Genomic DNA, 144179 nt, shown 5'->3' with positions numbered 1-144179 from the left:
TCTCAATGGAATAATTCATCACTGGACCTGCTTCAAAGGGAAAGCACTATCAAGTGGTACACCGACACCAAGCACCAAACTCTCCATTCCCATGGGAAGTTTCCCGAGCATCTTCCAAGCCGAGTTCTATGCTATAAGTCGGTGTATAGGGATAAACCTCCAACGCAACTATCGCAATAAAAGTATTGCTATACTCAGCGATAGTCAGGCGGCACTAAGAGCGATCTCTGCCTATGAGGTCAGATCTCTTCTAGTACTGGAGTGTATAGAACGGCTGAACAGCCTATAAGAGCACAACCGAGTGCACCTTATTTGGGTGCCTGGCCACAGGGGTATAGCCGGGAACGAACTGGCTGACGAGTTGGCCCGCTCTGCGGCCTCTACAAATATGATAGGACCGGAACCATTCATAGCGGTTGGTCCACATACAATTAAAGAGCTCCTCCGTAGGGAGGAAAGAGCAGGCAGGGAGACACATTGGCAACAACTCAAACGGTTCAAAACCATAATTAATCTCCCGAGGAACAAATTCCGGCTACTTGTCGCGTTCTACACCGGCCACTGCAGGCTTAGGAAGCACCTCTTCAACATGGGTATAGCCTCTTCTGCAAACTGCCGGTTCTGCGACATAGAGCCGGAAACCCCTGAATATCTGCTGATGAACTGCACAGCAGTCTGCAGACGCAGAATCAAGGCCCTAGGATCCATGTTTCCTCACAGGGATTGTATCGCTCACTAGCACCCAGCAGAATTTTGGAATTTATCAACATGCTGGGCCTAGATGATACGATATGACTTAGGGGAGGGCACAATAGACCATAGGTCGCGGTACATACCTCATAATTAATCTATCTATCTATCTATCTATGATAAGGAATGTTATCTTCCTTAACTCTCCCCTCTGTTAAAATGAAATGTTCTCATTTCAAAGGCGCTGTGTTTGGAGTCGCTGTACTTCCATTTCATATACCTGCTCGAAAACTCGGCGTTTTTTGGCTTCTTGTTTAATCTGGTAACATTTACATGCCTTTACTGAGGCATATATAAATTATCCTAATATTATTACTAAAAGAATAGCATAGCTTAAAAACTGTAAAGGGCGTTCCTCAACAGGAATTAGGTATTTGTACATTTCTTGTATATTAGAAAATTTATAATTCGATTTGGATTCTAGTATTTTCATAATTTTGATTTGTTCATTTTGATGACCATGTATTATATTTGTTATTTCTTGGTCATGGTTAAAATATGTCTTATTATCTAAAGTAGTGCTAATATTAAACTGAATTAATTTTTTGCCTGTAATATTTTGGCCGTTCCATATATGGTTTCCGTCAATTATAATATTTCCGTGATCTAATATTAATAATGGCACATTGTTTTCTTGAACAATATTACAATATGCTTTGTCCTTATTTAGTAAAGGGATGGTACAATTATCTTGCAATTCTTGTTTACAAATATTTATTCCTACATTATTTTTACACTTAGATACTCTTATAAATTTATTTTCACATTTTGCTATTTTTCTTTCAATTTGTAATTTTCCATGTTTGTAGGCTAACGGAATTAAATTGTATAATTTACAATTATTATTAACGATAGGGTATTTATATATTGTGATTATCGCATTCCTGTACATACATACGTGGATATCCGAATATTCTAATATATTTATGACAGGAACATCAAAAATTTCATTTGAAATCAATTCGTGAATATTGTTCAAGTTTAAAGTTCCAGAGTAAAAATTTCCATTTCTAGCAAAATTAATTGTATTTGTAATTGTCTCTAACTCTTTGTAAACTTCTTTGATTACAAATTCTTCTACAACAGATTTCGGATCTAATTTTTGTAATAATTTTTCAAACTGAGAGCTAATCTTCCTTTGTTTGTTATTGTTTTCAATTAAGTAATTTAAGCCTGTTTTTATTTCTATTAAATCGTCATGGTCTGGTGTTCCTGTGACGAATTTTATAATTGAGCCTAAAAAACGTAGTGAACGTCGTGCCCTATAGTTTGTGGGTATTAATTGTGATTTTAAAGCCTCTATTTTACTGACAAGAATAGCCTCTTTTTCATTCGGATTTGCATTATACCTGTTCCTCATTATATTTTCGTACGGTGTAAGTATAGTCGTTAAATTGGCTACATGGTACAAAAATTGTGTGTCTTCAAATAAATACACTATGTCTGTCTCAGTCAAAACAAATTTTCTATTACTGAGCTCAGTCACTAAATCTGCAAAAGAGGAGTAAATTGTAAATAATATTATAATACCGCTGTACATGCTGTAGCCTGTCTTCGAATGCTGTCCTTATGGATAATTTTTCCTCTGTCAGTTAGAATGGTTGCACCGTCTTCTTCTTTACAGTATGTTTATTATATTTATTGGCACTTTTATTCCGTCTGTCCGTTCGGGAATAAATTATATCTCCTGACTTATATGTGATTGTCTTTCTACCTTTATTGTGATGATTTAATACTCTTCCTTGATTTTTGAGTAAAATATCTTCTATTTCCGGATACTTGTCCCGATTGAAAAATACGTCTTTCGGTTTGTATCCTGTAGTTGAATGGATAGTTTTATTGTACTGTCGTACCGCGTTAAACAATTCTTCGCCAGGAGCTGTTTTGTTTTCGGTAGCTAAACTTATCGAAATTTCGATTGGCGTACTGTGAACTCGTTCAACTTGACCGTTCGTTGTTGAATGGTGTATTGGAGTCAATGCATGTGTAATTTGAAGTCTGTTATACACTGCCTTCGTTACGTTGTCTACGAACACATTTTCGTTATCAGTCATAAGATGTTTGGCGTTGGGGTACACTTGAGATAATATTTCCTCTATGTACTCATGACAATTTAGTTTGTTTTCTAGTTTTAGTAAGTAACATTATTTTGAGTACTTATCAATAGAGCTGATGTATATTTTGTTGTTCATGTGAAATATATCCATCTGTATGTATTCCCCTACTTTCGTTGGAATTGGAGATTTTCCTATATGTTGTTTGTTTGGATGTCTTTCATACTTGTGTTGTAAACAAATTTCACATTTTATTGATTCTGTTCTACACATTTCCTTCACGTTGGGCCAAAAATGTGTAAGTAAAATTTTTTGTGTGTTATTTTTATAATTGCGGTGAGCACGTCTGTGTGTCTTTACTACTAGTTCCTTTTGTTCGTCTATGTTTATAACATCTATCAATAGATTTGGTGATATTACAAATGTGCAAGTTGGAAAATTAGCAATAATGTCATCTTTGACATGAAATAATATTTCCTCGTCTATTTTTAAAGCGTTCGTGACAGTTGGTCTTGCAACTTCTTTTAATTTTTCTATTAAGTAATTCTTGTCTTTGTAGTGGATTGTATGGCGACCTCTATTTGGAAAAATTGTTTTCGTTGATACGCCTACGTTGACTGGATCATAAATAGGTACAATTTGATTTTTAAATGAATTTAATGGTTGTTTTACCCTTTTGAAATGTTCTACAGGTGAACTTTCTTCCGAATGTTGAGAAAAATCAGTAGTCGCATTTATTTGTTGTCTTGATAAAGCGTCTGCTACAACATTTTGGTGTCGTGGTTTATAAACAAGTTTTGCTCCATATTCTTCAATTAAATTTTTCCACCATTTTAATTGCGTATTCGGATTCTTGTCTGATATTGAATATATGAGGGACTGATGGTCTGTGTAAATAGTTAAATTTGCTACCCCATATAGATATATCGTGACCAAACTATGGCTAATAGTTCTTTTTCATTTGTGCTATAATTCTGTTCAGTATCATTTAATGTTCTTGAATGAAGGCAATTGGTTGTTTATTTTGAGATAGGACTGCCCCAATAGCAAAATTACTTGCATCAGTAGTTAAATCAAATGGTTTCGAGAAATCTGATTGAAAGAGTTCTGTTTGTTTCTGAAGTGCTATTTTTATTTTTTGCAGTGCAACCAGTGCTCGTCTAATGTTATGTCTACTTTGGAGCTCTGATTTTTTCTTATCATTCTTTGATCTCCTCCTAAATGAATAGTTAAGGGTTTAGTGATAGATGCAAAATTCCTAATAAATTTTCTATAATAACTAGCTAATCCTAAAAATGACCTTAGTTCTTTAATCGTTTTTGGAACTGGGAAATTTTTTATTGTTTCAATCTTGTTTGGATCCATAGTAATCCTATTATGCTTAATGATGTGGCCAAGATACTCCACTGAGTCTTGAAAAAAATGTGACTTTTCGTCTGAAATTTTCATATTGGCTTTATGTAGTGCATTTATTATAGTTGAAACGTGTTCAATATGTTCTTCGGGTGAGGAAGAGAATATTAATACATCGTCTATATATACATATGCAAATTTACCAATATATTCTCGTAAGATATCGTCTACGCATCGTTGAAAGATTGAAGGTGCGTTTTTCAACCCAAACGGCATCCTAACAAATTCATACTTTGCTCCATTGACTGCAGAAGCGGTCTTTTCTCTATGGGATTCCTTTATTAAAATTTGATGGAATCCTGATTCTAAATCTATAGTTGAAAATACTTTTGCTTTTCCTAAATTTTGGATAGTCATATTTACATCAGGTATTAGATATCTATCTGTGATTGTCTGAGCATTAATTTTTTGGAAATCAACTACCATTCTCCTTTTCGGCTTACCTTGTTCGTCAGTGCCTTTTTTTGGAACAGTCCATATAGGTGAATTATATGGGCTTTTACTTGATTTAATAATTTCAGTTTTTAATAACTCGCTAATTTCTTTAGTCACAAAGTCGTTATCCGCAATGGGATATGGATATTGTTTTGTCCATATTGGTTCCTCTGTCTGGGTCCTAATTGTCGCCTGAATAGTTGTAGTGAAAGGAAGAGTTTCACTTATTTTTTGTTCTACGTTATGGGTCACTTCCTTCTGGTACCTTAAACTATAATCAAATAAATTCACTTCTGCTTTAAGAGAAGTCTAAGTCCCTGTTCTCCTAATATCATATCGAATTCATTTAGCTTATCTATTTCATAATATACTAAATCATATCTATATGTCCCAATCACTTTTTTTGAATTAATGACTGAAAAGCCATGTAAAGTTTTTGTTTTAAAAGGAATAATTTGTATTGACTTACCGATTTTACATTTGTTGCTAATATAATTATTAGTTGATCCTGTGTCCACTAAAATTGTAACTGGTGTGCCGGTTAATCCACATTTTGTTTTGATACAAGGCAACCCGTTTACTCGCCTAAAAAAGTACTCCATGTCTCAAAATGTCCATCGTAGTCTGCTTGTGCGGTTTGATTGATGCGTTGCATTTTTTGTTGATGGAAGTTTTGTGACGAGATGTTCCTATCTCTTTTGAATGGATTTTGTTGGTGAGGCGGATTCCTTGATTGATTGAAGTAATATGTTGGCCTCTGATACTGCTGCGAACTGTCCACTTCCATTGGTTCTGGTGCAAGTTGTTGTTGCGGTTGATAATTCTCTGTACTCTGACGTTTGGTCTGTATTGATGATGTTGTCCGTCCTCTCTATGTGAATAAACTTGGCCTTCGTTAAAGCGAGGATTATATTTTCTTTTATCATCAGGTTGATGGAATCGTTGTTGCTCGTTCCTCCTTGGCAGGTTAGAATGTATCTCGAATTGGCGATTCACATTGTCGTGGTAAATAGTAGCTACTGCGTGAGCTGTTTCCAAATCTTTAGGGTTATGACTATACAATGTCCCACTTGTATATTTGCTATTTAACCCTACGATGAAGGTCCTTACTGCTTCCTGGTTTGCATAGTCTTTCATAGAACCACTGTTTTGGTTTTCGGACATCTCAATTTTTGATAATGCCAAATTAAGCGCTTTGCTCACTTCACTGTGGAACTCGGCTAAGGTTTTCCTTCCTTGTACGATCATTTTCATTTCCTCTAAAAGGACGTATAGTGGCCTTTGGTCCGCAAACGTGTAATCCAATCTATTTATTATGGAATAAAAATTCATCTTCATGTTGTGGTTTGTAAGAATATCTGCTGCTGCTCCTGTTATTTTTGTGCGTACTATACCAAGTGCACTGTAGTATCTAGGGTGGTTGGTGAATCCTCTTATACCATCCATAAAGGTCCATACTTGCGATTTCCAGGATCTATATTGATCTTTGTTTCCTTCGAACAGTGGAAGTGCTTTGAATAATTCTAGGTCAATTTCCATGGGGTCGTTTATGTGCAAGCGTATTGCTTCGTGTTGATCGACCATCGATACTCCTTTAAACGATTGGCTTGATTCAATCGCTGATAGTCGATTCTGCATCTTAATGCTTCGCTGCTGAAAAATTTTAGTTAGTACGTTGGTGATGTGCGCGTAGTTGTGCCATTTCTGTTGTCATCGTAACTGATTCTGATTTTCTACGACTGCAGTGGATTTTTGCCCTTTTTTCCTTCCGGAAGTTCTTGATGTGCTCCAGTTTTTAGTGGTTTCTCAGAATTCTGTTTTTGTTCCAATTTTTCAGGAACCTGATGTGTCTTTCTTTAAGACCGTGGATTTTGGTTTTTTAAGTCTTATATTTCAAATACTGGCTGGAAATGTATGCATAGAATAATCGAAATATTTTGAAAAATTGTAAATAAAGCGAAAATTAAGACACTCAAAAGTTTCTCACGACAGTCGGATCTACGTAACCGGAACGGAGCCGGATTTTATCCGGCCAAGGGCTGTCAACTCGGCAGAATTCTGCCGCTACAACAACAACATACTCAAAAATATTCAGTTTAAATTTTTAATAACATATAGCGGTATTAAACGTAATAATATACGAGTATACATAAAAGAATTCTAATATAAATGGCAACTTTACTTTTTTATATTTACATAAAATATTAAGATGTTTTCGTATATTTTTTTTATTTGTATAGGATTTCGTTCGAATATCATTTTATATAAAACAAGAATTGTAATTAATTCAAGGATGTTTTATAATAAACAGAAAAACATATGGAGTAAAAAAATTATGGATTTCTAATACTTAAAGACTAGGAAATTCCTGTTACAAATTTGGACTTGAAAATATTAGTAGCGGGTATTCAATACATTCTGGATTAAGGAATTCCCGACTTAAGCATTTCTTTGAAACTATTAAGCGGGTATTATGCATATTGTTCTACCACATTTATGGTAATTCCTTGCAAGCACAATGTGAGACCACCATCCCAACATACAAATGAAATATGCAACACGCTCTAAGTGTCGCGGAGCCGAAACGCGCAAACATTTGCGAAAATTTTATGAAAAGGAATGACAGAAAAACTCGATTAGACTGTTTTTGATCGTGTGAATGCCCAGAACGACACCAAAAGAGAATTTGCCGATAATGAGTGGCAGAAGAGTCCCTAGTAAGCGCAGTAATGCAAATATAGGTGCCATAACCATAAAAATTTAAAACAGCTGATCGAACCAACTAACCATGGGCAACACTGTTTCCAATTAGTGGTGCCATACCATAACGCCATAGCGATCACCATAACTATGAATTGAATTGAATTTTGGTCAAGTATGAAATGATGCGAAACTCTTTGTTTCGAGAGAGAGCTGTCAAAACCCACATTTTTTATAACATTTGTTAATCATGCCACTGTCGAATGAATAAAAATTGGGTTTTTTAAGAATAACTTTTGGGTATTTTGCATTTGGTTATTATTTTTAGGTGCTCGGTTCCCGAGTAGGCCTATATAACGCATATAATACCTCCCTAAATACGTGTATTCATATTATAAAATTTTTAAAGCATCATATAACATAAAAAATATGATGCTTTAAAAATTTTTTATCATTAACGTTTTAAATTAAATTAGCAAAAAAATATTAAGTTGCACGTTCCTTGAAATTTCGTTTCGCACTGCCTTTGTTAGCTATTTTTAGCGGGTTTATTTCTGGCATCCAGCTGTTCAAAATTCCTTAATCTTAATAATCAGGGAAAGAGAATAACAGAAAAATTAGGGAAAATGAGAGAGTCTCGCATCATGTCATCCTTGTTTTGTTTTTCTGCCATTATCAGAAACAGCTGTTTTATTTGTATTTTTGTGTTTTTATTTTTCTCGTTTGCAGAACCAATAACATCTGATGAGTTTCATTTTGTATATTTCTCCTAATATTAATAAAAATAATGGATGATGAGAAACTTATAAAATATGTGAGGAATTTGCCTTTTCTGTACAAGAGCGATGCAGATTTTAAAAATCAAGATAAAAACAGACGCTATTGGACGGCCGTCGCCAATAATTTGTGAGTGGATGGTGGATAATAATTGAATTGAATGAAGTGAATTATAATATCTAATATGTTTTTTTTTTTTTTGTTTTAATAAAAAGTGTTGTTATGAAGCGTTGGGGCAATTTGTGAGAACTCTTTTTAAAAGATGTTTGAAACTCACGAAATGTTTCAGGAAGGGGTGCTTCCGTAGGAAAGCAGGGAGCGCTTTAGAAAGTCTACAATTTTTAAAAAGCCACATTATTCCTCGTCCATAAGTAACACGCATTATTACCATACGTTTGTATGTAGTGAGAAAGAACATTAATTTTAAGAAAATGCGCCAAAGTGCGATGATATTGCGATGCAGGGTTGACTGCGAAGAAATTTTAAATATTTCGTGTGAGTCTGCGTCTCAAGATCCAATTTCCCTTGCGATGTCACTTCCAATTCCCCCTGGACAAGCAATTCCAATTCCGACTAGTCAGTCAACAGCCGTCATTCCATCATCAACATCGTGGCCAAAAAAACGAAGAGGCGGACAGCTCGACCAGGTGGACACTGCTATACTGGGAACAGTGCAGAGTTTAGTGTAGAGATTAGCGGTTTTGGGAAGTTGATATGCTCTACTCAAAATCAAAGCAAGCGCTGGTGGTGCGTAGTTTCACTGATATTGTAGATACCGAAAACCTATACAAAGAATATAATCCATATGTAGAGTGATTCATTTCCTACTTTTTTAAAGAAAAAAATGCGGAAAACTCAAATCTAATGAGAAATGTTTATTATTATTCGAAGGAATATTGTTTGACATTTGTTTTTTGAAGATTATCTCTTTTAAGTGTTGACTGCGGCTACGTCTCAAATGGTCTATCCATTGAGTCCAATTTTCGATGACTCGTTAGAGCATTTCGACTGGTAATTGGCGAATGACACGCGTGATGTTTTGCTCCAAGGCCTGAATCGAAGCGGGATTGTCCGCATTTACATTATCATTTAAGAAATATGGACCGATGATTCCACCGGCCCACAAACCACACCAAACCCTTGTTTTTTTGAATGAAATGGCAGCTCTTGCATCTCTTCAGATTGCTCTTTGTCCCAAATGCGACAATTTTGCTTGTTTACATCGTTGAACAAAATTTGGCTCGAAAACGTTGGATCTTTTTGGAACTTTTAAAGAGCCCATAGAGCGAAGCGATGTCGCTTTGGAAGGTCGAGCGGCTTTAGTTCTTGTACAAGCTGTATCTTGGACGATTTCAATTTAAGATCTCGACGTAAAATGCGCCAAGTCGTTCCATACGTCAGTCCTAGTTGCTGCGAACGGCGCCGAATCGACTCTCCACGGTCTTCGTGTACACTCTCAGCTACCGCCGGTATATTTTCTTCACTGCATTCTGGACGTGGTCTATTCGGTCAAATATTATCCAATAATGAATGCTGGGTCTCAGGATGAGTAATAGTGTTGGGAATAGTGCGTCGATTATGTTGATCATGAGTTGAGTGAACCGCGCGAAACACATTCTTTACTGAACGTGAATATTCGTAATAAAGTTGAACAATTTGTAAACGTTGTTCAGGCGTAAGTCTTTCCATAACGAAATTCCAAACAATACTGAACAAAAATAATATTACAGCTTGACACGACTAACGCGTGATTTGTCAAACAAAGGCTATTGAAAAAAGTACCTCTACTTGGATCACCAAGTTCTAATAAAAGTTTTAAAATTAAAGTACAAGGGATATAATTCATATATAAGTATTGTGACGAACACGGATCAGAGAACAAAATCGAATCCACGATAAATTGCCAGAAGTAACTAGACAGCGAATTCGTAGTTGCCAGAATGATCTAGAGACAAAGTTTAGTTAAAGATATACTATATAAGGGCTGCTAGACTGTGCAGTAAACACAGTTCTAGTTAGAGTGTTGTCGTGTTAAGAGCAATTGAGGCATAAGCAAGAAGTTGTTAAGTTGTTGGAATTAGAAATAACAAGTAAGGAAGGGCTAAGTTCGGATGTAACCGAACATTTTATACTCTCGCAAAGTCAAATGGTATACTCGTTTGAGATTTCTTTGTGGATTGGCTGATATTTTCGGTAGAAGGTCAACTATAGGCACTGGGGTCCACATATTTAGTACTTAGGGGCTTGAATAGTTTTGGTTGGATTTAGACAATTTTTGGTCACACCATTTTGGTTTTACCCCGATACAATCATTTTTGCTTGATATGCATAGTGGAAAGTGAAAGAATCAGATGGAATTTAAAATGGTGTTATATGGGAAGTAGGCGTGGTTGTAGTCTGATTTCGCCCATTTTCGCACTATAAATAGAAATATGAAAAGAACGTTATGCACCGAATTTGGTTGAAATCGGTTAAGCAGATCTCAAGATATGGGTTTTCACCTAAAACTGGGCTGTGACACGCCCACTGTCTAATTTTGAACGCGGTTCCTATAAAATCATCTCATACCATCCCAGAGATAAAATTTAATGTCTCTGGCGTGTTTAGTGCTTGATTTATCGCGCTTTTAGTAGTTTTTAACAGTACCGTTATATGGGGAGTGGGCGGAGTTGCCACCCGATTGCAACTATTTTCACACTGTGGGTAGAGGTTCTAAAAAAATTTGCTTCCAGTGAATTTTGTTATTATAACATTAGCGGTTTAGGAGATATGCACATTAAACCTTTAAAGGCGGGACCACGCCTACTTTTGAAAAAAAATTTAACTGCAGATGCCCCTCCCTAATGTGATAACAGTCTTATATCTTATTGCGGAGCTTTGTTATGGTAATTTATTTGTTCTTGATTAATGGCGTTTTGTGGGCGTGGCAGTGGTCCGATTACGCCTATCTGCAATACCAACCGTCTCACGGTACCCAGAAACATGTCTACCAAGTTTCATAAAGATATCTCAATTTTTACTCAAGTTACAGCTTGCACGGACGGACAGACGGACGGACGGACAGACAGTCACCTGGATTTTAACTCGTCTCTTCATCCTGATCATTTATACATATATATATAACCCTATATCTAACTCGATTAGTTTTAGGTGATACAAACAACCGTTAGGTGAACAAAACTATTATACTCTGTAGCAACAGGTTGCGAGAGTATAAAAATGATTGCATAGCCATTAAATTGGGACTTTTATTAAACAATCCAGTGATCGAAGTCAAGAATGAGTTACAAGGTAGACAATTAATAGAGAAATTCGTTGCAGTATGTATGTAGGGTGTGTATTTTGAATATTTTTTTGACTTATTTAATTAATTATTGCATACAGTTAAATCGGTTCTTATCGTGGAGCATTATGAAGTTATGCAAGCAAGTACGATTTTTCCGCAATTTCAGGATGGAACTCCAGTGTTGTTCTAAACACTCTTTACCTCGCTGTCAAAATCCCAAACGCATTCCCGTCGTGTCCGTAATAATCTGTAATTAAAAATTCTTTGTGCTCCTGTTGCGTTTACGCCTGGATATGGCTTAATGAGATTATTTTTTAAAGGAAAGTGTATTTAGCACCTCATGCTGCCAACAGTTCAATACTAAAAAACTTTGAGTGATTGAAAAGGATGGATCCTGATTTTGGAGGGCGTTTTATGTCAATGTGTCTTTCGTCACATACACACGAAATCGACACATACACAGTTTGGCATGTTCCATGTTGATATTGTTGTTGCATGGGTTCACTCAAATAAATTGGTGAAAGCATTTCTCAAATAGTATCACATGTCCCCAACACTATGTTTCTCACAGTTGTCTTCCCGATTTTGTAGCTCCATGATGCTTTTTTTTTAAAGGAATTCCATATGCTAAGTACCTAACAATCACGTTAATGTATATAACAAATAATGTGCAAATTAGGCATGAATTTGTTTTTTAAACCAGCTCAGAGAAGGTGTCATTATCTTCAAAAAAGTGTCATACAACTTCCGTGACATTCTTGTATGGGCAAACAATTGTTGTTCATCCATATCCTTTATTTTGAGGAACGTTGCTTTAGGGTATCCGTTTTGAAGCCCAAGCATTAGTATGATGGCCATCGCCTTTTCTTTCTTTTAGCATATAATGTTATAATATTAACAAATAATTTACCGATTTCTTCGTCACTGCTCTTTGTATTTGGTTGGCACATAAACTACTACTAGTTTATATCGTTACGGTTATGACAATAGTTATGGGTATGGCGTTATGGTATAGCACCTCTAATTGAACCTTTATAAATAAAGACCGGAAAACGGTCGTGACATAATAAAAATTGAATATGTTCGCTGAATTCGTATTCATACACAATATGTTGTTTTATTTAAATACGATTAAATAAGAAGCTAAGAAATTAAACGGAATTTAGATAAAAGTTAAGGGAAGACACCAAATGCTTTAGTTTTTGCATACAAATAAAGAGGTGTCTTCAGTTCGACAAGCGCTATAGAGTAGCAAGTCCAACAACCATACCAGATTTTCAAACACATGGGCAGTACTTGCAGGGTTGCACTGCGCTATCTTGTCTTCTGACTCATGCGCAATTGTGCTGTGATTTTTTTTTTGTGGAAAAATTAGATTCTTTTCATCAACAATTGTAACTGATTTTAAGTCTTCAGTTTTTAAAATAAAAAGATTTATTCAACCAAAAAATCTTTGTATATTCACTTTTGACACTAATCTGTCCCTTGAGCCATTCGTAATAGTAAAACTGATCTAAAATATTGTGGCGAACACAAGTACCAGAATAAATCAGAATTAACGATAAACTGCCAGAAGCAACTAGACAGCGAGTTCGTAGTTGCCAGAATGTTCTAGTAGCGAACTTTTGTTAAAAATTTACTATATAAGGGCTGCCGGATCGTGCAGCAGACACAGTTCTAATTAGAGTGTTACCGTGTAAAGAGCAATTAAGCTATAAGCAATATGTTGTAAGTTCGAATAGCGAGCAATAAGTGTTAAGTTGTTAGAATTGGGAATAAAGATAAGTGTATAGCATTAAATTGGGACTTTAATTTAACAATCCAGTGATCGAGCTCAAGAATGAGTTATAGTTAGACGATTTATCAAGAAATCCGTTACAATTGGTGTCAGAAGTGGGATTGTCAAATAAATTCCCAAAGAGATAATTATTTAAAAATGGCCAAGTTTAACGATCTGAAGATTCCACAACTGAAAAAGGAGCTGGAGCACGGTTGAGAGAGGCCATGGAGGCGGAAAACATTAATGTTGAGGAATATGTTTTTCACATGGAATTAGAAGAAGAGACAACAAAGATAGAAGAAAAGGAAGAGGCTCAATGCTCGTCAAAGATTGAGGACATAAACATGGTTTTTGCCGCAATATCGCAAATATCGACACAAATTAAAGAGCAAGATACACGATTATCAACGCATTTGGAAGAGCAGTTCGTAGCGCAAGATGCACGTATATCAGCACAGGTGTCCTCACAGTTGAAAGAGCAGGATGCACGGATATCGCAAGTGTCCTCACAGATTTCGGAAGAGCGGGATGAAATTAAAACTGGAGTGGATGAATTGAGAGATCGTCTCCGTGAGCTACAATTAAATCGGCCAATTATGCCGTCAGCTTCTGCCAAGGTAAAACCTCCATCCTTTGATGGCACTGTTCCGTTTCACGTTTTTAAGCGTCAATTCGAAAAGACGGCATCTTCAAATAATTGGAACGCTGAAGATAAAGTAGCTGCATTGTTTGTTGCATTAAAAGGATCTGCAGCAGAAATATTACAGACCATTCCAAACTGCGAGGCGAGTAGTTATGAAACGTTGATGGGTGCATTAGACAGACGGTATGGTAGTGAGCACAGGAAGCAAATCTTTCAAATTGAGTTGCGAAATCTCCGCCAGAAAGCCAATGAGTCTCTGCAGGAGTTCTCTACAGAGATTGAGAGGTTAGCTCACTTAGCTTATGCACATAAATCCATGGAATACATAGAGGACACGAAAATTCAGACTTTCGTCAATGGAATACGAGATAACACTACACGATTCGCTGCATTAGCATGTCCAAAATTGACGTTTGCAGAAACCGTTTCGTATGCTCTGACACAGGAAACTGCATCTCTGCTTTGCAATCAAAATCAATTTAAAGCTCACAAAGTAGAAATAGAGGAACACACTTGGGTCAACCAATTACTTGAAAAAATGGACAACATGCAGAAAGCACTGGAAAAATCTACGGAAGCGCATAAGAAAAATGATGGTGTGCTTAAATGCTTCAACTGCGGAAAAAGTGGCCATATTGCACGCAACTGTAACCAGCCAAATAATCCAGTTGGACGTAAACGCAAAGCTGAGGAAGATCAAGCAAATGTTAAATCAAACCAATCGTTAAACTAAAGCGAGCCAGCCGAAAAGGGCACGGGCTGGCTCCCGCAAGCAAATGCCCTGTAATCTCCATTTCACAAATAAGCAGGAATAAGAGTAACGTTACTGTTAGTGTATGTGTAGACGGTAGAAAGCGCATACTGACTGTGGATCGGGCGCATCACATTCCATAATTCGATCTGATCTGGTTGAGAAAGAAGTGAGACCGTTAGCTGGGGCAAAGTTGCGTACTGCAACTGGAGAAGATACCCTAGTTCTCGGAAAGGTAACGTGCGAGATCGTAATTGGAAAGACAGCCGTGTTACACAATTTTATAGTGGCAGATATCGTTGACGAAGTCATAATTGGAGTAGACTTTCTAGCGAATCAAGGAATCAAAATTGACATGAAAAACAGGATTATGTCCTATGGAAATATGGAAGTGCCACTTATGTTCGGTTACGATAATAAGTACAACGTTAGACAAGTAATAACAACAGAGAGCCAGCAGATTCCACCAACATCAGAAGCAATTATTTGGGCAGAAATAGATGGTGACTATGGGTCAAACAAGTGGTGGATTGTTGAGGCCACAAAAGAGTCTACACCAAACTTACTCATAGGCAAAACCCTGGCTATGACAAGACAAGATAAACGTGTTCCAGTAAGAGTACTTAATGAGTGCAATTTACCAATCAAACTCTCCAAAGGAGCTGTATTAGGGCAGTGTCCAGAGATTGAGGCCGTGATAAATTGCGAAATAGGTCTTGAGGAAGATTCCATGGACGAAAACAATATATCGAGCGAAATTAACGCATGGACCGAGCAACTAGAGGCAAACTATCAAACTTCAGCTAAACAACTTCTTCTCAGATACTCATCCATATTTGATAGAGACGATGCCAAACCAGGAAGAACCAAAGTTGTGAAACATTTTATTAACACAGGTGATGCAAGACCAATCCGCCAGGCTCTTCGAAGCGTTCCTTTAGCAAACCGAGAAGTTGTAAACCAGACCATACGTGAAATGAGTGAAAGCGGCGTAATCGAACCATCAGAGAGTCCGTGGAGCTCCCCTGTAGTACTTGTGAAGAAGAAAGATGGCAACATGATATTTTGTGTGGACTATAGAAGGTTGAATGATGTAACGAAGAAAGACAGTTATCCACTACCTAGAATCGATGATACACTCGAAGGAAGTAAACTACTTAGGACACAAAGTGACAAAGGAGGGCATTTGCACAGTTAATGAAAAGATCGAGGCAGTAAGAGATTGGCCCACTCCTAAAGTTTACATGAATTTGCGGAGTTTCCTTGGACTATGTACTTATTATAGACGATTCGTTCCAAATTTTGCCAGCGTAGCTAGTAGCCTCCATGAACTCACGAAAAAGAACAGAGTTTTTGAATGGAATAAAGAACAGGAAGTGGCTTTCCAAACTCTGAAGGAGCGGTTAAGTACTGCGCCAATGTTGGCATACCCGGTCCCAGGATCAACGTTTATTTTGGATACGGATGCTAGTGGATTTGCAGTAGCAGGCGTTCTATCGCAAGTCATTGATGGACATGAGAAAGTGGTTGCGTATTACAGCCAGACCATAAGCAAGCCAGAGAGAAATTATTGTGTTACTCGGAGGGAATTACTGGCGTTGGTGAAGTGCATCAAACATTTTCATAAGTACCTTTATGGCCAGCGATTTCGGGTGAGGACAGATCATGCAGCATTAAAATGGCTACTACAATTCAGGAACCCAGAAGGACAGTTGGCACGGTGGATTGAGAGACACCAAAGTTACGACTTCTCTATAGAACATCGCAAAGGTAGTAGTCAAAGCAATGCTGATGCCATGTCCCGCCGTCCCTGTAATCTGGAATGCAGACATTGCTCAAAAGCTGAGGCCAAAGAAGATATTATAGATGTCCGATTAATGACTATAACATCAGACTGGAATCCGGAGGAGCTACGGAAATGTCAGCAAGGGGATGCAGATTTGAAAAGCGTAATACGCGGATTGGAGATGAATAAACGTCCAACAATAGAAGAAATAGCTGCAGAAAGCCCAGTCGCAAAGGCTTATTGGGCACAATGGAATAGTTTGAAGTTAGTGTCTGGCTGCTTGCATCGCGTATGGGAAAGCGAAGATGGGCAAAGTTCACGAACTCTGATGATTATTCCAAAAGTAAGAATTCCTGAAGTTCTCAAGGAACTGCACAACGGTCCAAGTGGAGGACACATGGGTATCACTAAAACCCTGGAGAAATTAAAACAAAGATTTTATTGGGTTGGTTGTCGTCAATCAGTTACGGAGTGGATAGCCAATTGTGTCGAGTGCATTGCTGCTAAAGGGCCACGGTCCAGGAGTCATGGTCAATTCAGGTGCGCCGTTTGAGCGAGTAGCCATGGATGTAGCTGGTCCATTTCCTATCAGTAAATTAGGAAACAGATATGTTTTGGTAGTCATGGACTATTTCAGCAAATGGCCAGAGGTATACGCAATTCCTAATCAGGAGGCGGGAACAGTATGCCAGAAGCTGAGTATCCGGAAAACCCGTACAACTGCACTACATCCGCAGTCCGATGGCATGGTAGAACGATTCAATCGAACTTTGGAAGAACATTTGAGGAAAGTTGTGGACAAGTATCAGAAAGATTGGGATACCCATATATCCTTGTTCCTGATGGCTTATCGGTCTGCTGTACATAAAACAACGGACCAGACTCCAGCAAGGGTAATTTTTGGTAATGATCTTCGACTACCGATTGATTTAAAATTTGGAATTACCGCCAACGGAGGAAGGAATACTAAGGAATTCAATAGCATCCTAGAAGACGAGATGAGGGATATACATGCTATGGTGAGACAGCGCACCAAAATTATGAGCGATAAGATGAAAGCAAAATACGACAGGGCAATAAACTCTGAGGGTTTTGTTGAAGGCGATTGGGTATTGTTATATAACCCACAACGAAAGAAAGGGCTGTCTCCCAAATTACAGTGTAATTGGGAAGGACCATACTAGGTTATTAAATGACTCAATGATGTAGTGTATCGCATACAGACCATTGGAAGACCAAGGAATAAAATGAAGGTGGTTCATCTGGAACGCCTTGCAGCGTTTGGTACCGCAAATATGTCTAATCGGGACGATCAGACTTAGGTAGAGGGCAGTGTGGCGAACACAAGTACCAGAACAAATCAGAATTAACGATAAACTGCCAGAAGCAACTAGACAGCGAATTCGTAGTTGCCAGAATGTTCACGTAGCGAACTTTTGTTAAAAATTTACTATATAAGGGCTGCAGGATCGTGCAGCAGACACAGTTCTAATTAGAGTGTTACCGTGTAAAGAGCAATTAAGCTATAAGCAATAAGTTGTAAGTTCGAATAGCGAGCAATAAGTGTTAAGTTGTTAGAATTGGGAATAAAGATAAGTGTATAGCATTAAATTGGGACTTTAATTTAACAATCCAGTGAATGAGCTCAAGAGTGAGTTATAGTTAGACGATTTATCGAGAAATCCGTTACAATATGTAAAACAAATATTGGTAGCATTAAAGATAGTGGCTTTACAACCGTACGACTTTTCAACGAATTCAACTTTGTTATTGCTTTGATAGCAAATTTTTTTTTAAAAAAGAGAATACCACAAGACTCGATAGCACGAAAACTAGAAAAAAATTTCCACAAAAACCGAAAAAGATTTTAAATAAATTTTAAACTAGTTCAACTCTAATATTTTTCTAAAAGTAATGCACATATTTATCATAAGAATATATACCTATGTGCATATGAAGATTTATGAAACCACGATGAAAGTGCAACTTTTTACAGCATTCAATTTTCGGCAATTGATTAATTTCGGATATTTAAAATCACGTTTTTAATGTTAACTTAATAGTTAATAAGGGAAATGAGAATAGTAGTTTTACGTGTTTGCTTACAAAATAAAAAAACCGACAATCGATTAGTATCTATGATGATCTCTATAACTGAAGCGTCGGTATATTCAAAATGGAAAACAAGAATACTTATTAGTTTTGTGACCTGATTACTATCAGGTGACAAATTTGAAACAATATTTTGTGACTAACGACTAGAGACTGTATTGTGAATAGTAACTTGTCACAAATTGAGACTTTACTTCAAAATGTCTCAAATAGTGACTAGAGACTGCTTACTAAATTGCGCTGTAAGGCTTCGGTGCAACCGGGGTTAACGTCCCTGCAAGACTTGCTTTCTTTCACTTAACTTACTTTGAATTCTTGAATGATCAGATGAGCGCTTTGAACGCTGTCAAAACAATCAGCTGATTCGAAAGTTAAAGAAAAGAAACAGACGAAACACGGTTGCCGCTCACTTAATATTTGGTGCATCAAACAAAACATATGTAAGAGTTTAATATTAAATGTTATATTATTATTCACAATTTGTGGTGGCATATATAACTATATCAAATATTTAAAATATTACACTTTCTTTCTGGCAATAAACATATGTGATAAAATTATGTATGTAAATAAAGCAACAAAAAAGTACATAAATAAATACATTTCGCCCAACTGGCAACCATGGTGACAATATCTACTTTCAAATTCGCTGGCAAATAGAACATAGATGTATTTAAAACTTCAAGCGCTTAAAGCAAAGCTACATTTGGCCTCTGTTCATATTGTAACGAATTTCTCCATAAATCTTCTACCTTGTAACTCACTCTTGAGTTCGATCACTGGATTGTTAAATTAAAGTTCCAATTTAATAGCTATGCACTTATCTCCTCTAACAACTTAGCACTTATTGCCCGTTATTCGAGCTTACAACTTCTTGCTTATGTCTCAATTGTTCTTAACACGATAACACTCTAACTAAAACTGTGTTTGCTGCACAATGTGGCAGCCCTTATATAGTACATCTTTAATAAAATTTCCCGTCTAGAACATTCTGGCAACTACGAATTTGCTGTCTAGTTGCTTCTAGCAATTTATCGTCGGTTCGATTTTGTTCTTTCGTCCATGTTCGTCACACTGAGTCTGATCGTCTCGATTAGAAATATTTGCGTTACCAAACACAAAGCTTTTATGTCCCCCATCTCGTCTTCTAAGTTGGTATTAACTTCCGTAGCCGTCCATCTCTTATTGGAGTTAATTCTATCCGTTTTGAATGCGTCCGCCACTGGTTCAGCCTCTTGATTAGGTATTGTGCATACTTCTGGTCATTCGTTGAAATGGTCCTTGACTACCAAAACATTACTATTTCCTGATTTTTTGGTAGGAAACGGACCATCTTCATCCTCGCCTATTTGCTCAACTGGCGCACCCGAATTGTACTGTTTCATCTGGCCATGACTCATGGACCTTGATCCTTTAGCTACAATGCACTCAGCATATTTCGCAATCCTCTCCATAGCTGATTGACGACTACCAGTCCAATAAAACCTTTGCTTCAATTTCTCCAAGGTTTTCGTGATTCTCAAGTGCCCTCCTCTTGGACCTTTGTACTGCACGTTAAGAACTTCAGGAATTTTAACCTTTAGAACAGCCATAAGATTCCAGCACCCACAAACCTACTTTAAACTGCTCCGCTCTGCCCAATTTATTTCTCCGCTCTTAGTACACTGGTTCAACTCCTCTTCATGCATTATACCTTACAATTCTGAACCTTCTTGCAAAGAGTCATCGGTTTAGGGTTAATTATATCCTGCTCATCCACCTGCGAGGATACCTGTGCTGGTATACACGCTTCGTGCTCTTCTAACTGTGAGGACCCTTTTACTGATACACAAGTTTCCTGCTCTTCTGACTGTGAGGATCCTTTTACTGGTTCACACGTTTCTTCCTCTTCAAACTGTGTTTACAACTGCGCTGACATACATATGTCCAGCTCTTTCGACTGTGAGAACCCTTGTACTGGTATACACGCTTCCTCCTTTTCTAACTGTGCGGACATCTGTGCTGCCATATACGCTTGCTGCTTTTCCGACTGCTCATCTTTCATTGATATATAAGGCCCGTGCGCTCCCAACTGTGCTGACAAACAAACCCAAATCATTTTAAATTGTGCTAACATACGTTCCCCATGCGCTTCCAACTCTGCTGACACACGCTCACCAAACGCTTTCAACGCAGCCAAAACAACCTCTGTTGAATATTGAGTGTCTTCCTTTTCTTGCATTCTCGTTGTTTCTTTCTCAAATTCCAATTGAAACATATATTCGTCAACATTAACGTTTTCTGCTTCCATGGCCTCTCGTAAACGTGATTGTAAGTCGGCCTTTACTCCATTTGTTGTCAAGTCACGTTGCTCCAGCTCCTTTTTCAGTTGTGAAATCTTCAGATCAATAAACTTAGCCAATATCAAACAATTCTCTCTTTGGGAATTTCCTTGACAATCCCACTTCTGACACCCATTGTAACGGATTTCTCGATAAATCGTCTAACTTGTAACTCACTCTTAAGTTCGATCACTGGATTGTTAAATAAAACTCCCCAATTTAATAGCTCCACACTTATCTTTATTTCTAATTCCAACAACTTAACACTTATTGCTCGATATTCGAGCTTACAACTTCTTGCTTATGTCTCAATTGTTCTTATCACGACAACACTCTAGAACTGTTTACTGCATAGTCTGGCAGCCCTTATATAGTAGATCTTCGCCTCTAGAACATTCTGGCAACTACGAATTCGCAGTCTAGTTACTTCGGGCAATTTATCGTCGGTTCGATTTTTTCTAGTATGCACGTTCATCACAATATTTTGTGTTATGGATCGCAATCCATCAATATTTCTTGCTACACATTCAATAAACATCGCGATTCTGGATTGCGTTCAATATATATTGAACGTGAAGCAGTCCCCTATAAGTGAATGAAAACTGGTTCATAGGGTTTTTGTTTGGTTAGCTGTTGGTTATAGGAAACAGGTGAACCGGTTAATTCGTCATTTGCTATGAGTTATTTGTTTGGTTATCAATTGGTTACCACTGCCCAACTTATTGATTACCTATTTCCTTATAAATAAAACAATTGAAATTCTTATCATATTTCTATTTGTTGAGTCTTTTTTTTTTGAAATTTACATTTTTATACTCCATGGTTCTATTTTTATTTTCTATTGGTGCCTAGCAAATCTGTTGAAAAAATACCAAATTTTCTTATCATCAAAACATTGGATTTTCAGATCACATTTGGAAAATATGTACATCCAAATAAACCTGAGAAATCAAATTAATTTGCCTACATGCACACCCTGCGTTTTGTCAAGCAAATTTAATATTTTTAATCACTCCTTACGTAATTTTCTTTTTGAAGGTCAGGCGATCAATCATCACTACATCAAGAACTATCTGACCGGTCGGCAGTCATCCGTCTATATTTCGAAACTCCCTAGAAAGAATTTCTTTATCTTATATGCAGATGAATGTACGATCGACGGCAGGCAATGGAATCGATGACATATGTTCGAAATTAAACAACTATCTTACCGATCTTTCTCACTTCTTCTCTGCAAGGAGCTTTACTCTCTCCCCCACTAAATCCACAGCGAACCCCTTTTTCTACCTGGACGAAAGAGTACAGACCAGATCTTAATATCATTTCGAGTCGGTAACCAGTAGCTCCTGAGGAAGGACAAAACAACGTTGTTGGCAACATACGAGGCAACATCTTCGCTGACTCCTTCCCACTGATTGGTGTACTTGAAGTTAAATGACCACCCATAGCAGATGAAGAGCTCGAGAATCTAGAGTGACCCTTGCGCAACTTCGTTTTGGATACTGTAGTAGGTTAAACTTCTATTTATTCAGAATCGATCCCGACATACCAAATATATTTATATCTTACGGGCAACGAGTGATCGCATGACTCTAACGACCTCTTTGCATGCTAAATGAATCCCTTTCATCTAACAATACTCTCTCTAAAGTCCGGCCCTGTCGAAACAGCACGTTTCCTGGACCCACCGTTAGATGACTTCGATGACAACTAACTTCAACCTTCCCACCTAAGCGGGAAATAGATAACTACTACAACAACACCACTGTCAAGTGGTTAATTGACTCGCAAAAGTTATAATTTTCATTTACATGATGTCAATATCATTTTGTTCGCTTACAGCGGACGTTTTAAGTACTTTATTGTTAAACCTAAAAAAATTGTTGAAAAGTATAATATTAACAATTATTTAAAGTAAAATGTTGCTTGTGCCGTGCTGCTGCTGCTGCTCTTGCTATTGCTATTGCCATTGCCGTTGTTGTAACTGTTGCTACTGCTACTTCTATATAGGGGAAGTAATCACCCTTTCTTTGGTAATCATCATTATCGGAACTTAAAAGATAAAAAAAAGAAAACAATAAAAACGCTTTGTATTACACAGGTACATAAAGCCGCAATCAAATTTAACATTGGAAGCGCTCAAAGTAAAACTTTAACAAATAAATTAAACACCAAAGCAAAAAGACATTACCGTTTTGTTTTAATTTATTTTAAAAAAATTGTATTTGTACAACCAAGCACACCAAAATTTCTAACTATTACAACTATATTTAATACGTTTTTTAGAAACAACATAAAATTCAAGTATTTACTTTCTTTATAAACGCCTTTTGAAGCTATAAAACAAAATAAAATAACATTATATTTAAAAAGCAAATCAGACAAAGTGCTTACCTCAAAATTTTTTTCCAAATAATGGCGGCCGTTGTTGATGAAAATTGGTATAGCTTTATGTGCATCTCTTTCTTACGCGTTCAAAAAATATGCATGATGAATGTTGCTAATCTTGCAATAGAATTTTGAAATTAAAAACAAAAAGTTAGTTTTGAATATGTAGTGGTGTAAGAGGTGAAACTTTACAAGTGTAGTAATGAGTTGGTTTCCTCCGTGTTGTAGGGGTTGTTTCTCGTTTTTAATTAATTTTATTTATTTTAAAATTGTACAATTGGTGAGCGTTGGCGGTACAGTTGTTAAATTAAACTAGAACTTAAATCTAAGAATGCTTAAAACTAGAGTCTCACGGGAAGCAATTCGCAGCTGCCTACGTGACTTCGTTAAATGTGTCCAATTGCTTTCTCTTTCCCAATTTTTCCCGTTTCACGCCACTGCCATTCACATAAAGCGACTAGCGAAGAATTTGCGGCCAGCGTGGGAACGCGGATGGAGGCCGTCCGCGGACTTCCTCATGCTATTAATCATAATTTTTTTGGGAAGCTTTGCGTTCAGTTTCGTTAAATTTTTGATGAATCTTCAAGATAGTGAATACAATACGTCTGAATACTCAAGATGCTCCCCGTGAAAACTTAGCGGCTTACGTGAAAAATTTAGTGGTAATACCTCCGAAGAAATCTGTATTCATTTCTGGATTAACAAAAGGTACCTCGAAAATCAAGTCTTACGTTTCGTCGCGTTTAAAAATTATTGATATCCATATCTGTAAGTTTAATTTCAGTAACAATAGATGACTTTAAAATAAAAGAATACACTTTAAAAATCTTTTATATAGAGCATTCTGGCCACCCAGGGCATTTGTACGCAAATTTGTGCCTAAAATCAGAAATATTACTGAGGTGAGGTCTTAATGCAAAATTAACTAAATTGTATTTCAACAGTACTAATTCATATACGTTCACCTAATTTTGTTAAGATATCTTAAATATTGACTGATACATACTGTATAATGCAAACCGGAAGTTTGAAAATCTTATATATTGTGACGAGCAACAAAATCGAATCAACGATAAACTGCCAGAAGCAACTAGTTAGCGAATTCGTAGTTGCCAGAATGTTCTAGAAGCAATGTAAAAGATTTACTATATAAGGGCTGCCGGATTGTGCAGCAAACACAGTTCTAGTTAGAGTGTTGTCGTGATAAGAACAATTGAGACATAAGCAAGAAGTTGTAAGCTCGAATATCGAGCAATAAGTGTTAAGTTGTTGGAATTAGAAATAAAGATAAGTGTGTAGCCATTAAATTGGGACTTTTATTTAACAATCCAGTGATCGAACTCAAGAGTGAGTTACAGGTAGACGATTTATCGAGAAAACCGTTACAATTGGTGTCAGAAGTAGGATTGTCAAATAAATTTCCAAGGAGATAATTATTTGAAAATGGCCAAGTTTAACGATCCGAAGATTCCACAACTGAAAAAGGAGCTGGAGCAACGTGGTTTGGCGACTAATGGATTAAAAACTGAATTACAATCACGGTTGAGAGAGGCCATGGAGGCGGAAAACATTAATGTTGAGGAATATGTCTTTCACATGGAATTAGAGGAAGAGACAACAATAATAGAAGAAAAGGACGAAGCTCAATGCCCGTCAAAGATTGTGGACATAAACATGATTTTTGCTGCAATATCGCAGATGGGTAAAGAGATGTCAACGCAAATGTCGACACAATTTAAAGAACAGGATAAACGTATGTCTCAAATGGAAACGCGATTGTAAACGCATTTGGAAGAGCTGTTCGCAGCGCAAGATGCACGTTTTTCAGCACAGTTGTCAGCACCGAAAGAGCTCGACGTGAATATGTCAGCGCAGGTATCCTCACAGTTGGAAGAGGAGGAAGCATGTGAACCAGGATCTTCACAGTATGAAGAGCAAGAAGCTTGTATACCAGCAAAAGTGTCTTCGCAGTCGGAAGAATTGAACGGGCGCATGCCAGCGCAGGTGTCCTCACAGTCGGAAGAGGAGGAAGCGCGTATGTCAGGGCAGGTGTTCTAACAGTTGGAAGAGGAGGAACCAGTAAAAGGTTCCTCACAGTTAGAAGAGCAAGAAGCTTGGATACCAGCACAAGTGTCCTTACAGTTGGAAGAGCAGGAAGCGTTAATACCATCACAGGTGGAAGATCAGCATAAAATTGAACCTGAAACGGATGACTCTGTGCAAGAAGATCCAGAATTGGAAGGTACATTACATAAGGTGGAGTTGAACCAACGTACAACGATTGGAGAAATAACTACAGGAAGGCCAGTCACAAAATCATATTGGGCAGAACGGAGCAGTTTAAAGTTAGTGTATGGCTGCTTGCATCGAGTATGGAAAAGCGAAAATGGGCAAACCTTCCGAGTACCTATGGTTGTTCCAAGGGTTGGAATTCCTGATGTTCTTAACGTGCAGTATATAGAAAGGATTGCGAAATATGCTGAGAACATTGTAGCTAAAGGATCAAGGTATAGGAGTTATGGGCAGATGAAACAGCACAATTCGCGTGCGCCAGTTGAGAAAATAGGCGTGTATGAAGATGGTCCATTCCCCACCAATAAATTAGGAAATAGTCATGTTTTGGTAGTCAAGGACCATTTCAATGAATGGCCATAAGTATACACAATTCCTAATCAAGAGACTGAACCAGTGGCGGAGGCATCCATCAGCAAGTGGGTAACGAGATTCGGTGTTCCAATGGAGTTACGTTCTGATCAAGAATGGAATCTCGAGTCAGCTTTAAGTCAAGGGATGTACCAGAAACTGAGTATCCGGAAAACGGATGGAATTAACTCCAAGAAGAGAAGGACGGCTAACGATGTCAGCACCAGCCTAGAAGACGAGATGGGGGACATAAAAGCTTTGTGTTTGGTATCGCAAATATGTCTAATCGGGACGATCAGACTTAGGTGGAGGGCAGTGTGACGAACACGGATGATAGAACAAAATCGAATCAACGATAAACTGCCAGAAGCAACTAGTTAGCGAATTCGTAGTTGCCAGAATGTTCTAGAAGCAATGTAAAAGATTTACTATATAAGGGCTGCCGGATTGTGCAGCAAACACAGTTTTAGTTAGAGTGTTGTCGTGATAAGAACAATTGAGACATAAGCAAGAAGTTGTAAGCTCGAATATCGAGCAATAAGTGTTAAGTTGTTGGAATTAGAAATAAAGATAAGTGTGGAGCTATTAAATTGGGGAGTTTTATTTAACAATCCAGTGATCGAACTCAAGAGTGAGTTACAGGTAGACGATTTATCGAGAAATCCGTTACAATATGTTATTGGAAGCTAGGGGAAGTATTCAACCGATTCCGGTTTTTACTATTACTAGAAAGAGACGCGCTTTGAGTTTTATTAAGATACCTCACAGATTGACAGATATAATATATAAACATATAATATATAAAGTCAACCAGAAGTTCGCAAATATTGATATTACGCGGATGTTTCTCATGCGCGGCAGTGGTGACTCAGGGATTTTGTATCTCCTAGTAAAAACAAACACCTCGATTTTACTTGGGTTAATGGCGATTTACAATATTAAATTCCATATGACTATTCTCTTTGCAGTATATTATTTGAGAGCCAATGACGTAATCGAAATACAACTTTACATACAAAGTGTATATAAGGAGTGTGATTTCACGTCCAAAAATAGTCGAAATCGAACCATAACTTTTCAAGTCCCCAGTTACCGAATATGCCGACTTCATTGCCTATCTCTGACTTTTTACCCAAAATATCTGGCAACCTATGAGATATCTTAATGAAAGTCAGAGAGCATTTTTTCCTAGAAATAATATGTCGTGTTGCCAAAACTAGATAATATCGGTACAATACTTCCCCTAGCCCTTATATGCTTAATAGAAAGCTTTTCGAACTCCTGCAAAATAATAGGAGCTAAATTTATCTATGGACAGGGTCAGAGTTTGTTCGCAGGATACCTTGTAGGGAACTAGTCCAAATAGGAATCAAACGGGATGATATTCGAACAATCAGTAAGAGTGGCCATATCAATATTTAGTAAGTAAGCTAATGATTACGAAAATAATAAACAACAAGTAAGGGCTAAGTTCGGATGTAACCGAACATTTTATACTCTCGCAAAGTCAAATGGTATACTCGTTTTAGATTTCTTTGTGGGTCCACATATTCATTACCTAGGGGCTTGAACAATTTTGCCTCGATTTAGACAGTTTTTGGTCACAAGGTGGCATATTTCAAACGTATTATTCACGCAAAGTTTTACCCCGATACAATAATTTTTGCTTGATATGCATAGTGGAAAGTGAAAGAATCAGATGGAATTGAAAATGGTGTTATATGGGAAATAGGCGTGGTTGTACTCCGATTTCGCCCATTTTCGCACTATGACATAGAAATATGAAAAGAACGTTATGCACCGAATTTGGTTGAAATAGATTAAGCAGATCCCAAGATATGGGTTTTCACCTAAAAGTGGACGGGACCACGCCCACTGACTAATTTTGAACGCGGTTCCTATAAATTCATCTCATACCATCCCAAAGATACAATTTAATGTCTCTGGCGTGTTTAGTGCTTGATTTATCGCGCTTTTAGTATTTTTTAACAGTACCGTTATATGGGGTGTGGGCGGAGTTGCCACCCGATTTCCACTATTTTCACACCGTCAATAGAAGTGCTAAAAAATTTGCTTAAAGTGAATTTTGTTAATATAGCATTAGCGGTTTAGGAGATATGCACATTAAACCTATTGGGGGCGGGACCACGCCCACTTAAAAAAAAAATTTTAACTGCAGATGCCCCTCCCCAATGTGATCCTGTGCGTGGCATTGGTCCGATTACGCCCATCTGCAATACCAACCGTCTCACGGTACCAAGAAACATGTTTACCAAGTTTCATAAAGATATCTCAATTTTTACTCAAGTTAGAGCTTGCACGGACGGACGGACGGACGGACAGACAGTCACCCGACTTGATTTTGATCGTTCAGCTATATGCAATACTTGTCCGATCTGCAGAGTAGAATAGTAGAGAGAGCAAAAATATTGATGATGATAGAGCGGGGGTTGATAAGTATAGTCAATGGTGCCGTTTTACTCAGGGTTTTTCACTTTATATTGGTTTTATTCAAACATTTAACCGCCACAAATCATGTCCAAGTATGCGTTTTGGTGAAATGTTAAAATGTGTCAAACTAAAGTACATAACTTTCGACAAGAATTTATTTATAAGAGTTTGTTGATTACAAATTTATTTTCAAAGGTACTAAATACAAAACTTACTACTGTTATATTTTAGTCAGCTCACACTGCATATCTTATGTTGACTTGGTAACAAGTTACTTGGTGCAATGTAAGAATGATTAATATTATATAATGCATTTGTACACAGTCAAATTGTAAAATTTAAACTTTTTGACATCATATGCAAATATTTCAAACACGATTATACCTTCCGAAAATGTAACCCATTTTTGTAAAATTTTAATGCTACCAAAATAAATCTGAAAAAAATTGATATCCGTGTGAATTAAATTTTACATATGTATGTATGCTGTAAAACAGACCGCGGCAATGTTTTAGTTGAAAATATTTATGTGTTGTGACCGTATTGTATTTGTAGTGTGGTAGAATGATGGCATGTTTATTCTAGTTCATCAGTTTATTTGTTAAAGTTGACGATCGCAAGTGTAACGTTCACATATATCCAGATACTGTACTTAAAAAATTGTTTGTGAATATTTTTGTTTAATACTAAAACTTTATGAAAATATTAAATATGGAAGAAAATTAAGCAAGTGTTTTGAAAATTGTTAAGTACGAAAATAAGGTCTCTAAAAACAGAAAAAGTGATGTTCTATTAAGCAATAAGGAAAAGAAAATCACACGAGCGCGAACGAAACGAGTGTATATTTGTATGTGCTACTTCCTCTTTAGGTATGATATACTCTTACGTGTATATGCATGTTTGTCCATATGTTTAGACATTATTTGGTGATCCATAAATACCCTGCAGTGAAACAACAAACTAGTCAAAAATTAACTTACTAATGAGTTGTTTATTGAACCCAGATCAAGAAACCCAATCAGTAGAATTATCTTTTATATTTATGTTTCTGCTATTAGACCGTTATCTTTCTGACCGAAATCCGAATAAACATCTCATATGGCATTAACAAGTAAGAATACCAGTTGCTTGTGTGGAAAAAAGAATGTCGACTGTTTGTGTTTTCGGTTCACACCAGGTGTTAGCTAGTTTATTACTAGTTGATATCACAGCAGGGTGTAAATATCTATATACACATATTCTAGTATAATATATAGTGGTATATTTAAGTATTATACATTGGTGACAAGAATTCTGCGGTTCAACGTGGCCGAAAGCTCGTTCTATTGATATGAATATAAAATTACAAAGCGGAAAACTTATTTTCGAAAACGCAGTTTAGAAAATGAAACAGAGTTTAACACTTGCTTTGATTTTCAAAATAAATACATGTCATCTATGCCAAAACTTAAATATTTTGCTGTATATACACATAGCCAATAAAGTCTGCGTTCACCCGACACTATTTTTTAAGTGAAGTAAAAACACAATGTAAATAGGTAATTCAGTTCAAATTTTCTACATGTATTTCTTCTTTATATTTTTAAGTTCAAACTGCAAAAATAAAAATGTATATTCCTATTTTCATTTTTGTGATAACGGGATTTTAGTGTAAGGAGAAGTAAACATAGGCACCATTAAGTCTGCGTTCAGCTTTAAAATTAGTTACAAAAGTATTAAAAATGATAATGAAAAATTAAATTAAATATTTTGTTGGATAGCCGCGTTGTTTTAAAACCTCGCTCAATCGATTCGGCATATGTCCCATCGGCACTGATCTTACCAACTTATCTGTTTCCTCAGCTGTAATCTGGGACCATTCTTCTTTCATAACACTTCGTAAAGCCTCTTTACTTGTTATTGTATGATGACGAATTCTTTTTTCCAACAGATCCCATAGATGCTCAATAGGATTGAGGTTAGTTGATTGAGAGGGCATTTTAAGTTGTCTAGGAGCATTGAACAAGAGCCAAAGACTAACTATTTCCGCTGTATGCTTCGGGTTATTATCTTGTTGGACCCAAAACGTCGAAGATAATCCAAGAGTGCCACACAATTTGTCGACCTTTTATGCCAAAAATGCAAAATTTACTTTCATCCTCCTTCAAATTCAATGCGCATTCGAATGTTTACAAGTGAAATATATGGTAGTTTCGGCACAAATTGTTTTTTAATGGTTATATTTGCGTTTTCAATAATCTTTGTGGACGTAATTCGAGGGTTAACTTTCACCATATTTATTATTTTCCGTTCTTTCCGGGCTGATAATATTTTCGGACAGCCAGATCGCGGTTTTGACGTTAAAATTCCGGATTTTTTAAAATTTTTTACGACGCGCTGGACAAAAGAATACGTTCTTCCAATAGTTTGCCCAATTTTTCTGAAACTTTCGCCATCTTTTCACAACTTAATGATAATTTTTCTTTCCGACAGACTAATTTCTTTTCCTTTGGTTTCCATTTTTTTAAATATTCTTAAAACTAGTCACGAGCTCTTTAAACGACTAATTATATTAAAACACAATAGAATCTACGCAAAAAGAACGAACAAATTCATGAGAAGTAACGGTATTTCCAATTCAAGCTAACTGAACGCAGACTTAATGGTGCCTATGTTTACTTGTTCTTACACTAAAATCCCGTTATCACAAAAATTAAAATAGGAATATACATTTTTGTTTTTGCATTTTGAACTTAAGAATATAAAGAATATAAAGCAGAAAATTTGAACTGAATTACCTATTTACATTGTGTTTTTACTTCACTTAAAAAAATGTGTCGGGTGAACGCAGACTTTATTGGCTATGTGTATACATGTGTATAAATACATAGAAGTACGTAACAGAAAAATATATATCTAAGTTTTCCAGTCAGAAGTAGTGATTGCTTTTGCCTAGTTTGGAGTTCTAATAAAATAGATATTTTAAGTTATTATTACTAATGGATATATTGGAAATACTTAATATAAGGTAATGCGATACCTACAATTACAAGTTTTATCCCGATACAGTCATTGTTGCCTGATTTGCATAGTGGAAAGTGAAAGAATCAGATTGAATTTAAAATGGTGTTATATGGGAAGTAGGCGTGATTGTAGTCCATTTTCGCAGTATGACATAGAAACATGAAAAGAACGTTATGCACCGAATTAGGTTGAAATCGGTTAAGCAGATCTCAAGATATGGGTTTTCACCTAAAAGTGGGCTGTGCCACGCCCACTGTCTAATTTTAAACGCGGTTCCTATAAAGTCATATCATACCATCCCAGAGATAAAAGTTAATGTCTCTGGCGTGTTTAGTGCTTGATATATCGTGCTTTTAGTAGTTTGTAACAGTACCGTTATATGGGGAGTGGGCGGAGTTGCCACCCGATTTCAACTATTTTCACACCGTCAATAGAAGTGCTAAAAACATTTGCTTCCAGTGATCTTTGTTATTATAGCATTAGCGGTTTAGGAGATATGCACATTAAACCTATTAGAGGAGGGACCACGCCCACTTAAAAAAAATTGAACTGCAGATGCCCCTCCCTAATGTGATCCTGTGTACCAAATAACAGTCTTGTATCTTATTGCGGAGCTTAATTATGGCAATTTATTTGTTTTTGATTAATGGCGTTTTGTGGGCGTGGCAGTGGTCCGATTACGCCCATCTGCAATACCAACCGTCTCACGGTACCAAGAAACATGTCTACCAAGTTTCATAAAGATATCTCAATTTTTACTCAAGTTAGAGCTTGCACGGACGGACGGACGGACAGACAGTCACCCGGATTTTAACTCGTCTCTTCATCCTGATCATTTATATATATATAACCCTATATCTAACTCGATTAGTTTTAGGTGATACAAACAACCGTTAGGTGAACAAAACTATTATACTCTGTAGCAACAGGTTGCGAGCGTTTTTAGCACCTCCATCAGTGCGAAAATGGGTGAAACCAGTTGACAACCCCGCCCTTTCTCCATATAACAGTACTGTTGTAAACTACTAGAAGCGCGATTCAAAGTATACATTCATTCTCACAACAGCAGGTTCTGCGATACCGGAATTGACCCGGATTTTATCCGGCCAAGGGCTGTTATTTCGACGATCTAACCCTGTTTGGATCGGTAAGTTTTAGATTAAGTCTGTCGTCATTGGAGCAACGCCTAGCAGCAGGGTTGCTCCGTATCCTCCTGACCCGTGCTGGCATCGAGTCCAACCCGGGCCCCGAGGTATTCTACTGCTGCGTATGCGGAAAAGACTCCATCCAAATTCCACCTCGGTTAGGTGCAATACATGCAATGGATGGAGCCATCTTAAGACCTGCTCGGGCCTTAAGACACACAGGGAGTGGACCACGAGTTACGTGGCCCCATGCTGTCAACGCAATAATGCGACATCTGCCTCAACGGCCGTGCAACCTGCACCATGTTCGCGCACTGCGCTGCCACTCCAGTCGAGTGGCCAAGATAGGACCTCCACGGTCCCAAGGAGCTCACATAGACAGCATAACTCCCAATCTGACCAACCTCCCCCCCAACCATCATCCAGCTCCAATCCTCGTGCGAGAACCACACAGCAACTCCTGGTTCCTCGCACAGTCTGTTCCGTGTGTCAGACCATAATACGCCGGAATGTCACATCAGTCAAGTGCAATTCTTGTACTGGCTGGTGTCACTTTCTGTCGTGTTCTGGCCTGCGCACTACACGAGAGTGGAGTGCGTCGTATGTTGCCCCATGCTGTAGGAGTCTGCCCCCGCAATCACATACAGTGGCGTCGCCAACCAACACCACAGTGCGACAACCGCCCATGCGGATAGCACAGCTGCAACAACCACCACCTACACGCACCCCACTCACCCCTAGGATCACGACTGGACACCCGCGACAAACGCGACTCTTACAATTTAACTGCAACGGACTCCAGAGCAAGATCGAGGAGATAGTTGCATTTATGAGCCGGGAGCGCGTAACGGTAGCTGCGGTCCAAGAAACCAAGTTAAACAGCCGCTCAGATCTTCTGAGTTGTGCAGGTTTCAACGTTTTACGTAAGGATCGCGAGCGGGATAATTGAGGAGGCCTAGCCTTCATATTGCACAACACCGTGCAATATCGTCTAATCGATGTTGACATCGACCGCAGGGACACCACCCTAGAATGTCAGAGTATAGCTGTCCGGTCAGGCGATGTCGAGCTCGAAATATTTAATATATACATCCCCCCAGTTACATGTTGCCCAACAGGATATCACCCGAATATAGATGCGCTACTTCGTGGAGAAAGTGCTAGGCGACTTTAACGCGCATCACGATCTTTGGCATTCCTGCCTGTCAAACGATCGTAGGGGGATGGAGCTGGCGGAACAGATAGACGATTCGACATTCTGCACAATGAACGACGAAGCCCCCACCAGAACTATGGCCACCTGTAATAGCTCGCCAGATATTACCATCGCTAGCGGTGGTCTGATAAAACGTATAACCTGGCGACCTATGCTAACTCTTGCATCAGACCATCTGCCCATAATTATCTCGATCGAGAAACCTCCTGACTTTATTTCTGTGGATAACCGCACTTATGTTAACTTTAACAAAGCTAACTGGGTCGGCTTCACAGAATTTACTGAGAGCACCTTCAACGCACTATCCATTCCTACGGACGTCATCGTTGGCGAGCGTCAATTCCGCAAGGTGATCGCTGCTGCTACTGCTCGCTTCATACCGGCTGGAAGAATAGCGGAACTCCGCCCTAATTTCCCAGCCGAAGCAGCTGTATTAGCAAATGAGCGCGACACCTTACGCCATGCCGATCCCTGTGATCCCCGAATAAGGGATCTCAATTTGGAGATTCGGCAAATGGTAAATCATCATAAGCGGACAAAATAGATAGAGCACCTGAAGTCCTGCAACCTCTCCACCGGTGTGAGTAATACTTTGGACTACTGTCAAGGCCCTGTCAAATCCGAGGAGACATGACGATCGGGTTGAAATTCAATTCGATGGCCATGCCTCCTCGGACCCGAAGAAGTGCGCGAGCTACTTTAGCCGGCAGTTTATACTGCACCCTTCGACCGACAAGGCCAAACGAAGTGTTACCCGACGGCTGCGCAAAATGCCAAAAGACTGCGCACCACTTACTTTCACCGATGGGGAGGTTCAGAGTGTCATCAAAAAGGCGAAATCGTCTAAATCCATCGGCCCTGACGGAATAAGCATGCTGATGTTAAAACATCTAGGCCCAACGGGAGTAAACTACCTCACCAAGGTCCTCAACCTGTCGATATCCACTCTTCAAATACAGTACACCCACAGCACTTAGCGTCATAAACGCCCAGATAGTTCATGGCCTGAACCAGAAGCCACCCTGCGAGAGGACGATCCTCGTAGCGTTGGACCTGTCAAAAGCTTTTGACACAGTCAATCACGCAACGCTACTTGAGGACCTGGAACAATCAACGTTCCCTCCAGGGCTGAAGCGGTGGACCATGAACTACCTGAGCGGTCGACACTCCTCCGTACTATTTCGAGGTCAAAACTCCAAACTCAGGAAAATTAAACAGGGGGTTCCACAGGGGGTTCCGCAGGGCGGTTTCCTCTCCCCGCTACTGTTTAATTTCTATATTTCAAAACTCCCCCAGCCACCAGCGGGAATGTCAATGACCTCGTACGCAGATGACTGTACGATATTGACGTCGGGCAATGGAATCGATGGCATGTGTTCAAAAGTAAAGGGCTACCTCTCCGATCTTTCTCGCTTCTTTTCTGCAAGGAACCTAACACTCTCCCCCACTAAATCCACAGCGACCATCTTCACCAATTGGACGAAGGAGTACAGACTGGACCTGAACATTTCAGCCGATGGCACAAAAATTCCGACAGTAAATAACCCTAAAATTTTAGGCGTCACTTTGGACAGTCTGTGCTCTTTCACTCCTCACACGACCGCGATAACTGCCAAAGTACAGAGCCGCAACAAAATCCTCAAGTCGCTTGCCGGCAGCTCATGGGGAAAAGACAAAGAAACGTTGTTGGCAACATACAAGGCAATCGGCCGGCCGGTCCTCAATTATGCAGCCGCAATATGGTCGCCTGGATGCAGTGACACGCAGAATAAGAAGCTTCAGACTTGTCAGAACACTGCACTCCGGACTATCACGGGATGCCTCTTAATGTCTCCAATCGAATACCTACATAGCGAGGCCCGTATGCTTCCGGTTAAGGAACATAACGAGCTCCTCTCCAAGCAGTTTCTGCTGGGATGTTTTCGCAGAAACCACCCCTGCAGTCGCCTGCTTGTAGCGGAGCTGCCTCCTAGGAACATCAAGAGGTCCTTCCTTGACTACGTCGACGACATTAGACAGCACGCCGACCAGACTTCGGACGCAACTAACTTCAGACAAGCACTGACCGCCATTCACAGTGGAGCCATTAACACCTTCACCGACTCCCTCTCAGTGAATGGCGTAATACGAGTCAAACCACCACCCATTGCAGACACAGAGCTCGAGTTGCCTCGCGAATCTAGAGTGACCCTCGCGCAACTTCGTTCTGGATATTGTAGCAGGTTAAACTCCTACCTATTCAGAATAGACCCTGACATACCAAACACATGTCCTGCATGCAATGAGTCTCCGCATGACACTAACCACCTCTTTGCATGCCCAACAAACCCCACTCATCTAACACCCCTCTCCCTATGGTCCGACCCCGTCGAAACAGCTCGTTTCCTGGGCCTTCCGTTAGATGACCTCGACGACAACGAATCTAGAATTTACCACCCAAACGGGGACTAGATAATCGTTACAACAACAACAACAACAACAACTAGAAGCGCGATAAATCAAGTACTAAACACGTCAGAGATATTAAATTTTATGAGATGAAGTGGGGCACCGCCCACTTTTGGGTCAAACCCCATATCTTGGGATCTGCTGAACCGATTTCAACCAAATTCGGTACAAAAAATTCTTCTCATATTTCTATGTTATAATGCGAAAATGGACGAAATTGGATTACAACCACGCTTATTTTCCATATAACACCATTTTAAATCTCATCTTTAACTTTCCACTATGCAAATCAAGCAACAATGATTGTATCGGGGTAAAACTTTGCGTGAATAATGCATTTAAGTATGCCACATTGTGACCAAAAATTGTCTAAATCGAACCAAAACTGTTCAAGCCCCTAGGCCTAAGATATATAATTGTAATTTATATAATAAAATAAATAAATGAAACTCTCGATAATAGTATGTTTGAATCGGATCAATAGTTCCTTTAATATAAAATTTTGCCAACACCTGAAGTAATTTCTCGGGCTTTGATACTTTGGCTTTGTCACATTTACTCCGATCTCATGTATTACTGTTAATTTTTACTAGCGCAACGTGATATGTGCGATGTTTACGATATTTGGTACTTGCGTGACTGGCGAGTAATTATCTTTTCCAATAGGAGTGATGTCTCATTTTAATTTAGCTGCTGCGCTATTAAGGTATTTGCCATTTAAACTGCGCGTACATCGATTAAGTTTTTTTTTTGATTTTTTGGTACACACCATTTTTACGTTCGTGTTGTGAAGGGCTCAAGATGTGCCATTTTGATGCACTATCGTAAGACCTTTTTGACCTCGCTATTTCGTTACATCGTTGCGTTCGAATTATTTGGTGCTCTCATTGATGAAACTATTTGTAACCTTTTTGTAGACAACCATTCAAGGTTTGGTGTCTGATGGATTCCAAGTATTGTATGTCAGGTTTGTGATAAAGCTGGGCATCACAGAGAAAGTGAAAAACTGTTTCCTTACTCCTTTCTAATTTGCAGCTGCAGCAAATATTGTTATAGTGTGGATCTAAGTTTAGTGCAGGCTCTCCAGTCTTGTCATACTTGAGTCAAATCTGCTTCGTTATCTTGCATTTCGTTTTGATTTCTGTCTGTTCTGAGATATTTTTTTAAATCGGGTATACAGCTCTCTCTTGCTCATTTTTAGCGGGCAGCCACCTCTAATCTAGAATCTAGAGAATCGCCATTCATGTCTGGAGGATGACTCAACGGAAAGTGACTATTGAAATCCAACCTTGGGAGGATATAGTTTGATTAATTTAAATTTAGCTGGTTAAAAGTAACGCTAAGTCCTGTTCTAACCACCTAGCTTCTTAATTCTTGTAGCTGAACATGCTGATACTTTCTGAATGAAAACGTCTATGGGCAGTTGAGGTACGAGCATATTATGCAAGTTATGTCCTAAATAGCGCCGATAACCCCTACACCCGCTGTTCTCTGCATTCCATTTAATTTCCAGAAGGTATATTAGTTTCTTTAATGCTGGCCACCAAACCATGCTTCATATGTCCAAATTGTTCTAATGACAATCGTATACATCTACGTGACTATATTCGGCTTGTATATATGTATGTATGTACGTTTTATTTCTTCGTTTTTCAATGTTAATTTTCCAGCTCAGTTTGATATCACTTTTCAAAGCTTAAGTATTTGTGTGTGGAGGACAACGAACTTATCTGTCAAAGGAAAGGTCTGAAGCAAAGCGATGCAAAATTTCTATGTAAATCAGCCATAAGAGACACAGTAATTGTTTGGATATAATTCACAATTTTTTGCATATGAACTTCTTTCAATGGATTGGAGTTTTGGTAGTCGTGACTTGCTAGCATTGTATAAATCTACAAGTAACAAATCCTAAGATTACCCTAATACACATGCAAAAATATTCCACTTGGTACGGGTTGCCTCGAAAATTCTACTACTAAAATCACACTTGGTACGGGTTGCCAACCAATATTCTGCTACTAAACTCACACTTTGTACGGGTTGCCAACCAATATTCTACTACTAAAACGTCCAAATGACAGAAATCTGCTATAGTGTGTTGCCGTGTCATGTTTTAAAATTTATAACTTTAAGAATGTTTTCATTCCATATTCAACATTTTTCGGTTGTTTTCATTCCTAAAGATTAAATTTGCCGAACACCCAAAAAAGATCGGTAACGCGTCTATATTGCAACCTCAGAGGTGGTGCGGAAAAGCAATAAATAGATAATAATCTTTTGTTTCGAAAATATTCTTGAAAGTTTTCATTATTATTTGCATTACAAATACATGTTCATAAACAAATTGTTAAACTAGATCCTTTTATTTAAAACTCTGTCTCAAAAAAAGGCATATTTGATCAGGTGATCACGGCTGTTTCACACACATAGGAAAACAGCTGATTCTTTGGCTACTTGTAGGCTCATACAATGCTTGCTAGGCAGTGAATGAAGTTAGACTGCGTTCACACAAGAAGTGTTTTTGTCGGTCATTGCATTCACACGAGCGCTACGAGTCCGACAACTTGAGTCGCATTTTCTGTATTTTCGTACGTATCAAATTCTTAACTTTTTGGATTCTTCATGTACGCGGTGCACAAAATCAGGGTCGGCTTTAGAATAACGTTTCAGGCTTTCGGGGATAAAATGGGTATGGGCGGATAGAGGAGATCCTCCAGATCAAGAATATATATAGATATAGCCGCGGGAAACTTATAGTTTTCGAGATATTTACGTTTAAAGTTGAAAATTTCAACTATTTAATGTACGTATTTTTCCGCTTTAAAATGAATTATACACTTATATTTTTCACTTTTATATCCTCTAACACTTGACTAATTTGTTTTTAGAAATTTTTTTTATATTAGATGCTGCAAAAATAGCTTTATTTCAATATTTAAATCATTCTTCAATATTAATAATTTTGACAATAACAAAATGGTTGTGAATGTCAAAACACCAGTATCTATACTTCTATGGGTATTCTCATTTAGATTAACCACGTTTTTTTTGTGTATGCTAAATATCTCGCCGCGGCGCGATTAAAAAAAAATGATCAAAGAGACATCGCACGATTTGTTTATTATAGTCAACAAAATTACGCGAAAAAAAAATTTCGTCAACTTAAGGTTTAAACTAAATAAGTGTTTCATTAGTCCTGTGAATAAATGATTATATCACAAAACAAAAAAAAAAACTGAATCTGCACATGATATTATACCCGCCACAGCAGCCATACCCCGTAATTGAACAATTCGTGCGTTTACAGGAATCCTACGTGCACTTTAACTATTTATTTAGTTTTTAGTACTGATATTTAAATACCATTTGTAACAAAAACAAGAGGGATTTTGTATTTATATATTAAGAGAACATTTTTATAAAAAATAAAATAAATATAAGGAACAAAACAATTCAGATTATTGTATGGTTGCTTACTTTTAAAACTTCGAGAACTGACAGAGGCTTTGGAGAATCATTTTCTTTCTCTTGCTTCTCATACCATCCAAAATATCCAATGCACATATGTTTTCAATTGATTTGCAAAAATGCCAACTGTTGTTTATCACAAATGTTGCTGTTGTCACATACATATATGTTCGGCAATGCCCGATATTTTTTTAACGAATATTTTTTTTACAATCAACAGAAGGAAATTAAAAGTATATTTTTTTTCAGTAACTCAAATTTTTAATTAATTATGCCGGGAAACCAATCAACCGGGTTCCATTTACGATCCACTTACACGTATTTTGTATGCAATATATTTCTGACCGATGAGATGAATCATGTAAGCGGTAAAATCAATTAACTGGAGGTCAATTAACTGTTGATTCTGTAATAAAATTAAAATTTTCGAACATAACGTATATATTCATTTGAAACCGAGCGCTATTATAACCTTGACAAGAATTTCAAATTAAAATAAAATGCTGAATTGCATTCGGTCTTTTCGTCTCTCCTCGTCGTTCCATCGCCTAAAAAAGCGGTTTGAGCGACAAAAAGATTCCTCCTGTGAATATCGTCACACATCACAACGTACCGTAGACATAGCGTTGCCATTTTTTGCATCACATCACAGAGCTAATCAAGGAAACTGGCCAAACTTTTGTGAATGTGTGATTTTTTGTCGCGATTTCTGCTATAATAGAGACATATGGGCTGACTTCGAAAACGTACTACTGCAAAGTATCGATTCAGCATGACTGCAGTATTTATACATCGTCGGTATGCAACCACATTGCAAACAGATGCGTTGTATAATTTGACGTTACAGAACCTAATTGCTAAACAAAACAAAACCAGAAGGATACACATAGAAGAGGTATCATAGAAAGAGACAACCTGCCATAATTGTAATTTGATAGAACGGGAAAGATGTTGAATATCCAAGGGGAAATGGGTTACTTTTTTGCCACTCGCTGAACAAAAGTAGAACATTTTCAATGTCGAAAATATTTCGGATGCATTAAATAACATTATACTTTGTTCTTATACGTTGCAGTTGACGTTTCAGGTCGACTTTATACCGCATATATCGGCCAATATGTGAGATATCTTAAAGTAATTTGGAGATCGTCTTCTCATGATAAGATTGTGAATTTGCGCCTAAAATAAATAAAACCGAGTTAATACTTCCCCCAACTCTGATATAACATACCTAATATGCATTTTTAAACATCCTGTTGCCTTATTATGATATATATCGGTCGAACTCTAATATATCTAATTGAAACTCAGAGAGCAGCTTTTTCTAGTAATAATATGTCGTGGCAGCATATCCATATACCTAACATAAATATATGTATATGTATATCGGTCAGTATGTAAAATATCTTAGCACAGGTGAACGTATAATATTGGATATACGAGTATTATAGCTTAATGCCGAAAATGCGTGAAATCGGTCCACAAATTTTCTAAGTTATATAAAAGCTGTTCTATATACTAAAGTTAATGCAATCAGCGCACACCTTCCGCACCTGGGGTTGAATTTATATCACATACATACATATATCTTATTTAAGTTAATTGGGTTGATTTGAATAGAAATAGATATTTTGGATATTAAGAAATATATAGTGTTGAAATAGAGTGAGTATATGACCTATAATTTAGGTTCATAATAGAATAAATAAGATTTTAGTCTATTCACTGTTCAATCGAATAATGAAATTTGATTTCTCGTGCAACATTTCTTAATATTATATAAAGATGTGCTAACACCTAAAAGTATCTCCCCGGCTTTAATTCTTGAAAATTGCGGGAGTATAAAATGTTCAGTTGGGTGCAACTTTATTTATCATTTACAACTACATATTTGGCCTAAATATGTCCATTATTTTACATTATTAAGATCCTTGCCCACGTTGTAGTGATTTCGAATAAATGCATAGTAACGATTATTGTAATCTTTATCCATGTAAATGTGTTTTCTTGTTTATATTTCGTAAGAATCTCTGCCCATGCGTGGTAAGTCCTTATAATAGAGATAGTGAGTGTGAGTCACAATAAGTTGTTTGTTCCTAAACTCCTATTACTATAAAATTTTCAGATTTCGGTTCATTATTAACGACAAACGTTCACAATGGAATGGATAAATGCTGAAAAAATTAGATAATCGGCAAAACTATGTTTGATATTAGTATTTAATCAGAAAATCGAAAGAAAGTGTATTGTGATAGAAGTGCCAGTTTTGATATATTACGAATCCCTTATTTTATTTGGCAGTCAATATCTACACACATTCAGAGTTTTTAGCAACTTTGTGATATACGGTAAGATAATTAACAAGGGAGCTTCAATGACAATAAATTTTTATTTATGTCTCATTTGTTGTGAATTTGCTTTGAGTGAATTTATGTATAACAACCTATTGGCCTTTTGCGTTGGATTAAGAGTAGTGTATGGTTGACAGTAAAAAGAGCGAAACGCAGCAGATGAGGCGAGAGATACGTGGAGTTTTGGAACCTTTTGATTAAAACAGATTTAAACCACCTACGCTATGAAAAAAGGTAATTTGTGTTGTTAAAATTCAGAACTTTGTATCAAAAAATGTATGTTCCTAGTCTATAAAGGAAAGAGGTTCTTCTTCATTGTGTATGTCTATTCTTCTTTATTATTGGAGTCCTAGGATCACAGTAATATATGTGAAGTCTGCTTTAAGAATTGTTATTACACCAGCTCAGAATGCAAACAAGAATACACCACCAAAAAACACAATTGTTTTCTATTGTTAGTGGTTGCATATTAATTTGAAGTTAAACGTGACTTAATGTTATTAATATACATACATATGTATGTACACCACGTATTGACACAATCAATAACGAGGTTTTTTGTTGATAAATCATTTATCAATCAACGCTTCTGATTACAACATTGTGCATGTATTAGGTATGTGCACCCAATCAGTATCATAATTAACGTATGTTGTTATGTGTTTTTAGGAATATGAAAAACAATTACGGGTAAATATGTACTTAATGTTGGGGTTGTAAGGGGTGACACAATTAAGTGTCCTTTTTATGAATTCGAAGGAATTACCCCTTAAAAAAAAGTTATGTAGATTACAAATCCGTGAGTGGAAAGTGAATTTTTTCAATAATTTATGTATATTTTTCAATATTTATTTACACACTTTGCACATATCACATATTCAAGTCACTTAGTTGTTGTTGTTGTTGTAGCGGCAAAATTCTGTAGAATTCAGATCTCTTAGCTGTAATTACCAGTTCAGTGTGTTAAACATTTTTTTATGAAAAAAATATACTGAAGAAATGTAATAGTCAAAATTTCTTTTGTGCCGTCAAAAACCGGGGTGTTCATAATTCAATCGCGTCAAACTCCTTTCTGCACTGGCGGCCTTTATTTAAGGTAAATGTACTTCACAAACTCAAAAAGCACAGAGAGCGTCAGAAATATTAAAAAATAGCGATAATGCAAGAGACTTTCATGTTAACTGATTCAAATATTTTTTAACGGGTGTGGCCCATATACTTTTAAAGGAAAATACATACCACATCAATTTCTGAACCAATTTTAACTCAATGTGTACATAACATTCTAACTGGAAAAATAATGGGATAATACAGTCTTCTTATATTATCCAAAAATTTTTCCACTCTAAATAAATAAAGCATCAATGAAGATCTGAGGACAACAATTACCTAAAATTATACCTCAAGTGTGTATCACTCCCGCCTAAAGATTGTCAGAGTCGGACATTACTAGCCCACGGGTACTGAATATGAGGACCTCCGAGCTCATGGCTATATCGAAAATATCATTCAATTTGCAAGCATTATCATGTTAATTACGTTGGCTTCCTTTCCTGGCAAAAATTTGGTAAGGTACTATAAATGGAAAAAAACCTTTCAGTACCATTCCTAGCCCCATATAACTAACATCATGATTACAAATATTCTAGTTGATTGTATTGCATATACTATATCGCAAAAAGTACTGTTTGGTGTCGCAAATGCTTGATCGATTCATCTCGCTCTATCAGTTTATCTTTAAATGCGTTTTTCTCTAAACAGCATTTTTCGAACTCGCGTCAGTGACTACTCGGAGACAAATGTTTCGATCATTATTAAATATCTGCATGTTCTGTGTATAGTTCTCAACACAGTTTTTTGGTCTGATCAACAATCGAGTTTTGGCAGGCTAAAAAGTTTAAAAGTTTGAGTAAAATTCTACTGTGTTTTTAAGAACGCCGCTATTTTGTTTTTCGACAGTAGGTCATTGTAGGGACAATATCTTCTAGAGCGACTTTTTTTTAGGTTCCAACTATGGAGGATCACTGCAGCAGTGGAGGACCTGTTTTTAGTGCCGTCGGAGATCGATATTACTGTGTATTCTTAAAATATGTGTTAATATACTCTTAAAACTTCAAAAAAATTGATGCAGTATCTTTTTTTTTTATTCCAAAAAGGTTATATATTGGGTTAATTCGAATATGTGAATATGTTAACCTAACTCTATATCTTCTCAATGTAATGATCACAGTCCTTCTGGTTGATGTAGATATAGCTTAGTGCGACAGATATCTAAAGAAATTAATATCAAAATATTATAATTACTATAGCGTAATGTGGTTTGATGTAAAAAATTTATAGAATATGTTCATTTACAGGAGAAGGCAAAAACGATATAACATGAAAACTACTAGAGATATTAAAACAAAATTTTCATGTCGAAATTAACGTGAAGCTAAAAATAGTTTTAGTTAAAAAATCTGTTCTTTAAAATGCATTTTATGCTATGTGCATTGCGATATTTTGGGCTAGGGGAGAGTCTGACCTGTTTGGATTTACTTTTAGCGGTTAACTAAATGAGAACTCGATTAGGATATCTCAAAATTTGACCAATTACCTACATACTTACTCCGATGTTTTCCTCTTTAGCATGATTGAACATACACCCATCTGGAGGCGAGATGAGTTGAATTCAGGATGTCCGTGCCTGCGATAACTTGAGTAAAACTTAAGATAACTTGATGAAACTTAGTATTTGAGATGAGCGACATCAAAATATTTCTACGCTTACAAAGTTTCACTAATCGAAAACTTACAAAGTGCCATAAATACTCCAAATTAAGATACAAAACTGTTATTGGTAACGAGGTAGCGGGGGAAAATTTAAAAAGTAAGCTATACCGCGACCTATAATAAATGTAGTGTACATATCTCACAAAGCACTAAAAAGCTATACCAACAAAACTTTCTGAGGGCAAATTTTCCCGACCATATTTAGAAATCGGTGAAAACGGATCATAACCATCCCCATCTCCTTATAACGGTTATCTTGAAAACTACTAAAATAGTGCTAACACATTAAAAAAATACCTCAGGGGTATTAAATTTCAGAGCCACAGGCTTCATAAGAATCGATTTGCAAATTGGACTGTGGACGTGGCACCGCCCCTTCTGAGGAACTACTCGGCCAATTTAAGCCAAATTTGATACGCAAAATTCTCTTTATGTTATCGATGAAATTATACTACATTTCTGATCTGCCTATTTCTCAAATATTATAATTTTAAATTCCATATGATTAATAAGGTTGTCTTAATAAAGCTTTGCACAAATTGGCCCTGGTGTTGTATCTTACATCTAAAAATATGTGGACCAGAGTGCGAATGGCTGACTTTCTTACCGAAAATGTCGGTCATTAATATGAGAAATAAATACGAAGAAAATCGCCTCCCGTTAATAATGTGCCCTTGTGTTAAAAATGGATAAGATGCATGTTAAACCAGAAAACTAAAAATATCGCACCATTGCCAAACAGAGGGGTTATAAAAAGATATATCCATAAAATTAAGAATCCCAATAATATTAAAACATGTTAAAATAGTTGATTTCTTCCAGACGAGATATGTGGACAACATAAGCCGACTCCAAAACCATTTTTAGAGGACCTCGGTCGGAAGTGCAAACATAATAGTTTTAATACATGTATAAAGAATAAACGAGAAACTGGCACCATTAATCACACCAACAATATAAATGCAATTACTCCAGAAGAAACTGAGCAGCGTCAAGGCCAATATTGCTTTAGAAGACAAAATGAGATAAGCAACAGCAGTCAAGAAATTGACATATCGCACGGTTCGCTTCTCTTTTACGGAACTCAAAATTTTACTTTAAGGACAAGTGGGCGAAATAAAATCAATGATAGCAACTTTTTTCTTACAAACCATTTTTCTGAAAAGGGTGTTGATTTGGTTCCTGAGCAATATCATAGCGCATCTTTACCAAAGTAAGTAAAATAAATATAGCTTTATACCTAATGTAAGCTACGTTTGTTAATGCCGACATTGCGATGATCTACATAATAATTTTTCGTTAAGTTTTTCTGCATCCCTTTCATTAGTTACGATTCAGTAGTAAACCAAGTAAGCAGTCAGATATACTAAATGGTAAATTATGTTACTTTCATACTATCGTATGTATATTCCTAGATATACTATAGCTTGGGGCCGGAAATGGGTGAAATCCTCATCATTAAGAGGAATTATAGTGATTTTCGCCCTCCTATTGACTTTTCTTCATTCTATCATTTTGATATCTGTATAACTGTATATCTATATATATATTGATGAGCTTTAGGTGTTAAAAACAACTATTAGATTCTGTACCAACCCTTATTACATGTACAAATTTTACATTTTTAGGGAAACACAATACTTGGTCACGAACTGCGAATTTTATGGAACGGATGATATCAGTAGTAAATCAACTGATATATGTCAAGATGCAACAGATAGAAATTGGGATGTTGATCGGATATTAAACCATAAAACAAAAACGATCGATAACAGCAAGCAAGTACAGTTATATGGATGTTCAAACGCAAACTCAACGATATATGTAACCGAATTATCATCAACATCAATTATTCCTAAGAGTTCAAGTAAAATTTACAAAATATCAAGCACTGATACTAGCATTGATTTATTAACAAATAAGTTTAGCGGCGAACAAACTAAAAAAAGAATTAGTGGTAAAATTATAAAAAAATTCAATTCTAGTAGTAATGAAGACTTTAGTAGGCAGTTTTTGAGAATACAGGAAGGAAATCAAAGCCAATCAGTCCAACAAATAATAAGCCTTTCAAAAACCTCACCCGATAAATGCTACAAAAAAAGCAACGACAGCATTAAATCCAATATCAATGAAAAAGAACATGAATCCAATAAGCACCAGTGCGATAATTTCGATAGATCGTGTAACACAATTAATGCAAACGTAAATAGCAGTGGAAGTAGTAGTAGTAGTGCCGACAAACGTAATTATAGTAAAAGCAGGAGTAGAAGTAGCAGTAGTAGTAATAGTTGTAATTGTGATATAACGGGTGATAACAGTACTTTGCATGGTTTTGGTGTTGGCGTATTAAGCAGTTTACCGGGTGATTGTGATTCTGCAAGTAACACTACGCAAGCTCAGCCACCGTCAATATATCATTCTCAATTTGAAGACCAGTGCCAACATAATAAAACTATAGAGCTAAACTGGGACGTACCCCAGCAGAATTTTTTAACCCAAACAAGAAATTTTAATTGCAAATCTGGTGTTTTTATTGAGACAGAAACACAAGCACCGATAACAGAACTTAAAACGATTTTAAGACATGGTTCAGGCGATATCACTGACTGCGATAGTTGCAGCGAACTGCAATTATTAAATTTAAACGATTATAAAGCTGGTTCAGATATTGAAGGTGGGAGTTTGGATGATAACATAATCGATACAATTTCAGAAAATTCGAATGACATCGTCATCGAGCTTCGAGGGTTCGAAAAATTAAACACTCAGTTTGATTCTTGTAATGTAAATAATGAATTCCTGCCTTTGAGTCAATACAAATCGTTCGATTATTCATCACATCCCTTAATAAAATTTTACGAAAACGAAGACAAGCCTAAACATTATTTTGATACACCGGAGACTTTTATATCCGACCAACGTTCTAAAGATATTTTTGGCAACATGGATCTTGAAAGCAATCGAGAGCAATCAGGTGGAACTGATGGAGGAGCAATAAAGCGTACAAACAATAATGGTTTAGCAAGTAATGAAAATTTTAATAAAGGCCAGACAGCTGCTTATCAAACAATTGGTATGTTTGGAAAAATATGAGTATGTATACTAACATTATAAATATTATGGCAAATTACATTTTTTGTTTAAAATGTGAGTTTATGTTTCATAGGCGCCGGTTTACACACGAAGATTTTTGTTGCCCAAACATTTTTTTTGTAGGCGAGTGGACGAACAACAAGGAAAAACGAAGAGACTTTCGCTACAGCGTTTTTGTGCACCACATACGCTCCATGAACAAGAGTTTGAGATGAGATATGAAAGGGAATGCAGAAAAATGTCCATCTCAAAGTTTCGGACTTGTGTCGCTCGTGGGAATGTCATGAGCAAAACCAAAAGGGTATTTCCCGGTAATGATCGATTAAAATCTTCGTGTGTAAACCCAGTCTAATTGTGTATCCTTATATTTTTAATAATAAATTTGTTAAATATATTTTTTTAATGAAGTTCAATACAATACTCGAACCGTTTGTTGATATCGACATTAGCCAATCCTATTCTTTGAAATGTACTCGTTTAAATTTTTAGCAAATGGACCTGTAGAAACTGATGGTAACCTTGGGACATCAAACATTCCTGACACAATAAATGGCACAACAATTGCTGGTGGAATAAATCAGCAAAAGACTGCGGCTAATGCAACTACGCAAAAGCGGTCGCAAAGACGAGGGGGGAAGCCGCAACCTGATCGACCTCAACGTGTTTTGTTTTGTTTGGGTGTAAAAAATCCACTTCGCGCATTATGTATTAGTATAGTCGAGTGGAAGCATCCTTTTTAATTATTGGTTATATCTTAAAAAAATAATTCGTCTTTATCAATGTACATGCATGAGTACTGAATATGAATCTCACGCGATTTTCCTAAATATAAAAAATACATTTCTCAATCAATATTTTAAAGACCATTCGAGTATTTGATATTATTAACTATTTTTGCGAATTGTGTTGCTTTAGCGGTTTATACTCCATATCCATATAGCGATTCCAATGTAACTAATCAGGCTTTGGTATGTTTTATGATCATAATACGCAGATGCTTATTTAATTATAAACTTTATTTTTTACAGGAAAAGATAGAATACATATTTTTAGTAATATTTACAGCAGAATGTGTTATGAAAATAATTGCTTATGGATTCTTACTACATAGCGGATCGTATTTGAGAAATGGGTGGAATATTTTAGATTTTTTTATTGTGGTTATAGGGTAAGTGATATTATTTTGACTTCTTAACCCGCACCTATTTTACGATATGCAAATGTTCCCGTTTCTCCAGCTGGTTGAAGTTATTCAGTATTTATTCCCAATATCTGCTTATTATACCATAGCATGGTTTCTATTAACAAACCCGATATACTCTATTCACTTTTATGTGAATACCCATAGGTATATACTTATGATATGCATTATATGTATGAATTTCATAAACTGCTCGAAAAAGCTATGATTTCTTTACACGAAAATAGGAGAAATTGATAAATTGATTTTGGTATGGATAAATTTTATGAAGCATTAAGAAATATTTTCATTATGGTAGTATGTATTCTTTCTGTCGAGAAGGCAGGTTGATCTCTGTATAATTCTTCCCGGCGTGATCTGGACTACAATACTCAAGTGACCTCCCTCTAACAGGAATTTCTTCTGCCTTTGAAACGTTCTTACGTCACCTTTATCACTTTTTGAAACTTGATCAGTTATCCTTCTTGCATGATTTGTGCTGCCCTTTTAAACGTTGAGTTGAAATATATAAAATTATATAAATGTCTGGTTTACTTTCATATACATATTCACATATAGTAAAACTAATAAATTTAATGGTACTCATGCTTTTAATACTTTTTGGTAGCATGATAAGTACTGTTCTTTCAAATCTTATGAAGGAAGGCTTCGATGTAAAAGCTCTGAGAGCTTTCCGAGTACTACGACCTCTTCGACTAGTTTCTGGAGTCCCAAGTAAGTCCTTTTCTTAAGGTTATATGACACAATCAAATAGTATATATTATATAGAATAATTTAAGGGCAATGAATAACTTAAGATTAATGGTTGCTCTCCTAAAGCTGGACTGAACATTAGAAACCCGGTATTTAGAAGAATTTGTCACTTTGTTAAATTTTATTGGATTTATTTTACCTTGGTATACCATTAATACAAAAAAAATAATAGGAATGGTTAGCCATAACTGTTTTCCTAGAGTAATATAAGTAAAACCATATTAAACTGTTTCAAAAATTAATAGTGAACTGCACTTTAAGAAAACATGTAAATCATAAAAATTAAATTAGTGCGTATTTAAATACAAGTATGCATATAATCTTTGAAATATTTATATTATATTATGTGCTATGTTCACAGTTATTTAGCTCCTTTTCTATTTTTTGTTGTTAATTAATATCTTTTATTAATTTATAAAAGTAATAACAGTGATAAAGAGATGCCCAACTACTACCTGCGTGAGAGCGCTTCAAAATTTGCGTTTTTTAGTTAATTTTGCATGATTGCCAGATCAGACATTGGGCATTTAATTTAAAGCGCTCAACATAATAACGAACAAAATGATTATCCATTGACCCTTTAAGATATAGAGGAACTATTTAAATATCTTTTGTGATTTTTTAAAATATTTAAAAAAACGGGTTTTGAACTATCAATAATATATAATAGCATAGTGATTTAACTTGTTGACTGTAAATTACCAAAGGTTTTATGGTTTTCACTGGAAAATTAGTATCCGAAGGTGCAGACCACAAAACATTTCATCAGAGCAATAGTTTTTTTTCGACCAACAGTTGTTACAAATACCTCAAACTTATCTAGTTAGATATTGAGATATACATAATTTTTAATGATCAGGTTGTCGACACGGGTCGGATTTCGACTGGCTGTCTGTCCGTCTGTGCAAGCGATAAAGTAAAAATTAAGATGTCTTAATGAAACTGAATATGCGTTTTTTTGGCACTATAAGAAGATTGGTATTGCATATTCCTGTAATCTTGTAAACTACTGCAAGTTCGATAACTACATAAATACATCACAATTTGCAGCCAAGATGGTGCTTAAAGGCTTCATTGGACTCGCTGTAAAAATTGGACAATAGGCGTGGCACATACATATCAGAATTTTCCTTATTATAGCAGACTTTATGTCGAACAATAAGTGTGTGAGTGATCCCCCCTTTAAGTTGCGATCCTCTTGTTGCCGGTTTCCTTACTTTGTTAATATTAGTTAATTGAGTTGATTTTAGTATAAATATTATAGGCACGAAGCAAAATGTATATATAAGTTAATAAGATACAAAATATGATTGTGATCCTTTTACAGTTTTGTGAAATAATGTGTGTTGAATCTTTACGCAAACCTTTTATACTCTTGCAACATGTTGCTACAGAGTATGACAGTTTTGTTCACCTAACGGTTGTTTGTATCACCTAAAAATAATGGAGTTAGATATAGGGTTTTAGGTGTATATATAAATGATCAGGATATCGAGACGAGTTGAAATCCGGATGTCTCGGTCCGTCCGTCCGTCTGAGCAAGCCGGGTTCCCTGGCAAAAAAGATGGACGAGTTCGGAGATGTTTGACAGGATCAGACTGCTGCCACGCCCACAAAACGCCAATAATCGAAAACTTATAAAATGCCATAACTAACCACTAAATTAAGATATAAAACTGTAATTGGGTACAGAGGATTGTAGTAGCTTGGAGCACCTGTGTGTTTAAAAGTTGGAAAAAGTGGGCGTATCCCGTCCTCTAATAGGTTTAATGTACATATATCTCTAATCCTTTAATGTACAATAACCAAATCCTACTAACTAAAAACTACTTAAAGTGTGATAAATTAATAGCTAAATGCGCTTGAGACATTAAATTTTACACCCAGGGCTTTAAAGGAGCCGGAGTCACAATGGACGATGGGCGTGGTACCGCCCACATTACGTGAAATTGCAAATCTCCAAACTTACTCGACCAACTTCAACTAAATTCAGTACATAACTTTATCCTGATCATGTTACATTGTGAAAATGGGTGCAATCGGACTAAAACCACACCTACTTCCCATATAGCACTATTTTAAACTCCATATGGTTCTTTCACTTTCCAGTACACAAATCCAGCACGAATGAGTATATTCGGATAACAACTTGCAAAAATAGTACTTTTAAGGTATGCCATCTCGAGTCTAACAATTATCGAAACCGGACCACTGTTCAAGCCTCATACATCGAATATGTGGATCCCAGTGCGTATAGCCGACTTTTTACTGAAATTCGGGGACAATATTTCTTTGATAATAATATAACGGTACTTAACCGACTTTGATCCTTGTAAGTTGCAAGAGAAGCAACTTTGCTAAAACCTAAAAGTATTCTCCCGGCTTCGACCATTGCGAATCGCGAGAGTATAATACTCGAACTCAGCTATTCCGGTTATACTCGAACTCAGCTATTCCATACTTGTTACGTACATTAGTGATATTGCACGGTGGTTACAAATGTTTCTGTTGACTAATTTTGTAGCAAATTTACATTCTGCCCCTTCCAGTCTTTCCAGTTGCTAAATGTCAAACCTCCAATTAGCTCTCAAAGTTGGGAAGGTGATTTACGCTCTCAACTTCCAGTGACATCAGAGTAGGACATCTCTGTATCTCTGATAATAACGTGCAAGTGTATCTAATGTTCGGTCCGTACTTGTTTTCCTTTTTTTATTCTTCATTTATTATTATGTATATAAACAATATTTCAAAAAATAATTTACAACTTTACCTGCTATTAATTAAAGGCTTACAGGTTGTACTGAATTCGATCCTTCGAGCTATGATACCACTATTACATATTGCTTTACTAGTTTTATTTGTCATTATCATATACGCAATTATTGGATTAGAGCTGTTTTCTGGAAAATTACATAAAACTTGTCTTCGCCCAGATACTGGTTAGTCATTTATATAGGTAAATAATAATTAATATTACATTTTGTGTAATTTACTTCGTAAAATAAAGGTGAATATATGAAAGATGAACACCCATGTGGTACTGGATTTCAATGTCAAGAAGGTTATGTATGTCATGAAAAGTGGGATGGCCCTAATTATGGCATAACTAATTTCGATAACTTTGGTTTGGCTATGTTGACCGTGTTTCAGTGTGTTACTTTAGAAGGTTGGACAGATGTTCTATATAACGTAAGGATACTACTCACGCATAAACTTAGCTTTGGTAGTTGGTTTATATTCGTATTTATATAATAGATTCAAGATGCCATGGGTAGTACGTGGCAATGGATTTACTTCGTTTCAATGGTTATATTAGGTGCCTTTTTCGTAATGAATTTAATTCTCGGTGTGTTGTCTGGCGAATTTTCAAAAGAGCGCACAAAAGCTAAAAATCGTGGAGACTTTCAAAAACTTAGGGAAAAACAACAAATAGAGGAAGATGTGCGCGGTTATCTGGATTGGATTACCCAAGCGGAAGATATTGAACCAGATGTCGATGGTAATTTAATGCAAGATGGAAAAACAAAGCAAGTCAACGAGGCCAACTCAATGGATCAAATGGAAGAGGAGGGTCAAGAAATTCAAATATCTGAATCCTGGTGGCGTAGGAAAAAAAAAGATCTAGATCGTCTGAACCGCAGAATGAGACGGTCCTGTAGAAAAGCTGTAAAATCGCAAGCTTTTTATTGGCTCATTATAATGTTAGTGTTTTTAAATACCGGTGTACTTGCTACCGAACATTATGGGCAACCAATTTGGCTTGATAATTTTCAAGGTAATTGCTTCAATCACAATATATCCTAATTATAAAGTGCAATTCTTCTTCCAGAGTACACAAATATTTTCTTCATTGGACTATTTACCTGTGAAATGATGCTTAAAATGTACAGTTTGGGATTTCAAGGATATTTTGTGTCGCTGTTTAATCGTTTCGATTGTTTTGTTGTGATTGGTAGTATAACGGAAACAATACTAACAAACACGGGTATAATGCCACCATTGGGAGTATCAGTATTACGTTGCGTTCGACTCTTAAGAGTTTTTAAGGTTACAAAGTAAGTTTGTCATTATGTTGGAACCAATTCCACAATTGGATCATTCCATTTTTGAAGTTATATATTAAATTGTTAAGTCCGTACAAAAGGATGAATGAAACAACTTCGGGATGTCTGTCCGTCGACAAAGGATCACATCTACATCTCTAAAGGCATTGTTGAAAACTACGAGCTATGACTTTGTATATTGTAACTCGATGTAACTTGGATAGAATAATTAATAATGCTTAGAATTTTGTCCATACTTTTCAATAGCCATATATCCATTATAATAATTTTCGTCTAAATAGTACACATTTCATATATATTAGAGTTAAATTAATAATTAATGTTACGATAAAATTATAGAAGAATGTTTCGCTTAGAATTATGTGATTTGGTACCAACCATAAGTGCCTTTATAAGATGATTTTACTAAATTATATTAGTTCTTCAACGTACATATGTATATATTTCGGATACTGAACAAGATAATTTGATAGTGAAATATTGTGCAGGATGATGTGATAACAAAACGCAAGCAATTAGCTTATAAATTCAGACTGTATATTTTTCTCATAGTAATGTGCCTTGGTGCCAAAAATGGATAAAATGGAAATCATCACCTTGACCCCATATACCTAATATGACAATTTTAAAACTTCTGATTGACATTATATCGTATATATAGGTCAATATGTAGGATGTGTTAGCAAAATTAAGTGAAAGTACAATATTGTATATACAATGGTTTGGTGATGCAAATGGATGACATCGATCCATGAATCACCGCAGTTCCTATGTACTACATGTAACAACTATTTTTATTCTATATTATTATTGTATCTTTATGGGTAATAGTCCAATTCTGCCCACTTGTAATACCAACTTCTTTTTTTTTACTCAAATTATCACTTGCACGGACAGACGGGCGGACAGACAGTCATCCGGTGTTCAACTCGTTTCGTCGTCCTGATCATTTTGATATCTTTCTCGGCTAATTTTAGGTGTTATAAATACTAATTGAGTGAAAAAAACTATTATAGTCCGTTGCAACATTTTGCGAGAGTTTAATTATTTGAGTATAAACTTTTTGATTTAACAGTATATTAGTTTAAGATGTCGATCATAACAGGGATCTGACTTAGACAGTTTAAAACGTCAATTTGTTTGTTTGAATATTTATTAAACGGCAGACCATTAATACGTTGTCAATCACAATTATTTGCTTTACAGGTATTGGCGATCTCTTTCCAATCTTGTGGCATCATTGTTGAATTCAATACAGTCAATCGCTTCCCTCTTGCTATTGCTATTTCTTTTTATAGTAATATTTGCTCTTTTGGGTATGCAAGTTTTTGGAGGAAAGTTTAATTTTAAACCATCAGAAGAAAAACCTCGTTGGAATTTTGATTGCTTTTGGCAAAGTTTATTAACTGTATTTCAGGTAATATTTGAACACTATTTTAATATAATAAAATTTTTGCATAACTAAGCCTCGGAAGCTTAGCCCCAGAAACCGAATATAGAAAGTTTCGAAATTTATGAAATTGATGTATTCCATATACCTATACACCGCTCGTTTTGAGACGAAATCACATGTTTGTTGCTTTTGTATACCTTTAGCCAAGTTAACAACTTTTGCTAGGTCAATGACCCTTTTGTTTACTTTTAGCTAAGTCAACAAAATTTGTTTATTTTCAGGTCAATGACCCCTTTGTTTACACTTTATGGGGTTAATGATCCCTTTGTTTACATTTTATGGGATCAATGACCCTTTTGTTTAATTTTAACCAAGTAAAAAACTTTGTTTACATTTAGGTCAATGACCCTTTTGTTTACTTTTAGACACGGTAACAACCATTCTGTACATTTAGGTAAATGCCCTTTTAATTACTTTTAGCCAAGTCAACAGCATTTGTTTACTTTAAGTCACTGACCCTTTTGTTTACATTTTATGGAACAATCCCATCTACATATTATTAAATTCAATCAGATATTCTCACATAGATAAATCAAAAATCATTGAGAGTGTCGGAATAAACCTTTCCACAGCTCTATTTGTACATCAAAGTGTGGCATCTCTTGTCTACAAATTATTGCATACGAACTATAACTTTTCCAGACCCCAAATACCAAATATGAGTACCTCAGTTCTGTTTTATACAGAAAATTTCCTGATAATAATGTGAATAGTGCTAAAAGTGGATATAATTCGTCTATTTTTTCCTTGCCTCCATGTACTAAAATTAATTATTTTTGAACTCTGATTTCGGATAGTGGCGCTTACACCTCCATGTATTAACTTAACCTATTTAGTAAAAAGTCCACATTTAGTTTCTTAATGATTTGCAAAAATAACCTAGAAAACTATACCATTCTTGTTAAAATTAAAATATGGTATATGAAAATAACGCTTGATTATATGATTACAAAAAAACATACTAATTGTTAAGGAAATTCAAACGTTTTTTATTTAATGTGAAGTACAATCGATACAATTAAGTTGTGAATATAAAATTATTCAAATGGCCTCCAAGATTTCTTTTACAGGAACGAATTCGACGAACCCAATTTTCGAGTAATTTTTCCAATAAATCAAGTCGAATGTTATGAATAGCACGTTCAATATTAAATATTAACTTCTAAAGCCTGAAGAGAGTCTGGTTTATTGCTAAAGACCAATGACTTCAAATAACCCCACAAGAAGTAGTCTAATGGTGTGAAATCACAACTTCTTGGAGGACATTCAATGTCACAATTTCATGAAATTATCAAATCTCCAAACTTTTCTCGCATTAATTCGGTTGTGTGGTACGTTGCCCCGTCTTGTTGGAACCACATGTAGTCAAGATTAACTTCTTCCAATTGCGGCCATAAAAAGTTGGTTATCATCGATCTATACCGCCCTCCATTGACAGTGACGGTGTCACCAGCTTTATTTCGAAAGAAGTACAGACCGATGATTCCACCAGACCAAAAACCACACCAAACTGTCAATTAAGGTGATTGTAATGGTTGTTCGTGATTAATTAGTGGATTTTCTTCGCACTAGAATCGACAGTTTTGTTTATTTACCACACCACTCAGATGAAAGTGAGCATCAGCGGAGAAGATGACTTTCTCAAAACTTTTAACAATTCGCCGAATGACGAGCAGAGGTGGATCATTATTACGACCATGAAATGGTAAAAGCGCACGAAAAGTTGCAATTAGAGAACAATTATTTTGATAATAAAATTGAATAATTTGTAAACGTTGTTCCTGCGTATATCTTTCCCTGATGAAATTGTAAACATTACTGAATACAATGAAAAAAAACTACAGATCATGACATATCAAAAATGGCCGAAACGGCTCTTAGAATACATTTATACATCAAGGTGGAAAAAAATTTTTTTTTTTCACTTGAAACTCTGGAAAATAGATTTTTGTATACCTCTAAGAAAGTTTGTGCAAGTAGGAACTCTTAATTGTAATAGAAAGGTGCTCCGCTTAACAATTTTATATTTTTTCCTAATATCAGATGGAAATATTGAAATCTCGCTTCCAACTACTTGAAAAAATATCTCATAGATTTTGTAGGAAATTGAATGCTCTACACAAAAGTCTTTTACGATTTTTTCGTAAACTTAACCGTTTAAAAAATATTAACGGTTGAAATTCGATTATTTTAAGGCAAATATTTTTTTTATGAATTTTATAACTCTGAACTCTCTTTTTCCAATGAGTTATAAAATTATAAAATAAAAAAAATTATCAAATTTGAACCATTAATATCTTTTAAACGGTTAGCTTTACGAAAAATCGTAATAGACCAACAAAATCTATCAAACGAGATATTTTACAAGTGGTTGGAAGCGGGATTTTAATTAGTCTATCTGATAATAAGAAAAAAATAGAAAACTGTAAGGCGGACAACATTCCTGTTACAATTAAGTGCCATACTTGGAGAAACTTTCTTAGAGCTGTCTAAGAACCTATTTTTTAGAGTACCAAGCTAAAAATATATTTCGGGGTTTTTTGACACGCCTTAATATACATACATATATACGAATACGTACCTACTTTAAATACGCAAATGACTTTTGTCTAATTTTTAGATTCTTACTGGTGAAGATTGGAATGTTGTTATGTATGACGGAATACTTGCCTATGGAGGAATAAAAACATTTGGAGCATTGGCATGCATTTACTTTATAATTTTATTCATATGCGGCAATTATATATTGTTGAACGTTTTCTTGGCCATTGCTGTTGATAATCTAGCTGATGCAGATTCTTTAACAACAATCGAAAAGGAAGAAGAAATTGATGATGATAAAAATAACAAGTCACACAGCCCCACTCCAACTATTGAAGGAGAGGAAGAGGAAAATATGAATATTGAAATGGATGCGAACGGACATTGTATTGACATAGAAAAATTGTAAGTTCAATTTTGCGGAGTTTTTGACTCCTGACGGTTTACAGCAATCTAATTAAACTTTTGAGTATTCAACAATTTGAAATACATTATTTTCTCAAAAATATAATATCAGGGATGAGGATACTCTTTCTGAAGATGAAGAGGATGAAATATGTGATGAGGACCTAGAAGGTAAGTTTTCAACGATTGTGTATTAAATAAAACAAGTTGGATTTTTTAAGCATTTCATTTAATTAAGATTTTAAATAGCATAATTCTAAAATGTGGTTTATAAAAATTTATATATTTTAGGCCATTTTTTTAATATACGTTTGTACAAATAATTACACATTTACATGTACATGTATAAATTCAGGATATAAATGTTTTCCCAACTAACTTTTATAAAATTTAAACGCTTTTTACCCTATTCGTTGTCATTAAAACCCTTATTAACAATGTTTAGAATCCCGTTCCGAAGTAACACCTAGAGCAACTGCACGACCTCGACGTCTTTCTGAAATCAGCATTAAGAAGACTAAAAAACCTATGCCAAGAGGAAGTTCATTTTTTATATTTAGTAACACAAACAGGTAATTAAAAATACAGAAACAAAAATAAATAAAAATCTTTCCTTTGCATGAGTTTTAACATACATTATTACACTAAAATTAAATGTTGCAAAAATAAAACGAACTAATGCATAAAATTGCTTCAATTTTGCTGTCCGAATAATTTTAACATTTAGAAAATATTACATTAACACATTGAGATTGTGTTCATATGAATTATACATTCAAGAAATCAATGAATTTAATCATATCTATCAGCACTTAATTCCACATTCTGACCCAAGTGTTCCGGATGCTTATTTTGGGAAACATACTTTGCGAACTAATTTCCAAGGTTATTTATGTTGTCAACACAATGTCAATACTTTTGTGCTTCGTTTTAATACTAGGTATAGTGTTCCCATAGTAAAATCAACTAGTTATAAGTTAAGTTTACCTAAAAAATTTAGTTCAATTTTGAACTAAATTCAGCGTCATAAAAGAAATAAAATTTTAAGTTACATTTGTATATACCCTGCCTTAAAACGAACCAAAGATTGTAAATAAGACTAGTAATAGGATATTACATAAAGAATAGAAAGAAAAAAAATGTATTCAAGTTTCATAGAGGTTTTGTTTGTATGCATAATATTGCTATCTAATATAACTTTATTCTTTATTTAAAAAGATATTTATTACTTTTTGATTTGCTATTTAAAATTATATATTTTATTTTCAAAAATGGTTTGATTGCAAACAACTTTGGAATAACATCTAAAACTTCGAACATTAAATCATTTAAATGTATAAATGTAAAGAAGAGGATGAAGATGTGATTACAGCCAGACCAAGACGAATGTCTGAAGTCAATACAGCTACAAAAATTCAGCCCATTCCAGAGGGTTCATCTTTCTTCATAATGTCTCAAACAAACAGGTTTTTAAATTAATTATTGATTTTTGTTTATGTTGCTTTGTTGTTTTTAACCCAGGGTATACGTTTGTAGCTTTCAAATTTCAATCATGGTTGGAAGAATTAAAAAAAAATTGCCTTCTAAGCTTAACTAGGCGTATAATTTGATTTTTTTAAGATAATTTAGTATGTCTTTTTGTCGCTTGCGTCATTTAACCATGGGATTGTTTACTAAATTGGTAAAATTTTCATATCAAGTATGTAACATATCTATCACAAACCTATGGGTCTTTAGTTGAATTTTTTTAAAAATATTATTTAAAGATTCAAATATAATCAATGTAAAGAATATAGATATATGAGACCCTTATGTTAGTTGCATGTTTATATTAAGTACAATGTGATTTATGTATATCTATATTTAACACACTTTACCACACCCAGAATATAGAAATAACTTAATACACTTCTTATAGACTTACCGTTTGTTTTTTCTGAATTGCACAGGTTTCGTGTATTTTGCCACTGGCTTTGTAATCACAGCAACTTTGGAAATGTTATATTGTGTTGCATTATGTTCTCATCGGCAATGTTGGCAGCAGAGGACCCACTACGGCCAAACGCTGATCGTAACAAAGTATGAAAATAGTATTAAAGTAATTAAATATAAGTTGGTTTTATGATCTGAATTTGATTGAAATACGATCCACCTTAACTATATCCTTTTAATATACTTCTTTAGAAAACATTTAAATACAATTACGCTAACTTTTTTCTCGACTAAATTATATATTTTTAAATTAAAAACAGAACTAGCGAATAGCCGCATGTACACTTCATTGCAAAAGCTTTCTTTTTACTTTACAGGTACTAAACAAATTTGATGTTTTTTTCACGGGTGTCTTCACAATAGAACTGTTACTGAAATTGATTTCATATGGCTTCGTGTTGCACGATGGAGCCTTTTGTAGATCTGCATTTAATCTTCTTGATTTACTTGTAGTCTGCGTCTCCTTAATATCAATGCAGTCCAGGTAAGTTTTTCGTAAAAACGTATTATGGATAGTACAATACTTAGATACATTGTATAGATATATAGACTTAGATACTTAAAACTGTAAGGAATAATTAAGTTCGTATAGATCATTAAATACTCATGTCGCAAGTAGCGTTTTTTACACTAAGGCGGTTGAAAAGCCTTTATCCTGACCGAGAGATCACAAAACAAGTCATGACATTTCATCCAATCATTCTCACAAATTCAGCAATTTTGGATTACAATAGCCAAAATGTATTTACTGTTTCGATAAAACATTGTATCTTGATTGGAAAAAACACGGTTGATGCAAAACAATGGCTTGATAAGTGTGGCGGTATATCGGCCCATCATATTCAAGTTCTCGTTTGTTGGTAAAAGTTACAAATATATAATTTCAAAATTTCTAATTTGTATCTGAAATTCAATTGAGAAACCCTTTTACTTTTACATTACAATTTCTTTTTCCTTATTTACGAGTATAGTACTAAATGAATTGTTTGTCTTTTTCAACCACAGTTCGAATGCGATTTCATTCGTGAAAATATTAAGAGTACTTCGCGTTCTTAGGCCTCTGCGTGCCATTAATCGTGCCAAAGGACTCAAGGTAAGGAAAAAGTGACTATTAATATTGAATTGAATATTATTAAATCGTTTTTATAACATTTTGAGTTATGTTAAACAAATCATATTTTTACAAGGTTAGCAATAAATTTATTTGACTTAAAAAATACTTATTAATTTTATAAATTGTATGAGTCTGTAGGTTTTGATTTTCCTTATTATTATTATTGTTACAATTATAATATATAATAAATATATAGGATTTGTGAAACGCAAATATTTACTAACATTGGCTAAACCTAAGTAAATTTTGTAGCTTCAATTTAGTATTATTAGGCTCATGTATGTTTATGTATATTTTTATTTATTTATTTATTACTATTATTTTAATAAAGAGACAAATACAAAGTATTTAGTTTTGCAAGGGGCTACTTGACCAAAAGAAATTATTAATATGTGTCCAACAATGTGCTGTTCAGTATTAAAAACAGTCGAACAGTAATACCAAAGTAATTATATGCAATGCAATGAATATTAACTATTTCGTATTTTAATATATAACATGTACATATTGCTGTAATTTTATGTTATTTATTATTCAAACACAATATATGTATACAATATATTGTAAAATGTTTTGTAGAGTAAGAATATTTGATATATATGTAAGTTTTAAAATTTCTACTTAAGTCTATATTAATATTCTAAAATCGATATTTCTAACCATACTAATTTCTTATTATGGCTTGGTTTTAGTACCAAAGTACATCATAAAAATGAATCAAAGATATTTACCTCAATTCAAAAATTTTAATTGGTGTTTGAATTAATATTCGAAGATAAAGAGCAGCTGTTTTCGATTCGCCAAATATTGAAGAGCAGCGAATCAACCAGATTTTACTACAAGTAGATGTTCAAACAGACCGACAGAAATTAAAAAACTTAATTTGTTCTTAATAATACATTCGATATGTTATTTTGTCATTTCAGCCATTCAAAATAGTAAAAAAAATTGTCCAACAAAACTAACATTAAATAAATATGATATAAGGTATCCATATACTCTCTTGTGTCAAATTTAACTTGCAAATTTTGGTATTACTTAAAAGTTTAGAGCGTTACAATAATAGCGAGCATAGAACTGGTGAACAGATGATGTAGGTATGGCGGTTGCTCGAAGACTTTGTCTGGTTGGATATACTCTGATATTGAAAACTGAGTTGGACATTATGAATTTCTGACAGCAAGTGGTTTTCAGATAGTAATTCTTAAATCAACGGGGTGTGCACCACTGTAGACCGCTTGTTCATTGATATACACATTTTTCTTTACATGCCAAACAGTGTTTTTGGTAAACATTTGGTTTTAGGCAGCCTTAATTCTGTACCTTCTTTGGGTTATAGGTATATATATAAATGATCACGATGACGAGACGAGTTAAAATCCGGATGTCTGTCTGTCCGTCCATCTATCTGTGCAAGCTGAAACTTGAGTAAAAATTAAGATATCCTAATAAAACTTTGTGCACGTGTTCCTTGGCAAACAGTTAGGGCGAGTTCATAGATGGGCGGAATTGGCTCCCTGCCACGCCCACAAAATGCCATTAATTGAAAACCTAGAAAATGTCATTACTAAGCACTAAATTATGATATAATAAAAGTGTAATTTGGCACAGGAGATCACAGAGGCACCTGTGCTCAAAAAATTTTGAAAAAACGGGCGTAACTCCGCCCGCAAAGAGGTTTAATGTACATATCTCCTAAACGACTAAGGGTACAACAATCTGATTTTTTCACCAAAAATTTTCTTTTTTTTTATAATTTACAGATTTTACCCTCAGGCTAAGCAAAAAAAATTTGTTTACGCTCCACCCTAATATATTATATATATGTATGTTTAGTGAAGTAACTCAAAGTGATCAAGAATAAGATACCTTGATAAATATGTTGATGACGGTATACGCGTTCAGCGGCGCTCAAAGAAGATTGGTATTGCAGATGAGTCAGACTATAAAAATGTAAATAAATAGTAAAAGTAATGCAAGGGTTTCCGTTAGCTCCAATATACTTTATGCACCTAATATAGTTATTTCCATCTTTCCCGTTGACTTTATACCGTTTATGTTATGTACATATATTTTAATGAAGTTAGATGGACATATATTCTTAATTTGGTTTAGTCCCGAATAATATTTCTAATATGGTATAATGATTTCCGCCCCTTAGGTTGACTTTTTCCTTATATAACCAATTGACTCCCTTTGGTTGAGTTAAGAACGGAAGATGTCTCAATAAAATTAATAGAGAACATTTCATTTAGAATTAAAATGTCGGACAAGATGTGTGTATTGTATTGTATTGAAATATCTGAACATTTTTCTTTATCAGTCCGGGTTAAATTTAAACACATGATATAATGGTATCGCGTCACCAGTTACTTATCTCTTATATACCTAATATGTTAAAATTTATTCATTTGGTTGAGTTTGTACCTCATATATCTCAAGAGAAGATATCTCAATTAAATTAAGACAGAATATTTTAATTAGTATTATGTCGTTCAGTAATAATAATTATGGGTAACGGTATACACCTCAGCTCTAATACCATAAGTATAGAGAATTGTGTTAGTTACTTTGATTTTACTTTGAATATTTCCCCTGTTTTGATTCCTGACTCTTGCGATAATATAAAATGTTCGGTTATACCCGTCTTTAATTCTTTGTTTTATATATTTTAGCAAAAAAGTTCAAATTTAAACTCCAGTTGAAATTTTTAATTTGAGTAAAACGACTTTGCTTTATATGTGACACTAGGGTATTTTTTTAGACATGTGGTTTTTAAGAAGGAATAAAATGGATATAATATAACGTTATGGCCAAGAATTTGGCTTTATTATACCATGTCCCGACAGACACTTAATTACAAGATTTGGGCTGTTGAGTAGATTATCTCACTAATCTACTGGATTTAGTAAGATTTTGCCATACTAAAATGACACTTGTTAATCTCGTCACCGAGGTGATTTGAATTTAATGTACTCGAAATCTCCCTGTGCGGCTCTGATTTAGCGCCATCTGTTTGTCACATTTTGTTTTATCACACTGGTTTTGACACTACAAACTGTCAAAATGAAAAAAATCTAACAAACAAATAAAGTAAGAAGTAAAAAATTGAAGCTTACTTGAAAGTCAAAATAGCGGAAAATAGTATCAAATGTGGAGTGAGGCTGCCGGAGCCGATATAATAGAGTTGTTGCGAGAAAAATACCACATACCATACAATCGATCGGCTACTCAAAAACAGCTGTTTTATAAATCTTCAGCGGCAGTGAGGACAGTCTAGAGTAGTGAATAGATTATATGTAATCTAATCACTTCAACCTTTTGGTGAGAACATGATATAAGAGTATGCAAACTTCTTAGATTTCGATTTGCCTTGTTAAAATTCTATTTTAAAGTCGTGAGCCTATACCCATTTTAGTGGTGAATACATACATACATAGGTATATAATTTCTACACTCATGAGTTCACAAACTTATATTACATAGCTAAGTAAACAAAGTTACTTACAATATAGCTTATAAAACTAAGAATATAGCAGTAAGGACCAAGCCTAAAATAAGTATTATTTATATAAATACATAAGTAAAGCCTATGTAAATATATATTTATGTTCATATTATTATGGAGGTAGTGAATATGAACTAAAACATACAATTTTCATTTTGTCTTTATAAAATTATATTATTATAGCATGTAGTTCAATGTGTAATAGTGGCTGTCAAGACAATCGGAAATATTGTCTTAGTGACTTGCCTTCTGCAATTCATGTTTGCCGTAATAGGAGTCCAGTTGTTTAAGGTATGATTTTGTGAGATATTTGACATTTTGTTTTCCTTTCTTTATTTTAATTTGATTATTCCGAATTGAAAAAGATATATCCTTTTGAAGAATTTATCTCAACATCAAATAAAAAAAAAATTGACTATATTAACAAAAAAAAAAAAAGTGTGTGATTCTGAAAGCTAAGATGTACCACTGCCTCACAGGTATTAAATATGTAAATGCATTACTTGAAAAAAAAGCTAGCTAGCTTTTTTATTGAAGATTATCGTATTTAAGACGAGTGTAAAAATAAAAAGAATATCGGTTGATTAATTCTAACATCGGTTGTTTATACTCGTCTTAAGAAATAATTGAAAATGATATTAGCTTACAAACATCATCATTTTCAAAATCACACCTTTTTAAAAAGATTGATAAGTTTGTACATACACTTAAATCTGAAAATAATATGGTATTACTTTTCATATACACTCAATCAGTCATAAGTTAAAAAACATAGTAAAATTTTGTCATGCATATCAGAACTCCCATCTTGCTGAAGGTTTTTAGATTTTAAAGACACTTAATAACTGGAAATTGTGGTAAATTGTTAGTTGATCCGCACTGAAATATGAAGAGGGAAGGATGTCTTTATTTAATAATAGTTTAGCGCATATGCACTAAAGGTGCCTGCTTTTTGTTCTTCGTCAATGCATAAATATTTTCAACATCACATTCAAGTAGGGATTTTATACTATTGAGTGTATATGAAGAGTAAGTTCCAGTTATTATTATTAATAGAGTGCATACTCTATTTATATCTCCATTTGGTTTTCTTCAGCTTATGTTCAAATTTCAGTGAGTTATATCAAATCTACTAACAAATGTTTGCATACGTTTATTCTCATTTTTAAATAAAACTATTTTGATTGCCTTGAAATAACTATTAACAGCTTCTTTTGAGATTTGCTTAATCACACAATGTGCTGCTTTTAATAATCATCTTGTACTTATGTAACAAAGGGGTTAAAGCTTTTAGTTGCCTTTAGTAAAATTATTCTTATTTTTTTAAGAGAAATATCTTCCCTTATGTGTACAAATATACAAACATATATGTATTTGAAAGATTGTAAATGTAATTTAGATTCTCAGTTCACATGCAATTAATGTCCCCATAAATATTTCGAAATATATTTGTATTATTTATAATATATTGATATTTTTTATAACATTTAAGTGAAAGATACGACCTATCTATGTTGTCATTTATAAAGTTTAATTACTTCAATCATGAATGCCATCCGTATTAATTAATGAAGTATATAACGAAATTATCAAATTATTTTATTATATCTTTTCTTACAATTATATAATGCATGACACAGGATTTTTTACAGACTAAATTAAAAATTTGAAATGTAAAGAGTACAGGAACTTAATAAAATCTCTGTTGTGTAAAACCATATTTAAACTCTTGCTTTTGCAATTTTCACTATGGTATATTGACATTAAAGACCATGTGCTAATGATTTAATTTATTTTGGTTAAGTCATAGAGAGTTAATTAAAATTTTTTATTAGTATAGTATTTTTTATTGCGCATAGCTATTGATTTCACTATACTGGAAAATAGAGAACAAATATCCGTTTCCAATTTTTGTGAATTATTGTTGAAAGTAATTGCCAGCATTAATTAAAAAAAACATATCGTTTGAACATAATTTGATAAAATATATGTTTAATCTTATTAATACATCAATAACATTTTAAATGCCACTTAAATATAAGAATTTTTAATTAAGGAATTTATTAAAAGTTGACACGTCGTAAATAAATCAGAAGAAAGTATAGACATTTTCTCACTAATAAAAACTAGATCTAGCAAGATTTCGCCATACAAAACTGACACTTGTTTATCTCGTCACCGAGAATATTTTAAGCTAATCTACTTGAAATCTCAGTAAGGACACATGATCACACCTGAGTTAGACACTACAAAGAGAAACAAAAATGTAAACAATTAATTAAAAACAATGTATCTGAATCCACCATTATTTCCACTAAATGAAAAATATTTAAAACAAGACGATTTTTATAACAAAACACGACGCGACAATGTTTTCTTTTAATAAATATTAAACGAAGTGAATTTTTTAATGTCATAACCAGTTTTTTTATAAACCTCCAACGGCAGTGATTAAATGTAATCTACTCACATAAAATTTTTGGTCGGAACATGGTGTTACTCACATTCAAAAATCTCGCTCAACCCGGAAATTCCCAGCGAGGCAGCTTTGTTATACAATGACTCCATACTGTATAATATTTGTGGCTTGCGCTCAAAGTAAGCCTCGCTGTTTGATAACTGAGCTTACAAATCACCCCTCTAGAAAAATGTGCAGTCATCAATTTATGGCAATGGATTCCAAAAAAGTGCCCTGTTCGGGCTGACCTCCATGTACTTCTAATTATTTTTATTCACTTGAACATAATAATTCGGTAAAAGCTTAGAAAAAACATAAATAATATGTAATGTCATATATAGTTACTAGAAGCCGAAAGTTAAATGCCTTTATTACGGCTTGCAACTCCACTCAGTTGAATTGAAGTTAAAGTAATTCAACCTCAAATCTACCAAGCTCTTTTTTGATATAACGAACATCAACTAATTTCAGTCGAAGTTTCATTAATGTTGCTAACCTTCAAAAAGTAAAGAATGGCCAGATGAATAAACAGCAGAGAATTTGGAACAGAAAAATTAGATCAACACAGCTATTGCTCACTAAATGATGAATAAATAATAAAATGGACATTAGTTTGATCTACATTACAATGTCGGAAATATTGGGGCCAAAACTAATATGCTGCACATATGAAAAAGTCTTTGTGATCACTCAAGTCCATTGGAACTTCCTAACACCAAGTAACCAACATCAAAGTTTTATTGACCATTAAATATTTACAAGCGATTTTTGTTCAAATAGGGAAGCCTTTTGACGGACACTGTTGAAAACTGTAATGACACAAAATAGTTGAACTTCGACAATACTTCAACCGCAATTTTTTTTGGCGCATTGAGTTGATATCGTTAATACTGAATTTCAAAACAAAATGCAGTTGAGTTGGAAACCGGATATCGGCTTAAATTTTATTTTCTGAAGTCTAAAAGTATAGATATGTTTATGTATGTACTTGTATATAGTATTATCGTATATTCAATTCTACAGTGATTATTGTCGTTCAAATTATTCAAAAAAATAAAACGAAGTTGGGCAATATATAATATATATAAATATAGTATATATAGTTTGAATAAATTTGATCCACACAAGTTAGCCCCACGCACACATCTTTTGTTCAGTTTAACGAAATATTCTTCAGTTCTTTAAACATACTACCTAATAATATTAAAATCCATATTATTATTGTGATTATTATTATTTATAATATGACTGATATTGACATAGACAACTGTAAAAAGAGGTTATTTGAATTTTATCAATGATTATCGTTTCTTGATAGTGCATACATTATGAGACTTTGATACCACCTAGTAGCACTAACCATAAAAGCATATGAATAAATTAAATGCAACAAGAAATGAATAAATTTTATACATATATTATATAATTAAAGCATACCTCTTATGCGGATTTTTCTTAAATCTAACCTACATGTACATGTACATAAATATGATATGAAGAGATCAAAAAGCAAAATAAATAAATTTTATAACTGTTTGATTTAAATGTATATTTCTTTTTACAGTAGCTAGGCCATTATTAATAGTATCCCTAAAATAATATGTATTGTGTTATGAGACTACTTAGAAAAGTATTTTTATTTGTAAATTATGAAAAATGTGTGTTCTTTCTAAAATAATATTATCATATATTTTTTAATAATTTGTAAGTAATACCCTAAATAATTCTAGAAATAGATATAGATATATGTAATAATGCCTCTCCATAATTATAACGACCTTTTTCTTTTCTTTTTTCGTTTCTTTCCATATACTTACACGCACTTACAACTTAAAATAATGTTTATTATAAACCATGAAACAAACAACCACGATGAAATAAATACATATTTACATAAAAACTATAATGAACATTACATTATTAAACATGATACTGAAAATTCGATTGTTTTACTGGTTCGGAACATGTCGACATATAAATATATTTTCCACGCTACTGACTCCTCCTCCTTCCATCGTTATAAACTTTTTGTTTAATTACTCACGGCTTTTTATAAATTATTTATATGCTCTCATCGCCCCGATCATTACTTAATTAATCAATTTACATATATGTATCTAAATAAATAAAAACATAAAATATACTACAATAAATTATTCATAAAAAACATAATGTATAAATCTAAAAATATATTCTACAATTTTCACTCATACTTAATCAGTATGTTGTAAAATGTGTTGTTGTCGCGATAAAAACAATTGGTAACATTATGCTAGTTACCTATTTGTTACAATTTATGTTTGCTGTCATTGGAGTGCAACTTTTTAAGGTAATTTTGTTATGGTCATTAAAATGACAAGAAGCTGGGTCTTTGTTTGTACATATGTACATACTTATGTTACATATGTGGTTGCAGTAAAAATTATCATCTGTGGACTTACTTTCGCGATTTTTAGTTTATAAACGATAACTTGATTTGCGAATAACTTGTACCGATTACATAATATAATTTTGCAAAGAGTATAATAATATCAAGATAGATACGGAGTTAAACATATTTAATTAACCGAAATGGAGAGATGGATTTGTTTTATGTGTGTCCATCCGTGGAATCGATAACAGGACTAAGTATGCTTTTTTTAATCTTCATTATTCCTTGACACCCTGGAGTAGTGGCGTTGTTACTCCACGAAGTTATAACCAAATTTAGTATTTAACTTGATATCATAATACCTTGAAGTTGGAAAGTGGGCAAAATTGGATCACAACCAGAATGAGCGCTTCCATATTAAGTTTCTATTTTAAGTTCTTTGAACTTATTTGGCAGTAGATAATCCATGGCGCTAAGCCGTGCGAGGATCGCCATAATAAAAAAAAGACAAAAGTTTACTTAAAGGAGTTCAACAAATTTGCAAGCCGGATGATTAGATAAAAAGCGAAGTTTAAATTTGTAACCCGAAAGTTGCAAGAAAGTCTTGTCGGTTGTTGTAAAAAGGAAACCAAATCCGTGCAAAACAGGTTGCAGCTTATATCACATAAGAAAAACGAAGCTCGTTAGAGAAGAAACTGAGAAAATGTGGAATCTTTGAATAAAATCTACATCTTGCAGTCGTAACCACTAGAAGATAAGTGGGATTAGTCCGTAGCTTAACAATATATGTATTCAAGTTTTTATTGAAAACGCGTAACTGCCATGAATACTGAATTTTTAGATTTGTTAAACGAACGTTTGAATTCAATATTTTGTTTTGTTATTTCTTGTAGTGGATCAATGAACTTATAGCCAACGGTTTTGTTTGTGTTAATATTTTAATTTATTAACTCTCGCAACATTTTACACAGAGTATAATAGTTTTGTTCACCCAACGGTTGAATTGTATGTAACATTTAAAACTAATTAAAATAGATGCGGTGTTCATTGCTTATAACTAGGTTTTTACCGATAATATGAGTCAATCTGTGAGACATATTGTTAAATTTCAGAGATAATATTTCCCTGATAATAATGGATAAGATCGGGTCAATAGAAGGGGAATAGAAGATCGTTTACCATGTAACCAGTTACTTAGATTTGCAGCACAAGTTTGACTATGATGTGAAAAAGACCAAGGTTAAAACAAAAGCGGCGCCTCCATAACGCGCAAGCATAACCGGCATTACAAATTAAGAAGTAATATGTAGTTAGATTTGCTTGGGCGTAGACAAAGTATATTACGATGCTAATATATTAATTTACATAAACTTTCATCCCTTGATTATAACACTTCTAAAAAGTGAACTTTTTCGGGTCTTGGCATTTTAAACACTACGACCCAATTGTATTATGAGTATGCTGTAATTCAATATAACATGATTTTATTTTTTCAAAAAAAAAAATCATAACTCAAAAATCCTTCGTGTTTTTACTATCATTTTCGGTTTTAGCCACCCAAAATTAGCAAGAAACAGCCTCTGAAAATGACTGTAACTAGTGTTATAGTTATTTTAGCATATTTGTACCAAATAAAATTGCGCTAAATCATGTTCTCGAAAATACTTGAGTAATGAAAAAAGTTACGCAGTCCAAATAATGCTGATGCACTGATATTCGACTTTCCAGCTGACTCTAAAACTTTTAATGGTCAATATGTGTGATCTTTCAATAACATTTTTAACTGGGTATCTTTTCTCATTGTATCAACATTGTGTGGTTTAGCGGTGAATATGAATGACATCGTTTTGAATCTTCGTCTAAAACCCATATTATAATGTAATGATTTCCAATCCTCTAGTTGACTTTTTCCTCATATACCCAATATATTTTATTCACTTTCAGACCCTTTGGCTGGTATTTGGAATCGTTTAACCATATGTCCATATGGCTCCCTCTGATCCTTTTCTCTGGGAAATTGCTGACTATAAATTCCTCATAACAGAAAATTATCAGTTATGACACTAAATCTATCATAGCTGAAAATTGTCTGTTATGACTGAAAATCGATCACAAATACAAAACTCTTTTGCGCAGTAGATAAGATAATGAACATCTAAATTAAAAAGAAAATTAATTTAAAATGTGCCGGTTTTTAGTTTTGAAACTTAGATACCTTGCACATGCCTCTTTTCCATCCTTTTATCTTTTTTAATAAAAAGCGGCAATACGTTATTCCAACTTGAACAATGGTCAACTTGTTGGACTTTTCGCAAAGAATAACAGCCATTATTGCTATCTCTTTTTGACGTATACAAAATTTTCTTTCGAAAACCGTAAACAATAATTTTACTGTTCATTTGACCGTCAGTACTAACGAATTCAGCTAGTCCATTCGTAAAGCTATAGCAGGTATTATAAGCCGTAGGTCCTCTTTTGAACAACAATAGTGACGATCAATTGTCAAGCAAATTGAACGTCACGACCGACATAACAAATGTGAGTGTATTGGGGAACCCATCAGCAGTTTCTTATAGGGTTATAACAGAGAATGCTCATGAATAGAGAAGGCACAAATTTTAAATCAAATCTTTTTGAGTACTAATTTGCAGAAAAATTCAATACGCAATATGTGGGACGACGGAAAGGGGTATAACGAGACACAAAGAATAATCTTAAATGAATTATCGATGCTCATGGCTATTTTACATTTATTTTATTTATTTAATTTCTATGATATTTAAATATAAATAGTGTTTTGAATTAAAAAGGAGGAATATTGGTAAAGACTCCAGAAAACTAAGCTTATTAAATCAAGGAAATATTTATGCATATGAAGACAAATATGACAAGCATACACGTACGCTTGCCCCGCACCAACAATGACCTATGCTCTTCACTTTTGTTTTATGCGAGAACAATTAGAACGAAGCAAGTTGAACGATCAAGGGCAGTGTTGCCACTTGAGAAAATCTTTGGGTACCAAAATGTACACTCTTACTTTCCCATGGACATCGCCGGGAGTTTTATTGCTGCGAAGTGCGCTCTTAGGCTCAGGGAAGGGTTTATGAAAAGGTCCGAACAACGGCATGCCGAAATTCTTTCCTCCTTCAGATGCATTCCTGAACACTTGGATCACTGCGTCGCAGAGGATACTCGAGGCGGCGTTTTCGCTGCTGACATACATCTATCCCTATATGTGGATAGTAAGGAGTCGCCGAAAAAGGAGCGCAGTTATTCACGGAGGGGTCGAATCTAGAAGTGAAGCTTTAGGCTACCGAACCACTGTAGTGTTTTTTGGGCAGAATCGGCTGTTATTAAGCTGGCAGTAGACGTAGACTGTGCGACTGTGAGATGTTTTTGGCCAAAAGCAGAACGTAGGACATCTACTGAACTTACCCTTAGCAAAGTTCATCTTGCCGCAATCGTTGTTCTTACTGGACATTGTCCAACAGGCATTCATGTGGTAAGGCTAAAAATCTAGGCACTTTCTCCTCCATTGTCCAGCCTTTGCAAGACTGAGGCTGAAACATCTCGATATTCTTACCTTCGGCGAACCAGAAGACATAGCCAAAATTGACATTAGCCGCCTCAACACATTTGTGATAGACTCAAAGCGCTTTGTCGATTTGTAAGGGTCTTATGATCTACTATATTGGAGTTTCATGTACCACAACGGACCGGCGTTTTAAGCTGTCCAAGTGAGATCCCTATTAGGATCGACCTCTCAACCTAACCCAACCTACCTCTCAACCTAACCCAACCTAACACCCTTCCTATTCTTCAAGTCAATCGAAAATTTTCAACCAGTCCCTACGTAATTTTCGTTTTGAAGGTCAGGCGAGCATTTATCACAGCCAAGTGAAATTGTTAATTGACATGTCGCAAAAGTTTAAGTTTTCATTTACCTGACATCGATATCATTTTGGCTGATCAAGGGCGCACTGCCATATTATTATTTAGATATTCTTTATTAACCGACTTTATATCCAAAATTTTATAATTAGTGCGAATTCGTGTGTAATTATATTTTTACGTAAATATTTTTATATTACGTAAATAACCCCTAACGTACGAATATTCTATAAAAGCAATAAGCAATATAATGATAGGATAGAAATCCTCAGTTGAAACGCCTCTGTACATGGTGGCATGCCATGGAACGCCGACTTTGCGCGAACACGGAGCACACCTACATTGGGTTGTTGATAAAAAAAAATGTGTTCTGATCAAATTTTAGAATTAGCACTGATGGCTGCTCAAATTGTAAAATTGAAATTGTGGCTGGTTTGTTCAATTTTAATGAAATCATATAATCCTTTTATTTCAACTCCATTTATGTCATCCTCGCGCATTGGCATTTTCAGAGTGGTGTGGTTTTTTGCGTTCCTCTATAAAGCGGGGAAATATTCTTTTATGATGTGGTGAATTTTATTTTGAAGTTTCGCTTTTTCGATATTTCATTATATGAATTCACATTTTAGTACATCTAACATTTGTGTCTTCTCTATTATTTAACATTCTCTGCTTTAGCATTAAATGAATTTGGCTAATTTGCATTTCAAAACCCCTTCGTCCCTCAACGCAGTGTCCACGAGACTTATCTTCCATTTCAAAATGAAACTAATTTTTAGTAGAGAAGACAACTGAGTAAAAACACGTCAAGTGGACCCGCCATTTTCCACTTGATCATCGAATTTGAATGTGAGTATTTTTTCATAAAGTAGTCATCATGAGCAAGTAATCCCCCGCTCAGCTTTTTAAAATTTTAATTTTAACAACAATTTTTTTTTAATTGAAAATTTTTACTACTTTTAGTTAAAACATTAATAACTAGAAAACTATTGGTGATTTTTTAATGAAATTTTCAGGAGTTATAGTTCAAAACTTTTACTTTGAAAAAATGTGAATGAATTTAAATAATTTTTTTTTTCAAATTGTTAATTAACTTTTAAGTTAAGAAATGAAAATTTTAATGACTTCTCCCTCAAAAAATTAAATTTTTTTTTTTAGTATTTTGCAATAAACATTAAAGTAACGAAATCCGTAAAAAAATTAGACTGATCGCGATTAGATTAAGCAAAAAAAAATTTTTATGACGGGCGGTCAGCGGTGCCGGTATAGCGCTGCCGGTATAGCGCTGCAGGTATAGCGGTTCGGCAACGCAACACTTAGAGTGTGTTGCATATTTCATTTGTATGTTGGGATGATGGTCTCACATTTTGCTTGCAGTGAATTAGCATGAATGTGGTAGAATAATATACATAATACCTACCCGTTTAATAGTTTCAAAGAAATACTTAAGACGGGAATTCCCTAATCCAGCAGAATGTATTGAATACGGCCAAATTATTAACTGGAATGTCCTATTTTTTAAGTATTATAAATTCATAATTTCTTTAAATTGAATATTTTTGAGTATCCTAGTCATTGACTTATCTTTAGAGTTACTTAGTAATTATAAATAAGGAATAATACTTCATTTTTTAATTAAAAATATCGTTATTTTATGATTAATTTTATTTCAACAAATGAAAGATAATAAATTAAATAGTTTTTCTTAAATAAAAAAAAGAAGTTAAATAATTCTTAAATATTGCTTTATTTCTTTTTTTTAACTTTATTGGTAACGATTTTACGGAGTCATGATCTTCTTGAGAGCAAAAACCAAAGTTAATTTTTTTAAATGCATTCTTACCCCATTCAAATAATGAAGTTGCATTGGTTATGTGCTTATCGCTTTCCCGTTGAAGACTTGCACGAAAAGCTTGCCTCTTAAAACTTCCTGCCAAACCATCACATGCTCTTTTCCCATGAGAAGTAGCAAAAAAATTCCATTCCGCGTCCACGATGAAATCTTTTTTATGATTTATTAAATTCACAAAATTATACTTATTTTTGTACTGAGAAGCAGCTCCGTCCGAAAAATAGGAAATCTTTTTTATTTTATCCGCTCCAAACTTATTTTTTAGAAATTTTATCAATTTAAAATTAAAAAGGTGAACTGAGCTCGCGTCGTGACTAATTTTTTCCGAAATTACCACGTAGTTTATATGTTTCATTTCTTCATTTTCTCTATAGTACACAACGTAAGGGTGAATTGTAGCCTGACTGGTATTCCAATGATGAGATTGGATGGCATTTTGAACAGTAAAAGTATAATTTTCAGAAAAATCAAGGTAAACGATAAATTCTCCATCCTCAACAGATTTTTTTTTTTAGTAAAATATGACGCTTGAGATCGTGCAAGAAAATCATGTCTCAACAATTCAGGCCATTTTTGTCTTAAATCATTAAGAAAATCTTCTTTTGTCTTCGTTTCTTCAATGATTTCAGTTCTAAAAAATTCAAAATAAATTAACTGAATAAAATAATAATAAAAAATGGATAATCAAAAGAATTAACAATTTAAACATATAAAATCTAATAATTTCATTATTAATATGTAGATTGCGTAACAAAATATAAAGAATTACTCAGTGGCGTAAATATAAAAATTATTTGATGACAATAATTACAAAAATTTTAAAAGAAAAAGAGAAGATTTGAGTGAAAATTGATATTTACCTATCAGTACTTTTCCATTGGCTGTATGTAATTTCATTTATTTTATGGTTATTAAGCAATAGTTCCAATTTGTTTATAATGCTATCACTTCCTGAACACTTAGTACACTTTGAAAAGTAACACAATGATGCAGACTCTTGGCAAACAGAGCTTTTAATTAAATCATTTGAGCTTTCTTAAATAATTGTCCCCTCTTTTTAACACGCTTATATTAGTTTCACTTGTATGTCTGTTTGTAACTAAAAAACTAAACTCAACACGATTACAAAGTATGCGCAAAATGTTTGCATACTTTTTAACACTCTTGTATTAGCTTCATTTCATTTTATTAACCTTGTCAACTTTTAATTTGTTATCTACCTGTTTGCAATGAAAAGTAGGATCTTTTTCTTCGTCATCTTCGATAACATCATTTGACTTCTCAGGCTTGTTGACTTCAGGACATTTATTCACCGATAATTCACCAAGAATTTCAGGTTTTCGGCCTGAATAAATAGTCCGTTCACATGAATTGCACATATAATTCCCAATAAAATCTTTAAAATCATGAGCGCGGTTTTTTGTTATTAAAACTAAGTTTTTAATGACTTTTTTATGATTTTTTTTGGTAAATGGATTGCAGCATTTCTTAACGAGGCTCATGATTAATTATCAACGAAATTATTAATGGCTCGAGATATTCCTTTGTTGTTCACATACTTGTAGATACTGGGACATAAAATATTAAGATGCTTTCATATTTATTTCTTTTAGCCGCAAAGGATTTAGTTCGAATATCATTTTATTTAAAACAAGTATTGTAATGTTAATTGGATTTTTTATAATGAATAGAAAAAAATATGGGGTAAAAAAATTATGGATTTTTAATACTTAAAGAATAGGAAATTCCAGTTAAAAATTTGGTCTTGAAATATTAATAGCGGGTATTCAATACATTCTGGTGGATTAAGGAATTCCCGTCTTAAGTATTTCTTTGAAACTATTAAGCGGGTAGGTATTATGTATATTGTTCTACCACATTCATGCTAATTCACTGCAAGCAAAATGTGAGACCATCATCCCAACATACAAATGAAATATGCAACACACTCTAAGTGTTGCGTTGCCGAACCGCTATGCCGGCAGCGCTGACCGCCCGTTATAAAAATTTTTTTTTGCTTTATCTAATCGCGATCAGTCAAATTTTTTTGCGGATTTCGTTACTTTAATGTTTATGGCAAAATACTAAAAAAAAATTTTTAATTTTTTGAGGGAGAAGTCATTAAAATTTTCATTTCTTAACTTAAAAGTTAATTAACAATTTGAAAAAAAAAATTAAATTATTTATATTCATACATATTTTTTTAAAGTAAAAGTTTTGAACTATAACTCCTGAAAATTTCATTAAAAAATCACCAATAGTTTTCTAGTTATTAATTTTTTAACTAAAAGTAGTAAAAATTTTCAATTAAAAAAAAATTGTTGTTAAAATTAAAATTTAAAAAAACTGAGCGGGGGATTACTTGCTCATGATGACTACTTTATGAAAAAATACTCACATTCAAATTCGATGATCAAGTGGAAAATGGGGGGTCCACTTGACGTGTTTTTACTCAACTGCATTCCTATGTATATAAACACATGTATGCAACCATTTCGAATCAAAAACTAATAACTGTTGCCGAAATGTTCCATGTAAAAATGTAAAAAAAAAATTAAAATAAGATAATCACTTTATATGTGTATATACCTATGTAAATGTGTATCTAAAAAGTATTGCATATGCATATATATGTGAATTGGCACTTATTGGACGTATAACATAGAAATAAAACAAAGCCGTTATATATTTTGTTTTTAGTATTGCATTTGAAAATATAGAGACACGTGTGTATATTCAATCGAAATTCTTACATTCTGCTCAACTTACGGGAACGCCTAATGCTTTAATGTTTTTATGTACCTCAAAAGGGTTTCTTATGCAACTCATTCATTGCTTGCAGCCACAATTACTAAATTACGCTGTTATTATTATTATTTCTTTTTTTCATTACTTCCCAAATATTTAGGGAAAATTCAGTTTATGTTCGGATGGCTCGAAAATGAAAAGAGAGGACTGTCAGTAAGTAAATAATATTATTATACATTCTAAATCTATTTTTAACTTATAAAATAAGAACACGAAAGCGTAAAATACTAGCTATATTTAACCATGAATAATAGTTTCGGCGTATTGTATATTACATATGTATATTAGATTTTGATATTCATTTAAAATTTTGAAGATAATACATGTTCAAAATTTGACTTATTGTGGATAATTATTATTAAATATTGTAGAAATAGTAAAATATGGGCTCGTTGAGGAATTTTTTCTGGCGGAAAACTTGCTTTCAACAAACATCTATAGCCGTCGTTACGAAGGTTCAAAAGTCAGATTTTCGAAATAAATTAGTGTCAACTTCCCCACACGTTTTAAAATTTTCATGTAGAAATTAAAATTGTTAAACAACTTTAATATAAAGGTTAAAAAAAAGTTGTATTAGTCCAATGAATATGTTACTTTGCGCTAAAGGGTGAATTTTGAAATAATTTCTCTTGATGCGAATTTTTCATCAGGCGAGTCACTATATATGTTTTATCACTACGCTGTACTGATGAAACACAATTTCTCTCCTATTGACCAAAGTTGGCCACTTCTGGGCAATTGATTACCTCAAATGGTGCAATTGTTGACAGTAAAGGTGCTAAGTTATAGTTTGACCGTAGGGGAGCAGCTCATAGGAGAGAGCTAATCCCACCAAACACACAACAAACCCTTCATGACCATCAATCCTGGCTTAGCTACCGTGTTTCGACTATGACTGTATTCTCTTGACGTTGTCGTAAGTGACCCACTTTTCAGCAGTGATTCCCTGAGAGAAGTCGGTCCATGAAGTGTTTTGCCAAACGGGTTTTTGTGCCATGTTTAGCTCCTGGGCAATCGAAACAGTGTTTACAATACGGTCATACTCGACGGATTTCCATTATTTTATCAATACTTTCGACAATTGATCTTCCAGAGCGTGGGCACCGGAAATCAATCGATAAAACCTAAACTGCGCATGATTGACTCCTACAATATTAGGACCATAAACACTATTCACATTTTCAGCCGCTGGGTTCGCGTTTTTAGCTCTATCGAAGAAATTTTGGCGGCGTATTTTATCTTTGATGGTGCCCATCTTAGATCTGTACTCAAACAATACTGAGTCAAGCAATCCCAAAACTTTCGCAGAGGTTTTTTTAGCCATATTGCCTAAACCAATCGCTTTTACACAACGGGAGATATAGATTATTAAAGCCATCTATTGGAAAAATAATCGATTTCTTTTTACTAGACCGAATATATATTATTGAATGAATACTCATCTTCTTGTGGAAGTATCTAACAGTTGTTTCTTCATTTAACAACAGCTAATTTATGCCAGAAAAATTGTATTTTTATATATTTTACACCCTCGATTTCGGCTCTCTTCTGTTTTTTTCTGAGTTAAGAAATTAATTGTAACGAAACAAACCTATAGCTGTAATCTTACCTTGAACGACATGAATAAAATTAAAAAATTATATATAATCCAGGGATAGTTGCGCTATAATTTCTATATGTATGCCTTCAAACATAGGAATGTGTTTAATGTTATCAATTTTACTAAATAGTGGCACCTACTTATTTTATGAAGATGGAGATGTACACAAGCCACGGTTAATGGAGCGCGCATGGGATAAAAACAAATTTCACTTTGATGATGTAGCCAAAGCGATGCTCACCTTGTTCACTGTCTCAACTTTTGAGGGATGGCCAGCGTAAGTACTTTTATAGTTTTTGTAGAGATTTTTCACCAGATATACATATGAGTTATTACAATACCGGTATCATACTAAAGTTCTATGGCCGCTTACACATGTTTTTTTAAATAGCTCCCAGTGTTAGAATATGTTATTCAATTAAATTGATAAAGCAATAAATAAATATCGAGAATTGATAGCTAAAACTAGATAAACTTGTGGCGTCAACGTTTTAAGAGAGTGAGTTTGATCAAACTATAAGTTGGGTTTTCGCTTGATACTTAACTATCATAAGGCAATACGCAAAACATTCGTGCCGTTATTTATATATTTTACTTGGCGTAATATTATTATTTCTTTCATTACAGGCTTTTATATGTATCTATTGATTCTAATGAAGTAGATGGTGGACCAATACATAATTTCCGCCCGATTGTTGCCGCTTATTATATAATTTATATAATTGTAATAGCCTTTTTTATGGTTAACATCTTTGTCGGTTTCGTTATCGTAACTTTTCAAAACGAAGGCGAACAAGAATATAAAAACTGTGATTTGGACAAAAATCAAAGAAATTGCATAGAATTTGCGCTTAAAGCAAAACCAGTAAGGCGTTATATACCAAAACATGGCATACAATATAAAGTATGGTGGTTTGTTACGTCATCGTCCTTTGAATACACAATATTTATTTTAATTATGATTAATACTGTGACTCTTGCAATGAAATACCATAATCAACCACCGTGGTACACTGAGCTCTTAGATGCTCTAAATATGATTTTTACTGCCGTATTTGCGCTAGAATTCGTGTTCAAGTTGGCGGCTTTCCGTTTCAAGGTAAGTAAAATCTTAACACACGTTAAGGAATACATACAGAATAATGAAATATTAGAGCGCCTTTTTTAATTACTAAAACCTGAAATGTATTGAAACTAATAGGTTTACAAGTTATAACGCCTTAGCTTTTTATTATAGTTAAGAGTTTTACAGATGTGTACAGGAATTTTATTTGGAAATATACATGTATCACATCCCAACTTAGTTAAAAATTGTTCAAACAGTTTTTAATGAACAATTAATGCAGTTCCCATGCAAGCTGTGAAGGGTACATATCTCACAAAGTACGAAAGCAATATCAACTAAGTCTAGTGGGAACTTTTCTCCCTAGCATTCCATTCCATTTGACAAACTACGGCTTCTTCCCATTTCACACTTTATTATCTTATCATATCAGTTAAATTTAAAATATTTAAATGAAACATTTATGATGATATCAGAATGAAATAGAGTTTTCAAGATTTGGCACACAGTTCTTATGACTGACTATATACCGAATATACCAATCACTCTGTAAAAAATCGTAAGGAAATTAATTGGACATAAGTTCTTGATAATAGTGTGCTCTTGTGACAAATATGGTTAAAATCGATTCAGTATGTACTATTTGTGAGCAATTTGCTATAGCATTATAGTAAGTTATAAGTTGTATAATGTTCGGCTGCACACGAACTGAACCCCTCTCTTTGTTGTTTTATATTTTTAACAGAGAATTATTTTGCTAGCTTGGGCACAATTTCCTCTAAAATACTACAGTTTTAAAACTAGGACGAAGCCTTTGGTTATGAGTTGCTACCAATTGCTTTTAATTTTACACCAGAATAACTGTACATACTTTAGACATAGTATACATATTATAGTTTGTGTGCTTGGAAATTTAATGATACTCAGGCAACACAAACTGAATAGGTCCAAATAGTTCTTTTTATTTTGTCATAGGTCGGTAATAACAATTTTGTTGTAATACTTTCATATTTCAAAGTATTTATATTTATTATTTCAAATTTACTTTTAGAATTACTTTGGAGATGCTTGGAATGTTTTTGATTTCATAATAGTGTTGGGTAGTTTTATTGACATTGTTTATTCCGAAATAAAGGTAAGATAGAACTGTAATTATAAACTATTTTACAAATTATTTGATATATAGTTAGCTATCAAATTTTCAAAAAGAACAACCAAGTACCTTTATGAATAATTCCAATAAATGTATTAATTTTCCATAAAATTTCTATTGGATGTGCTCTTTAATGATTATCGTTAGACATAAGTTCTTATAGAGATACTGATATCTCCAATCAATTTGATAAAGAATTAAGGATGGGGATTCTTAATAGCAAACCCGTATGCGGTTATGTTATTAAATGTGTTTTGTTAATAATTGGCAAAAATCAAGTGCAAGTTTTATATGCAATTTAGTACGTACATATTACATTATACTCGTTTCAGCTTTGTGCTACATAATACAGCACGTTTTTATATGAGTACATTCATTAGCATTTTGCTTTTTATACTCTCGCAACCTGTTGTTGCAGATTATAATAGTTTTGTTCACCTAACGGTTCTTTGTGCCACCTAAAACTAATCGAGTTAGATATAGAGTTATACCTATATAAATGATCATAATGAAGAGACGAGTTGAAATTCGGGTAAGTGTCTGTCCGTCCGTCCGTCCGTGCAAGCTGTAACTTGAGTAAAAATTGAGATATCTTTATGAAACTTGGTACACATGTTTCTTGGTACCGTAAGACGGTTGGTATTGCAGATGGGCGTAATCGGACCACTGTCACGACCACAAAACGCCATTAATCAAAAACAAATAAATTGCCATAACTAAGCTCTACAATAAGATACCAGACTGTTATGTGGTATACGGGATCCCATTAGGGAGGGGAATCTGCATTTTATATTTTTTTTTAAGTAGGCGCGGTCCCGCCCCCTTATAAGTTTAATGTACATATCGCCTAAACCGCTAAAGCTATTATAACAAAATTCACTGCGAACAAATGTTTTTAGCACCTCTATCAGTGTTAAAATGGTTGAAATGGGGTGACATCGCCACTCCCCATATAACGGCACAGTTAAAAACTACTAAAAGCGCAAAAAATCAAGCACTAAACATGCCAGAGACATTAATTTAACTCTGGGATGGTATGAGATGACGTTGTAGGAACCACGTTCAAAATTAGACAGTGGGCGTGGCACCGCCCACTTTTAGGTGAAAACCCATATCTTGGGATCTGCTTAACCGATTTCAGTCAAACTCGGTAGCTAACATTCCTGCCATATTTATATGTTATAGCGCGAAAATCATCGAAATCGGAATACAACCACGCCTATTTCCCATATAACACCATTTAAATTCCATCTGATTCTTTCACCTTCCACTATGCAAATCAAGCAACAATAACTGTATCGGGGTAAAACTTTGCGTGAATAATGCGTTTAAAGTGTGCGACCTTGTGACCAAAAATTCTCTAAATCGGACCAAAACTGTTCAAGCCCCTAGGTACTGAATATGTTGACTTTTTACCGAAAATATCGGTCAATGTTTAAGATATATAATTGAAATTCCTATGATAAAATAAATAAACGAAGCTATTTATAATAGTATGTTTTGTCTCTAAAACGGGTTTAAATCGGATCTATAGTTCCTTTAATATAAAAATTTGCCAACACCTGAAGTAATTTCTCGGCTTTGATCCTTGCAAGTTGCGAGAGTATAAAATGTTCGTTTACTCCTGAACTTAGAACTTCCTTACTTGTTTCTAATAAACTTATTCGATAAACTCTTTAATAATATGAAATTATTATTTTGTTTATAAAATTAGATGGGTTGAACTTATCTCTAGGTTAGTGTATTTTTTTTAATTTAAGATATAATTCTTCAATGTTTCTTTGTTTTAAGAATAAGGATACTTCATCTCTGCCTTGTGACATCGTGGAGGGATGCAAAGCTAAGACCAAGGTTTGCACTTAAATTTCGTACTTATTAATAGCCAAAGCCTCAATTTTTTAAAGATGCCGCTTTGGTTGTTTTGTTTTACAGACGGGGTCAAATTTAATATCGATAAACTTTTTCCGTTTATTCCGCGTTATGCGATTGGTTAAATTATTGAGCAAAGGTGAAGGAATTCGGACACTGCTGTGGACATTTATCAAATCTTTCCAAGCTCTTCCTTATGTAGCCTTGCTAATAATTATGTTGTTTTTTATTTATGCGGTTATCGGAATGCAGGCATGTAAAATATCGAAAACATAACGATTAACATAAATAAAAAATAAGTGTATACTTTAGGTTTTCGGAAAAATCAATCTGAGTGACGAGACCGCCATACACCGGAATAATAACTTCCAAACATTTCCACAGGCAGTACTAGTCCTTTTTCGTTCTGCAACGGGGGAAGGCTGGCAAGAAATAATGATGTCTTGCTCGACCGACGAAGATGTACGTTGCGATCCGAAATCCGATATGACCAAAGATTGTGGATCAAATATTGCATTTCCTTACTTCATATCTTTCTACGTTCTTTGCTCGTTCCTTGTAAGTTACAAATATTCAAAATAGTTTGATCATGTGATTTCATAACTGTTTTAGATTATCAATTTGTTTGTTGCTGTTATTATGGACAACTTTGATTATCTGACTCGTGATTGGTCGATCCTTGGACCTCATCATCTGGATGAATTCATCCGCCTTTGGAGTGAATACGATCCGGATGCTAAAGGTCGCATAAAGCATTTGGACGTGGTTACGCTCCTACGTAAAATATCACCTCCATTAGGATTTGGTAAACTATGTCCACATCGAATGGCATGCAAAAGACTTGTTTCTATGAATATGCCGCTAAACTCTGATGGCACTGTTCTTTTCAATGCAACCCTGTTTGCAGTTGTAAGAACATCACTAAGCATAAAAACTGATGGAAATATTGACGAGGCTAATGCAGAATTGCGTGCAACAATAAAACAAATTTGGAAACGTACCAGCCCTAAACTTTTGGATCAGGTAGTACCTCCACCAGGAAATGATGATGAGGTTACCGTTGGGAAATTCTATGCCACATATTTGATTCAGGATTACTTCAGACGCTTTAAAAAACGAAAGGAACAAGAAGGTAAAGAAGGACAGTCTGAAAATGCGACTTTAACACTACAAGCGGGATTGCGAACTTTACATGAAGTATCACCAGCATTGAAACGGGCAATTTCCGGAAACTTAGACGAGTTATCTGAGGAACCTGAGCCGATGCACAGGGTAAATATGCATTTTTATACCCTGAACAGGGTATATTAAGTTTGCCACGAAGTTTGTAACACCCAGAAGGAAACGTCGGAGACCCTATAAAATATATATATAAATGATCAGCATGATGAGCTGAGTTGATTTAGCCATGTCCGTCTGTCTGTCTGTCCGTCTGTCTGTATATATACAAACTAGTCCCTCAGTTTTTATGCCATTGATCTGAAATTTTGCACCTGTCCTTTTCTCATAAAGAAGCTGCTCATTTGTCGGAACGCTGCCATACAAACTGAACAATCGGAATCAAGTGTTTGTATGGGAAACACTTTCATCTGTCGAGGTATCTTCACGAAATTTGGCACGGATTATTATTTAAGGCAACAATTTAATCTCCGAAAAAATTATTCAGATCGGGTGACTATAGCATATAGCTGCCATACAAACTGAACAATCGGAATGAAGTGCTTGTATGGAAAACTCTTTCATTTGACATGGTATCTTCCCGAAATTTGGCATGTATTATTATTTAAGGCATTTATCCAATCTCTGTAGAAATTGTATAGATCGGATCACTATACCATATAGCTGCCATATAGCTGCCATACAAACTGAACAATCGGAATCAAGTGCTTGTATGGAAAACTCTTTCATTTGACGAGGAATCATCACGAAATTTGGCACGGATTATTATTTAAGGCAACAATTTAATCTCCGAAGAAATTATTCAGATCGGATGACTATAGCATATAGCTGCCATACAAACTGAACAATCGGAATGAAGTGCTTGTATGGAAAACTCTTTCATTTGACGAGGTATCTTCACGAAATTTGGCACGTATCATTATTTAAGGCATTAATCCAATCGCCGAAGAAACTGTATAGATCGGATGACTATGACATGCAGCTGCCATATTAACTGAACGATCGGAGTAAAGTGCTTGCATGGAAAATTTTTTTATTTGACGAGGTATCTTCACGAAATTAGACACGAGTTCTTGCTTATGGCAACAAATTATTCTCCGCAGAAATTGGTCAGATCAGATCACTATATCATATAGCTGCCATACAAATTGAACGTTCGGAATCAAGTTCATGTAAGGGGCCTTTGGGGCCGAAGTTAACGTTTTTTCTTGTTTTATATGCATACAGTAGGTTTGGTCAGTATTTTTACGAAAAAAAAACTCAGTTGTTTAGTAGAAATACTATACAAGAGAATTAAACAATTTCATTAAGATTAACACAATTGAAGATATAATGAGTTTTAAGTTCGTGAATTCTGATTTAAAATGCTAAAAAACAAGCAAATAAAACTACATTAGACCTACATTATTTGGTCGAAAGCCAGATATGATATAAATAGACCATATTGGTAGGTGCATGTAATACTAAAATATACCAAAAATTGGTTCCTGCAACTTGCACACAAAAATGTACCGCAGGAAAAATTCATATATTTTATTAAAGTTTTATATGTTCTTTTTCTACATTAGAGGCATCATACGTTGTTTGGTACAGTATGGTCATCTTTTCGACGACATGGTAACAGCTTTAGGCATAATCGGAAAAATCAAAAATCACAGTTAAATGGAGATATTGGTGGTACCGAATCAACGCCTAGTGCTGCTGATTCCTTCAATTTGAATCCGATGTACGACGCCAATCGCTGCAATGTATCTGACAGCATAAATCATATTACAAAAAGTCTGATGCAAGCAAGATTTGGTTCCCAACCGACTGAGGGCGGTGGCAGTAATACCACTGAATACCATGACTTTAATTCTCCTGGTGATATTCGTACATTTAGTGAGAGCATATCCATGCGCCCACTTGTCATGAGTAGCGGGAACGATGGAAACAACTTGCTAACACTTACTTCCGGGCGTATAACAAATCAGGAAAGTCCTTTTGCGGCAACAGAATCTTATGAGTGAGTACTACCAAAATATATAGTTATTAAACGAATGTTATATGTTCCGGTAAATTTGCAGTAGTATTTATTTATTATATTTTAGAAAAAAAAATATGTTTAACAATGTTAAGAAGCCACTGTTTTACGTAACACGCGCCCGTGTTTGGATTAGTAGATGACTAAATGTTAAAATAAATCATTCACTTTTGGAGGATTTATTCAAGTTTTATTTTTTTCCTTTCTTCCATGTCTAGGGCCATGAAATATAATATTTTTATTATCATTACACAAAAATAGAAAGACAATGAATTTTAATTAGTTGTATATTTGAATCAAACCTTTTTGATTTCGAGTAGTAATTCGAGCAATTCTGGTGAATATACCTTTAATTTGTATATGTTATGGAGTTTCTGTACTATTGCACTCGTATGGTACATTTCAAGTTCACTTAAATACATTTGTTTTTTGAGTATAGTGACCATCAATACTTCAAAAAAAATAATAATAATATAGCCTGCGCAGCAAAACATTCGTATTAGTTCCGTGATGTTAGGATAGCAAGTTCAACCTTTGTTACACATAGGATAGTGTTCTTAACAAATTAACAGTTGTGGATAATATTTAATGTCTGTACGAGTAAATCAGGTATAACGAGTATATGAAACATGCTGATTTTGAATTCTGTAGAGATATTTTTTATTATTTAATTTTTCATATGTTTGTTTACAATTGTACCGGAATTCCATTTCAGCAGCTCCACTCCCGGGTTTTCATTGCACCCTTACAATAATGGTAAGACAATATGGAAGACAATCCTTAGGTTAAAATCGTTTATTATTTTGTGTATTGGTTTTATGAGTCCTTTTTGCTTTCTAATGAAGTTTGACTATTAAAATTTCATTATTTTTTACGTAGCTCTTAATTTTTAATGAAGTTACACTGCATCTAATCCACGATTCTACTAATATTTATTGTGGTCTTTCCAATTATTGACCATTGGTTATAATATAAAAAAAATACTAATTTGGTTTACCCATAGTTCTTATTCCGCTAGTAATTTCCGCTTTTGAATGATTCTAAATGAAGCTTGGACAGTTGAACATTTTTGCTCAAGCTTTTATATGTTGGCAAATTGTGATCCAAAGAGCAGCCCTGTAGACGTTGCAAAATTTCGAGAACATCCCTCTTCTTTCAAGATATCCTTGCATTATATATACTTGTTACATTTTTAGACGATACAATAACTCCAATAATACTAATACTATTGAGTGTTCATAAAACTGGCACTGTCGGGTAGTGAGCTAAGAAGTCACGTTGTGTCACCTGATCATTAATTAACCATTATTAAATAACGAATTATATTCATATCGCCTGGACAAGTACATCATTTTTAGAGCAGGGTATTCTTTTTCAGATTTGCATGCATCTTCTTTCATTATTACAATCCATTAAGATTTTTCATATTTGGAAGCTTGTATAAAAACTAATGTTTTTATTTTAAATCAGTCATACCTCACTATTCACTAGTAAGCTATATTCTAAACACCTAGTTCGGAATTGCTTGCTGATTAGGTATTTTATATATAAAAACAATCTTACTGCTAGCAGGTAATGCATTGAATATTTCCTAGCTGTCATTATTTATTGCATCATTCTGTCGAATATACATACATATATATATATTACTAGCTGACCCGACAGACTTCGTCCTGTCAAAAAGATTTGTAATTTGGCATTTTTTTCGCCTACGTATTTTAAAAAATTCTCCTGAACAGAACCGTCACCCTGGTGATAGGGCGTTGTGAATAAAAAATAATTAAATAAAACATATATAAGGATTTAAAAATAAGTAATCGCTTTATTGTTAATCATGTGAATCATAATTATTATTATTATCATTGTAGTGCCTTGTGGTATACGATGTCTTTTGTTTGATTACCTGGCGCATAGATAAACAAATCTGATGGTTTTCCAACACGGGAACAGGCAACATACAATTGACCATGTGAGAAACATGGGTTTTCTAGATTAATACCACAAACACTTAATGATTGCCCCTGGGACTTGTTTATAGTCATAGCAAAAGCAAGCCGCACTGGAAACTGTAGTCGTTTAAACTCAAATGGCACATCAGTCGGAATCATTGGGATGCGCGGTATAAGAACATCTTCGCCTTTATACTTTCCTTTGAGTATAGTTGCTTCTATCACATTGTTTAGTAATTTTTTTATCGCTAACCGTGTACCGTTGCAAAGACGCGGTTGGTTGATATTTCGCAACATTATAACCACCGATCCAACCTTTAATTGAAGATTGTGAGGTGGCAATCCTGGCAAATCCAGCGAGTTTAAAAATTCCGGTGGATAGTTGACTACATCATCTTGATTAGTAGCCGAATCAACTGATTTATATATCCTCAATTCGCCTGTAATTTGTTCTTAAATTTTGAAATTTAATTCATTTACATCTATGTTTTTTGCAGCCAGTATAGCTCGTTCGCTCAACCAATCATGGTTTCTGTAATTTTGAGAAACATCTGGAAACACCTTCTGAATAAGTTCATCTTTTGATCGAGTTAACTGACAAAAACTTTGAGGAAAGTTAATGCAGCCAGTCAACATGTCTATAGGAAATTTGCCATTACCAATGTCAATGAGTTGTTTAGAGAATACGTTTCCAGATTGGTCATTTTGCAATTCGACACGCATATTCTTACTTAAATGAAGTACTTTGACATGTTTCCACAAATTGGAGGACTTTAGACATGCATTGAGTTCATCAGCTGGCGTTGATCGTGGAATCACTGGCAATGTTTGACGAAAATCTCCTGCTAATAAAATCATTGCACCACCAAATTGGTTATTATTGCTCCGTAGATCTTTTAAGGTTCTGTCTAAAGCCTCCAAAGATTTTTTATGTGCCATCGTGCATTCATCCCAAACAATCAATTTACATTGCTGCAAAACCTTTGCCATTGCAGAGTTCTTCGAAACGTTGCAGGTTGGAGTTTCATTGCTTTGCATATTTAATGGCAATTTTAGTGCTGAATGGGCTGTTAGACCACCTTCAAGCAAAGTTGCTGCGATTCCCGACGAAGCGAGTGCAAGTGCAATTTTATTTTGTGAGCGAATTGTTGCTAATATTAATGAAATCAAAAAAGTTTTTCCTGTACCACCAGGTGCATCTAAGAAGTAAATGCCTCCAGTTTCATCATTTGTTACTTTCATAAGAGTTTCAAATACATACTTCTGTTGTTCATTTAACAGTGGAAGATTTGTTTGAATTAATTCTTTCAAAAAGTTGAGATCATACAGTTTTTCTCGATGCAGCTCTTGGTTAAAAGCGTCATGCATTGGACGATTGGGCGCGGTCAGGCCTAATTGAATTAATAGTTTGTTTGACATTATCAAGCACATGTCCTCAATTGAAATCAATACTTCATTGTAAATTTCTTCACTGATTTGTATATTTGGATTTCCCATTCTATTCCGTATTTGATACAAAATATCATCACACATATAATCTTTGTACTTGATCCACAAATCAATTGGGTTTGATGGGAAGCATGTAGATATGATTATAGAAAACAATGTTCGTATTTGGTGAGCGTGTGATGATATTACAGCATCATTGAGAGTTTGATCCCAATGAGCGTCATTTTCAAGCAATTGCAAACGTTGACAGGCTTCTCTGTAGGATCCACACAATTCACCATCAACAGTTCGTAACTGTTGGAATGATGTTGGGCCACGTACATTGACTAATAGCAGTCGTAAGTAAAAACATTCATCATTGCTTGGATGTACTGAATAAATCCGGCCAATCGCATCGGTGGAATATACATCTGTATATCCTGGAACTGGTTTTCCTTGTTTCCGTCGTATAAATCTCCTTGAGGATTGATTCCAGGTATAATATTTTGGCATTTCAGAATATAGCAATGTTTGTGCGAAATAATCGTTTTGGCATGTCTCAAAAAAACTGGTTAATGTAGTAGATGGTGGCTGAGCAGCTCTTTGTACTGCGTTCTGTGCTGTAAAATACACTCTTTGTCCATTTTCTAAATGCACAGCTAAGTGAACAACAGAAGGGTGTCTCTCATGAATAGGAAATGAAAATATTCGCCAAACTGCTTCATTACTACTGACGTAGCGGCCCATTTGGTATTGGGTAACTTCATCATTGGAATTCTCTGCACCAATTCCAATCACAGCCATATCACTCCCTTTGGTTACATATTTGCAAATGTATTTAATAGATTTCACTGAATGGCAAGATTCAACGTTGATGTGTGCTTTGAATGTCTTTGATAAAATGGGTGAATATGGAACAATCCAACGATTATCTATTTCAATATCTTGTTGATTTAATTTGACAATTGTTGATTTTCCATTGTCTGCTGTCGATCTGCGACGATACAATGGATAACCGTCATTACCAGTAATTGTTTCCGATATTAATGTCCGTGGATATCGTTTTGAACATTTACCATCCATCATACACGGTGAATTTTGATTAAGAGTTCCACAGGGACCATGTATCATGTTTTTGATAACTACCTCATGCAATCCAGGATCTACTTGTACATTAGGGATTTCAGCTGATATCACTGCATCAACTTCATTTGGCCTTATCTTTTCAACCAACCAAATCAAAATGTGTGCATGTGGCAATCCTCGTTTCTGCCACTCCACAGAATACATCCAGCAGCGTGTCTCACCAAACACATTATGTTTTACGATGAAATCCATTAAAGATTTCAACTTTTGTCTAAAGACTCTGGCTGTAATATCATGACGATCAATGGGTGATTGCCCAGGGAATAACTCCTGCTTGATTTCTATCCATTGTGGATTGCATGTAAATGTGATGAACAAATCTGCTGTACCATAATGACGAACATACGACATGGCATCTTGAGCATATTCGTGCATATGCCGAGGGCTTCCGATGTATGTTGCTGGAAGAATAGTCATCCGACCGACATTCTGTGCATTTCCATCAGTATTAATCGCATCTCGAAGGTGAACATACTCTTCAGATCGGAGTTTAGTTTGATTCAACCTGATGAATGTTAATCTCTCCGTTTCAATTTTAACATACATATCAACAACATATTTGTGATATAATCGCCGACATTTCAATATGTGATTATCTTCATTTTCCCGAATCATTAGGCGGTATGAATAATAGTTCATTGAACTGACTTTTTTGTTGGTTTCAGAACCTGTAAATAGATTTTATTTTAATAACATTCAAAATACATAATATAATGACTGAGATATTTTAGTTACCTGTAATGGGATTTATCATTTTTATTGAGAAATCGTAGCCATCTTCACCTTGCCATAATATAATGGGATATTGCAGTGCATCATATGAGCGGTGTGTTTCCTTTATACGTTGTAATTGATCATTCCGACGATGTAAAACAATATCACGGGATTCCAAGTTTTCTCCAACTACAACGATAGCAACTTCATCAATAGTTGGTGCATTAAAACGTCTTGTATGTTGACCTGCAGGTGTTTTATCAGCTCTGATTACAATTTTGTGATTATCGGATGGCATCAGATCCAAGGCAGTTTTAAACAATATAATCAATTGATTGTGTTGATGAAATAAAGTTTGTAATTGTTCTACAATAGACCTCTTTACTAAATTGTTATGTGCACAACGCAGATCAATTTCTTGTGGTGAATTGCCCATAAAATAAATTTGCAGGAATTTGTTGTCGTTATCTGACACTGGTAACAGTGAACCTGCTCTGTGATATATTTGCCCTTGTATCTGTAAATAAAAAAAAAATATTATGGTGTGGTATAAATTAATGGATTGGATGTATATATTTAGTTTTAACTAATATCTATTAAATATAAAATATAATAAAAGTGTCACTGAAACTAAATCCCCATATAATATGATGACTAAGTGATATATAAGTGATTAAGAAATTGAAGATTAGTGACACATCTTAACTTTGGTGCCAAAAAATTTTGTTCGCTAAAATAATTATGAGTAACTGCTATAATACATACCTTGAAAGTTGGCATAAAATTTTCCCGAACTACATTTGTTGCCCCAAATGAAGTCATTTGAAAGCAATTGTTATATTGTTGGATATGTGTCAAAAAGTGTATAGAATCTGTTCCTATTCCTGAAACCAATGAGTACAATGGTTCTGGTGGTGGATCCAATGGTATCAATTTCACTTTACCATTTGCGCAACACAATCCATTGGCTTCGTTTTTGTATTTTAATGCCTTACAGTGTGAGCAAACCGAGTTCATAGAACCAATAACAACACATTGGTAGTTACTGTAGTCAATTGACACATCGTAACTGAAAGCAGCTCGATTCAAACTTGCGCGATTATTAGTTGAATGTCGCGCTCGCGCTTCACGCGTTTGTGATATCCGAATTCTTTCACGTTCATTTCCGTCGTCACGTTCTTGTGCAGTACGATTAGATCGGTAATTAGCTTGGTTTGTAGCATTTCTGGTTCTTCTACCTAAATTGCTTCGTCTTATAGGAGGCATATCAAATATAAATTATTTTTTCACTAATCACGAACTAAACAAACACTAACTAAGTAAACACTCTGCACAAAAAACTATATACGAATTTGTTTCGTGTATCAGTCGTCAAAAGCAAACTCAGTAGATTAGGTAACACACAACTTTTTTCTTTTTAAATTTTATATGACTTGAAGTCAAATCCTTTTAAGCCGTACTTAAAATTTGGATATTAAAAATAATAAAACACTGTTGGTCCGCGAGTTTCGGAACGCCACATTAAACTCCTCCAACTATATATTCTGAGCTCCAACGCACACACGCACATTGTTTTGATAGATATGATCTTTGACGTTAGGAACACACCTACATTGCTTAGACAACAGTGAGTGCTTGTAATTTAATATGAACTTTATACCATAGCAATAAAGCTCAAATTGACTACGTTTTAGTTACAAATCATTTGTATGGGAGAAAAGGGCTATTTTTAGGGTTTTTCCAGCAATAATTCTAATTTTTATCGCCGTAAAAACCATCCTTGAACTTCAACGAAAATTTAAAAAAAAGATTTAGCTAAATTGGTCCAGGCGTTGTTGAGTTATGCGCTTACCAACACATTTTGCGATTCATTTTTATATTATAGATGATATTTCTCTTCTTGAGCGATTTAGTTATGCTGTATAGAATATTGCAGCAGATTAATGAAATGGCACCATAAAGATTCGTCAGGACAGTATCTTATGAGTTTATATTGCTTTTAGTTTAGAATGTAATATGTATTTTGTCTAGTACTTCCTCATATTCACTTAACTCAATTACTACGATAGGATGTATTGTATCTGAACGGTTTAAACTGCTTCTAATTCCAAGTGTTAGTGCTATTCAAAATAGTTGGTCGTTTAACTACAGCATATATGTATGTATAATGTTAGATATATCCTTCACGGTAATATTGTTTTAAATTTGCAAAGTAATGAGGGATGTCGAGGATTCATAATGAATTATTGTAGGATGGGGTTGATGGCACTATTTTCGCCCAATTAAACTTTTTTATAACATCACAGAAGTTTTGCGTACAAAACGATAGTATTTTTTTCATTTTGTTCTGTATATAGACAAAAGTCAAGTAAAGTTATTTAAAATTTCATAAATTCGATATAATTTTATACTCGATTCTCAATGATCTCATAAGAAAGTACAAACAAATTTATAAAACGCAAAATTTTTTCTTTTCCTAGTTCCAATGGTTTGAGTCAAAGGACCTCGTATTGCTGAAACATCGTATTGGAAACATTTTTACAAGCGTATATATTTATATATACACATTAATTTATATATAATTTATTAATTTATATGCTTTTATATACAAACAGGAAAAAATGTCGCATTCCCATCGTATATGCATTCGAAATATTGTACTTATATACCTATATACATACATAAAATCAAAAATCACAAGTTTCCAAAAATTAATTTCCGATAAAAAGGACGAATTAAATTTGAAAACGAAATGCTATTTCAAATGCGATTAAGTTAGGTTACTAACGCAAAGGGTACCAACATTTTTATAAGTATTCCAGTGTGTTTGCCAATAATTCCATCCGATCTTGCAGTAATAACACTGGTGATAGCGTCGCTACTCTCTCAACATTAACAAGTATGGAAGTTCGTCCTACACATTTCAACAGGTTCAAATTACATTTTATTACTAAAAACATGACATATCTTTTTCAGTTCAGTTCAGTTTCAGCAGTTTCCCACAACATTTCTTCCGGAACAAAATTTTGTACATAACAAAACTTATGTGGATTGAAAATGTTTGTTCTTATATGTATTTTAGGAATTCGCGTTTACATGGTACTAACTATTTATTCGTGTGACTATGACTACGTATATAACATCGATAAATGCACAAAACTTCAAACCAAGAGGTGGAGTCCTTTGTCCTAACTTTCATTGCCTCATAAATCTAATTATTGTAATAAAACAAATTCCAATTTATAATTTCAATATTAATTTTAATACATGCATGTGCTCGTTCGAAAGTATATTCATTTGATTAGAATATTTTATATAATTATAACCTAATATTTTCCATCGAAATGTCCTTAATTGAGAATTTGTATTTTATATTAATTCAGACTTTTAATTCACAATCATAAGTATATTTACTCATTTTTTATAAACTTTCACTGGGGGTTACTAATTTTATAGATTTATTTATTAAAGACCTTTTGTTGAAAACTCCAATTGTGATACCTTAATTTTTGAAATGTGATATTTTAATTTTTCATTGGCCATCCATCGATGGTGTTAGTAACAGACATGCCCTAATAGAATTTTAAATCATAGAATTTAAATCATGTTCAATTCCTCATAGTAGTAGTAAAGTATATAAATAAAATAAAATAATAAGTTTCACTTGTTTCCCCTGTAAAATAGATACTTTGGAAGTTTTTGTGTCGATTTTTTCGTTTTGCTTATTAAAATCTTCTTCAACAGTGAAACTTGTTTCCCCTGTAAAATAGATACTTTCAAGGCCATTGCATCTATTGAACCTAATTTACTTCAAGCGCCTTGCCAAAATATGACCAGTTGACCAAAGAAGGCTTTCATTCGGAGATCATATCGAATATGTCTTTACATTGATCTGGTCGATATATCCATTTACCTTCACATAATTTTTAGATTTGTTAGGGGATTTCTGTGAATGCGTTCGCGATCAGTTTTATGCTAAATTGTTTCAAAAAACGCGAGGACGACCACTTCCCTTTCTGTCATCAATTGTAGACGTTTGGGAAACGATCAATAGAGCGAAAAAAAACACATTATCGAAATGTTGGTGATGGTATGATAGGAACCTAATGAAACTCAGAGAGCATCTTTTTCTGTTAGTAATATGTGGTAAAGCCAAAAATAGATAAAATCAGTCCAATACTGTCACTATCTCCCATATACCTGCAATAATATAAGATACGGTATAGGATTCAAACTTCCGGTTGGCTTTGTACCGTATATATCCATCAGTTTATAAGATATCTTAGCAATTTAGTAAGTCTATGATCTATTATATAAGTTAATAAGATGTAAATAAGATTGTAATAAATCTTAGTTTCGATGGACATTGATTATTGAATTTTCATGCAATATTTTTGATCTCTGAAAATTTGCAGAGTATAAAATATTCGGTTACAACCGATCTTAGTGCTTCCTTACTTGTTAAACCTATGAACGTCATTACTTTTGATTATCTGCTTTATTCAGTTAAAAATATTTTGCCTTAGGGCTTAACTATAAATACGATGTGTACGAAAGATGTTTGAAAAGTAAAAACTGAAGAAGTGTATTGAATTTCAATTGTCATATTTTGGTAAAGTAAAAGCTAATCTTATAAATATTTATAAATGTGATATAATGATTAATTAATTTCTTTTCCCCATTCATCTTGATTTCCAAGGTCATATCTGAAAAAATTTGTCGTATATATTTGCACAAGAACTATTAGATATTAATTTTTATTTGGTTTTAATTGCAAGACAAATGTATATATTATATTGTCGTACTGAAGATTATATCGTTGGTGGTTGACTGTAGCCTTACGCGTTATCGTGGATAAAATTCTTTCCAATTTTATTATTGTAAGTTTACAGATCTCTTTATTGAGAAAGAGTAGTTTATATTATAATGTTTTTAAGAGCATTGATCGTTTGTAACTCATCGACAGGGTCAAATGGTGCCAACACTGCGGGAGATTATCATGCCTGGGTTAGGTTGGTTTAGATTAAGAGGTCGCTTCTAACAGGGATCCTGCTTGGACAGCTTGGAACGTTGTGGTACTTTAAAACTCTTATACACTGCATCATGAGACCCTTACAAATCGACGAAGCGCTTTGAGCCTATCACAAAATTTGTTGAGACGGCTAATGTCAGTTTTGACTAAGTCTTCTGGTTTGTCGAAGGTAAGACTACAAGACTACCGAGTTGTTGGAGCCTCAGTCGTGCAAAGGCTGGAAAATGGAGGAGAAAGTGCCTAGATGTTTCCACCTCACCCACCTACAAACAACTCTGACCACCAGCGTCCGACAAGATTTTTAGCCTTACCGCATAAATTCGTATTGGACAGTGTCCAGTGAGAACTCCTACAATTGCGGCAAGATCAACTTTAGATTCAGTAGATCTTCTGTGTTCTGCTTTAGGCTAAAAGCTCATCGGTTTTGCAGTTGCCAGCAATTCCGCTGAGACCAGGCACCCAAACGAGTGTGATGATGAAGTTGATGATATTTCTAGTGAGGGCAGACACTCCTTGACTAGCTTTGAGCCACAGTTACCGAGCTCAGCACTTGTATTGCCACTCTGTTGCCGGAGTGAACGCTCACCTCCCTAAGGAGCTGCAGTACGTCTACCGCCACCTTGACAGCAGCATAAGCATACCTAAATAACGATGTAAAATAAACATATGCATATGTACTTGTACTTCACGAAACGAAATCTTGCCACTTTCTTTTGCATTTTTACGATTTAGATATGCTTCAATTTGCATTTTGGTGCATTATTAGTGATGCAATAATAAACTACAGATTAAACTAATCTCGGCAAACGACTACAAATATCATTTATTAGCGTCCCTTATTATCCCTGCGCCTTGGCTAAGCTGTTTGCATTAGCATTGAATATTATGCGATTTGCTTGATACTTCATTGTTGTATGTATGCATTTTTTTACATTATTTCTGAAGTTTATAAAATTATAAACGACGCATCGTATAACTTGTGAAACCCTAATTGTTTTGTGCGTCTTAATTACATATCATATACCTTGTACCTATTCATAAGTTTGGAATTTTGATTATTATTAGTAGAGAAGGAGCGATAAAAGTTCATAAGAATGGTTATGTACTAATATTGTTATGATCAACTCGCAATATGGATATATGTTTGTAGCTTGCCAGTTGCTATTCGAGTTTAGTTCAACACTAATCCTATAAATTGTATCTACATATATATAAATATATACATTTTTAAAATATAAGTTTTTCTAATGATAACTTTATAATCTTTTTAAATAAATTTCAGCAAATGGTATTCGTGGCCACGATCGTGCGATGCCAACAAAAATAGGTAGCCTTTATGATCCCCATCCTTCAGCAACTTTATCTAAAGTCAATGGTCCTGCAGAAAGTCTCGTTGGCGGGGTATGTAATGACATGTTTATTATGGTATGTGTACATAACTATATATTAGAATTGTTGATCCACGCAACTTGGTTGATACTACGTATGATAAAAGTTGGGATGGTTTTATAATTTCGTTTAGAATATTTTTTCAAGAAAATTTTCAAAAATTAAATATATATACTAAATAAAAACAAATGATTTGTTCTCAAATATGTCTCAGATTAAATGAATTTCAAATTCTGTTTAAATTCAGCATTGCAATAAAAGAACAGTTTTTCGTATTATACAAGGTGCGTTCCAAGGTAAACAGGACTTTTAAAAAAAAGACAGAACAAATGGTTTTATCGGCAAAATCAATTAATTTTATTCAAAATACTTAATAACTTCTATCTTCGCGATATTCGGGCCGAACACGTTAAATACGGCACACCAAAGGCTTCAAAACTCCAAGGTAGAATACCGCATTAACGTTTTGGCCGGGTGGAACAAATTCTTTGTGGACAATACGCTTGGAATCATAAAAACAAATCAGCATTGTCTTCACTTTTGACTTCTCCAGGCGCGATTTTTTGGGTTTCGGCTCATTTCTCATTTATGTCCTCGCGACCACTTTAAATGTTGAAAGCACTCGCGCACTCTGCTACGGGATAGGCAATCATCGCCATAAACTTGTTTCATCAATTGAAACGTTTCGACAAAAATTTTACCAATTTTAAAACAAAATTTAATGTTGGCTCTTTGTTCGAAGCTCATTTTCGCTCCGATGACAAAAACATACTGCCACTTAAAACGCAATAACTTCACTCCCAATTGATTAAATGTCATGAAATTTTTACTGGAAGTCGATAAAGGAAAGCAGATTCTAACGCACTAGTCGACATATAGATGGCGCCACTAGAGTTTACTTTGTTACTTTTTTACTGTTTACTTTGGACCGCACCTTGTAATATTAGAGAAGTTCGCGTGATTTATATTTGGTACTAATTAAATTGAGTTGGTTTAAGCCATATAAAAGCATCATATGTATACATATATTATATTACATTCATGCAGGTACTAGTTGCAGAAGGTCTAGGAAAATATTGCGACTCAGAATTTGTTGGTCAAGCAACTCGTGAAATGCAAGAGGCTTTAGATATGACGCTGGAGGAGATGAATTTAGCTGCTCGGAAATTATTAGGAAACGAACAAAGTACTCGGCGGACATCATTCGAATAATTTTTAAGTTTCACAAAATTTAGCTAACTACGAATTACTTAAGTAGCCCCTATACGAACATTATAGGAAAATAAAACAATCTTCAATGCCAGATGTATAACCTCGCGACAATTCTACAAGTTCAACGTCAGAAGGAATACCTGTAAAAATAATAGGTTTACAATAAATGACGATTGTTTCCCTAAGTAAAGCCTTTAATATCTATATTTATTTATATGTATAAATGTAAAGAAGTAACCAATAGTTAAATTTTTATATAATGCTTAAACGATGCAAATGTTAAAGTTCTTGAAATTTATAAGAGATTAAATTTAATTAAAATTTTTGGAAGAATGAGATGAATATTTTATATATGTAAACAACAGCATACTGTTAAATGTCTTGGTAAATGTAAGAAATCGGCATATATCAAAGAATTTCCCACATAAAAATACATAGAAAATTTTACGAATGACAAACGGGATCATTTCGTCATAAGAAACTGTGAACATAAACTAAAAATCAAAATTTTAATTAGGAAAACCTCACAATGTTCATACACACATGTTAGTAAAATTAATATAACATAATATAAACACACCATGTATGCCCACGAATTGAGCTCGCCAGCAACGCAACTTCTCTGGTTTCACATGTACACAACAAATCGTTCAGCAGTCATGCGAGCACCAGTAGAATTCATACAAAACGCTACAGTATGATGCGATGATTGGGCAATCGATTTTTATACTCTCGCAACCTGTTGCTACAGAGTGTAATAGTTTTGTTCACCGAACGGTTGTTTGTATCACCTAAAACTAATCGAGTTAGATATAGTGTTATATATATATATATATAAATGATTACGATGAAAAGACGAATTGAAATCAGGGTGACTGTCTGTCCGTCCGTCCGTCCGTTTGTGCAAGCTCTAACTTCAGTAAAAATTGAGATATCTTTATGAAACTTAGTAGACATGTTTCTTGGTACCGTGAGACGGTTGGTATTGCAGATGGGCGTAATCGGACCACTGCCACGCTCACAAAACGCCATTAATCAAAAACAAATAAATTGCCATAACTAAGCTCCGCAATAAAATACAAGACTGTTATTTGGTAAACAGGATCACATTAGTGAGGGGCATCTGCAGTTAAATTTTTTTTTTTAAAGTAGGCGTGGTCCCGGCCCTAATAAGTTTAATGTGCATATCTCCTAAACCGCTAATGCTATAATAACAAAATTTACTGGAAGCAAAGTTTTTAGAACCTCTACCTACAGTGTGAAAATAGTTGAAATCGGGTGGCAACTCCGCCCACTCCCCATATAACGGTACTGTTAAAAAATACTAAAAGCGTGATAAACCAAGCACTAAACACGCCAGAGACATTAAATTTTATATCTGGGATGGTATGAGATGACTTTATAGGAACCGCGTTCAAAATTAGATAGTGGGCGTGGCACCGCCCACTTTTAGGTGAAACCCCATATCTTTATATATCTTTCATACTTCTAAGTCATAGTGCGAAAATGGGTGAAATCGGCCTACAACCACGCCTATTTCCCATATAACACCATTTTCAAATTCATCTGATTCTTTCCCTTTCCACTATGCATATCAAGCAACAATGATTATATCGGGGTAAAACTTTGCGTGAATAATACGTTTAAAGTATGCCACCTTGTGACCAAAAATTGTCTAAATCGAATCAAAACTGTTCAAGCCCCTAAGTACTAAATATGTGAACCCCAGTGCCTATAGTTGACGTTCTACCGAAAATATCAGTCAATCCACAAAGAAATCTCAAACGAGTATACCATTTGACTTTGCGAGAGTATGAAATATTCGGTTACATCCGAACTTAGCTCTTCCTTACTTGTTAACTATTATTTTTAATAAAAAAAAAGAAAAAACGTTAACTTCGGCTGCACAGAAGCTATTATACCCTTCGCAGCTACATTTTTTTATAGCAGAAAAGGGAATAAAAAGATCTTGATTTTGAACCGTCAGCTTAAATGGTAGTTATTTGCTATAGTTGTCCGATCTGAACAATTTGTTCGAAGATTTTAGGGATGCCACGGGCAATAATTTATGCCAACTTTTGTGAATGTACGTTGTCAAGTAAATAAGTTTTCTATACAGGGGCTTGAGTTTGATTGGTCAGTTTGTCTCACATGCTGCTTTGGGAAAAAGGATATGTGCCAAATTTCAGATGAACAGACAGACGGACATGGTTAAATCGACTCAGCTCGTCACGCTGATCATTTATATATATTATATAAGTTTACTTAATAGGGCCGCTTCCTTCATGTTACAGACTTCGTGGCAAACTTAATATGTATCTTGTTCAGGGTTTAAATATACATAACGGACAAGCAATTTTTAATTGGAAGAAGAAAGAATTTTAACTTTTTATAACATACTCTCTGTCAAAGTATCATAGCAGCGTACCATAATACATAAGTATAAATGCAAAATTGTGACGTTGACGTTGGCCATGGTTGGTCTACAGGTTAGGCAAACTACATACATATACATGTGTACATATATAAATATTATATAAGGCTTCCATGTTCTAATTAAATAATTTAATTTTGCAACATATGTATGTATACCTATAAATATATTTAGTTTAATTCTCTACTATTTTGGGTACGTGCTGAACAACTATATTTTTTGCAAGTGAATATTGAAATATTGATTTATACCTGAAGAAGATTTGAAAATTTTTTTTTAATTAAGAAAGTGTTATGTATACTCAAATAAAACTGTGGAAATTTTACTTATTTTGCATTTGGGACAGCAAATAATTGATGTTCAGCTCATGTAGGAAGGAAACATCAATAAAGTTCCTCAAAAATTCGTTATCTTTTACCCACGAAAGTATAAGAAAATGTCAAATGTGAAATATAATGTCTAAAGTACTTTAATGTTTAACAGCTCTTGGGGCATTACTTTGCACATTCATATACATATACGAACAAATATTCACTTTTACATACTCTTTGAACTTTTTGGCCTTAAAATCCTGAGCTATAATGTGTATATACTTGTATATATAAATACGTATATAAGACTATAAATATAACGTTAACTAACTTTTTGAGAGTCGTATATTAAAATAAAAAAACATCAAAGAATTACCTACTATTGTATCTTAACATTGTATGTACTTGTCTTTATATATATAAACGTACATATGTGCGCAATAAACGTGTAATCAAAATTAATTAATTTTATAATAAAGTAAGAAAAAACTCAACATATTTGCAAGGTTACACCAACGCTATATGTACATATGTACGTATATATGTATAAACATTTCTAATCCTGATTAAGCAAACATTGCATGATTCCTTTTCAATATTTTTGTAACGGCTGCTGCGACCTTATGTAACACCATATAACAATATATTCTACACTTATAAATTATTATATATTTTGGAATCATTTTTAACGATTAGAAATACTATAATAAATTACGAAAATTATTTTTATCTTTCTACGAGTATTCATTTTAAAGCGTTAAATCATACGTTTTAGCATCACTAGAGTCGAGATATCGTACACTAAATACAAAAGAGTCACAACTCAAAAAGTATCAAAAATTTTTTCCGTATATCAATTTGTAATAGTAGTAATATTTGTAGTTGTTTTATTTTATTAAACACCCTTTTGGGGAATTTATTTTATAGCAATCTAGTAAATTAATACCAATAAACTATTTGTTTCTGACTTAAATTTATACGGTTTTAAAATTACAAAATGCTTATCCTATGATATTCATTTCATATGTGTAAATTTATACATATGTATGTATTATAGTCACTATTGAATACTGAACAATGATTAAATTTTTTTTTTTTGCACAAACTCGAAAGGTTTTACTCGCTTTAATCTTCTGGTAATGCCATCATTATTAAGGAGCTGGAGAGCCTCAATGTTGATATATCGTTGAAGTCGTAATAGTAGTAATATTTGTAGTTGTGTCACTACTGCTGAAATAAATCGTTAATTTTCCCCTGTATTCTAAAAGTTGTGTCTCTTTATTTGAAAAAAGTTAGTTTAATGTTTTATTTGAAATGAAATAATTGTGATGTTCAAACTGTTATTATGCTTAACTCAAAAATATCTATTAATTTCTCTGTTAAACTAGAAATCTATAATATTTGAGTAAGACGTTCTTCAAAGAAGATACTGAAGAAACTGTTTTTTGCAATTCCTGAACATTTGGCATTTTTCGAGTTTTGTATTTAGGGTGCATATTGTATTTAGGTGTATATATGTACACTAGCCGCTATAAGTCTACGCTCCTCTGTAAAATAAATGTTTACTGATTTAAATCATAGAAATTATTATTTAAATAACTGAAACTATTTATACATACAGTGATGTGCGATAAAATAAAGCCACACAATCGCTGACGATGTTACCTCATTTAAAAGTTTTTTGTGAACCTAATATTCTATGAACTAACGGTAGATAAATAATAGCATCGTCTTTGAATATTATTCAAGTATTTCTAAAGTCAATTGCGAGTTCATTTTTCGCAAATCAGTGAAAGGGTGCTATTGACTGTGCTATGACGTGTGCGTTAAAATAGAGCCAAACGATAAAATTAAACATTTTGCGAAGCGAAAAAACTTTATTTGATAAAATTTTCAACAAAACGTGAGTAAAGGGCTTTAATTTTATACATTTAATGTAGATTTTTTTGTTTTATATAAATTAGGTATAAAAATGGGAAGAGCCAAGCACTGCAGTTCTGAATGCCGAAAACTGATAAAAACTTTGAGTTTACAATCAAAAAGCCAAAAGGAAATAGCTCGAATAGTTGGCTGCTAAACCAAAATGGTTGCGAGTGCAATAAATTATAAAGAAAAACTAGAAAATAGAGGTAAAAAATCCAAAATCAGTGCGGTTTTTCAAAGGCGAATCCTGAGTCAGGTGAGAGAAAATCTGTTTGTGACCCCTTCCGCCCTTAAGAAGCAATATTCTTTGAATGTGAATGCTTTAACCATTCGAAAGTTATAAATCAGAAACAATTTGAAAGCTAAAGTTGCTAGGAAGGTTCCATTTCTGACCATAGTCAATATAAAAAAACGGTTAAAATTTGCCGAAGATCGTGCTGAATGGCCTGTTAGTAAATGGCGAAACATTCTTCGGTCAGATGAAACCAAAGTGAATTTATTCAACTCAAACTAATTTCTGTGCGAAGACCACCCAATACCGAATTCCTTCCACAACGGAATAAAAATACGATAAAACATTGCGGTGGGAGTATAATGGTTTGGGGGTGTTTCTCATATTATGGAACAGGTCCGCTATTTCAGACAGAGGGTAGAATGGATGCATTACAATACACCAAGATTTTAAATGAAACCATATTACCTTATGCGGAGTTTAATATGCCCCTTCAATTGGTCTTTCAACAAGATAATGACCCGAACCACACATCGAAGCGGACATAGGAATGGTTGAGACAAAAGGGCATCGCAGTTTTAAGCTAGCCCCCGGAATCACCAGAAAGTCCCCTCAATCCTATAGAAAATTTATGGCGGGAGGTTAAAGTGGCTCTGAGAGGCCAAAATCCATCCAATAAAGAGGACCTTTGGAGGCTAGTGAAGGCCGCATGGCATAAAATTCCAGCTGTTATGTATCAGAATTTAGTCAATTATGTGCCCAGACTTTGCACAGGAGTTATAAAAAACAATGGATACTGCCATAAATATTAATGTAACAGTTATTATTCTTTATCCTATCTATTGATTATTTCATTAAAAATTACAGATTTCAAATCACCGGAAACAAATAAATTTAAATAACGTCTTCTGGCTCTATTTCAAAGCACAGCCAAAACGGGACATGCTAATGAGTTTTTAATTTTTTAATTTTGATTTAGACTTTTAATTGGTATCTTAATATATACTCCATGCGTTTTTTCTTTTCTACTAATAAAAAAAAAAACTTGAAAAAACAAAATTTCTTGAAATATATTAATTTAATTAAAACTATAGTACTGGCTCTATTTCATCGCACATCACTGTATATACTATTATTCTCAATAAGCTAAGATGCTAACGGCACTAATCATGCCACACAGCCAGGTGACGCCAAAGATAATGGGACTTTTGTTGCCGCACCAACGAAATACATATGTACATGCGGTAAAAGTGTACGCTCATCTCGTTTCAGTTTTAGTTACTGTATCCTACACCCAACGAATTTAAATAAAAACTTTTAGTAAAAGCAATCTTATTAAATATCATTTTGTAGATTTTTAAAAATTTTGAGGTTTTTGTAGTAATGGAGGCATAGCGGCATAGCGGCAAATAGTAATTGAGTTATAAATATCTAAATGGTCAATATCACGAGACGAATAGAATTCCAGGGGTGTCTCTGTCATTCTGTCCAAGCGATAATTTGAGTAAAACGTTAAATATTTAAATTTAACTTGTTTGTCACCCTGAGAAAGTTGGTTTTGCGGATGGTCAAAATCTATCCAAATACCGCTATTATAAAGTACTATGTTAAAGTCACAAATCAAATTACAAAACAAATTTTGTGTACATATCTCACAAATTTTTGAAGGTTTCTCAAGGGAACTTAATGAAAGCATCTCCTTCAAGCATTCCAGTGTGAAAAAGGTTAAATGTCCGACATTAACCACACCCACCCCATACCAGAGAATGTTAAAGAAAAGAGAAGGCGCAAATGTTAAGTAAATTCTTTTTGAGTGCTAATATGTAGTTTGCACAAGAGGGAACATCGAAAAACAAAACTTCGAAAAGAGAACTACACCAAGCAAAGAGGGAAAGGGGGAAAAAGCTACAAATAGACACAAAGAATGTTCTCATATGAATTATCGACGCCCATGTCTATTTAGATTTACTTCTACAGTTTCTATGATATTGCAAAATTATAATTAATAAGCAAGGAAGTGCTTAGTTCGGATGTAACCGAACATTTTATACTCTCGCAAAGTCAAAAGGTATACTCGTTTTAGATTTCTTTGTGGATCTTGCCGCCTTGTTCTATGTTGACCTATATTTTCGGTAAAAAGTCAACTATAGGCACTGGGGTCTACATATTCAGTATCTATGGGCTTGAACGGTTTTGGTTCATTTTAGATAATTTTTGGTCACAAGGTCGCATCTTTAAACGTGTTATTCACGAAAGTTTTTAGCCGATATAATCATTGTTGCTTGATTTGCATACTGGAAATTTAAGAAATCAGATGGAATTTGAAATGATGAAAACAAAAATTTTTAACTGCAGATGCCCTTCGCTAATGTGACCCTTTATACCAAATAACAGTCCTCTATTTTGTTGTGGAGCTAAGTTATGGCAATTTATTTGTTCTTAAAATAGTCAAAATTTAACCGTTAATATCTTTTAAACGGTTAGGTTTTCGAAAAAAATCAAGAGATAATTTTGTAGAGCATTTAATTTCCTTCTATAAAACGAGATATGTTTTTATTAGTTGGAAGCGGGATACGTATCATAGTTACAATAAATTTATTGTAGTTTAGCTTGTGTACATGCATATTTATTTATGCTTGAGTTTTCAAAAATTCTTTTACCGTAGTTTGTCGCAATTTTCCTTGACTTATCAAACAGTTTCCAAGATGACTTTCCAAAGTTTTGCTGTACTGGAATCCCGTAACCCCGCCACTAACTAATTTTTCAATGCGGCGAAGTTGTTCTAGTGCTTAATAATATGATTTAATTTGAGATACATCGCCGGCACATACTTCATTTAGGTCTTCGTTTTCTCTATCAGATAATTTCTCAGTAACATTTTCGTCAGTCAATGTCATTATGATTGTCTTCTGTATTAACAATTTCGTCGATATACAAAAAGTCATTCGAGTACTGACCATGCTGATTTCATTCAAAGCCGATAAAAAGCTCCACTTTATATTTTAATATCTCGTTAAATGGTAAACGCTTTATCTTTTAATGCTAAAAGCTACAAATTGTTACATGTGGATCCCGTTATATCTTAACATGTTTATGTTCGTCCTCACATTTTCACATATGATGTGTGTAGGTACTCTTTTTACTTGTATATTGATTTCAGTTGTTCGATTTAGTTACTCTAACTTAATTTAAATTATTAATATTCGTTGTTCGCAAATAAGAGTTTCGAGTTTCGTTACGAAAGGTAGTGAAAATAAAAAAAAGTAAAAAAAAACTATCCACGTCCGGTCATGAGAGTGTCCGGTTGTGAGAGTGGTTTGTTCTGAAAATTTTCCTGAATTTTGTTCCGGTTAAGAGAGGGGTTCGCTTGTTGGAGGGTCCTCAAGTAGAGGTTTCACTGTATTACGTAAAAAAACCTTAATATATCAAAAGGGGAGCAATGTACATTGTGTTGTTGGTAAGAAAATTAGTTCTGACAAAATAGTATGATTTTCAGTGGCTGTTCACATTGTAAAATTGTGTAGGTACTCTTTTTACTTGTATATAGATTTCAGTTGTTCGATTTAGTTACTCTACCTTAATTTAAATTATTAATATTCGTTGTTCGCAAATAAGAGTTTCGAGTTTCGTTACAAAAGGTAGTGAAAATAAAAAAAAGTAAAAAAAAAACTATCCACGTCCGGTCATGAGAGTGTCCGGTTGTGAGAGTGGTTTGTTCTGAAAATTTTCCTGAATTTTGTTCCGGTTAAGAGAGGGGTTCGCTTGTTGGAGGGTCCTCAAGTAAAGGTTTCACTGTATTACGTAAAAAAACCTTAATATACCAAAAGGGGAGCAATGTACATTGTGTTGTTGGTAAGAAAATTAGTTCTGACAAAATAGTATGATTTTCAGTGGCTGTTCAAATTGTAAAATTGAAATTTTGAATGGTTTGTTCAATAATAATTTTATTTAAGCTTCATTTTTGTCATCCTCGCGTATTGGCAAGAAGGAAATCCATATAAAAACGAATTGTGGTTTACCATTTCTTTACAAATAACATTTGAACATGAGCACGAAGGAAGGGAATTTTGAAACATTTTTGGAAATTGGCCAATTAAAACAACTAAAAAATGATAGCTGTTTGAGTTCACACATTAGACTTCTGTTCCAATACTGTCTGTGGTGCTGTTTGTATAGCACAATTCCTTATAGCAATATCAATTATTTTGCCAAACTTTTTTGCCCTTCTTTTATAAAATTTTTTTAAATTTAATTTTCAATATTTCCTTAGTATATAAATAATCTCCCATTAATTAATTCCTTTTATTTATTTTTGTTAGTCAAATTCGCTTTTAAGGAGGGGAAATATTTCCGGGACCTATTCAGAATAGTGTAGTTTGTTGATTTCCTTTATAAGCGGAGAAATGTTCTTGTTGTTTAAAACATGTTAGTATTTTGAAATATTAAAATATTTGGTCATATTGAGGTTAATTAGTTAATTTTTAAAATGATTTGTGATTAAAAGACATATGTGTACACATTTTAGGTGATAATATAGGTTATCTAGCTTCTAAAACTGATGTTAATTATGTATGTTTTTCTGTGGAAATGAAACCGAAAAATACCCAAGAAATAGAATAAAAATCTAAAAACTAAAAGTTGTGTCTCTTTATTTGAAAAAAGTCAGTTTAATGTTTTATTTGAAATGAAATAATTGTGATGTTCAAACTGTTATTATGCTTAACTCAAAAATATCTATTAATTTCTCTGTTAAATTAAAAATCTATAATATTTGAGTAAGACGTTCTTCAAAGAAGATACAGGAAATGTTTTTTGCAATTCCTGAACATTTGGCATTTTTCGAGTTTTGTATTTAGGGTGCGATATATGTATGTATATATGTACACTAGCCGCTATAAGTCTACGCTCCTCTGTAAAATAAATGTTTACTGATTTAAATCATAGAAATTATTATTTAAATAACTGAAACTATTTATACATACAGTGATGTGCGATAAAATAAAGCCACACAATCGCTGACGATGTTACCTCATTTAAAAGTTTTTTGTGAACCTAATATTCTATGAACTAACGGTAGATAAATATTAGCATCGTCTTTGAATATTATTCAAGTATTTCTGAAGTCAATTGCGAGTTCATTTTTCGCAAATCAGTGAAAGGGTGCTATTGACTGTGCAATGACGTGTGCGTTAAAATAGAGCCAAACGATAAAATTAAACATTTTGCGAAGCGAAAAAGCTTTATTTGATAAAATTTTCAACAAAACGTGAGTAAAGGGCTTTAATTTTATACATTTAATGTAGATTTTTTTGTTTTATATAAATTAGGTATAAAAATGGGAAGAGCCAAGCACTGCAGTTCTGAATGCCGAAAACTGATAAAAACTTTGAGTTTACAATCAAAAAGCCAAAAGGAAATAGCTCGAATAGTTGGCTGCTAAACCAAAATGGTTGCGAGTGCAATAAATTATAAAGAAAAACTAGAAAATAGAGGTAAAAAATCCAAAATCAGTGCGGTTTTTCAAAGGCGAATCCTGAGTCAGGTGAGAGAAAATCTGTTTGTGACCCCTTCCGCCCTTAAGAAGCAATATTCTTTGAATGTGAATGCTTTAACCATTCGAAAGTTATAAATCAGAAACAATTTGAAAGCTAAAGTTGCTAGGAAGGTTCCATTTCTGACCATAGTCAATATAAAAAAACGGTTAAAATTTGCCGAAGATCGTGCTGAATGGCCTGTTAGTAAATGGCGAAACATTCTTCGGCCAGATGAAACCAAAGTGAATCTATTCAACTCAAACCAATTTCTGTGCGAAGACCACCCAATACCGAATTCCTTCCACAACGGAATAAAAATACGATAAAACATTGCGGTGGGAGTATAATGGTTTGGGGGTGTTTCTCATATTATGGGACAGGTCCGCTATTTCAGACAAAGGGTAGAATGAATGCATTACAATACACCAAGATTTTAAATGAAACCATATTACCTTATGCGGAGTTTAATATGCCCCTTCAATTGGTCTTTCAACAAGATAATGACCCGAACAACACATCGAAGCGGACATAGGAATGGTTGAGACAAAAGGGCATCGCAGTTTTAAGCTAGCCCCCGGAATCACCAGAAAATCCCCTTAATCCTATAGAAAATTTATGGCGGGAGGTTAAAGTGGCTCTGAGAGGCCAAAATCCATCCAATAAAGAGGACCTTTGGAGGCTAGTGAAGGCCGCATGGCATAAAATTCCAGCTGTTATGTATCAGAATTTAGTCAATTATGTGCCCAGACTTTGCACAGGAGTTATAAAAAACAATGGATACTGCCATAAATATTAATGTAACAGTTATTATTCTTTATCCTATCTATTGATTATTTCATTAAAAATTACAGATTTCAAATCACCGGAAACAAATAAATTTAAATAACGTCTTCTGGCTCTATTTCAAAGCACAGCCAAAACGGGACATGCTAATGAGTTTTTAATTTTTTAATTTTGATTTAGACTTTTAATTGGTATCTTAATATATACTCCATGCGTTTTTTCTTTTCTACTAATAAAAAAAAAAACTTGAAAAAACAAAATTTCTTGAAATATATTAATTTAAAATATATCTATAGTACTGGCTCTCTTTCATCGCACATCACTGTATATACTATTATTCTCAATAAGCTAAGATGCTAACGGTACTAATCATGCCACACAGCCAGGTGACGCCAAAGATAATGGGACTTTTGTTGCCGCACCAACGAAATACATATGTACATGCGGCAAAAGTGTACGCTAATCTCGTTTCAGTTTTAGTTACTGTATCCTACACCCAACGAATTTAAATAAAAACTCGTTTTTTTAATAAAAGCAATCTTATTAAATATCATTTTGTAGATTTTTAAAAATTTTGAGGTTTTTGTAGTAATAGAGGCATAGCGGCATAGCGGCAAATAGTAATTGAGTTATAAATATCTAAATGGTCAATATCACGAGACGAATAGAATTCCAGGGGTGTCTCTGTCATTCTGTCCAAGCGATAATTTGAGTAAAACGTTAAATATTTAAATTTAACTTGTTTGTCACCCTGAGAAAGTTGGTTTTGCGGATGGTCAAAATCTATCCAAATACCGCTATTATAAAGTACTATGTTAAAGTCACAAATCAAATTACAAAACAAATTTTGTGTACATATCTCACAAATTTCTGAAGGTTTCTCAAAGGAACTTAATGAAAGCATCTCCTTCAAGCATTCCAGTGTGAAAAAGGTTAAATGTCCGACATTAACCACACCCACCCCATACCAGAGAATGTTAAAGAAAAGAGAAGGCGCAAATGTTAAGTAAATTCTTTTTGAGTACTAATTTGTAGTTTTCACAAGAGGGAACATCGAAAAACAAAACTTCGAAAAGAGAACTACACCAAGCAAAAAGGGAAAGGGGGAAAAAGCTACAAATAGACACAAAGAATGTTCTCATATGAATTATCGACGCCCATGTCTATTTAGATTTACTTCTACAGTTTCTATGATATTGCAAAATTATAATTAACAAGTAAGGAAGTGCTAAGCTCGGATGTAACCGAACATTTTATACTCTCGCAAAGTCAAAAGGTATACTCGTTTTAGATTTCTTTGTGGATCTTGCCGCCTTGTTCTATGTTGACCTATATTTTCGGTAAAAAGTCAACTATAGGCACTGGGGTCTACATATTCAGTATCTAAGGGCTTGAACGGTTTAGGTTCATTTTAGATAATTTTTGGTCACAAGGTCGCATCTTTAAATGTGTTATTCACGCAAAGTTTTTCGCCGATATAATCATTGTTGCTTGATTTGCATACTGGAAATTTAAGAAATCAGATGGAATTTAAAATGATGAAAATAAAAATTTTTAACTGCAGATGCCCTTCGCTAATGTGACCCTTTATACCAAATAACAGTCCTCTATTTTGTTGTGGAGCTAAGTTATGGCAATTTATTTGTTCTTAAAATAGTCAAAATTTAACCGTTAATATCTTTTAAACGGTTAGGTTTTCGAAAAAAATCAAGAGATAATTTTGTAGAGCATTTAATTTCCTTCTATAAAACGAGATATGTTTTTATTAGTTGGAAGCGGGATACGTATCATAGTTACAATAAATTTATTGTAGTTTAGCTTGTGTACATGCATATTTATTTATGCTTGAGTTTTCAAAAATTCTTTTACCGTAGTTTGTCGCAATTTTCCTTGACTTATCAAACAGTTTCCAAGATGACTTTCCAAAGTTTTGCTGTACTGGAATCCCATAACCCCGCCACTAACTAATTTTTCAATGCGGCGAAGTTGTTCTAGTGCTTAATAATATGATTTAATTTGAGATACATCGCCGGCACATACTTCATTTAGGTCTTCGTTTTCTCTATCAGATAATTTCTCAGTAACACTTTCGTCAGTCAATGTCATTATGATTGTCTTCTGTATTAACAATTTCGTCGATATACAAAAAGTCATTCGAGTACTGACCATGCTGATTTCATTCAAAGCCGATAAAAAGCTCCACTTTATATTTTAATATCTCGTTAAATGGTAAACGCTTTATCTTTTAATGCTAAAAGCTACAAATTGTTACATGTGGATCCCGTTATATCTTAACATGTTTATGTTCGTCCTCACATTTTCACATATGATGTGTGTAGGTACTCTTTTTACTTGTATATTGATTTCAGTTGTTCGATTTAGTTACTCTAACTTAATTTAAATTATTAATATTCGTTGTTCGCAAATAAGAGTTTCGAGTTTCGTTACGAAAGGTAGTGAAAATAAAAAAAAAGTAAAAAAAAACTATCCACGTCCGGTCATGAGAGTGTCCGGTTGTGAGAGTGGTTTGTTCTGAAAATTTTCCTGAATTTTGTTCCGGTTAAGAGAGGGGTTCGCTTGTTGGAGGGTCCTCAAGTAGAGGTTTCACTGTATTACGTAAAAAAACCTTAATATATCAAAAGGGGAGCAATGTACATTGTGTTGTTGGTAAGAAAATTAGTTCTGACAAAATAGTATGATTTTCAGTGGCTGTTCACATTGTAAAATTGTGTAGGTACTCTTTTTACTTGTATATAGATTTCAGTTGTTCGATTTAGTTACTCTACCTTAATTTAAATTATTAATATTCGTTGTTCGCAAATAAGAGTTTCGAGTTTCGTTACAAAAGGTAGTGAAAATAAAAAAAAGTAAAAAAAAAACTATCCACGTCCGGTCATGAGAGTGTCCGGTTGTGAGAGTGGTTTGTTCTGAAAATTTTCCTGAATTTTGTTCCGGTTAAGAGAGGGGTTCGCTTGTTGGAGGGTCCTCAAGTAAAGGTTTCACTGTATTACGTAAAAAAACCTTAATATACCAAAAGGGGAGCAATGTACATTGTGTTGTTGGTAAGAAAATTAGTTCTGACAAAATAGTATGATTTTCAGTGGCTGTTCAAATTGTAAAATTGAAATTTTGAATGGTTTGTTCAATAATAATTTTATTTAAGCTTAATTTTTGTCATCCTCGCGTATTGGCAAGAAGGAAATCCATATAAAAACGAATTGTGGTTTACCATTTCTTTACAAATAACATTTGAACATAAGCGCGAAGGAAGGGAATTTTGAAAACATTTATGGAAATTGGCCAATTGAAACAACTAAAAAATGATAGCTGTTTGAGTTCACACATTAGACTTCTGTTCCAATACTGTCTGTGGTGCTGTTTGTATATCACAATTCCTTATAGCAATATCAATTATTTTGCCAAACTATTTTGCCCTTCTTTTATAAAATTTTTTTAAATTTAATTTTCAATATTTCCTCAGTATATAAATAATCTCCCATAAATTAATTCCTTTTATTTATTTTTGTTAGTCAAATTCGCTTTTAAGGAGGGGAAATTTTTCCGGGACCTATTCAGAATGGTGTAGTTTGTTGATTTCCTTTATAAGCGGAGAAATGTTCTTGTTGTTTAAAACATGTTAGTATTTTGAAATATTAAAATATTTGGTTATATTGAGGTTAATTAGTTAATTTTTAAAATGATTTGTGATTAAAAGACATATGTGTACACATTTTAGGTGATAATATAGGTTATCTAGCTTCTAAAACTGATGTTAATTATGTATGTTTTTCTGTGGAAATGAAACCGAAAAATACCCAAGAAATAGAATAAAAATCTAAAAACTAAAAGTTGTGTCTCTTTATTTGAAAAAAGTCAGTTTAATGTTTTATTTGAAATGAAATAATTGTGATGTTCAAACTGTTATTATGCTTAACTCAAAAATATCTATTAATTTCTCTGTTAAATTAGAAATCTATAATATTTGAGTAAGACGTTCTTCAAAGAAGATACAGGAAATGTTTTTTGCAATTCCTGAACATTTGGCATTTTTCGAGTTTTGTATTTAGGGTGCGATATATGTATGTATATATGTACACTAGCCGCTATAAGTCTACGCTCCTCTGTAAAATAAATGTTTACTGATTTAAATCATAGAAATTATTATTTAAATAACTGAAACTATTTATACATACAGTGATGTGCGATAAAATAAAGCCATAGGGTGCTATTGACTGTGCAATGACGTGTGCGTTAAAATAGAGCCAAACGATAAAATTAAACATTTTGCGAAGCGAAAAAACTTTATTTGATAAAATTTTCAACAAAACGTGAGTAAAGGGCTTTAATTTTATACATTTAATGTAGATTTTTTTGTTTTATATAAATTAGGTATAAAAATGGGAAGAGCCAAGCACTGCAGTTCTGAATGCCGAAAACTGATAAAAACTTTGAGTTTACAATCAAAAAGCCAAAAAGGAAATAGCTCGAATAGTTGGCTGCTAAACCAAAATGGTTGCGAGTGCAATAAATTATAAAGAAAAACTAGAAAATAGAGGTAAAAAATCCAAAATCAGTGCGGTTTTTCAAAGGCGAATCCTGAGTCAGGTGAGAGAAAATCTGTTTGTGACCCCTTCCGCCCTTAAGAAGCAATATTCTTTGAATGTGAATGCTTTAACCATTCGAAAGTTATAAATCAGAAACAATTTGAAAGCTAAAGTTGCTAGGAAGGTTCCATTTCTGACCATAGTCAATATAAAAAAACGGTTAAAATTTGCCGAAGATCGTGCTGAATGGCCTGTTAGTAAATGGCGAAACATTCTTCGGCCAGATGAAACCAAAGTGAATTTATTCAACTCAAACCAATTTCTGTGCGAAGACCACCCAATACCGAATTCCTTCCACAACGGAATAAAAATACGATAAAACATTGCGGTGGGAGTATAATGGTTTGGGGGTGTTTCTCATATTATGGGACAGGTCCGCTATTTCAGACAAAGGGTTGAATGGATGCATTACAATACACCAAGATTTTAAATGAAACCATATTACCTTATGCGGAGTTTAATATGCCCCTTCAATTGGTCTTTCAACAAGATAATGACCCGAACCACACATCGAAGCGGACATAGGAATGGTTGAGACAAAAGGGCATCGCAGTTTTAAGCTAGCCCCCGGAATCACCAGAAAATCCCCTCAATCCTATAGAAAATTTATGGCGGGAGGTTAAAGTGGCTCTGAGAGGCCAAAATCCATCCAATAAAGAGGACCTTTGGAGGCTAGTGAAGGCCGCATGGCATAAAATTCCAGCTGTTATGTATCAGAATTTAGTCAATTATGTGCCCAGACTTTGCACAGGAGTTATAAAAAACAATGGATACTGCCATAAATATTAATGTAACAGTTATTATTCTTTATCCTATTTATTGATTATTTCATTAAAAATTACAGATTTCAAATCACCGGAAACAAATAAATTTAAATAACGTCTTCTGGCTCTATTTCAAAGCACAGCCAAAACGGGACATGCTAATGAGTTTTTAATTTTTTAATTTTGATTTAGACTTTTAATTGGTATCTTAATATATACTCCATGCGTTTTTTCTTTTCTACTAATAAAAAAAAAAACTTGAAAAAACAAAATTTCTTGAAATATATTAATTTAAAATATATCTATAGTACTGGCTCTCTTTCATCGCACATCACTGTATATACTATTATTCTCAATAAGCTAAGATGCTAACGGTACTAATCATGCCACACAGCCAGGTGACGCCAAAGATAATGGGACTTTTGTTGCCGCACCAACGAAATACATATGTACATGCGGCAAAAGTGTACGCTAATCTCGTTTCAGTTTTAGTTACTGTATCCTACACCCAACGAATTTAAATAAAAACTCGTTTAGTAAAAGCAATCTTATTAAATATCATTTTGTAGATTTTTAAAAATTTTGAGGTTTTTGTAGTAATGGAGGCATAGCGGCATAGCGGCAAATAGTAATTGAGTTATAAATATCTAAATGGTCAATATCACGAGACGAATAGAATTCCCGGGGTGTCTCTGTCATTCTGTCCAAGCGATAATTTGAGTAAAACGTTAAATATTTAAATTTAACTTGTTTGTCACCCTGAGAAAGTTGGTTTTGCGGATGGTCAAAATCTATCCAAATACCGCTATTATAAAGTACTATGTTAAAGTCACAAATCAAATTACAAAACAAATTTTGTGTACATATCTCACAAATTTCTGAAGGTTTCTCAAAGGAACTTAATGAAAGCATCTCCTTCAAGCATTCCAGTGTGAAAAAGGTTAAATGTCCGACATTAACCACACCCACCCCATACCAGAGAATGTTAAAGAAAAGAGAAGGCGCAAATGTTAAGTAAATTCTTTTTGAGTACTAATTTGTAGTTTTCACAAGAGGGAACATCGAAAAACAAAACTTCGAAAAGAGAACTACACCAAGCAAAGAGGGAAAGGGGGAAAAAGCTACAAATAGACACAAAGAATGTTCTCATATGAATTATCGACGCCCATGTCTATTTAGATTTACTTCTACAGTTTCTATGATATTGCAAAATTATAATTAACAAGTAAGGAAGTGCTAAGCTCGGATGTAACCGAACATTTTATACTCTCGCAAAGTCAAAAGGTATACTCGTTTTAGATTTCTTTGTGGATCTTGCCGCCTTGTTCTATGTTGACCTATATTTTCGGTAAAAAGTCAACTATAGGCACTGGGGTCTACATATTCAGTATCTAAGGGCTTGAACGGTTTAGGTTCATTTTAGATAATTTTTGGTCACAAGGTCGCATCTTTAAACGTGTTATTCACGCAAAGTTTTTCGCCGATATAATCATTGTTGCTTGATTTGCATACTGGAAATTTAAGAAATCAGATGGAATTTAAAATGATGAAAATAAAAATTTTTAACTGCAGATGCCCTTCGCTAATGTGACCCTTTATACCAAATAACAGTCCTCTATTTTGTTGTGGAGCTAAGTTATGGCAATTTATTTGTTCTTAAAATAGTCAAAATTTAACCGTTAATATCTTTTAAACGGTTAGGTTTTCGAAAAAAATCAAGAGATAATTTTGTAGAGCATTTAATTTCCTTCTATAAAACGAGATATGTTTTTATTAGTTGGAAGCGGGATACGTATCATAGTTACAATAAATTTATTGTAGTTTAGCTTGTGTACATGCATATTTATTTATGCTTGAGTTTTCAAAAATTCTTTTACCGTAGTTTGTCGCAATTTTCCTTGACTTATCAAACAGTTTCCAAGATGACTTTCCAAAGTTTTGCTGTACTGGAATCCCGTAACCCCGCCACTAACTAATTTTTCAATGCGGCGAAGTTGTTCTAGTGCTTAATAATATGATTTAATTTGAGATACATCGCCGGCACATACTTCATTTAGGTCTTCGTTTTCTCTATCAGATAATTTCTCAGTAACATTTTCGTCAGTCAATGTCATTATGATTGTCTTCTGTATTAACAATTTCGTCGATATACAAAAAGTCATTCGAGTACTGACCATGCTGATTTCATTCAAAGCCGATAAAAAGCTCCACTTTATATTTTAATATCTCGTTAAATGGTAAACGCTTTATCTTTTAATGCTAAAAGCTACAAATTGTTACATGTGGATCCCGTTATATCTTAACATGTTTATGTTCGTCCTCACATTTTCACATATGATGTGTGTAGGTACTCTTTTTACTTGTATATTGATTTCAGTTGTTCGATTTAGTTACTCTAACTTAATTTAAATTATTAATATTCGTTGTTCGCAAATAAGAGTTTCGAGTTTCGTTACGAAAGGTAGTGAAAATAAAAAAAAAGTAAAAAAAAACTATCCACGTCCGGTCATGAGAGTGTCCGGTTGTGAGAGTGGTTTGTTCTGAAAATTTTCCTGAATTTTGTTCCGGTTAAGAGAGGGGTTCGCTTGTTGGAGGGTCCTCAAGTAGAGGTTTCACTGTATTACGTAAAAAAACCTTAATATATCAAAAGGGGAGCAATGTACATTGTGTTGTTGGTAAGAAAATTAGTTCTGACAAAATAGTATGATTTTCAGTGGCTGTTCACATTGTAAAATTGTGTAGGTACTCTTTTTACTTGTATATAGATTTCAGTTGTTCGATTTAGTTACTCTACCTTAATTTAAATTATTAATATTCGTTGTTCGCAAATAAGAGTTTCGAGTTTCGTTACAAAAGGTAGTGAAAATAAAAAAAAGTAAAAAAAAAACTATCCACGTCCGGTCATGAGAGTGTCCGGTTGTGAGAGTGGTTTGTTCTGAAAATTTTCCTGAATTTTGTTCCGGTTAAGAGAGGGGTTCGCTTGTTGGAGGGTCCTCAAGTAAAGGTTTCACTGTATTACGTAAAAAAACCTTAATATACCAAAAGGGGAGCAATGTACATTGTGTTGTTGGTAAGAAAATTAGTTCTGACAAAATAGTATGATTTTCAGTGGCTGTTCAAATTGTAAAATTGAAATTTTGAATGGTTTGTTCAATAATAATTTTATTTAAGCTTCATTTTTGTCATCCTCGCGTATTGGCAAGAAGGAAATCCATATAAAAACGAATTGTGGTTTACCATTTCTTTACAAATAACATTTGAACATGAGCACGAAGGAAGGGAATTTTGAAACATTTATGGAAATTGGCCAATTAAAACAACTAAAAAATGATAGCTGTTTGAGTTCACACATTAGACTTCTGTTCCAATACTGTCTGTGGTGCTGTTTGTATATCACAATTCCTTATAGCAATATTAATTATTTTGCCAAACTATTTTGCCCTTCTTTTATAATATTTTTTTAAATTTAATTTTCAATATTTCCTCAGTATATAAATAATCTCCCATAAATTAATTCCTTTTATTTATTTTTGTTAGTCAAATTCGCTTTTAAGGAGGGGAAATTTTTTCGGGACCTATTCAGAATGGTGTAGTTTGTTGATTTCCTTTATAAGCGGAGAAATGTTCTTGTTGTTTAAAACATGTTAGTATTTTGAAATATTAAAATATTTGGTCATATTGAGGTTAATTAGTTAATTTTTAAAATGATTTGTGATTAAAAGATATATGAAAAGAGATATATATATATCACATATTAGGTGATAATATAGGTTATCTAGCTTCTAAAACTGATGTTAATTATGTATGTTTTTCTGTGGAAATGAAACCGAATAATCTAAAAACTCATTTCTTTCCATAGTGACACCACTATAAAATGATTTAAAAATGCGTTTTTTGACAGCGCTCGCTCGAATCAGAGTTTCGTATCATGTTATCTATGTTATCAATGTGCATGCCTATTTCGATATGTATTTCCCCGTTTGACGTGGCATATGTGGTAATCGTGAAACAGTTAAACTAAAAGCAGTCACGAGCCATTAAGTTCGATTAGATTTGAAATTCTTGAAATTTAACTGTAGGAATACGAGGCAACAGGACCATTTCTTCATTAAATTTTACGGTCAAAGTGGTTGCTTTACTAATATTTCCTGTTATCTTTTTGATTACCAAACGGTACACGTTGAATAATAGAGGTGGATTCAAATTGGCTGAAGAATAATATGTGAACCAATTCTCAACCGAACAATAATGAGTAATGAGATTCCGAGTATATCTAGAGAATCAACATCATCAAAAACAGTAGTGATTGATTTTAAATACATCAGATCACCTGGCAACAACTGTTGTAACTTTTAATAAAATTAATTAATTTCGTTAACTTCTAACTTTTTAGTCGCTATTGTAGCCTGATTACTGAGCCAGTTATGATCCAAGTTAATAATTTTTATTTCCAGGAAAATATTTGCAATTCATAAATTTTTGTCGTGAACAGCATTGCAGAAATTTATGCATTGCGTATTTGATAACAGTTCTATTCTACCATTCCCAATATATAGCAATTGTTTGGAATATATTTGTGCTGGTGAATAAATTTGCAATTGTACGCGCATATTTATGGTCAATCAAATCATTTCAACACTTCACCATAAGAACGATTGTTTCAACTTTCGTTAATTTCAATGGCTAAAAAAACGTAGAATGTCTGTCCTTTTTAATATTGCATTGTTCTGTGCAATGCTTTAAAAATATTTGTGAGCTATTATGCATTCATCTCAAAATATGATTGAACTTTTTCTCAACTCTGCAAGTCATCCGCTATTTCATTTTTATGATACATGTTGTGTTTGGTTAGCGAAGGTGCCGCAATGCCTGAGGATGCAACTGCCAACTGTTTTTTGTTGTGATATTTTAAATGCCCTGCTGATTCCACATAAATTCAGTTACTTTAATAGCATATTTTACTAACTTAGATAAATAAAATACTTCAGAAAAATAATACACAAGGAAATACGAAGGGATCGTGCGCTGGTGGCACACATTGTTTTCATGTTCGTAACAGATCGCTGCTACGCAATTACGGCATTCCTCGAAAATTTTAATATTATTATCAATTTTTTGTATGTACTATGCAAATATGTATAATGTATGCATGCAAATAGGCATAATATAATAGAAATGTTTTAAAAAAGTGTGAATAAGGATAAAAATCAGCTAAACAAATATATTTTTGAGCACCGCGTACATGAAGCGTTAAAGAATTTGAGAATGTGATATGAAACAAAAACTCGAGTTGTTGGACTCGCGTAGCTCGTGTGAAGACAATGCGAATTTGTGTCAGTTCACACACGGATTTTTTTTCGCCCAAACCGGTTTTTTGTGGGCGAGGTCACAACGAGGAACGACGAAGGGGCCGTGCCACTCGAGTTCGGGTGGCACGCTTTGTGTTCTTCTTCGTAACAGCTCGCCACTTCACATTTATTTTATGAATTCCTTTTCATTTTGAAATTCTTTTCATGGTGGTAATAGCACTCGCTATTAATATCTACGATATGTTCGGAAATTTGATTTTGTTATCTATTTTTTGTATGTAATATGCAAATATGCATAAAATAGTAGGAATATATTAGAAAATCGTGAATAAGGATAAAATTAAGATACTCAAAAATGTTTAATTTAATTATATATTATATTAATATAATAATATAGATAAATGAATTTTAATAAAAATGGAGTTACTTTTACTTTTTTTATATATAGATACAAATATTAAGATGTGCTTTTATATATTTCTGCTAAGCGCAAAGGATTTAGTTCGAATATCATTTTATTTAAAATAAACAAACATGTAGTTAATTCATGAATATTGTGTGAATAAATAATAGTTTAAAAAAACTAAAAAATCCACGCTTTTATAGCTAATCGAACTAAAAAGTAGGAAATAATTTTTAATTACTATCATTCTATCTGCAATTCATAAGAGGAGAGTTGTAAAAATCTAGTAAAAAGTTATGAAAATATAGTAAAAGACCCTCCACGCTTTTTACTCTGAATTGAATTATTCTCTTAATAACTTTAATGAATATCACACAGTGTGTGATAGGAATGAATAGGTAACCTCACATACCAAATTTGGTTGAAATTAGTTCGATAGTTCCTGAGATATGGTATTTTATCTAAAGTTTGGTGGTACCACCCCTATTTTACAATTTTTACACCTCCTCCTATAAAGCTTTTCCCTACCATTTTGTTTTTGAAATTTAATGCTTATGTCACATTTATTTCATGAGTTATCGCACTTTTAGTAGTTCGTGGTTATAATCTAATTTTGCCCATTTTCATAGCGTATGAAAACGTTTTAAAAGGACTTCCTCGCAGCAAATTTGGTTGAGTGAGCTTTAGCGGTTTGGAAGATATATACATTAAACTATTTAGGGGGCAGGGTTATGCCCACCTTTAAAAAACCGATAGATTAGTGAATTTCCGTCATAAATTAGGCTTGAAAATAATAATGGCGGGTATTCTAAATACTGTTCTACCACGTTCATGGTAATTCCTTAAAGTGTAACGTAGCCGAAGCATTTGCGAAAATTGTGTAAAAAGGAAGACAGAACTACTCGACTCGAGTTTGCTGGACTCGTGTGAATCATCAAATATGACAAACACACACACGTACACAACGCATCTCCACAGGCAATACACGTTGCTAATTATATGTCAAATATATTGCCATTGAGGTTGACAATGTTCTTGTGTGGGCATTTCTTATCATGAAATAATCATTTTCGAAATGACGTCTGCTAGTTATGTTTCAACTGATACAGTGCACGTTTGAGTTTTTGAACCATTTAACAATTTTATGATTATGACAAAAATTAATGTGGAGAATGAAAAAAGTATAAATCCACTTCTTCGACAAATGTATTTTTTGGAAAAATAAGATTTCATATTTTAAGACTTACAGCCCTATTCACATGACCTCACAATAGTCACTACTCTCACTATTGTGAAGTTTTTGAATTTTGTGAGCGTTGCCTTATGCTGACGTAAATTCAAAAGCTCAAATTTCCTTACATATTTGTAATGTGTGAAAGCAACTACATTACAAAAACTGTTGGTTTGTTTATTTCAATATTTTTAAACAAATTTGTAAATATTTGATTGAAATGGAATGGAGGATCTTTTTTTATGTTGTACGTTTTTTTCCTTCTAAGTATGAATAAAATGACATCTATGTTTAAATAATTCGGTCAATATTTTATTTGTTAATATGTATGTATTTAAAATTTTTATGTTTAAATATTTCAGTTATCAGATTATATATACATATAGTACATATGTAATATGCAATAATAGCATTCTCAAAGATCTAGTTAATTCTTCATACGAAAATATGTAATCGGCATTATCATAAGAATACATCAGTTATCGTTTAGCCTATCCGAGGGTTTCGAGTTTACTTATGTTTAGTTCTTCGGACATTTGTTTTTCTCTTTTTCGGACTTTTGCTATACGTTTAATCCTTTTTGTTTTTCCTACTTTTTCTTCTCTACTGTTCGCTTACGGAAACTTTTTGAATAAGTGTGCATCTGGGGCGATTCGTTTCGCCATACTCGTTACGGGACCTGGTAAAAAGAAACGGAAAACTGGTAAAAGTGTCTCGATTATGGATTTTCCAGAGCTTCCTGAGTTAAAAGTTGACGACCCAAAATTCGTAGGGATTGAAGCTACTGACACGGCCAAACCCTTTTCTTCCTTTTCTTGCTTTGTAATGTGTGAAAGCAACTACTTTACAAAAACTGTTGTATTTGGTTTGTTTATTTCAATATTTTTAAACAAATTTGTAAATATTTGATTGAAATGGAATGGAGGATCTTTTTTTATGTTGTACGTTTTTTTCCTTCTAAGTATGAATAAAATGACATCTATGTTTAAATAATTCGGTCAATATTTTATTTGTTAATATGTATGTATTTAAAATTTTTATGTTTAAATATTTCAGTTATCAGATTATATATACATACAGTACATATGTAATATGCAATAATAGCATTCTCAAAGATCTAGTTAATTCTTCATACGAAAATATGTAATCGGCATTATCATAAGAATACATCAGTTATCGTTTAGCCTATCCGAGGGTTTCGAGTTTACTTATGTTTAGTTCTTCGGACATTTGTTTTTCTCTTTTTTGGACTTTTGCTATACGTTTAATCCTTTTTGTTTTTCTTACTTTTTCTTCTCTACTGTTCGCTTACGGAAACTTTTTGAATAAGTGTGCATCTGGGGCGATTCGTTTCGCCATACTCGTTACGGGACCTGGTAAAAAGAAACGGAAAACTGGTAAAAGTGTCTCGATTATGGATTTTCCAGAGCTTCCTGAGTTAAAAGTTGACGACCCAAAATTCGTAGGGATTGAAGCTACTGACACGGCCAAACCCTTTTCTTCCTTTTCTTGCTTTGCCATTTATCATGCTATTAAGCAAATTAGCAGTCAAATCCACTTATATCTACCCTTAGAGATGGAAAATTGCTTCTGCTTGTTAAGAATAACGAAGTTGCGAAAAAATTCATGAAAGTAAAAGAACTGGTGTTATATGTTCCATATCAGCCACCCTACACGAATCTCTTAACCACGTAAAGGGCACGATATTTGCTCCATTTCTAAACAACGTATCAGAGGAGGAAATAGTAAATGAGCTAAGCTCTCAAGGTGTTGTGTCAGTGTTTAAATTTAATTAGTTTATTGAAGGTAAACCGCAACCCTCGGGGGTTTTGTTACTAACTTTTAACCTTTACAAGTCACCGAATAAAATCGACGTTGCCTGGTGTAAACTTTTGGTACGTCAATATATACCTTCGCCAATGCGTTGCAAAAACTGCCAAATTCTTGGTCACACGGCAAAGCGTTGTAACCGTTCCCCTATTTGCGTAAATTGTTCCCTCCCTCCTCATGCCCCAGCCGATTGCGAACGCATTTTTTGCATCAACTGTTACCAACAACATGAATCATCCTCTAAAGACTGTACCAAATTCTTGCAAGCGAAAGAAATTATAAAAGTTAAAACAATAAACAAATGTTCAATACGCGAAGCAATAAAAATTCATAAGCAACAAAAAACACCAGCTGTTTCATCCAGTAACTCATATGCTTCAATAGCATCCAATTCATGCATTATTAGTTCCAGCGAAAATATAAAAACAACAAACCCAAACGTTGACTCTCCCACCACTGATAACACCAACAAAATTAATCCCCCTAGCACTCAAAAAACAAATTCAACAAAATGCACCAAAAATATCACTCAATTTACAAACTCTCCATCTTTAGAGCAAACCATTATTTCCGAATCGCCCATAGTTGAATCCGCTTAAGCATTACGTAGAAACATCTCAACGACACCAAAAACAAACGCAACTAATCTCTCTCTCCACTCCACAGACTCTGATATCTCACTTGGACTCTCTTCCTGCAATGAAATCACCTCTAACCTCACTTCTTATATTAGCTCACCTTTGTCTCAAATAGTCTCACCATACTCCCAAACGAACTCAACTTTCTCTCCGTCTTCCAAATTCCAATCTCCACCTTTCTAACCTCTCCCATCGCTTTCAAAAGTACTTTCCATCTCTCAAGAATCAACAACATCCGAAGATGAAATTTAATATGCACAACATCTAAACATATAAACAAAAAACAAATATTTTTTGTCTGCTTTATTAATGACGCTATTGTCCAGTGGAACATAAACGGGTACAACAATAATTACGATGAACTCCTGTAACTCATAAAAGAGCAGAATCCAGATGTTATTTTTGTTCAAGAAACACATATCCCAGCTACTCCCAGCAACATTATTTACTTTAAACAGGAATTTTATTTAAACTACACATTTTTCTTTCCATTCGTCCCTAATGAATCAAAATGTTCAAATTGTAAAATTGAAATTTTGAATGGTTTGTTCAATAATAATTTTATTTAAGCTTCATTTTTGTCATCCTCGCGTATTGGCAAGAAGGAAATCCATATAAAAACGAATTGTGGTTTACCATTTCTTTACAAATAACATTTGAACATGAGCACGAAGGAAGGGAATTTTGAAACATTTATGGAAATTGGCCAATTAAAACAACTAAAAAATGATAGCTGTTTGAGTTCACACATAAGACTTCTGTTCCAATACTGTCTGTGGTGCTGTTTGTATAGCACAATTCTTTATAGCAATATCAATTATTTTGCCAAACTTTTTTGCCCTTTTTTTATAAAATTGTTTTAAATTTAATTTTCAATATTTCCTCAGTATATAAATAATCTCCCATTAATTAATTCCTTTTATTTATTTTTGTTAGTCAAATTCGCTTTTAAGGAGGGGAAATTTTTTTGGGACCTATTCAGAATGGTGTAGTTTGTTGATTTCCTTTATAAGCGGAGAAATGTTCTTGTTTAAAACATGTTAGTATTTTGAAATATTAAAATATTTGGTCATATTGAGGTTAATTAGTTAATTTTTAAAATGATTTGTGATTAAAAGATATATGTGTACACATATTAGGTGATAATATAGGTTATCTAGCTTCTAAAACTGATGTTGATTATGTATGTTTTTCTGTGGAAATTAAACCGAAAAATACCCAAGAAATAGAATAAAAATCTAAAAACTAAAAGTTGTGTCTCTTTCTTTGAAAAAAGTCAGTTTAATGTTTTATTTGAAATGAAATAATTGTGATGTTCAAACTGTTATTATGCTTAACTCAAAAATATCTATTAATTTCTCTGTTAAACTAGAAATCTATAATATTTGAGTAAGATGTTCTTCAAAGAAGATACAGGAACTGTTTTTTTGCAATTCCTGAACATTTGGCATTTTTCGAGTTTTGTATTTAGGGTGCGATATATGTATGTATATATGTACACTAGCCGCTATAAGTCTACGCTCCTCTGTAAAATAAATGTTTACTGATTTAAATCATAGAAATTATTATTTAAATAACTGAAACTGTTTATACATACAGTGATGTGCGATAAAATAAAGCCACACAATCGCTGACGATGTTACCTCATTTAAAAGTTTTTTGTGAACCTAATATTCTATGAACTAACGGTAGATAAATAATAGCATCGTCTTTGAATATTATTCAAGTATTTCTAAAGTCAATTGCGAGTTCATTTTTCGCAAATCAGTGAAAGGGTGCTATTGACTGTGCAATGACGTGTGCGTTAAAATAGAGCCAAACGATAAAATTAAACATTTTGCGAAGCGAAAAAACTTTATTTGATAAAATTTTCAACAAAACGTGAGTAAAGGGCTTTAATTTTATACATTTAATGTAGATTTTTTTGTTTTATATAAATTAGGTATAAAAATGGGAAGAGCCAAGCACTGCAGTTCTGAATGCCGAAAACTGATAAAAACTTTGAGTTTACAATCAAAAAGCCAAAAGGAAATAGCTCGAATAGTTGGCTGCTAAACAAAAATGGTTGCGAGTGCAATAAATTATAAAGAAAAACTAGAAAATAGAGGTAAAAAATCCAAAATCAGTGCGGTTTTTCATAGGCGAATCCTGAGTCAGGTGAGAGAAAATCTGTTTGTGACCCCTTCCGCCCTTAAGAAGCAATATTCTTTGAATGTGAATGCTTTAACCATTCGAAAGTTATAAATCAGAAACAATTTGAAAGCTAAAGTTGCTAGGAAGGTTCCATTTCTGACCATAGTCAATATAAAACAAGTAAGGAAGGGCTAAGTTCGGATGTAACCGAACATTTTATACTCTCGCAAAGTCAAATTGTATACTCGTTTGAGATTTCTTTGTGGATTGACTGATATTTTCAGTAGAAGGTCAACTATAGGCACTGGGGTCCACATATTTAGTACTTAGGGGTTTGAACAGTTTTGATTCGATTTAGACAATTTTTGGCCGCAAGGTGGCATACTTTAATTGCATTATTCACGCAAAGTTTTACCCCGATATAATCATTGTTACCTGATTTGCATAGTGGAAAGTGAAAGAATCAGATGGAATTGAAAATGGTGTTACATGGGAAGTAAGCGTGGTTGTAGTCCGATTTCGCCCGTTTTCGCACTATGACATAGAAACATGAAAAGAACGTTATGCACCGCATTTGGGTTTTCACCTAAAAGTGGGCTGTGCCACGCCCACTGTCTAATTTTGAACGCGGTTCCTATAAAGTCATCTTATACCATCTCAGAGATAAAATTTAATGTCTCTGGCGTGTTTAGTGCTTGATTTATCGCGCTTTTAGTAGTTTTTAACAGTACCGTTATATGGGGAGTGGGCGGAGTTGCAACCCGATTTCAACTATTTTCACACCGTCAATAGAAGTGCTAAAAACATTTGCTTCTAGTGAATTTTGTTCTTATAGCATAAGCGGTTTAGGAGATATGCACATTAAACCTATTAGAGGCGAGACCACGCCCACTTTTAAAAAAAAAGTTTTAACTGCAGATGCCCCTCCCTAATATGATCCTGTGTATTAAATAACAGTCTTGTATCTTATTGCGGAGCTTAGTTATGGCAAGTTATTTGTTTTTGATTAATGGCGTTTTGTGGGCGTGGAAGTGGTCCGATTACGCCCATCTGCAATACCAACCGTCTCACGGTACCAAGAAACATGTCTACCAAGTTTCATAAAGATATCTCAATTTTTACTCAAGTTAGAGCTTGCACGGACGGACGGACGGACAGACAGTCACCCGGATTTCAACTCGTCTCTTCATCCTGATCATTTATATATATATAACCCTATATCTAACTCGATTAGTTTTAGGTGATACAAACATCCGTTAGGTGAACAAAACTATTATACTCTGTAGCAACGGGTTGCGAGAGTATAAAAACGGTTAAAATTTGCCGAAGATCGTGCTGAATGGCCTGTTAGTAAATGGCGAAACATTCTTCGGTCAGATGAAACCAAAGTGAATTTATTCAACTCAAACCAATTTCTGTGCGAAGACCACCCAATACCGAATTCCTTCCACAACGGAATAAAAATACGATAAAACATTGCGGTGGGAGTATAATGGTTTGGGGGTGTTTCTCATATTATGGGACAGGTCCGCTATTTCAGACAGAGGGTAGAATGGATGCATTACAATTCACCAAGATTTTAAATGAAACAATATTACCTTATGCGGAGTTTAATATGCCCCTTCAATTGGTCTTTCAACAAGATAATGACCCGAACCACACATCGAAGCGGACATAGGAATGGTTGAGACAAAAGGGCATCGCAGTTTTAAGCTAGCCCCCGGAATCACCAGAAAGTCCCCTCAATCCTATAGAAAATTTATGGCGGGAGGTTAAAGTGGCTCTGAGAGGCCAAAATCCATCCAATAAAGAGGACCTTTGGAGGCTAGTGAAGGCCGCATGGCATAAAATTCCAGCTGTTATGTATCAGAATTTAGTCAATTATGTGCCTAGACTTTGCACAGGAGTTATAAAAAACAATGGATACTGCCATAAATATTAATGTAACAGTTATTATTCTTTATCCTATCTATTGATTATTTCATTAAAAATTACAGATTTCAAATTACCGGAAACAAATAAATTTAAATAACGTCTTCTGGCTCTATTTCAAAGCACAGCCAAAACGGGACATGCTAATGAGTTTTTAATTTTTTAATTTTGATTTAGACTTTTAATTGGTATCTTAATATATACTCCATGCGTATTTTCTTTTCTACTAATAAAAAAAAAACTTGAAAAAACAAAATTTCTTGAAATATATTAATTTAAAATATATCTATAGTACTGGCTCTATTTCATCGCACATCACTGTATATACTATTATTCTCAATAAGCTAAGATGCTAACGGTACTAATCATGCCACACAGACAGGTGACGCCAAAGATAATGGGACTTTTGTTGCCGCACCAACGAAATACATATGTACATGCGGCAAAAGTGTACGCTCATCTCGTTTCAGTTTTTGTTACTGTATTCTACACCCATCGAATTTAAATAAAAATTCGTTTTTTAGTAAAAGCAATCTTATTAAAATATCATTTTGTAGATTTTTAAAAATTTTGAGGTTTTTGTAGTAATGGAGGCATAGCGGCATAGCGGCAAATAGTAATTGAGTTATAAATATCTAAATGGCCAATATAACGAGACGAATAGAATTCCAGGGGTGTCTCTGTCATTCTGTCCAAGCGATAATTTGAGTAAAACGTTAAATATTTAAATTTAACTTGTTTGTGACCCTGAGAAAGTTGGTTTTGCGGATGATCAAAATCTATCCAAATACCGCTATTATAAAGTACTATGTTAAAGTCACAAATCAAATTACAAAACAAATTTTGTGTACATATCTCACAAATTTCTGAAGGTTTCTCAAAGGAACTTAATAAAAGCATCTCCTTCAAGCATTCCAGTGTGAAAAAGGTTAAATGTCCGACATTAACCACACCCACCCCATACCAGAGAATGTTAAAGAAAAGAGAAGGCGCAAATGTTAAGTAAATTCTTTTTGAGTACTAATTTGTAGTTTTCACAAGAGGGAACATCGAAAAACAAAACTTCGAAAAGAGAACTACACCAAGCAAAGAGGGAAAGGGGGAAAAAGCTACAAATAGACACAAAGAATGTTCTCATATGAATTATCGACGCCCATGTCTATTTAGATTTACTTCTACAGTTTCTATGATATTGCAAAATTATAATTAACAAGTAAGGAAGTGCTAAGTTCGGATGTAACCGAACATTTTATACTCTCGCAAAGTCAAAAGGTATACTCGTTTTAGATTTCTTTGTGGATCTTGCCGCCTTGTTTTATGTTGACCTATATTTTCGGTAAAAAGTCAACTATAGGCACTGGGGTCTACATATTCAGTATCTAAGGGCTTGAACGGTTTTGGTTCATTTTAGATAATTTTTGGTCACAAGGTTGCATCTTTAAACGTGTTATTCACGCAAAGTTTTTCGCCGATATAATCATTGTTGCTTGATTTGCATACTGGAAATTTAAGAAATCAGATGGAATTTAAAATGATGTTATATGGGAAATAGGCGTGGTTGTAATCCGATTTCACCCATTTTCGTATTGATATGATTAGAATATTATGTACCGAATTTGGTTGAAATCGGTTAAGCAGATCCCAAGATATGGGTTTTCACCTAAAAGTGGGAGGTTCCACGCCCACTGTCTAATTTTGAACGCGGTTCCTATATAATCATCTTATACCATCCCAGAGATAAAAGTTAATGTCTCTGGCTTGTTTAGTGCTTGATTTATCGCACTTTTAGTAGTTTTTAACAGTACCGTTATATGGGGAGTGGGCGGGGCTGTCACCCGTTTTCATCCATTTTCACACCGTCGATAGAGATGTTAAAAACATTTGTTTCCAGTGAATTTTGTTATTATAGCTTCAGTGGTATAGAAGATATGCACATTATAGGGGGCGGGACCACGCCCACTTAAAAAAAAATTTTAACTGCAGATGCCCTTCGCTAATGTGACCCTTTGTACCAAATAAGAGACCTGTATTTTGTTGTGGAGCTAAGTTATGGCAATTTAACCGTTAATATCTTTTAAACGGTTAGGTTTTCGAAAAAAATCAAGAGATAATTTTGTAGAGCATTTAATTTCCTTCTATAAAACGAGATATGTTTTTATTAGTTGGAAGCGGGATACGTATCATAGTTACAATAAATTTATTGTAGTTTAGCTTGTGTACATGCATATTTATTTATGCTTGAGTTTTCAAAAATTCTTTTACCGTAGTTTGTCGCAATTTTCCTTGACTTATCAAACAGTTTCCAAGATGACTTTCCAAAGTTTTGCTGTACTGGAATCCCGTAACCCCGCCACTAACTAATTTTTCAATGCGGCGAAGTTGTTCTAGTGCTTAATAATATGATTTAATTTGAAATACATCGCCGGCACATACTTCATTTAGGTCTTCGTTTTCTCTATCAGATAATTTCTCAGTAACATTTTCGGCAGTCAATGTCATTATAATTGTCTTCTGTATTAACAATTTCGTCGATATACAAAAAGTCATTCGAGTACTGACCTTGCTGATTTCATTCAAAGCCGATAAAAAGCTCCACTTTATATTTTAATATCTCGTTAAATGGTAAACGCTTTATCTTTTAATGCTAAAAGCTACAAATTGTTACATGTGGATCCCGTTACATCTTAACATGTTTATGTTCGTCCTCACATTTTCACATATGGTGTGTGTAGGTACTCTTTTTACTTGTATATAGATTTCAGTTGTTCGATTTAGTTACTCTACCTTAATTAAAAAAACCTTAATATATCAAAAGGGGAGCAATGTACATTGTGTTGTTGGTAAGAAAATTAGTTCTGACAAAATAGTATGATTTTCAGTGGCTGTTCAAATTGTAAAATTGAAATTTTGAATGGTTTGTTCAATAATAATTTTATTTAAGCTTCATTTTTGTCATCCTCGCGTATTGGCAAGAAGGAAATCCATATAAAAACGAATTGTGGTTTACCATTTCTTTACAAATAACATTTGAACATGAGCACGAAGGAAGGGAATTTTGAAACATTTATGGAAATTGGCCAATTAAAACAACTAAAAAATGATAGCTGTTTGAGTTCACACATAAGACTTCTGTTCCAATACTGTCTGTGGTGCTGTTTGTATAGCACAATTCCTTATAGCAATATCAATTATTTTGCCAAACTTTTTTGCCCTTTTTTTATAAAATTGTTTTAAATTTAATTTTCAATATTTCCTCAGTATATAAATAATCTCCCATTAATTAATTCCTTTTATTTATTTTTGTTAGTCAAATTCGCTTTTAAGGAGGGGAAATTTTTTCGGGACCTATTCAGAATGGTGTAGTTTGTTGATTTCCTTTGTAAGCGGAGAAATGTTCTTGTTGTTTAAAACATGTTAGTATTTTGAAATATTAAAATATTTGGTCATATTGAGGTTAATTAGTTAATTTTTAAAATGATTTGTGATTAAAAGATATATGTGTACACATATTAGGTGATAATATAGGTTATCTAGCTTCTAAAACTGATGTTGATTATGTATGTTTTTCTGTGGAAATGAAACCGAAAAATACCCAAGAAATAGAATAAAAATCTAAAAACTAAAAGTTGTGTCTCTTTCTTTAAAAAAAGTCAGTTTAATGTTTTATTTGAAATGAAATAATTGTGATGTTCAAACTGTTATTATGCTTAACTCAAAAATATCTATTAATTTCTCTGTTAAACTAGAAATCTATAATATTTGAGTAAGATGTTCTTCAAAGAAGATACAGGAACTGTTTTTTTGCAATTCCTGAACATTTGGCATTTTTCGAGTTTTGTATTTAGGGTGCGATATATGTATGTATATATGTACACTAGCCGCTATAAGTCTACGCTCCTCTGTAAAATAAATGTTTACTGATTTAAATCATAGAAATTATTATTTAAATAACTGAAACTATTTATACATACAGTGATGTGCGATAAAATAAAGCCACACAATCGCTGACGATGTGACCTCATTTAAAAGTTTTTTGTGAACCTAATATTCTATGAACTAACGGTAGATAAATAATAGCATCGTCTTTGAATATTATTCAAGTATTTCTAAAGTCAATTGCGAGTTCATTTTTCGCAAATCAGTGAAAGGGTGCTATTGACTGTGCAATGACGTGTGCGTTAAAATAGAGCCAAACGATAAAATTAAACATTTGGCGAAGCGAAAAAACTTTATTTGATAAAATTTTCAACAAAACGTGAGTAAAGGGCTTTAATTTTATACATTTAATGTAGATTTTTTTGTTTTATATAAATTAGGTATAAAAATGGGAAGAGCCAAGCACTGCAGTTCTGAATGCCGAAAACTGATAAAAACTTTGAGTTTACAATCAAAAAGCCAAAAGGAAATATCTCGAATAGTTGGCTGCTAAACAAACATGGTTGCGAGTGCAATAAATTATAAAGAAAAACTAGAAAATAGAGGTAAAAAATCCAAAATCAGTGCGGTTTTTCATAGGCGAATCCTGAGTCAGGTGAGAGAAAATCTGTTTGTGACCCCTTCCGCCCTTAAGAAGCAATATTCTTTGAATGTGAATGCTTTAACCATTCGAAAGTTATAAATCAGAAACAATTTGAAAGCTAAAGTTGCTAGGAAGGTTCCATTTCTGACCATAGTCAATATAAAAAAACGGTTAAAATTTGCCGAAGATCGTGCTGAATGGCCTGTTAGTAAATGGCGAAACATTCTTCGGTCAGATGAAACCAAAGTGAATTTATTCAACTCAAACCAATTTCTGTGCGAAGACCACCCAATACCGAATTCCTTCCACAACGGAATAAAAATACGATAAAACATTGCGGTGGGAGTATAATGGTTTGGGGGTGTTTCTCATATTATGGAACAGGTCCGCTATTTCAGACAGAGGGTAGAATGGATGCATTACAATACACCAAGATTTTAAATGAAACCATATTACCTTATGCGGAGTTTAATATACCCCTTCAATTGGTCTTTCAACAAGATAATGACCCGAACCACACATCGAAGCGGACATAGGAATGGTTGAGACAAAAGGGCAACGCAGTTTTAAGCTAGCCCCCGGAATCACAAGAAAGTCCCCTCAATCCTATAGAAAATTTATGGCGGGAGGTTAAAGTGGCTCTGAAAGGCAAAAATCCATCCAATAAAGAGGACCTTTGGAGGCTAGTGAAGGCCGCATGGCATAAAATTCCAGCTGTTATGTATCAGAATTTAGTCAATTATGTGCCCAGACTTTGCACAGGAGTTATAAAAACAATGGATACTGCCATAAATATTAATGTAACAGTCATTATTCTTTATCCTATCTATTGATTATTTCATTAAAAATTACAGATTTCAAATCACCGGAAACAAATAAATTTAAATAACGTCTTCTGGCTCTATTTCAAAGCACAGCCAAAACGGGACATGCTAATGAGTTTTTAATTTTTTAATTTTGATTTAGACTTTTAATTGGTATCTTAATATATACTCCATGCGTTTTTTCTTTTCTACTAATAAAAAAAAAAACTTGAAAGAAAAAAATTTCTTGAAATATATTAATTTAAAATATATCTATAGTACTGGCTCTATTTCATCGCACATCACTGTATATACTATTATTCTCAATAAGCTAAGATGCTAACGGTACTAATCATGCCACACAGCCAGGTGACGCCAAAGATAATGGGACTTTTGTTGCCGCACCAACGAAATACATATGTACATGCGGTAAAAGTGTAAGAAATCTTATTAAAATATCATTTTGTAGATTTTTAAAAATTTTGAGGTTTTTGTAGTAATGGAGGCATAGCGGCATAGCGGCAAATAGTAATTGAGTTATAAATATCTAAATGGTCAATATCACGAGACGAATAGAATTCCAGGGGTGTCTCTGTCATTCTGTCCAATCGATAATTTGAGTAAAACGTTAAATATTTAAATTTAACTTGTTAGTCACCCTGAGAAAGTTGGTTTTGCGGATGGTCAAAATCTATCCAAATACCGCTATTATAAAGTACTATGTTAAAGTCACAAATCAAATTACAAAACAAATTTTTTGTACATATCTCACAAATTTCTGAAGGTTTCTCAAAGGAACTTAATGAAAGCATCTCCTTCAAGCATTCCAGTGTGAAAAAGGTTAAATGTCCGACATTAACCACACCCACCCCATACCAGAGAATGTTAAAGAAAAGAGAAGGCGCAAATGTTAAGTAAATTATTTTTGAGTACTAATCTGTAGTTTTCACAAGAGGGAACATCGAAAAACAAAACTTCGAAAGGAGAACTACACCAAGCAAAGAGGGAAAGGGGGAAAAGCTACAAATAGACACAAAGAATGTTCTCATATGAATTATCGACGCCCATGTCTATTTAGATGTACTTCTACAGTTTCTATGATATTGCAAAATTATAATTGACAAGTAAGGAAGTGCGAAGTTCGGATGCAACCGAACATTTTATACTCTCGCAAAGTCAAAAGGTATACTCGTTTTAGATTTCTTTGTGGATCTTGCCGCCTTGTTTTATGTTGACCTATATTTTCGGTAAAAAGTCAACTATAGGCACTGGGGTCTACATATTCAGTATCTAAGGGCTTGAACGGTTTAGGTTCATTTTAGATAATTTTTGGTCACAAGGTCGCATCTTTAAACGTGTTATTCACGCAAAGTTTTTCGCCGATATAATCATTGTTGCTTGATTTGCATACTGGAAATTTAAGAAATCAGATGGAATTTAAAATGATGAAAATAAAAATTTTTAACTGCAGATGCCCTTCGCTAATGTGACCCTTTATACCAAATAACAGTCCTCTATTTGTTCTTAAAATAGTCAAAATTTAACCGTTAATATCTTTTAAACGGTTAGGTTTTCGAAAAAAATCAAGAGATAATTTTGTAGAGCATTTAATTTCCTTCTATAAAACGAGATATGTTTTTATTAGTTGGAAGCGGGATACGTATCATAGTTACAATAAATTAATTGTAGTTTAGCTTGTGTACATGCATATTTATTTATGCTTGAGTTTTCAAAAATTCTTTTACCGTAGTTTGTCGCAATTTTCCTTGACTTATCAAACAGTTTCCAAGATGACTTTCCAAAGTTTTGCTGTACTGGAATCCCGTAACCCCGCCACTAACTAATTTTTCAATGCGGCGAAGTTGTTCTAGTGCTTAATAATATGATTTAATTTGAGATACATCGCCGGCACATACTTCATTTAGGTCTTCGTTTTCTCTATCAGATAATTTCTCAGTAACATTTTCGTCAGTCAATGTCATTATGATTGTCTTCTGTATTAACAATTTCGTCGATATACAAAAAGTCATTCGAGTACTGACCATGCTGATTTCATTCAAAGCCGATAAAAAGCTCCACTTTATATTTTAATATCTCGTTAAATGGTAAACGCTTTATCTTTTAATGCTAAAACCTAAAAATTGTTACATGTGGATCCCGTTACATCTTAACATGTTTATGTTCGTCCTCACATTTTCACATATGGTGTGTGTAGGTACTCTTTTTACTTGTATATAGATTTCAGTTGTTCGATTTAGTTACTCTACCTTAATTTAAATTATTAATATTCGTTGTTCGCAAATAAGAGTTTCGAGTTTCGTTACGAAAGGTAGTGAAAATAAAAAAAAGTAAAAAAAAACTATACACGTCCGGTCATGAAAGTGTCCGGTTGTGAGAGTGGTTTGTTCTGAAAATTTTCCTGAATTTTGTTCCGGTTAAGAGAGGGGTTCGCTTGTTGGAGGGTCCTCAAGTAGAGGTTTCACTGTATTACGTAAAAAAACCTTAATATATCAAAAGGGGAGCAATGTACATTGTGTTGTTGGTAAGAAAATTAGTTCTGACAAAATAGTATGATTTTCAGTGGCTGTTCAATTTATAAAATTGAAATTTTGAATGGTTTGTTCAATAATAATTTTATTTAAGCTTCATTTTTGTCATCCTCGCGTATTGGCAAGAAGGAAATCCATATAAAAACGAATTGTGGTTTACCATTTCTTTACAAATAACATTTGAACATGAGCACGAAGGAAGGGAATTTTGAAAACATTTATGGAAATTGGCCAATTGAAACAACTAAAAAATGATAGCTGTTTGAGTTCACACATTAGACTTCTGTTCCAATACTGTCTGTGGTGCTGTTTGTATAGCACAATTCCTTATAGCAATATCAATTATTTTGCCAAACTATTTTGCCCTCCTTTTATAAAATTTTTTTAAATTTAATTTTCAATATTTCCTCAGTATATAAATAATCTCCCATTAATTAATTCCTTTTATTTATTTTTGTTAGTCAAATTCGCTTTTAAGGAGGGGAAATTTTTTCGGGACCTATTCAGAATGGTGTAGTTTGTTGATTTCCTTTGTAAGCGGAGAAATGTTCTTGTTGTTTAAAACATGTTAGTATTTTGAAATATTAAAATATTTGGTCATATTGAGGTTAATTAGTTAATTTTTAAAATGATTTGTGATTAAAAGATATATGTGTACACATATTAGGTGATAATATAGGTTATCTAGCTTCTAAAACTGATGTTAATTATGTATGTTTTTCTGTGGAAATGAAACCGAAAAATACCCAAGAAATAGAATAAAAATCTAAAAACTAAAAGTTGTGTCTCTTTATTTGAAAAAAGTCAGTTTAATGTTTTATTTGAAATGAAATAATTGTGATGTTCAAACTGTTATTATGCTTAACTCAAAAATATCTATTAATTTCTCTGTTAAACTAGAAATCTATAATATTTGAGTAAGACGTTCTTCAAAGAAGATACAGGAACTGTTTTTTGCAATTCCTGAACATTTGGCATTTTTCGAGTTTTGTATTTAGGGTGCGATATATGTATGTATATATGTACACTAGCCGCTATAAGTTTACGCTCCTCTGTAAAATAAATGTTTACTGATTTAAATCATAGAAATTATTATTTAAATAACTGAAACTATTTATACATACAGTGATGTGCGATAAAATAAAGCCACACAATCGCTGACGATGTTACCTCATTTAAAAGTTTTTTGTGAACCTAATATTCTATGAACTAACGGTAGATAAATAATAGCATCGTCTTTGAATATTATTCAAGTATTTCTGAAGTCAATTGCGAGTTCATTTTTCGCAAATCAGTGAAAGGGTGCTATTGACTGTGCAATGACGTGTGCGTTAAAATAGAGCCAAACGATAAAATTAAACATTTTACGAAGCGAAAAAACTTTATTTGATAAAATTTTCAACAAAACGTGAGTAAAGGGCTTTAATTTTATACATTTAATGTAGATCTTTTTGTTTTATATAAATTAGGTATAAAAATGGGAAGAGCCAAGCACTGCAGATCTGAATGCCGAAAACTGATAAAAACTTTGAGTTTACAATCAAAAAGCCAAAAGGAAATAGCTCGAATAGTTGGCTGCTAAACAAAAATGGTTGCGAATGCAATAAATTATAAAGAAAAACTAGAAAATAGAGGTAAAAAATCCAAAATCAGTGCGGTTTTTCATAGGCGAATCCTGCGTCAGGTGAGAGAAAATCTGTTTGTGACCCCTTCCGCCCTTAAGAAGCAATATTCTTTGAATGTGAATGCTTTAACCATTCGAAAGTTATAAATCAGAAACAATTTGAAAGCTAAAGTTGCTAGGAAGGTTCCATTTCTGACCATAGTCAATATAAAAAAACGGTTAAAATTTGCCGAAGATCGTGCTGAATGGCCTGTTAGTAAATGGCGAAACATTCTTCGGTCAGATGAAACCAAAGTGAATTTATTCAACTCAAACCAATTTCTGTGCGAAGACCACCCAATACCGAATTCCTTCCACAACGGAATAAAAATACGATAAAACATTGCGGTGGGAGTATAATGGTTTGGGGGTGTTTCTCATATTATGGAACAGGTCCGCTATTTCAGACAGAGGGTAGAATGGATGCATTACAATACACCAAGATTTTAAATGAAACCGTATTACCTTATGCGGAGTTTAATATACCCCTTCAATTGGTCTTTCAACAAGATAATGACCCGAACCACACATCGAAGCGGACATAGGAATGGTTGAGACAAAAGGGCATCGCAGTTTTAAGCTAGCCCCCGGAATCACCAGAAAGTCCCCTCAATCCTATAGAAAATTTATGGCGGGAGGTTAAAGTGGCTCTGAGAGGCCAAAATCCATCCAATAAAGAGGACCTTTGGAGGCTAGTGAAGGCCGCATGGCATAAAATTCCAGCTGTTATGTATCAGAATTTAGTCAATTATGTGCCCAGACTTTGCACAGGAGTTATAAAAAACAATGGATACTGCCATAAATATTAATGTAACAGTTATTATTCTTTATCCTATCTATTGATTATTTCATTAAAAATTACAGATTTCAAATCACCGGAAACAAATAAATTTAAATAACGTCTTCTGGCTCTATTTCAAAGCACAGCCAAAACGGGACATGCTAATGAGTTTTTAATTTTGATTTAAACTTTTAATTGGTATCTTAATATATACTCCATGCGTTTTTTCTTTTCTACTAATAAAAAAAAAAACTTGAAAAAACAAAATTTCTTGAAATATATTAATTTAAAATATATCTATAGTACTGGCTCTATTTCATCGCACATCACTGTATATACTATTATTCTCAATAAGCTAAGATGCTAACGGTACTAATCATGCCACACAGACAGGTGACGCCAAAGATAATGGGACTTTTGTTGCCGCACCAACGAAATACATATGTACATGCGGCAAAAGTGTACGCTCATCTCGTTTCAGTTTTAGTTACTGTATCCTACACCCAACGAATTTAAATAAAAATTCTTTTTTTAGTAAAAGCAATCTTATTAAAATATCATTTTGTAGATTTTTAAAAATTTTGAGGTTTTTGTAGTAATGGAGGCATAGCGGCATAGCGGCATAGCGGCAAATAGTAATTGAGTTATAAATATCTAAATGGTCAATATCACGAGACGAATAGAACTCCAGGGGTATTTCTGTCATTCTGTCCAAGCGATAATTTGAGTAAAACGTTAAATATTTAAATTTAACTTGTTTGTGACCCTGAGAAAGTTGGTTTTGCGGATGGTCAAAATCTATCCAAATACCGCTATTATAAAGTACTATGTTAAAGTCACAAATCAAATTACAAAACAAATTTTTTGTACATATCTCACAAATTTCTGAAGGTTTCTCAAAGGAACTTAATGAAAGCATCTCCTTCAAGCATTCCAGTGTGAAAAAGGTTAAATGTCCGACATTAACCACACCCACCCCATACCAGAGAATGTTAAAGAAAAGAGAAGGCGCAAATGTTAAGTAAATTATTTTTGAGTACTAATCTGTAGTTTTCACAAGAGGGAACATCGAAAAACAAAACTTCGAAAGGAGAACTACACCAAGCAAAGAGGGAAAGGGGGAAAAGCTACAAATAGACACAAAGAATGTTCTCATATGAATTATCGACGCCCATGTCTATTTAGATGTACTTCTACAGTTTCTATGATATTGCAAAATTATAATTGACAAGTAAGGAAGTGCGAAGTTCGGATGCAACCGAACATTTTATACTCTCGCAAAGTCAAAAGGTATACTCGTTTTAGATTTCTTTGTGGATCTTGCCGCCTTGTTTTATGTTGACCTATATTTTCGGTAAAAAGTCAACTATAGGCACTGGGGTCTACATATTCAGTATCTAAGGGCTTGAACGGTTTAGGTTCATTTTAGATAATTTTTGGTCACAAGGTCGCATCTTTAAACGTGTTATTCACGCAAAGTTTTTCGCCGATATAATCATTGTTGCTTGATTTGCATACTGGAAATTTAAGAAATCAGATGGAATTTAAAATGATGAAAATAAAAATTTTTAACTGCAGATGCCCTTCGCTAATGTGACCCTTTATACCAAATAACAGTCCTCTATTTGTTCTTAAAATAGTCAAAATTTAACCGTTAATATCTTTTAAACGGTTAGGTTTTCGAAAAAAATCAAGAGATAATTTTGTAGAGCATTTAATTTCCTTCTATAAAACGAGATATGTTTTTATTAGTTGGAAGCGGGATACGTATCATAGTTACAATAAATTAATTGTAGTTTAGCTTGTGTACATGCATATTTATTTATGCTTGAGTTTTCAAAAATTCTTTTACCGTAGTTTGTCGCAATTTTCCTTGACTTATCAAACAGTTTCCAAGATGACTTTCCAAAGTTTTGCTGTACTGGAATCCCGTAACCCCGCCACTAACTAATTTTTCAATGCGGCGAAGTTGTTCTAGTGCTTAATAATATGATTTAATTTGAGATACATCGCCGGCACATACTTCATTTAGGTCTTCGTTTTCTCTATCAGATAATTTCTCAGTAACATTTTCGTCAGTCAATGTCATTATGATTGTCTTCTGTATTAACAATTTCGTCGATATACAAAAAGTCATTCGAGTACTGACCATGCTGATTTCATTCAAAGCCGATAAAAAGCTCCACTTTATATTTTAATATCTCGTTAAATGGTAAACGCTTTATCTTTTAATGCTAAAACCTAAAAATTGTTACATGTGGATCCCGTTACATCTTAACATGTTTATGTTCGTCCTCACATTTTCACATATGGTGTGTGTAGGTACTCTTTTTACTTGTATATAGATTTCAGTTGTTCGATTTAGTTACTCTACCTTAATTTAAATTATTAATATTCGTTGTTCGCAAATAAGAGTTTCGAGTTTCGTTACGAAAGGTAGTGAAAATAAAAAAAAGTAAAAAAAAACTATACACGTCCGGTCATGAAAGTGTCCGGTTGTGAGAGTGGTTTGTTCTGAAAATTTTCCTGAATTTTGTTCCGGTTAAGAGAGGGGTTCGCTTGTTGGAGGGTCCTCAAGTAGAGGTTTCACTGTATTACGTAAAAAAACCTTAATATATCAAAAGGGGAGCAATGTACATTGTGTTGTTGGTAAGAAAATTAGTTCTGACAAAATAGTATGATTTTCAGTGGCTGTTCAATTTATAAAATTGAAATTTTGAATGGTTTGTTCAATAATAATTTTATTTAAGCTTCATTTTTGTCATCCTCGCGTATTGGCAAGAAGGAAATCCATATAAAAACGAATTGTGGTTTACCATTTCTTTACAAATAACATTTGAACATGAGCACGAAGGAAGGGAATTTTGAAAACATTTATGGAAATTGGCCAATTGAAACAACTAAAAAATGATAGCTGTTTGAGTTCACACATTAGACTTCTGTTCCAATACTGTCTGTGGTGCTGTTTGTATAGCACAATTCCTTATAGCAATATCAATTATTTTGCCAAACTATTTTGCCCTCCTTTTATAAAATTTTTTTAAATTTAATTTTCAATATTTCCTCAGTATATAAATAATCTCCCATTAATTAATTCCTTTTATTTATTTTTGTTAGTCAAATTCGCTTTTAAGGAGGGGACATTTTTTCGGGACCTATTCAGAATGGTTTAGTTTGTTGATTTCCTTTGTAAGCGGAGAAATGTTCTTGTTGTTTAAAACATGTTAGTATTTTGAAATATTAAAATATTTGGTCATATTGAGGTTAATTAGTTAATTTTTAAAATGATTTGTGATTAAAAGATATATGTGTACACATATTAGGTGATAATATAGGTTATCTAGCTTCTAAAACTGATGTTAATTATGTATGTTTTTCTGTGGAAATGAAACCGAAAAATACCCAAGAAATAGAATAAAAATCTAAAAACTAAAAGTTGTGTCTCTTTATTTGAAAGAAGTCAGTTTAATGTTTTATTTGAAATGAAATAATTGTGATGTTCAAACTGTTATTATGCTTAACTCAAAAATATCTATTAATTTCTCTGTTAAACTAGAAATCTATAATATTTGAGTAAGACGTTCTTCAAAGAAGATACAGGAACTGTTTTTTGCAATTCCTGAACATTTGGCATTTTTCGAGTTTTGTATTTAGGGTGCGATATATGTATGTATATATGTACACTAGCCGCTATAAGTTTACGCTCCTCTGTAAAATAAATGTTTACTGATTTAAATCATAGAAATTATTATTTAAATAACTGAAACTATTTATACATACAGTGATGTGCGATAAAATAAAGCCACACAATCGCTGACGATGTTACCTCATTTAAAAGTTTTTTGT

The 144179-nt window shown here is 33.9% G+C and overlaps 2 protein-coding genes and 1 long non-coding RNA gene across 17 annotated transcripts; 1 reads left to right on the top strand and 2 right to left on the bottom strand.

Moving 5' to 3' along the window:
• Positions 1-22608: 22608 nt before the first annotated feature.
• LOC106625181 (uncharacterized) lies at positions 22609-29358 on the bottom strand. Of its 2 annotated transcripts, XR_011397245.1 has the most exons (5): positions 29177-29358; positions 28790-28936; positions 28506-28726; positions 23203-23308; positions 22609-22860 (listed from the first exon to the last, which is right to left on the bottom strand). It is a non-coding gene; the product is annotated as an uncharacterized lncRNA (long non-coding RNA). The 2 variants fall into 2 exon arrangements; XR_004976607.2 differs by having other exon boundaries at positions 28790-29178.
• Positions 29359-29419: 61 nt separating this feature from the next.
• On the top strand, positions 29420-103969 carry Ca-alpha1D (Ca[2+]-channel protein alpha[[1]] subunit D). Of its 14 annotated transcripts, XM_036363067.2 has the most exons (33): positions 41902-41918; positions 42045-42155; positions 45516-45906; positions 46322-47766; positions 48276-48513; positions 48649-48754; positions 48815-48954; positions 49595-49701; positions 52527-52679; positions 52748-52929; positions 52996-53515; positions 53570-53795; positions 55011-55221; positions 57878-58203; positions 58316-58374; positions 58649-58775; positions 60153-60282; positions 60513-60679; positions 61201-61288; positions 65001-65108; positions 69497-69604; positions 78301-78353; positions 79931-80077; positions 80428-80899; positions 81915-81998; positions 83808-83867; positions 83949-84137; positions 84198-84443; positions 84498-85157; positions 86633-87069; positions 87803-87843; positions 98639-98757; positions 99793-103969. In XM_036363067.2, exons 2-33 carry the CDS (start codon positions 42146-42148, stop codon positions 99955-99957), a joined length of 7515 nt encoding a protein of 2504 aa, XP_036218960.2. In that variant the 5' UTR covers positions 41902-41918; positions 42045-42145; the 3' UTR covers positions 99958-103969. The 14 variants fall into 14 exon arrangements, 12 of the variants coding, with proteins under 12 accessions (XP_069968461.1, XP_069968460.1, XP_069968459.1 ...); XR_011397244.1 differs by lacking the exons at positions 41902-41918; positions 42045-42155; positions 87803-87843; positions 98639-98757; positions 99793-103969 and adding exons at positions 29420-29507; positions 94805-94870; positions 94940-95223; positions 95301-95416; XM_070112360.1 differs by lacking the exons at positions 41902-41918; positions 42045-42155; positions 58649-58775 and adding exons at positions 29420-29507; positions 59555-59669.
• LOC138858046 (uncharacterized) lies at positions 88947-92271 on the bottom strand. Its single transcript, XM_070112518.1, has 2 exons — positions 89696-92271; positions 88947-89476 (listed from the first exon to the last, which is right to left on the bottom strand). The coding sequence occupies exons 1-2, from the start codon at positions 92247-92249 to the stop codon at positions 88947-88949; spliced, it is 3084 nt and encodes a 1027-aa protein (XP_069968619.1). The 5' UTR covers positions 92250-92271.
• Positions 103970-144179: the final 40210 nt, after the last annotated feature.

The sequence above is a fragment of the Bactrocera oleae genome, chromosome X, assembly GCF_042242935.1.
Source record: "Bactrocera oleae isolate idBacOlea1 chromosome X, idBacOlea1, whole genome shotgun sequence".
NCBI lineage: Eukaryota > Metazoa > Arthropoda > Insecta > Diptera > Tephritidae > Bactrocera > Bactrocera oleae.
The sequence above is the reverse complement of the archived record's forward strand: the minus strand, read 5'-3'. Positions and strand labels throughout refer to the sequence as shown.

Excerpts from the sequence above, each read along its gene's own strand:
- Ca-alpha1D (XM_070112357.1), top strand. The coding sequence starts at position 29,435 with ATGTCGACTGTTTGTGTTTTCGGTTCACACCAGGTGTTAGCTAGTTTA. Across the intron at positions 49,702-52,526 it reads ACTAGTTTCTGGAGTCCCAA|GCTTACAGGTTGTACTGAAT; the intron begins GTAAGTCCTTTT and ends TATTAATTAAAG. Across the intron at positions 83,868-83,948 it reads GATGCAAAGCTAAGACCAAG|ACGGGGTCAAATTTAATATC; the intron begins GTTTGCACTTAA and ends TTTGTTTTACAG.
- LOC138858046 (XM_070112518.1), bottom strand. The coding sequence starts at position 92,249 with ATGAACTATTATTCATACCGCCTAATGATTCGGGAAAATGAAGATAAT. Across the intron at positions 89,477-89,695 it reads TAAACAACTCATTGACATTG|GCGAATTGAGGATATATAAA; the intron begins GTAATGGCAAAT and ends AACAAATTACAG.